The following is a 121896-nucleotide window of genomic DNA, read 5'->3' on the forward strand; positions in this document are numbered from 1 at the left end:
GATAGTGATGAAATGGTTGCAAAGCTTTGCATTACAGAGTGGGTCGGTCATCAATTTTTCACTATTCCATGGCTGATTTTCTGTGTGGAACTGCCTGGTTGTGAGTGGCTATGAAACATGAGAGTGACCGTAAATTATAAATGAGGAGGTGGTGAGATCTGAAGACACAGACAGACAAGAGTTCACAGTTTTTCACAGCGACTGCTCACACTGACAGAAGCACAGACAGCTTAAGCAAATATGTTTAAGAAAGATGTGGCTCGTAAATGTCATGCCTAATACACTTTATTCTCCTTTCGTGGACCATGGCGTCTCCTTGCATTTGATTCGCTGGGTCCAATGCCGAAAACTGACTCTAATGAACTGACATTGCTTCATCTGGCCTGTGTTTTCGCACAATGCAGGAATGCCTCAGCCAATTCTATTTCATTACGGTCAGTATTGTAGAAAAATAAGCAAGAAACTGGAGTATTTTGCATGAAGGCAGTGGGTCTGACACATAGACATAGAGTGCAGGGGGCTTTAGTTACTATTGCTCATGTCTATTGCATACTAATTAAACTGCTATTGGGAGGCAAAGAAGCATAGCTATTTAACATTTCTAAAATGTGTGAAAGGCTGTGCTTTGACTAAAGGCAGAAGACCAATTAACATGGAAAGGGGTTATGTAGATTAATGTTTAAAAGTTTATAAAACTAACTAATAAAATGAACTATTATAACGTCCATCCTGGCCTAATCTGACTTTCTTAGCACCTACAAGCGAAAGGAGATTTTTAAAAGTAGTGTGTCACAGACCCCACAAAGACCAGTCACTGTAATAATGACAGAGTTCCTCATGAATGACAGAAGCTGGATACTCACTGCTCATTTCAAGTTTACTGTTCAGCTGTCTTTGGGCAACATCATCCAGCCTCCTGCAGCAAAGCCAATAAGACAGCAGCAACACTATGAACACCCCGCCATCTGGTGGGCTGGGGCTGACAATACAATCAACCACACATTACAGTAGGTTGTGCCACAGCTATCTTTGCCTGCTGTTAGGCCAGAGAATCTAATAGTGTAGTGAGTCTCCGAGCAATTTTCCGAAGGGCTTAGAGAGCTCCTGAGGTGAAAATGAAGTGCAAATTAATCCCATCATTGTCTTTTTTTCTCCCCTCTCTCACAAGAGAACGACATTTCTGGTGTTACACTCTTGCAGCTCATTATCTTGCTGGGTTAGCTACATCTTCCTGTGCTCAATTACTGCAGTATTATATCAACGCTCACTTTTCAATTAATTACAGAATAAAATTGAAAAATAATCATATATTGAAAATATGGTAATGAAATCCCAGTAGATAATCTCTTGCACTGACAGATTTCCCTTTAGGGCAAAGCTAAAGTGTTGCTGGGTACTGAAATTAAATTTAAAAATCTCTTTGATTCGTGACAATATCGGATATTTTGCAATATATAGCAACTACACAAGATGTAAAATAAATAAAATGCATATCTGCATATGCATAATACAAAACAAAAAAGGTTACCAAAAGTGGAAAGGAAACATTGGTGTCCTGATTCTAGGATACAGGCTGAATGAAGGCAAAATCGTCTTACTTACCGGAGTAAGAATCCGGAGATACTGAAGACATAATTTACAAAACAAGTCTAAAGAATCAACGTCATATATTTTATAGTTTAAAAAAAATTAAACTATTGTTTTTGTATAATTTACCTGTTTATAATACAATTAATTGTGCAACACGCAAACCAAAAAATAAACCCACACATATAAATAACAATGGTGGCTTTAAGAAACACAGAGCATTAAGGGCAACTAGGAGACTTAGCTCACAGAACTATAAATAAATACAAAAGAAAAAATGTTGTAGACACTTTTGAGAGCATTTGGGATCAAACCTGCATTTCCTTGAGTGACTCCACAGCCACGGAAGGCTGGGTGGGTCTGTTCCTGTAGCTCACTTTAGCGATCCTGGCGCTGAAGGACATGGCTCCAGCATTCCTTCACGGACAGTCCTCCTCAGTAACTCAGTTTTATATCAAAAGCTTCATTTGGACCAAAGCAAAGGCGTTTTACTCCATTATGTTTTGGTGTACAATTTCTAGTGATTTAGTTGACGCTCTCACTTTCCTGGAAGGCCCCTCGTGTTGTTACTGGTTTCCAAGGTAACGAGGTATTTGTAAAAGGGGGCAAAGAGAGAGAGGGCTGGTCTTTAAAAAAATGTGGGCCACCTATTGGCTATTTTGTTGCAGGTGTTTCACATTACAGCCAGCAGTGGATCAAAGGGGCCATGGAATTATCTAGTGGACTTCCTGTCACGGGGTAACCACGCAGATATAAACATGCACTACATGAGCCAAAGTAGAGGGCCACCTTCAAACTGATAGGAACTGCTCATCCACGGAAACCCATGACCATGCCTCCTCTGGTATTAACATAAAACTGTTTGGAAATCTGCAGTTACTGAGTCAGCAGTGTGGGAGACTTTTATGCACAAAACATTGAAGATTTAATAGCAGATTTTAAAATGAAAGAGAAAATCTTCTCATGTATAATGCTGTGTTATTGCTGATAAGCAGGTTGAGCTGAAGTGCCCCTCTTATAAATTCAGCAGGCTGATTCATGCATTCCAGTGATTGAGAAGCAGTTGTCCAATGCATGGGCTGCTGTGCGTTTGGATCTCAGGTCATTTTTTTTTTAATGTAGCATTACCACCTGCTGTTCAATCCAGTGAACTGCAACGTGAGGTTGAAAACTCTACCTCTTTCACTAATAAGCATATGCGTTCACTGGCCTATGTGCTTTTAATTTTTTTAATGACATGATCGAAAATCATTCAGTCTGACCATGTAGTCTTCAGACTATGGCAAACCAACACAACAATACAGAAATACTGAAAAATGAAAGTACTGAGCCATAGCACAATCCACTGCTGTGCAATGATATGCTTTAACTTTGCGATGCTGAAAGCCTTTAAAATCAAGTTAAAACTGAAAGTTATCTTCCAATTTCCTCACAGCATAAATACTTCAGCGTGGGTTTGAGCTGTCTTTCGAGGAAGCATCATGCCAAAAACAAAAGAAATCAGTTCAGACTTGAGAAAAAGAATTGCTTATGTTCACAAAGCAGGAGTTGGATGTACAAAGTTATCACAGGATTTCCAAATGTCAAGAACTGGAGTGGGAAGTATCATCAAGTAATTTAAAGAGCGCCCCACAGTACAGAACAAGCCTGGCAGAGGCAAGAAGCAAAAGATTTCCAAGACTCTGTGAAGAAAACTAATGAGAAATATGTCTAAGGCGTCTAAATGTGTCTAATGAGAATAACTGCAAAGACACCAGTCAATGACTTAGTCACATCAGGAATTGTAGTCTCAGAGAAGAAAACCACTGCACAGGAATTGACTGTGAGACTGCAGACCAAGAAAATCTCCACTTCTGCAGACATCTTTAAGCCAGACTGATGTGTGCTAAGGACAAACTGGAGAAAGAGTATGCATACTGGAATTCTGTCCTTTGGTCAGATGAGACCAAACTAGAGGTCTTTGGCTTATGATGCTGCATATGTTGGGGTGGCTGTAGCTCAGGTGGTAGAGCAGGTCATCTACTGATCGAAGGTTAGTGGTTCGATTCCTGGCTTCCCCTAGTCTGCATGCCAAATATCCTTGGGCACTAACCCCAATTTGCTCTCCGATGCATCCATCGGAGTATGAATGTATGTGAATGTTAGCTATAAAGCACTTAGAAAGATGTGCTGGTGTGAATGGGTGAATGCACAAGTTGTGTAAAGCGCTTTGAGTGCTCAGATGAGTAGAAATGCGCTATATAAGAACCTACACTATATAAGAAATTTACCATTTACCATGTTTGGTGAAAGAAGGGAGAGAACACCACCCCCACTGTAAAACACAGTGGTGGGAGTATTTACCTTACATATTAAGTGTCCTGAGGTGACTCTTGTTGTGATGTGCTCCAGTATAAATAAAACTGAATTGAATTGTGAGGATGCTTCAGTGCACCAGGAACTGGAAATCTTATCATATTATGAAGAAAGAAGGACAGCTGGAAAGAAAACTTCAAGCAGTCATCAGCAAAGCTCAGTCTGGGTCTTCCCTTTGTCTTCCAACATGAAAACGATTTAAAACATAATTCGATTCTGGTGAAGAACTTACCTCCAAAGCGAGCAAAGTGAACGTTACTGACTAGTCTACACCAAGCCCTGATTTTGATCCCATTAAAATGGGTGGGGTGAACTGAAAACCAAGGTCCATGTTAGAAGAACATCAGATCTGGAAAAGCTTTAGAGATTTGCCAAAGAAGAATGGGCCAGCATTGCTCGGGACACGTGTGTGAGATAGCGACACCAAAAAACTGCAGGCTTTTATCCAGAATACACAATTTTCTATTAGCATCAGGAGAATTAATAATTTTGACTGTGGTAGTTTTTGTTTTTTTGTGAAATAATTTAGTTTCTTTGTTTCTTTCTTTATTTTATCCTCATTTGTAGATGATCAGACATGTGTTTCACACTAAACAGGCTCCAGTAAAATCTGATGCTCTGAATCCTTTTCATTTCTCTTTTGTTTAGTGAGATGTACTTTTGAGGTTGAAATAGAAACACTTTAATATCATGCCCCCTTTGCAGTGTCATCTGTACTTTTTCAGGATTTACTGCTAAGAACCAGTGTGTGTGTGTGTGTGCGTGCGTGCGTGCGTGCGTGTATATTTGAGTGCCTGCCTCTTTTTACTGTCCCTCCAAACTGTTGATTTGTCAACTTTTCTCACTTTTGTAACTGATCTTATGGATTTCCCACCCATTAAATCAATGACTGCTCTCTCCATTACTTCAAGGGATGTTGAGCCCCAGGCTGTCTTCCTTTTGTAGTTTCTTGTCCTGATAGCTTTTCTGCAATGTCTAACATGTTAAACCATCAAACACTACAAGTAGAAATATATATATGATTATAATCTGCTGTAAAGCATCTTCTGGTTCCCATCGCAGAATGATTTGGTGTATTTGCTCAGTACCCTAGTCAGGTCTTCACTAGTATAAAATGTATACACGTCTGAATATTTAAATAATAAATGATGCACTGATTTAAGACCTATGTGTCAAAGTGCTGTGAAGTAATCATTCATAATAGAACCATTCTTAATCATTTTCAGCAGAGGTGTGATGATTCTAATCATACATCTTTTACTTCCAGATGAAAATGTCATGATCTCTAAAGCCATCTATGATGCAGCATGAAATTTCTGACAGCATGTTAACCTGCAAGGTAAATGCAGTGCAATCAAAGATAAGATAAGATAAGATAAGATAACCTTTATTAGTCCCACATGTGGGAAATTTGTGGGAAAAAAGGGAGGGATGAACAGCTGCAGAAAGACAAGGTTTTCTTTCCACTTGATCAAAAACAAAGCTCAGCAGTTTCTTTCCTGTACTGTGCTTACGACTCTTATTTTGTAGTATTTATTAACAAAACTGAAAGATACTGTAGCGGTGATGCATGGATGATCATAAAAATATACTTGGTCTTATACACTACAACTTTAATGTAACTGACACTGTTCACATCTCCAGTGTTTTAAGAACCTTAATCTCCCTATAATGCCAGACATGTTAAAACCAATCATCAATTGGGAGTGATCACTCCATGAAACAGGTTATTGTGTATCTTGTCATACCTGAGCCTTTTCTTTCCGCTTGCCTTCCTTAAGCATGGTTTCTTTGACAGCCATCCTTCCACTGAAAACATTTCTGATGAGGCTTCTGTGAACAGTAGATGGATCAACTTTGCTGGACACAAGATTGGATCATCCCTTGAGTTAGCTGCCTTGTTATGCTTGAGTAATTTATAGGTCAGTGTTAAGTAGTTCAACAAACAAACAAAACAATAAAGAAAAAACAACATCAAGCACAAAGAATGGATTTAAAAAGGAAGTCATTGTCCAAAGAAAACTTTGAAAACCATTCCTAATGCCCGGAAAACTATTTCTCAAAATCATTTTAAAGATTACATTAAATGACTGGCTTCTTGAAAGCAAAATATAACGAAAGACGAAGTGGGTGTTTCTCTTCAGTCCAGCTTTGTCCAGCTACCGGTAGGATTTCTAGATATCAGCCACTTCCTCTATCTGCCGGTGGTACATACCATGGAGGGGCCTGACCTTCCATGATGGCTCCTAATCTTGGTCTTCTTTCTTGAGTTTCTGCTGCCTGAGATATTCACTGAGCACGCAGCTGGTTGTGGCCATCTTCCTGACGTACTTGTGAATGTTCGTTGTCTCATCCAGGACTGTGGTACTGTGTGTTGTACTCCAACCTGTACCTGGGACGCTTGGGTTTCAGAACTGAAGAAGCCTCTTGGATGAGAGGTGCAATGTCTTCACGAAACTTAAAGAAGTCCAGTCACTTTCTTTCCAAGCTCTTTGACCTGGATGACTGAGGACCTTGACAGACAACATACAGGAACTTGCACCAAGATGTAAGTAATCTGGATGAGTACCAAGACCAGCAAGTCTAGCATAGAAATTAGTGTAATCTTTGCTCCATTTCTGGCCTCCAGAGTAGGACTTACACTTGTAGATCAACTGTTTTATTGTAATGTTTGATATTTTTAATGTCATTGTCTGTAGGCTCTCCAGTTGTGCACAAAAGGTGGAAGGATGTGCTTGTTGTTCTGCCTTTTTCGGTGTGTACGTGTGCGTGTGTGTGTGCCAAGTAACATACTCCAGGGATTCACTCTCCCACAGATTGACACTGGTCTGCAGTGTAAGCAGAGAGAAGAAATCAATAATATCAGTTATACTCTTGGTATAGGTCAATGTCCTAGACATGACCGCACAGTACACAGTTGTAAGCATCTAAATATTTGCATTCCTTGAGTTTTGATAGATAGAAAGACAGATAGACAGATAGATAGATAGATAGATAGATAGATAGATAGATAGATAGATAGATAGATAGATAGATAGATAGATAGATAGATAGATAGATAGATAGATAGGTAGATAGATAGCACCATCACCTCATCTGTTCTTTTAATTTATTCAGTGGAAGGATGGCGGCATTTATATTGATGTTGAAGGTCTTCCATCCAAATTAATAGAATTATAAATGCAGAAAGGTACCTTTCTTAAATTTTTGATCTACCATGGAATAGCATATGAAAAGTGTTTGGCTGGCGGCAGCTTCATAAAGGTGGTCACATCAAATATTGATTGACTTTCAAGCTCTTTAGAATTATACAAACTCTGTATCATTTAAAGTATTACCATGTATAGTTGCACATGACTCAATAAATTTCTGCACCTATTTTCTATCTTTCGAGGAAAATGTAAAGAAATGAGTGGTGGCTCAACACATTTGCACTGTACTGAATTTAACTATATAGCCTCTTAGCTTTCAGCTACTTGAACCATTTCTTAATTTGTTGACCTTATACTGTTTATTCTCAGCTGTTGTATTCAGTTAAACATTTATCAGTTATGGTTAATTTCACAACTTTCATCTCTCCCACCTTCTCCAACCTACTATCACAGATAACTTGCTAACATGGGTGGTTCTTCAGCTAATAGGCCACCTTGACCTTGCAGGCTATAAAAGTTACCCCAGATGACCTGCCTGATGTATAAGATTCTTGTTATCGACTTCAAGTCATTTGATGACAAACTTACTACTAGTTAATTCACTACTTTGAGATTCTATTCAATTTTAAATGTTTAGAAAGCCGTTTTTAATGCTATTACCTTCCATACTTTTTATTTCTACTTAACTAGATTTTCTTTCCTTCCTTTCTTTTTATTTATATGTCCAAGTAGGTGACCTAATTGTTCTACTGGAAGTGTAAAAGCACCCGGTTTAGTTCCTGGACTCCTGGGTGAGAGTCACTGGCTTAGTCAATATGCTTACTTTTACAAACAGCGCCAACTGCTGGAGGTAATGAAGTTGCGGAGTCAATTTCTATTCGCAAACATCTCCACCGTGGAGCGCTGCTGACCTCCCGAGGCAATATGTGACGACAACCCCTAGATGGCAGCAGCGTCCTGTTCCTCCAGGACTGAGCCGCAGCTGTCCTGTTGAACTGGGTTAGATTTGTGGGGCAAATGACCTCATGCCGTAGCATCCTCTTCATCACAGAGGAGATGAAGAGAGGATGATGATGTCATTCTCTGCCACGGTCGTTTTCACCCTGTTATAACTAAAAGCGTGGGTGGATTGGCATCACTGAGAGAAGGCACGCGACACCTTGCAGCAGCTAAAAGCAAACCGGGAACTAAATAATGCAACACCAGAACTCAGTGACCCTCGTGGACATGTGAAATCGTGTTTTCCTTCGTAAGAAGGCCTGGACTATATGAGAAAGTCAGATATGTTAATACAACTTCACTGTGCCGACATGGACATCTGTGCCTTTCCATATCACATCTGATGTAATATCTGAGCTTGAAGCAATTAAAGCATAAATTTCTATGGTATGACTCCCACGCAACCCGCATCAGCACCGCATTAAGTGACGCCTGGGACTGCTGATGTGCTGTGGCGCACACTAAATTTGGGTGGCGCACACTGCACCAAAACCCCCAGAAACGGAATCCCAGGATATCCCACCCCCACCCACCCCTCGAATCGGAATAGCCCTCGTTCCTCAGTCCTCCTATTCCCCTCCTCTTTTACCTCCGCCTTCTCTCATTATCACCCCCTTCCTCCTCCTCCTCCTCCCCGGCTGTCGGCCTCACGTCCCCAACTCGGGAGCGCCGCCGATCGGTCGCCAGGATTTTCCCTTCTCGGCCAAAATGGAGGAGAAGGTCTCTCGCTTAATGAAGAGAGCACCGACTATATGAGCGGATCTGCTTCAATGATCGGCATCAGGACCCGCTTTTGCTGATATAATAGTTCTTGCAGCAACCTAACACTTTGAGGATATCTATCGCTATTTCCGCACAAGCGAGCGCAGCCATGAGCGCAGGAGAGGGGCTAGATGAGGCTGGGAAGGACGCGGCAGACATAGCGGCGTTTTTCAAATCCGGTAAGTCAGAGAAGGGGCGAGTCTCCCTCTAGGAGACCCTGAGCTATCGGCGTGTTCACTGGTGGTCTGCCACATTGTTGCCAAATATGACAAAAAGCAGTGATGGGCGAGATGCAGGGTGCGCGTCGGACGTGCTGGAGAGATGCTCACAGTTTTGTAGTTATTTACCACATTGTAGTCAACCACTCAGTTGTCATGTCGCACCTTTTTTAATGACAACCACCAATCATACCTCCTGAAATATGGGATTTGATTATTATGCAGTGACCCCATTTTGGGTTGGACCAAGCAGCCTAGGCTACAACAAGGTGTGGATGTGATAGAGCTAGACCGTGGTCTCCTCGGGCTGAAGGAGTGTTTTGATGCTATACACACACTATTCATCACGAACCCCACCAGATGTGACTCGATCTTTTTGTAAAATTTATTTTTCATGTCTTCAAATAGAGAGAAACACGGGAAGCCAGTAGATGGGGATCTTAACGAACCTCTCTCATCATCTTATGCACTGATAGGCTAGGCCATGGATGCATGTATGGGCAATAGGTTGCACTCTACAGCGTAGAGCCTCCCTGATATGATGGCATCATCACAACAAACAAGGATTGGCCTGCCAGCCTTATCCCGCACCATGGAAATAATGTAAACACTATTTATAGGTCCTAGAGGGCTTTAAGCCTCCTTGATATCAGCCATGCATTAAGATTTAGGTGTCTGTGGCAAACATTTTTTAAATCCGTTTTTGATCTGTCATTTCAGATAACTGGAGTGTCCTTACTCCAGTGATAATAATTCCTTATGTGTTCCACTCTATAGGAAGATCTGTTTTAATCTGTATCTTAACCAGACTTAACACATTCATGATTAAATGTTTTCTTTTTATCCTATTCAGCCTTTATAGAATACCTCTTTAATCGAATCTGACAATCATTAGGCTGACAGTCCAGTATTGGGACCACCTCTGATACACAACAGCACAAGCAGCTGTCTCTCTCTCTCTCAGCTGTTTCTCTCTCTGACACCTGGTGCCTTGGGGTCTGCTGCCCACCACATCCACTTGTAGGAACACACACGCTCACACACACTTACACCACTTAAGTAAAAATTATTTGATAAATGCAGCAGCCATGCGCTTGCACGTGCACACTTTTTAAACAGCCGATATAAACCCCATACCTTCTCCTGGATATTGCCTTCCCTGCCAGTCAGACAGTAAGGAATGTTGTCAAAATGGATTGTATTCAAATCCGTTGTTACGGTTGGTTGGATGCCTGCCAATGTATTTTCCTATAGCTGTGTTGTATCAGGCTGGAAAGTTGGCTCAGAGTGAAGTTGGGCTTCTTGGTTGTTTATATAGCAGCAAATGCAGTTCATACAGTATTCATGATGGAGACAGAAATAGGTTATGCCCTCAAGAAACTTTTACGAGAGCCTATTATGAAGAGAAAGTATGGAAAAAGAAGGTTCTGGGAAAATAACAAAATGCATTGTGAATACTGTCGAACAGTTCAAAGGTAAAAGTTACGCTTTTCTTTGCTTTTTGAGACTTTGAAAAATATGCCCAAAAGCACAAACTCATGTGCACTCAAATACATTAATAACCTGAAATCAATCTGACATTGAAAGTGATATATTTTTACAATTTAGCAGTTTCCTCCTTTCAACACTCTTATTAATTTCTATGTACATCTCCTTAAAGCTGATTGATTCATTCATCAATTTCCCTGACCTTTCTTTTTATGTTCTATTTCTATACCTTTTTACTCTCAGCCCAATTCAAACATGTCAATTAATTAATTTGTTCCTGCATGCATAGCTTGAATCCTAAACCATGCCAGCCCGTTCCATGTTGAAATATTGCCAAACAGCTGCCCATCCTAGTTGATTCTGAATACCTATTTTGGGGGTTTGTGTGTGTGAGTATGTGTCAGTGGGTGCACTGTGGTGCCCTAGTTAGTCAGTGAAGGAAAACAAAAGGTAGCAGATTCTTTTACTGAACCAACACTAAAGTGATCGATGGGCTACCTGAACAGCTTGGTCACTGACTAAGAGTCTGACTTAGAGAAAGACTAGCGTCTTTACGATCTGGATAACTATTTAAGCTTGTACATTATGTATAAAGCTGGTGGACTATTTGGATTGAAAGTGATTTGAGTTTCATCAACACATTTACATCCACATCCAGCCCTGGTGTTTAATTCGCCTCACCTGAACGGATAATATTCTCACTGGTCCTCGAAAATACTCAGTGTTCATCTCCGCGTGATTATTTTCAGTGAGCAGATGGTGCTCCATCTCTGAGTCCCACACTGTTGCTGTGGATCACAGCTCAGCCGCTGAGTCACTCTCCGAGGTTTCTTGTGCCATGACTTGGACTCTAATCTCGAAAATGTTGCAACTGGTCAAAGATGAGACATATTCAGCTGCTCAGCTGTTCGAGCATCCGTCAAGATTTTCACCTAACTGCAGAGAAAACCTCATAAGGCATGGCAGTACAATAACACTCCTCATAGTTATATTTAGTTGTTCCCTATCCTTTATATAAATAGCACAATCAGTTGACTATCAGATCAAGAATATGTATTAATACTCCTTTGTTTCCAGTTTGAATTTTGGATTGGATCAAGTATTTGAAGTAAGGCATCATGGTGCAACAGCCTACTGCTGATTACTCGAAAACGTAACTGTGAAAATATTAGGTCATTTGTGATCAAGGCAAGTTGCTCATAACTAAAGATTTCCCTAGATATAGAATAGTAAGGAACTGTTCCATATCTTTATCTGTCTAAATGAGCATGAAAGTTGAATGGATGAGATCTTAGTTTTGAACATGTAAATAACTAATGTAAATAAAGATAAAAAAGCCCAAGAAACATTAAATAAAAGAAAGCCATCATATTAATGTGAAAAAACCATGTCAGTCAAACTCAATAGACTGAAATCCTATAAAATATCAACCATTTCCTGTTTGAAAATGAGTGGGTGGAAGCAAATGCTTATTCATTCCCTATTTAACTCATTATATGTCTGTTCTTGGTTATACAGTCTAATATATACATATACACTATCTGTAAATAAATAGAGCTATGTAATACAGAGTCCCTCATTGCAATAATATATGTGTAACTGTGCACTGATCTATAATAAGTTACCTACGCCTATCTAAATATATAATTTTTTGTAATATATCATTATTAGGGCTGGGCCATATCATACCGTTCACGGTAATACCGGTATAATGTTGGGCAACGATAAGAAAATGAAATATCGTGATAGAATATGGGTAAAATGCGCATGCGCAGTTCCTTTGTTTTCATATGCGCATGGTGGAAGAAGAATGGCGGCGATGGAGAATGAGAAGGGCGAAAGCGGATCGTTGAATGAAACAGATGAACCAGAATTGGTTTGTAAAAATGATGCAACTTCATTGGTGTGGAACTGGTTTAGCTTTCATCTGTCAGATACACAACAAAGCACTATTTTTGCTAGAGCATGCTAGCGGGCCGTCGTTATTACCGTGTTTTTTTTTTTTTTTTCAAAATACGGCACACTTAAAATCAATCCTTTGATTTTTCTGAAAATCGACAGTGCCCCTTATAATCCCGTGTGCCTTATGTAGGAATTCTGGTTGTGTTTACTGACCTGAAATACACAACAAAGCACTATTTTTGCTAGAGCATGCTAGCGGGCCGTTGTTATTACCGTGTTTTTTTTTTTCAAAATACGGCGCACATAAAATCAATCCTTTGATTTTTCTGAAAATCGACAGTGCCCCTTATAATCCCGTGTGCCTTATGTAGGAATTCTGGTTGTGTTTACTGACCTGAAATACACAACAAAGCACTATTTTTGCTAGAGCATGCTAGCGGGCCGTTGTTATTACCGTGTTTTTTTTTTTCAAAATACGGCGCACATAAAATCAATCCTTTGATTTTTCTGAAAATCGACAGTGCCCCTTAACGATTTTATGTGGTACACGGCGCTCGAAAATCTGTCAAATGTTTTAGTACGACTTTGCTAAGCTACGAAGCCGCACTGCTTGATGGATTGTCGGAGCATTACGGCTATCGTAGGCAGGAGCCTCGCGGAGTGATACGTACTGTGCTTCAACATAATATTACCGTATTGTGTGTGTATAACCTCTTTTTAAGTTTTGTGGATATTATACATGGTTATGCTGAGGATATGTCGGTCAATTTCCACTGGAAATGCCTTTTGGTTAAACTGTCAGCAAGGAATTTGCATTTGCACTGTTAAATTTTTATATAACTTTAATGCACATCAAAAACAGCTGCTTGTTTAAGTAAAAATACATTGATGGGGTCTTTTTTTGCACTAATAAAGTTGTCGAGTTGTAAAGTATTTTGTCTAGTGTCAATTATATCGTCAGTTATATCGGTATTGCAAATTTTCAAATGTATATTGTGATAAATATTTTTGGTCATATCGCCCTGCTCTAATCATTATATACAATTATCCTTATTTAATGTGCAATACAACCATTAGTTTGCAACCTAAAAATTCCTGGGTTTGCTGTTAATAATGTAAGAGTGCGTGAGTAAAGATGGGTTTTTAGACTTCTGTTCATTCATTCATTCATTCATTCATTCATTTAGACAATTATACAACTGGGGTTGCAGTGCTCTGAGTTTGCAGTTTGCAGTGAGTATTGCATGTTCTACATTAAGTTGTGCAAAATGCAAATCATTATCCAGTTTGACTTCTACAAATATTGACCAATAAGTGTTATTTCATGCTTAAATGACTCTATTCCATGTAATGTCATACATAGGGCATGTCTGTCATTGAGATGTGCTGCCAATTTCTAATTTGGCAAAATGCTGAATAGAGTCTTCTGTATTCCATATGGCCAGTGATGTGACACTTGCATCACTAGCAATATGAGCCAACAAATCAGATTATGTTGCAACCCATCATATCTTCTGATTAACCGCTTTCAAATACATTAAGGCGCTTTGGGGCGAGCCTTACTGGCAAGACAAAAAAATAAAACTGGGATGATGGTATATTATAAAAGGTATTAATTCATATAGTCTTTTGAGTGATGCTAAATGAAGTTACTGGCCCTGCGCAATACTATTATTGTACAGAGCTGCACTGTGAAACTCAATTGGCATAAAAGCAACCAGATGTATGTTGGAAGAAGATCCAATAACTGTCAAAATATCTTGCATTAGAGCCATATTCCCAGTCTACAGTCAACTACATTGGTCATAGGACTGGCATCTTTAGTCATAATATCAATAAACTATAGGGTTTAGTACGGTAGGGCAATATGGCCAAAAATATTTATCACAATATATATTTGAAAATTTGCGATAACGATATAACTGACGATATAATTGATGTGAAACAAAATACTTTACAACTCGACAACTTTATTAGCACAAAAACCCCCATCAATTTATTTTCACTTAAACAAGCAGCTGTTTTTTATGTGCATTAAAGCTATATAAAAATTTTACAGTGCAAATGCAAATTCCTTGCTGACATTTTAACCAAAAGGCATTTCCAGTGAAAATGGGCTGCAATATCCTCAGCATAACCATGTATAATATCCACAAAAGTTAAAAAGAGGTGCTTTGCAACATGAAACTGCAGTGTGCCAAATAAATAAGTCAAATACGTATTTTTCTGGCGCATTAAGTGAAACAAAACAGTCAGATTAGTCAAACTATACTCAACTCATTCTTCTTGCTTCCTCCACTTCCATACCATTGATTCATTAATTCTGAATTCTGTCACAGCTGCTCTATTCCCATGTTCTACTGCACTAGTCTTGAGTTTAAAATCCGCTTCATACGCATGTCTCTTAACAGGTGCCATTTTGGGATCCTTATACACACATAATACGATAATATTAGGTTGAAGCACAGTACGTATTACTCCAAGTGGCTCCTGACTATGGTAGACATAATGCAAAGTCGTACTAAAACATTTTTTGACAGATTTTTGAGCGCCGTGTACAAAAAAATGTGCTTTGGTGGCTATATGACGGACAAAAACCAAAGCAGTTCCACATCACTGAAGTTTCACCATTTTTACAAACCAATTCTGGTTCATCTGTTTCATTCAATGATCTGCTTGTGCCCTACTCATTCTCCATAGCCGCCATGCCTTTTCCGTCATGTGCATATGAAAACAAAGGCACTGCGCATGCGCGTTTTACTCATATTCTATCGCGATATTTCATTTTCTTATCATTGCCCAACATTATAACAGTATTACCATGATATGGCCCAGCCCTAGGGTTTAGGTTTTTTGCAAAGATCTACTTTTTATGGCATGAACAACTATTTGCAGTTGTTGTGCTTGTACTGTTATAAACATATAGTAAGCATAATAAATGTTGTCTTTGTTAATACTATATACAAGACATACATATATTATCAAGTTAGGTTTGCTGTCAGCCAAATTTAGGTAACTCATTTTGGTTTGCTAGCTAACCTTTTGGCTAATGCTAGCATAATGGTATGGCAACTTCACTGGCCAGTTGCAATGCTGATTCTAGACCACGATTATTATCATGATGTAGGAACAACACCAACATTGGGATATCAGATCTTGGACTATTAGGGACTATTATGACAACCTTGTACTGCACAGACAAGTTTACAGAATCGTACCAGCGACTGACTAAACAACAGTGATACTTACTGGGGCTCCGTCCATGTTGCTTTTAATGGCTTGTCCCTCAGTAATTCTTGCAGTAAGACTAGAATCAAAATGCTTCAATCATTATTACCAGAGTCAGTCTGACATTAAAGTGAGACATTTCTCTCTGTGCCCAAAGTGAACCCAGTGACCTCTGCCAGTGCAGGCTGCAATAGCAGCCAGATCACTGAGCAGTGATTCTTTATTTTCGTTGAGCACACTCGCAATCGATGGAAGCATAACGACCTAGCGTTGCCTTGCAGACTCAAGCGTAAATCTTATATAATCATGTAGATGAGGAAGAGAACTTCAACAGACAGTGCAGTATGCATCTTAAAACATGCAGTGTGTACTGAGAGAAACGGCAGAGTGAAGGCAAAGAGAAACAGATTGAAGAAAGTGAATGTAAATGTGGGATTGAGGGGAACTGGAGTGAGATCCAGAAAGAGAGGACATGACATACTTAGAGGGACAAAAAAACCCTTCAGTCATCAAATTATAGATCTGAGGCTTGGGTGGAGTACACCCTGCAAAATGTAGGCTACTCTGGTCTTGAGGCTGAGACCTTACGGTCGCTTCTCGGAGCAGCTTAATTGGCAGTTGGTCAGAGTTAAAGACTGTAAGCTTAGATTGGCAGTGCCTGTGCTGCTAAATCAGCCGGCACTGCTTAAAGAGTCTGCTAGGTAAACTTCCACAGAAAAACAGGACTAGTTTGAAAAACATAGATATCCCTATGCTTTTTGTAAAATGCTAGTTACACAAGGACAAAATAACAATCTCTTTCATGGCAGCATTTGTGTTTGCAATCACAAGAAACAGGCTGATAAGTAGCTTTGCCTTCCTTAACGCTGGGATATATGAGTGTATTTCAGTGTTGCACAGAGTAACAACATGAACCAACATTTTTATATGTGAAACGTTACTTTAAAACTAGGGGTTTAGGGTAATTGGCTAGTGGTAAACCTTGGTAACACTTTTGTCTGCCTTGCAAATGTGACAAAAATAAAGCATCCTCATTCTGTGTCACTGTATACAAATAAATAAAAAAAAAACCCTAAATTATAGTGCTGTCAGCGTTAATCTTGTTAAAATGACGTTAACGCCATAACTTGCATTAATGCCACAAATCGAGTTAGCGAGTTAACGCAGAGCTCCCCGTGCGTGGGGCTGCACAGCATCAACGCGTTAGCGCAGTTAGCTAGTTAATGCGTTAGCGTGTTTAGCTCGTTAATGCCTTAGCGCCGTGCAGCCCCACGTAAGGGGCGATCCACATTAACTCGCTAACGGAGATTTGTGGCGTTAATGCGGTTATGGAGTTTACGTCATTTTTACAAGATTAATGCTGACAGCACTACTAAATAATCATTTTTCTTTTATTTTAACTCTTCTTTATTAGCCATCATCAGCTGATTATACCGTCCAATGCCAAATAAGGCAGTGGTCAAGAATTAGTACCTTGGTAATAGTTAAAAATCAGTAAAAGAAGCCAAAATGACAACAACCAATAAACTATTTGTTAAATAAGTGTGACGCAGCAGAGAAAACCAGGGTAAAGTCCAAGATTGACTTGTAGCATGTTTGCAGATCAAAGTTTTAACTCCACTGCCTTTACAAGCAACTGTCGATCAATCATAATCCACATAGTGCCACAGGCTAAAGATGGAGAAGCTGTCAGCAAAAAGGGGGGAAATTTTGCTGGTTGAATGAGTGGCCGGGTCGCAGCCCAAGGTTTGTGTGGCTGCACTCATCAGGGTGTTTTCCTCCTAGCCGACCTCCTTGGGGGACGAAGATTTGGAGTAAAACTGTGTGTTATTTTGACTTCATGCATCAGAAAACTATTCAGTAAACTGCATTTTTTTGGCATAGTTTTAAGACATATTTTCAAACAGTCTTAAGATAGCAAACATTCGAAATATTGGAAAGTCCAGTTATTCTTCATTGCGTCATTGCTTGGCTGTTTTTATTCGCAGCAGAGATTCTCCGTATCTTTGGCCGACGTGTACATTTTTTCTTGTGTGCTCGTCAGAAATGTTAGAACCTTTGCTCTAAAGCCAACAGTTAAGACGCTGTCCACAAAACATGCAGATTATGTATAAATGGTAAATGGCCTGTATTTGTATAGCGCTTTTCTAGTCCCTAAGGACCCCAAAGCGCTTTACACAACCAGTCATCCACCCATTCACACACACATTCACACACTGGTGATGGCAAGCTACACTGTAGCCACAGCCACCCTGGGGCGCACTGACAGAGGCGAGGCTGCCGGACACTGGCGCCACCGGGCCCTCTGACCACCACCAGTAGGCAACGGGTGAAGTGTCTTGCCCAAGGACACAACGACCGAGACTGTCCAAGCCGGGGCTCGAACCGGCAACCTTCCGATTATACTGAATAGTATATTAATCTCGGAGCCAGGAAATGTTTTGCCTTGCTTGAAAACAAAGTGATACAAACTGGACCAAAACTGAACTTGAGTTCTCTCAAATTGGTCATTTAATACTGTATACCTTCGGTTTTTGTACCATAAGTAATAAATATTTGCACATTCATGCTGAGCCTTACAGTGTTTTTAGCCATTTATGCTTGTTTATCAACTACTGAAAGTCCAAATCTTCTGTCAAAATCCAATTATCTTTCACAGGTGTGCAAGCAACAGCGTATTCCAAAATGAATTCTCCATATAAGAGAGAGATAACAGACCCATAAATCAGTTGTGCACAGCCAGTAAGCAAAAGCTGGCCCACCATAGTGTCCGATATAACCCACTGAGTAGCTTTACAGTGTGTTTAAGGCATTAATAATTCCCAATTTGAATTTAAATCATTGGCAGTGTGGTGAGACTTATATAGGAGTCAAGCTGTATGGAAAGTATTTAATCCCTGATATTAGCAAATTGAATTTAAACAGATGTACTAATTTCCCCCCCTAAACATATATGTTGCAGTGGAGTGGCATTTATGTTCCATCCCACTTGTGATCAAATTGGGCAAGTATGCGCAATAAACAGACCAGATGCTGGTGCCTGAGTGCCTGAAATACCCTCACAAAGTTGCTGATATGGCTAATAAAGAGTTAATCCTCCACTTACTGTGAATTTATATAAAAAGCCTACTGTACACTGTATTATAAGGGCCAGATATCGGGATCCATTTCTAAGAGAGTTTTATGGCAAAGACAATCAAGAAGGGTGCACAGTGAGGCAATTACCTGTTTTATAGCCAGACCATGCTGATCGATCTCATCAAAGGCTCTCGACCTTTTTGAGAGTCGTAATACACTCCATCACACCAAGTTATTGATTGTTGTAAAATGTCACGTACATCTGTGGAGTCGCTTTGAAGACACACCGACATGGCCTGGGCCATTACGTTAACACAGGGAATGTGGAAGTACGTGCCGCGGTTGTTTCAGCTTTAATGAAGCCAATCAAACTTTTCAGTTTGCCATTTATTTTCTTGAGTTAATTTGAGTTAAAGTCTTGAGTGAAACTACGCTGCCTTATTTTGCACCGTGACAGAGATCACGTTCGTTCATTTAAAGTGGTTAACAGAAAAATTATCCAGAAAGATCAGCTGAGTATTTGTGCACATATGTGAATGGCATCGGTTACTAGTGTCAAGTCAATAACCAGGAATTCCAGTAGGTTCGTTTTGTGTTCTAACACACGCACATTCATATACATATGACACACACATGCACATAGGTATAAATCACTACATCCCACCCACGTCGCCCCCGGCTTATGAAGCACGGGGGGCGGGGTTGGGGGGATGAAGGAGGATTGCAGGTCATAAAAATAAGATGTGGGTTCGTCTCTGTGTCTTCTGCAAATCCCCCATCTGATAAGAGCGAAGCCTATCACTCAACTGCAGTCTCCCACTCGTTCTGTCCTTTTTCATTCCTTTCCTCGCCTCCTCCACTTCTCTCCCACACAGCCTTCCATCATTACTTCAGACCTCGCTTCTGCTCAGGGTTGTCATATATCCAAGTAATGATCTTTTATTGTAATATTCAGATCTTCTGTTTGCAAGTCCCACCACATCTAATTCCATTCTTTTCTTGTACCTTCAGTAACCGAGACACCAATGCAGAGATTATAAAATGCTTTACATCATCATATGAAGTTCCATATGTTCATAAACGAAAATATGATTCTTCCTTTCTCAAGCTTTCTGCTTGTACCCTCCCTTATCTCGTCTCTCTTTCAGGCAAAGGTAGTATCTGAATGTGGAGTCTTTTAAGTCAGGAGCATCATGCAATGCTTTGTGTCTCAGTTTTACTTTCACCAAAAGCACTTTGAAAAAAAAAAAAAACACGAGCAATGACTCATGAGGCCAGTGCTCTGCTTGAGTTCTGGGGCTATTTTTTTAAATACTTTTTGAGAGAAAGGTAGCATGTCAAGTGTCAGGCAGTGTGCTATTTTTTTCCATTCATAAAACCAGTTAGCGAGAGTACCAGTTGCTTTTCCTGCATAGAGTTCGAAAGAAAAGGAGGCCTCATTCTTACACTGTGCACTCTAGTTTCTTGCTTTAAAAAAAATTACAGCTCCTAATTTAAGTCTTTCTGTTGAATTTTATATGAGGCTGATGTCAGTAACTTTAAATAATTGATATTCTGTCACACGCACAGAAGCACACATGCAAAAGCTGCATTCATGAAACTTCATATACTGTTACCGCGGTGATCACATTGACCAAAAAAATCCTCGGACTTCATTAAAAACACAGAAACCCTCTAGAAGAAGGGCCAAAGCCATCTGTATTCTCAGAGACTACTGAGGTCCTTTGATATATGCCGGATGATGCTCAGGAAGTTTTATGAGTCTGTGGTGGCCAGTGCCATTGTCTGCGCTGTGGTGCAACGGATAGCAACAGACTCAATAAACTGACCTACAAGGTCAGTGATGCTGTGGGTGTGGAGCTCGACTCTCTGACAGCAGTTTCAGAAAGGAGGATGCTGTCCAAGTTACGGACAGTATTTGACGATCTATTACATCCTCTCTGTGAAGGTTCTCAGTCATCCAGGTCATCGTAGTCTAAGGAGCTTGGAAAGAAAAGCGTCTGGACGTCTTTAAGTTGCTTGAAGACGTTTCACCTCTCATCCGAGAAGCTTCTTCAGTTCTCTAGGGTCAAATGATGGAGAGTACCAGATTTAAGCCCTGTGGGAGTGTCCCCCCGACAGGGACAATGGACCCCCTAATGATCCTCTACCTAATCACATGAGCCAAGGTGTGAAAACGGGTGTAGGTCACAATCAGCCATGGTTTCGGGTGAGCTCATTGTGAAACCTTGCCCCCACCCTATCATGTGATTTCCTGTCGGATGGCCCAGGATGTGAGTGGGTGTTAAGGCGTCTGGGAAGGGATCTCAAAACTGGATTATAGATGGCAGACAGTTGGTGTCACCATTTGACCTTAGAACTGAAGAAGCTTCTCGGATGAGAGGTGAAACGTCTTCAAGCAACTTAAAGAAGTCCAGACGCTTTTCTTTCCAAGCTTCTTAGTTTACACCCTCTCCATCTTCTGCTGGAAAGCCACAGTAGCACGGTCAGCAAAAGACTCATTCTACCACGATGTACCACAGAACAGCACAGGAAATCATTCCTACCTACTGCAATTAAACTTTACATCTCCTCCATATGACATCTGGACTATTTTTCACGTGTAATATCTTGCTTATATTGTACATAGTGTTGTTAACTTTGGAATATTTAATTTAACACTATTCCTATTTATGTTTAAGATGATTCTGATAATATACCCGTACTCTTTACTGCTCTTCTCTGCAGTGATAGCATGTTTTACTTTCTTTAGCAGGCAAGTCAAGGACGCTCTTTAGTCAGCATGAAAACAACAAATCGGACTAAAGTGCATCATGGGCTCAGCTTTGGTAAAATCAAAGCACAGCTTGCAGAGTGTGTTTGCATACATGTGTGAGCTTGTGTTCTGCCCGTGACTGCTTGTCTTCTGCCAACAGCTGTACTTACTCTGTCCAGCAGGAACTGTGTAGTCTCTCTTCCCCTCACAAACAGACTGACTCTGCATCATTCACCCTTGCTTTGAAGGCAGCAGCAGGCTCTGATCTGTGTTGCGTGAACAGTGCCAGCCCAGTGCTCCTCGGACTTTGCCGACAAAGCCTCTCTGCCTTTATATAAAATGGGTTGAGGATCAAACTAACATACCATCCTAATGTATAGGCTTGCAGAAGTACTGGTTCTTGCTTCTGCTGTTGTCGAATTTACACATGCACTCAAATGAATTTGATTGGTCACACTTAGTGGTGCACGATTTCACTTTTTTTCCCTCTCTCTTTTCCTACACGATCACAAAAACAGGCACAGGATTTAGGTTAACATCTTTCTATATCATCGTTGCTCTAAAAGGGTTTTCCTCTGTTTTCCCTTTTATAAACATGACATTTCTCTTATATTAATTCTCTTACATTAAATAATCTGCATTATTTATTCTCTAGAAGTTCATTTGTGCAGATTTTGGAGAAATCTGGATAGTTCCTACTTACTTTAAAACTTCCTAACAGCTTGACCTTGTCCTCAGGTACAAGTAAAGATTCTTTCATTTATTTTTAACCTAGTGGTTTGTTTATTTCACAGTATTTGGTAGACGGTTACCTTCTGTTTTGTGTTCCCTTTGGCATCTCCGACTGCCTGTCTGTCTCTCGCAGGCTGCTGTACATGCATGTATAAATAAGCTCTTGAAAATTCTGTTAGTGCTTTTCACTGGACCAAAAACTTTATCTACACTGTACAAAATGAAGCGTACTGTGCGTGAACAGGTGCTTACTGTAATCCTGGCTAGGCGACAGCATATGCCAGGCTGTTCTTTTCATAAAGGAGTCCAGGAAAAGTTAGAGTGAAGGACTAAGCTGCCCCTCTCCTCTCCTCTCTGTTATCTTTTGCCACTATAGTGTACAACTAGTGAGTGACCCAGAAAGAGTTTCTCAGTCTTCTACAGGCTGCAAGATGATTTGGTCATTTGGTCCAGCTGTTACCTGCACTGACTTCTGGGAAACTTCTATTACAGTCTGGAGTCATTTCATTCATTTTTATTTATTTTCAAGGGTTTATGTCATCGGCATGGAATGTCTCTCACATCAGTGTTCCCTTTGAAGTAATGTTGCCTTATTTATTTATGTATGAATTTGGCAAAATTAGATTTGTGTGCTGGATGTGTGGACTAGGAGAGGATCCATTATGAATGAGTCATTATTGATTATTTTATCCTGAATTAATTGAGGTGCTCAAACTGACATTATTGATTCCAGCTTAGCAGTTTGGGCAGACCAAATTTGTCTCAACTGTAGTGTTACACGCTTAGCATAGAAATTGCCAAGCACGCAGCTTTGCTTTTTCACATATCTGGTTGAATAATTTTATCTCCTTAAAGATGGTTTCTCAGGCAGTAGATACTATGGTATCAGCTGTACTTGGTATCTTTTAAAAGTTAATTCACTTATCAGTGCTGGGTGTCCTATATGTGTGTGAGCGTATGTCTAAGCGTGTGTTTAAGAGCACAGAAAAACCTATATTCTTGATAAATACAGATAGCACATATAGTAGCACATTTATAAATCTATGTGAACGTGCACGCGCGTGTGTGTTTGTACCATGTTTACATATCTTTGTGGGGACCACAAACTGGGGAGTTACTATACTTGTGGGACCAACAGCCGTTATGGGGACAAAATACCTGCCCGCACGAGTTTGAAGGCATTTTTGAGACTCAAAATATTTTTTTAGTATCAGGGTTACAATTAGGTTATGGTTAGGGTTAGGGTATGTGGCTAGGGAAAGCATTATGTCAGGTAGATGTCCCCACTAAGATATGAAAACACAACTCTGTGTGTGTGTGTGTGTGTGTTTGTGTGTGTGTGTGTGTGTGTGTGTGTGTGTGTGTGTGTAGAACTGCGTACAAAATGTCTGATGGCGTTTAATCTCAGGGTGGGTCTGTCCAGATATGCAGATCAAAGGGCTCCTCTCAAATTGCTCACTCGCTCTCATTTGTAATCCCAAGGCTTTAATGTTTGGACACTAAAACATGATGAAGGTCATGCTGCTGCTTTAGTGGGTCACTGGGCAGTCCTTTAGCTCTATATTTCCTTTCTTAAAATTTCTCTCTCCCTCTCTCATTTTTATCTCTGTCTCTTTTTAGATTGCTCTCTTCCAAAATGTGAATCCAAACTGGATGGCCCCGGTCAAACTTCAGGTAGGTCACGAGGGACTAATCAGAAATCCCTTTACAGAGGGGAATAGATGCACATGATCTCTTAACGTCCCGTGAATCTCGCAGTTAGCAATCACAAAATAAGTTATACATAATCTCATTTGTCCCACATCAAACAGAATTCCACGAAAGCCTCAGAGGTCTGTAAAATGCACATTTGTGTTTGTTAAGACTTCTATAGCCAAAGAAGGAAGGCTCACACTTAAAATGCTCTCCAGTTTAGCGTGGCTGGGACAGCATAGTTTTATAGTATATGTATTTGTGTGGGTAGAAGAGAGGCAGTGTTGAAACCCCCAAAACATGGCTCACACCATATACTATGTCCACTTTAAATAAAATGTTGTCTTCCATCAAAGCTCTCTGTGTCCAATCCCATTACACTCATATTCCTCTGTGCATCAGATAGCAACCATGACCTTGTTGCTTCTCAGCCCTAATACCCCCAGGACACACATACTAAAAATATATCAAGTCACACTTGCCAGGGTGATTTGTTTTGCGGTATAAGCAGGTCAGTTAAATGGCCCATATTAGTGTATGCACTTAGATCATAGATTATACCATATAAATGTGGGCCTGACTCGCTGGCCCCGGTTCATTCCGTTTAATCGGTCTTGGACTAAAACACCAAAAGTGTTTGGACTGATTCCACAGAGAGTCTGATTTAAATTAAAGGGATTGGTGTAATCCGTGCCAGGAAAGCTGACACAGAGTGACAGAAAGTGCATTTGTGTTGTCATGCTAAGAGTGAATTAAAAAAAAGCATATCATGTGGGGTTTTAGAGAATTAGAGTGTCATTGTTAGTCGATTGTGAGACACAGTTTTGACCTGATGTTTTCCAACTGGGTCATCCAGGGATGAAAAGAAGACTGCTTTTCAATTGACCGTTTGGGCTATTATTCCCAGTTGCCAGAATCTGAATGGGTGTTAATGTGAAAATGATTGGAGCTAGCCAGCTAAATCCTGTGAACTTTGAACTTCATTCCTGAAGCTGACACGAAAAAAATTAGAGCTGCATTGGTGTCTTTGTGTTTCTGTGAAAATCGGGCAGAAATGAAGAAATTGAGCTGCTCACGGCGAATCAAAGGTAATCAGATTGTATTGGCCGCTTATGGCTGATTGTTCATTGTTCATTCTCAATTACTGTGAAGAAAATCATCTTGCTGTTGAATTAAGTGTCAGGTTAGCAAATTGCCTGTAGCAATCTATTACACTGTAACATGAAATTGCAGGTGTCCTTGTGGAAAAGCTTTTGTGCTGATGTGGTGCATTTTAAACATGTATTGTGAATGTTAATGAAGAATACAAGCTTTTACCTTTTACCTGAGTATGTCTGCAGCCCTGTTAGATAGAAAGTGCAAGAGGGTTAAGAATTGTTTAAGCCCGTGTGTGCGTGTGTGTGTATATCAGTGTTGGTCAAGTTACTTGAAAACAGTAATTAGTAATTAATTACTGATTACTTTGCCAAAAAAAGTAATCCCGTTACTTTACTGATTACTTATTTTCTAAAGTAATTAGTTACTTAGTTACTTTTTAAAAACATGATACACGACCTGAATACGTAATAACACAATAGGCCTTCCAGCCCAATTCTATTTTTTATGCATAATCCGTCCTATTAAATTGAATCAAATGGAAAGCCTCTTTTTAAAAATTGTATTATGAGATCTTTTAATTTTAAGCACATTGCATTAAGCAAAAAAATTAAATTACATGCAACAGTCTTTGACTTGAAGAAATTCTTTAACATTTAAACCTATTTTCTGCATATTGCAGCATATAAAATAAAATAATGTTTTGTGTTTACACTCACTCTTTCAAATAGATGCAAGTAAAACACAGCAAAAAATAAATAAAATCAAAGATTCAGCAGCACTAAGTCCTGTCGCTCTTAAATCTACAGTGGCTTGCAAAAGTATTCGGCCCCCTTGAACTTTTCCACATTTTGTCACATTACAGCCACAAACATGAATCAATTTTATTGGAATTCCACGTGAAAGACCAACACAAAGTGGTGTACACGTGAGAAGTGGAACGAAAATCATACATGATTCCGAACATTTTTTACAAATAAATAACTGAAAAGTGGGGTGTGCGTAATTATTCAGCCCCCTGAGTCAATACTTTGTAGAACCACCTTTTGCTGCAATTACAGCTGCCAGTCTTTTAGAGTATGTATCTACCAGCTTTGCACATCTAGAGACTGAAATCCTTGCCCATTCTTCTTTGCAAAACAGCTCCAGCTCAGTCAGATTAGATGGACAGCGTTTGTGAACAGCAGTTTTCAGATCTTGCCACAGATTCTCGGTTGGATTTAGACACCAGACAGGTCAGGGATAAAGTTATTGAGAAATTTAAAGCAGGCTTAGGCTACAAAAAGATTTCCCAAGCCTTGAACATCCCACGGAGCACTGTTCAAGCGATCATTCAGAAATGGAAGGAGTATGGCACAACTGTAAACCTGCCAAGACAAGGCCGTCCACCTAAACTCACAGGCCGAACAAGGAGAGCGCTGATCAGAAATGCAGCCAAGAGGCCCATGGTGACTCTGGACGAGCTGCAGAAATCTACAGCTCAGGTGGGGGAATCTGTCCATAGGACAATTATTAGTCTTTAGAACTTTTTGGACAAAATGCAAAACGCTATGTGTGGCGGAAAACTAACACCGCACATCACTCTGAACACACCATCCCCACTGTTAAATATGGTGGTGGCAGCATCATGCTCTGGGGGTGCTTCTCTTCAGCAGGGACAGGGAAGCTGGTCAGAGTTGATGGGAAGATGGATGGAGCCAAATACAGGGCAATCTTGGAAGAAAACCTTTTGGAGTCAGCAAAAGACTTGAGACTGGGGCGGAGGTTCACCTTCCAGCAGGACAACGACCCTAAACATAAAGCCAGGGTTTAAAACAAAACATATCCATGTGTTAGAATGGCCCAGTCAAAGTCCAGATCTAAATCCAATCGAGAATCTGTGGCAAGATCTGAAAACTGCTCTTCACAAACGCTGTCCACCTAATCTGACTGAGCTGGAGCTGTTTTGCAAAGAAGAATGGTCAAGAATTTCAGTCTCTAGATGTGCAAAGCTGGTAGAGACATACCCTAAAAGACTGGCAGCTGTAATCGCAGCAAAAGGTGGTTCTACAAAGTATTGACTCAGGGGACTGAGTCCCACTTTTCAGTTATTTATTTGTAAAAAAAATGTTTGGAATCATGTATGATTGTCGTTCCACTTCTCACGTGTACACCACTTTGTGTTGGTCTTTCACGTGGAATTCCACTAAAATTGATTCATATTTGTGGCTGTTATGTGACAAAATGTGGAAAAGTTCAAGGGGGCCGAATACTTTTGCAAGCCACTGTATTTTCACCTGTTTAGCAGGAGTGGGGATATCGGAGGTTTGCCCGGTGCCGCAGCGGTCATGTCAGTGGGAGGATCCTGAGGTTTCTCTGTAAATTTCACATTCCTGTGGCAGCTTCCTAGAAATAAGTTTTATTCCCACGCAGAGTGTACAGTGGATGCTAATGTTTTTGTCACTTTTTACAGAATAAAACTTAAAGTAATGTCAGCACATCCACGCTTTAAACGCTGCATGGTCGCACTCTCTCCCACACTCCATATTTTCCATTGTTGATCTGCGCACATCTGTTGCTGCCACGGGCGTCACATGCTTGTACGGCATCGTCATGAGACACTATCACAAACAAAATCACGATGGTTTAGTAAGGCAGTAACACATGGGAAAGTAACAGTAATCTAATTACTTTTTTGCAATAGTAATCCCTTACATTACTCGTTACTTGAAAAAAGTAGTCGCGTTACTGCCCATATATTGCAATATATTACATTTTCTCACCGGTTTTTGCAATTAAAATCCACAAAGGTAAACTGTGTGAATATCTGTTTTATCTATTAAGATAAAGTTCTCAGTCCATTCCTTTTACTTCACTCATTTTGTTTAAGATAAAGTTGGATTGTCAAGCAGGCAGACTGATCAACACTATCATTATGACCTATCATAAGTATTACAAGCACCTGATAAACTCTTTGTGTTACAGTCTAGTCCAACTTGGATGCAAAGAATGGAAGTGCATGTGGACTACCTTACTATTGGAGATATTTTTGAACATAAGACAGCAGTAGCCATTCCTTTGTGAGATAATGAGCTGATGGTCACATGAATTATTGGCCCGTGATGCTCACATGTTGTAAGTTACAGCAATGTAGCCCTTTCTGCTGCACTCAAGCTTTCCTCATTGTTACAATTTACTTCTCCGTAGAGCCTGGGTACAGCAGTTTTCATGAAAAAATTAAATGTTGTGAGGATATAACAAAAGCTGTGGTTTTCCCACATCTTTGTATGGATGCAGGTTCTTCCAAATAAAAATATATATAGAGAAAACCTAATGTTTTATGGTAGCATTGGCATATGAAATGGCATCCTAATGAAGAAAAATACTGGATGAAGTCGCTCAATGAAGATATTTGCAGCATCGTGTGGGCCAAGCAGTGGTTCAGAGAAGGGATTCCATTATTAGAATCACACTTATAGCCAAAAAACAGAGCCATGTTAGGTAATATTACATAATCTGCATACAGCTATTTTTGAACAACAATAACAGCCTGTTTCATTCATTGGGAGATATGCTGCACATTTCATAGAAAGAGAAGATCGATCAGTTATGTTATCATTTAGGTTAAAAAGTGTAAATAATGCTGGGAATTGGTAGATTTTTAGGTCTTGCTTTAGTGGTGAGTGATGTTTCTGCATCCCATAAACTCATGCTAACTTCAACCTTTCTTCAACATCAACCTGCCTCGTCTGTCTGATCTGCCAGCACTCATCTGTTCCACTGGTAGCATGCAGTGCCACACAGGGGCAGGGATCCATCCCGCATCCAAACATTGGTGCTTTTATTCTGCACATACTGTGGAGGTTTACTTCCTTGCTTATATTATCACTTTTCTGTTTTATTTAATTTTTATGCATTGATTTATGCATTAACAGGATTGAGCGTTACAAATTCATTTCAATTTGTCATAGAAGAGGAGATTAAAAAAATGCATTACTTACAGCCGAGTTTGTAGAAGACACTTAACCACAAAATCACAAGTGTCCCCAAAACACTGTTGCATGCATATGGATTTACAGACTAAGCATGCTTAGCGTAAAGTGTTGGACTATTCCCCAGATATGCTGAGGCTCATTCCAAAATAATCATCTGCAACAGTAGCCAACTGCCAGTTTAGTCAGGATGATTTTCATCTCTTTTTCTGGCCTAATAATTTCTAGCGCAGACAGTCAACAGTGAATTAGATGAGAGCGATTTTCAGTCTTATACTTGTTGACTGAAAAAAAAACAACAACCCTCCTCTCCTCCATTCCTCTCCTCTGATTTCCTCCATATGTTTCTGTTCAGTTTAATTCAGCTGTGAGCTCAGTCTCCCATTCTGCCCATACTGAGCTCACTGTGTGGTTCCTATTGAACTAGGCTTTGAATGCTAACCATGTGCACCACGGGTAAGACGGGCAGGCAGGCTCACTCAGACACACACACGCACACACACACACAAACTTCTAAGCAAAGAGGAAGTGGTTTTCTCTGGAGTTCATTGGATCTTTTTTTTTCTCCCCTGCAAAGGCCAGGATTGGAAACACGAAACTCTGGAGTGTAGAGTGTGTGTGTGTGTGTGTGTGTTTGACTGTTTGATTGTTTACTTGCTCTTTTTTCTATCTGGTATCTAAATGAAACTTTAGCTTCATTTGTAATTAACTTCAACTTAAATGCAGAGAACAGACCAAAAGGGTGAAACAAAAGGTCATGAAAGCTCTAATAAAACAGGCGGCATGAGGAGACAAATGGAAGGCAGCTATACTGTAACCTAAGTTAAGTCTGTAAGTTCACAGATCTACTTCCACAGCACACAACGCGTGTGTTTAATATTGTGGTTTAAAGAAGGGGCTCTCTGAACCTAATTTGAACTATCGTAAAAGCAGATGACTAATTAATCTCACACCTATTGTGTATTCAACAGTGTGCCATAACATTTTATATCTGTCAGTGTAGCTTGTGCTATAGCCTGTGCATAGTGTGGTTAACATCTATGTGTGTAACAGCTATGGCATACTTACTGTTTAGTATGGCAGGTAGACCTTATACATGCACTACTATGGAACAGGGACTTTGCAAAGTGTTCACTGGAATGTGTAATGAATCACAGCCTCTCAATAATATCGTGGTTTAGAGTTAACTGACTCCCGTGCCGCTACATAGTTATTAGAGTTAAAATGACCAAATTCTTCCTGACAGCTACACACACACACAAACTCGTGAGATATGATAAAAGAGAGGAAAGCCAGTTAGACTCCCTGTGGTGTCTTACACAGAGACAGCTGGACTCTGCACTCTGCAGTGTGTCTTTGTGAACCTTCTGTGGATTTCTGCATGTGGATGTGTGCATCCTGACCTCTTTTGTACGTGTGCGTATGTGTTTGCGCAGACGACCTTAATTGGATCATGCTGTAGAACACTGGCTGTCTTTCTTTTCTTTTTTTTAAGAGCACAGCTTGCATCCTTCTGTGACAGGATATCAACATAATGATATCTGTTTGGCTGTGCCGCATTTCCGATGGCTGCAAATAATAAGACAATCGAATCCAAAAAGTTTCTTTTTCCAAACCACACTCTGGCTTGTTTAAGCTGGAGCCTATTAGTGAAATGTAGTCTTGTTCTTATTTAATCCATGCACACTGTAGAGTAGATGTTTTTGTCAGTTGATAATGAATTTTGAGCATATCTTTAAATATCTGTATTACTACTCTTAAAAAGAGTTGGACAGGTTTACTGGAGTTATTAGTTGCTGTCAAAAAAGCTGTCATTATTTGAATAAAAGGATGATGATTAAACTGATTGAAAATGTGCATGTTTTAATGGGTCCAATAGTGTCTGAGATTTATTTTAAAACGTAATAACCACGTAAATTGTAGGAAGTAAATGTGATTGTTTTCTTTATAAAATCTTTCTTTATACAGTACTCATTGTTATCATAGAAAGGCAATGATGTAGGTAGGTACCATGTAAAAATAACCCACATTACATCTGGAAATTTACCACCTGACCATTTAGAGTTACCCTACATGTTTGAATGTGTTGCTCTAAGGCAGCTGTCCCCAACATTTTTTGTGCCACGGACCGGTTTATGTCCGACAATATTTTCACGGACCGGCCTTTAAGGTGTCGCGGATAAATACAACAAAATAAAACCAGTACCTGTACCAAAATAAAAGATTTATTCATAACACGTGGGAAAAGACCCAGGGAAACCAAGTTAACGATAAAAACGATAAAACAAAACAAAACAAAAAACGCTAAAATCACTGAAAACCATAAATTTCACACCCAAGCCTCAACTCTCGCGGTCCGGTACCAAACAACTCACGGACTGGTACAGGTCCGTGGTCCGGGGGATGGGGAACGCTGCTTTAAGGGATTTCAGAGCCATCGTGTGGGTGGTGCAGTGGTTATCACTGTCACCAGGAACTTTTCTGCTTGTACCTCTAGGTCAGCTTGAGCCTTTCTGTGCATATTCTCCCTCTCTTAAAGTCCAAAGTGAGGCACGTCAGGTTATTTGGTGGTTCTAAATTGGTTGTAGGATGTCAGAGTGTGCATGGTGCACCTTGCTTTTAACTCTGTCAGCTGGGATCAGCTACCACTCCCTCTCCACAACCTATGGACATTCAGACACCTCCAGCTACACCCCAACACTATGACCAATATTCCCTTGAGGATTAGGTCATTCATAGCTTTATTGATATTTGTTTTCCTTATTACCATGTGCTGCTGATCGGGTTTCCCTGACACATACAAACACGCATGTTAAATGCAGAAATTTACACCGCCGTGCTGTCTGCTAATTGGTTCCATCTGTTGTGAACTGTATCTGGCCTGACGTTCAGGCAGTGAGTTCCTCTGCACGTTTTTTCCCCCTGCACCGTTAACGTCAGGTCCACTCTTTTCATCAGAATCCTCTGTCTGCAAAACTTCATGTTAATAGTAATAAAATACAGATGTATTCCAGACAGCATTTCATTAGAATTTAGATGCTGCAGCTCATCTTCAGCAGCTTAGATCCCACCGCGCCTCCTCCCTATCCTCCACACCATCATATCATTCTTACTTCTCACATCATTATCATCTTGTCCTCTGTCACTTAGCCGGCCTTTTCCTGGAGAGCACTGAAGCATAGGAAGTCAGGGTTTCCATTCTTATCACCCATCCACTCGCCATCAACCTCTTCCCCCTGCGCATCAGCCAATTGCTTGCTGGAAATAGCCATCTCGGGGGAGGGGCTGAACAGGAAGGGGGTGGGGGGGTGTATACGTGTGCTTGCTGGTTGCTGCTTGATTCCAGGGATATAAAGGATGCTTGGCTGCTCCGAGGACAGAGGAATATCATTGCAACGCCTGCTCCATCCTTTTCAAAAGGACCATAATTTCACTTTTTGATGCTTGAGCTGCTGCAGGAGCAGTGCTGATTTATGATTTATGACAAAACATCTGATTTCCTGTTCTAAAATTTCTCTTCATTCATTCAAGTGAGCAGTGGGAGCATGATGTTGGATTTGTTGATAGTAGTTGCATCTGTGCAGTGAACTGGATCATTTTCATGCTGGAATACTGTAGTCAAAGGTTTGTTGCACTGCAGAAATGTGGCAGTTGGACTATTATAGTGATTCCACAGTTCAGTTCAGGCATTTAAGCACATGCAGCGGAACTAATAACGACAGTTTCTTATGAATTAGATTGGTTTATACCCTGCAGGTTTATACTAATATGGAATCAACACAAGATAAGAGTTGACACCCACTAGAGCAGTGTTTATAATGGAGAGAAACCCAGGTGGTAACGGCTTTAGTTGTTGAAACTTGAAACTTTTTTTTTTAAATGAGAGAGGCTATACAATCTACTATCCTCTGGCTGGAATCCCTCCTGTGCTGGCATGTTGCTTGCTTTGTTGGTCAGCTGACTGACCATCGGGATCATGTCTGTAAAAGCTTGTAAGTATGATATGATAAAACAAAGCTAGACTGACTTGTTTCAAACACAGCAAAGAAAAGTACAGGCTTTGAAATGTTCATCTATTGTTATGTTTGTTTGTTTTTGCCGATTAATCCAAAACATATGCCTAATGCCCATTAAAAAAATGCATTATTTCCATTGGCAGCGTTTGGATTCTATTAAACTCTGCTGAGCTATGCTTAGAGCTACTTCTCAGCAGTGTCACAACCACCTATTTTTGGTCTGCTGGGTAACTAATGAATGCATGTGAGTCACGAGGCCTTGCCTATCCTCTTGCAAAGGGTTATGTTTACATAGAAAGGGGTGTGACCACCAGCAAGACCATATATAAAATCTATAAAGGTGTAGCATATCACTTTGCCAGCAGTTCTCAACATAAAAGACAAGTAATAGAGCTGAACCGACTTCAAAGTGAAGATACGAACTTTGAGCGAGCAGCTGGAGTCCACGGTGGTGATTAAATTCATTTTTTTTTAGGTTTTTAGTTAAAGAGTGGCAACTTAGAGGATACCGGTGAATGTTCACCAGGGGTGGAAGTACAAAAGAGTACTCAAGGTGGTCAAGTTATCAGCCAATGATTTATGCTCAAAGTTTGCCAACAGTGGCTAATATTAGCCACCAAAAACTTCTGTTTGCACCTGAACAAGTAAGCCTGTAGCTGCTCGGCATATCAAATAACCTGTTCATATTACTCATTGATCAAAACATGAGCAGACAGTGAGCTGTGACCTTCTTGGCAATGGGGAAAGAAAAAGGGTTTAGTGACCTGTAAGCTTATAATATGTAAGCTGCTTGTCAATACGGTTTTATACGGCTGGATTATGGGAATATTAGGGCCATTAATGTTGGGAATGTCTGCTTTATTGGTTTCCTGTTACTCATTTAAATTTTGGGAGGAAGCGTTTTTAAGTCGCGCTGTGCTAACTGAAGACAGAAACGCCTGATTTTCAAAGCAGAAAGCCACATAATCAAATCATTTTTTCCATTTTCTCCCCCCTCTCGACATGGCTGCTGATGCACGTATTCTGTGACAGAGTAATAAGTTGTCAGCGCTGTCGACGTAATTTGCCGAACCCAAGACTGATGATATTCCTTTCTTCCAGCGTTAAATGAAAATGTGTTTTTTGAATGACGTCTAGAAATCAAACGCCGTAGCTGAATACTAAAGCTCAAGACGAAAGCGCTCAGCCACTCGCAGTTTTTCCCTGAGGATGCTGCGTTCCACGTTAAAATGTATACTTTAAAGGCGAATATTTTATTCATCATGGCATCTTGGTACAAAAGCCTTTCGGCTTAGAGAAGGAAAAAAGAGCAAGATGCCAGAGTGTAGGCCCAGGATGTTAAAGAAATCATGCAAATAAAATAATTAACTTGCCCACTGTAATTAGTGGCTTTAGGCGGATTAAGACTAATCAGTTAACAATTCCAATTCATGGCTTTCATGTTGAAAAGATGTTGGAGCTTAAAAAGTGATATATCTCTTTGTTTTTTGCTGGTAAGGAGTTTCCTCCCAGAAACTAATTGGATAAATGCTATCTTCTCAGTTTTAAAATATGTTTATTCCTGCCACTGAATAACTGATAAATGCATCTAGTGACCCCTACTGTGTGAGTGTAAAGAGTGCAGGGACTTGTGTTTGTCCCTCCCCATCTCGTTCTCTCTTTTTCTCTCGCAGTAATACTGTCATTTTATGTGTTATTTGCGTGTAATTTTGCGTATCTGCTCCGTGTTTAGTTCATAGGTGCGGTTTGTGTTTGTGTTTACTATGGAGAAGTCGCGCTGCTAAAAACAGAAAGCACGTATAACATGATTGTGTGTTGCATCCTATCTATATGTAGTCAGGGTGGAGTCTGGATGCAGATGTGGTTCTGAGTTGAGCATGAATTTGAGGCCCCCAAAGTCATAAAAGACCAAAAATGAAATGGCTAGAAGAGAGCAAATTATGAGGAGGCACAAACAAATCCTGAAGTCTTCTTCTGTCTTTTCTCTTATCGTCCCCTACTCCTCGCACCCTTACTTTCTCATCCCCCCTTTCCTCTCAGAGGATGGTTACAAACTGAGACAGTCAGGAGCCTGAACAAACCCTGGAAACATCTAGATGAGATTAGATTTGGGACTGCTCAACTGTCTGAATTGATGTGAAATTTTTCCCTCTGTAGAAACACTGTTGTAAATCAATTGGCAAGTTGCAAATATACTCCCACCAGTAAGTGCTGCTTATTCGCTGCATGCGGGTATTTTTTTCACTGCAAAATGTAGCTTTGTGCTCATGCAAAAGAGTGTTTTTTTGTTGCTTTTTTTTTTTACATCATTTATCTGAAGCAGAGAGCAAACATGTCACTTTTCTCCTCCTGGTGACTATTGACCACTCTGTTGTGGGGAATCTGTGCATCACTTGGGTATCCATGCGTGTACAATAAGTCAGATGTTCCATAAGATAGTGCGGTGGCGCCTGTTTTTCTAAGCCAGTTGTTTTTCAGGGCTGTGATAACACTGGATAACCATGGGACCCGGTCGGGGCCTCCTGCTGTAGCCCCGTAGTTCCGTGTTTGCTGTGTGTGTACTCAACAGGACACTGGTCTTTGTTGAGGACAAGTCTAGTGAAAATCTACTCACTGGGGGATAGGGTTAGAGGCGATGGGGAGAGGGAGGGTATGACTGGAAAGAGACTGTTTTGGATTGGGGAAAAAAAGGCAAGGAAGGGCGACGGTGCGATAGGAGAGGGGTAACAGAGAGGGGATGTGCTTAGGAAGTTGGCTGCAGAGGAGCGAAGGATGACAGGAGAAGAGAAAGTGATGCATCTGTGCAACAGGAGCTCATAAACAGTCCAAGCAAACTCCCCCTGGACTACATTGACACACGCACACAGATATACATTAGTAACAGTAATGTGCACACACGTGTCTTCCTCTGTCTTCCTCTGGGAGCAGACTCTGACTGCCGAGCTTGTAAACAGGAACTATCCTGCTTTTAGCAAACTGGAGCCCTGCAGGTGCTTACACACGTCATCAAAAAAAAAAAGCTGGATTCGCCTATGATAGTTTTTATCTGTTTTGCTGGATTTGTTGAGACACAAATTGCAGGACCGGATTCTCTGTTTATCATTCGGCGCTCTGTTAGAGGTTTTCTTTACAGATACTGTTTACAGAAAGAAATTACCAGTTGGCGAGCTCTCAGCAGCACTTCATTTCACATTTTGTCTGTTGTTTTTTTACTTTCCAAAAGCAGCTACCAAGGGAAAGACTGGACAGTAAGCCACTACTGGATTCTTTTAAGCATTCCTTTATTTTTTTTTTAAGCTTGTTTACTAAAGAATGTTTTGCAGAGAGTCACGTTCACAGCTTTATGTCAGCGAAGTGTGCCAGACGTCTCCGGTGCAGAGTCGAGCGTCATCACGGTGCTCGCGCTAATGACTAGCTTTTAAAGCTCATCACGTGTTAATTGTTAGTTTTGTCCCTGAGGTTTGTAGGAGTAATTAATCCTATTATCAGAGCTCAGCTGTCGCTCTGTTAGTGCTGCTGTCAGCCCAAGTCGTGAGTCGGCTGATCTGATAGTTCTTCTTTCTGTGCCGTTCCATACAAGAATGCACTTATTGCCTACTGTGTGTGTGCATTACGCATGTCCAGTATTTTGTATTGAGATAAATCATCATCAGTTTACAAATTCTGAGCACATTTTAATGAACACACTTTTACTTTCCACAAACCCCCCATTTTTCAGTGTGTTTTTGAAAACCTGGGATGTAAACACACCTGTCTCCAAAGCAAGGGTCAGTGTCTGTTGTTTAAATGTGATATTGGATGTAAATAAAATAGATGTGACAGTCAGCACAAAAAAGATTTTTCATAGTTCGTGTTTGAAATAGATTTTTTTTACATTTTCAAATGAAAATAATTGAATACAATTCAGTTGGCTACATACTGACATTAGAGGACAAAGTACTGATCCCATCATGCTAGTATCAATCAAATACCAACATGGATCTGCATGGATCACGTGGTTTTATCAGATATATATGTAGGTGGCGACCATGTGACGGCCCACTTTTGCTCTCCTACACTTTAGCAACCCACATTTGTACACTTGCACTATTAAAGTATTTTCAAGCATCAGATTTGGAAGAGCTTAGAAAAACAAGTGCCTTCCCCATCTCTCTCTTTCTCTCTCTCTCTCTCTCTTCCGCTCCTCACCTCTCTCTCCCACCGTCTGACATCATCGTTTCAAGTCCCATCTGCTTCAGGCCACAACTGTCTTGATGAATGAGGGACAGCTGACACGGTGTTGTCTCGAGCACTTTCTTTCTATCTTTCTCTTTCTCCTCCTCTTTCTCTTTTCTGCCCCCCTTTCTTCTGAGGCAGTTAGTGACACATCAGACCACAGCGGCGCTAGCTCTCTCCACTCATCCCTCTCGCTCTCTCCCTCCTGCGCCCTGCTTGTCGAGTGTTATTTGGTCTGCTGTGTTTTATTGGCCTGTTTTTTGTTGTGCAGCGGGACAATCGGGTGGTTTGGTTAGAGGAAACTGATGAATGGCGCATCCAGAGCTGTACAAAGCGTCCTCCTCCCCGCTTCATTGATGTGTTGATGCGGCTCAGCTGGCTGCCCAGTGAGTTCGTACTGTGTACTGTTGTGGGTTTGCAAGCAGACAGATGCACATGGGCGCTCAGCACTGAAAAGGACATTCAATCTTCTTTATAGTCCCTCTCCCAGTGACTGCTTCTCTTGTGGTCTTTCTCTTCTCCTTTGCCCTCCCTCTCCCTCTCTCTGCTACAGTAGCTGTGTAGCATGTAACATGGAGTCTGTTTGGAGGTCACAGAGACGCAGTTTAAAGGCTACAGGAAGCCACCGTGAATAGTTCTTTTGGTGAACACATTTCTATGAATGAAATTCTACTCTAAGTGACAACTTATTAACATAGATCACAATTAGCTTTGGATGGCCAGTCTTGGTATAGTATCCTGATATGGCAGATATGACTGATATATCAAGTATGCATCTTTTACAGCCCGACAGATAAACATCCGCTGATATTTTCTTGTCTTTCAAACACATGTATTTCCTAACGTTTGTAAAGTGTACGTATTTATGAGCCCTTTTTAAGATTAAGACAGTTTAAAAATATTCTTGTTTTAATATCACAACAATTCATGGATTTCTCATTTATCATCTGCTTGTGGTGTTCGTGGGCTCTTTTTGAGATGTGTTGCCAACAAAGACGTAGCAGAACGCCCTTGAAGGATGGTTGAAGGATGTTTCTCCCGTCTCTTCTTTACCTTTTACATTGTCATTTATCTGAGATTATAAATGTCAATACTGATAAATTGGGAAATAACTAATACTGGTTGATATATTGGTTGGGCTTGAGTCGCTTTTAATTATTATTTTTTAATTTTTTATTAACCAAAGTTGACCCAAAGTGCTTTCCCATTGTAGTGATCCACGTGGGTCAAGAATACACACAATATGTAATCCAAACACAGAATAGGGTGCACACAGGACTAGGAGTGAAATTTCAAATATGAAAGCTGCATTAAAGTTAATGCAACTATAGAATAAATAGATGAGATAAAAGATACAAATATATATCACTTCCTCTTAACAACCATTAATTATTCCAGTAGGACCAAATAAGGATAGTTTGATTAAAGCACAAAGCAGTTCTGGACAGATTTACCACACTGCTTGTCACAGTCGTTGCTTATCAAACGAGTGAGTGAACAAGAATGAACCAAGTTGTGAAGAAAAGGAAACTGACAGGATAAAAACAAAAGGGCAAAGAGAGCTAATTAACTAAAGTGATACAGTGTAAAAATTACATTCAAAATGTTAATACAGACACAAAATGCGTGTGCAGCAATTAAATTCATAACTGCTGCTTTTCTCTATTCCCTCTGCTTGAAACTCATGAAATGTGATCCGTAAGAAATACAAAAACTGCAGTTGGAAACAATCTGAATGAGAGACCTTATCTAATAACCGTCTTCAAATAATTTACTTTTTGTATTCAGTTATCTGTTAAAGTGTAACAACTAGGGCTGCCACAAACGATTATTTTGATAGTCGACTAGTCACCGATTATTTTTGCAATTAGTCGACTAATCAGATCATGCATCCATTGGACATAAAAGTACAGCTTATTGCAGCAGCAGCATCTGCTCTTATATAACTATCATTAGCTTACAGCTTTAAGTGTTTAAGGTCTGTGCTAACTAAAAATAAAGACAAGATGATAGTTTATTAAATTGTAATGAAATTTGCAGATTGTTTCGGTGAAGTTTAATAAACTCCTTGCTATCTAAAATATAACGGGACACCGGAGTATATTCTCGAGCATCTCACACTTCTGATAATCAGTTGTCTGCTTGACGTTTATTCAGCTGTGTAAAAACTATAACTTTAATCTCAGCCAAACCAATTTATTCAGGAATAAATAAAATACTAAAAAAAGCCAAACAATAACATTTTTAAGTTATCTAAGTGACTTATATATGTTTAACCTGAGTAGCGAAAGATGGCGGTGGGTTTGAAAACGATTTGCTGGGAGTCCGGGGTTCTCACGGCTCTAGTGAGCCTTGCCCCCGGCTAGCTATCAAGCTAGCGGGTAACAGATGTCAGAGCGCTTTTCAAAATATGTGGTGTCTTGATAAACTGAGCAGATATTTGAGGTTTACACAGCTACATTCTCGCCTGAAAATATGTTAAACGTTTATTTTGTGACCCAGAAAAAATAATAAGAGTAATATTAAAACTAACTAGCTGCCGCCATTGTTGGAAACTGAGCTATGAATTCTGGGACAGAGCTACTTCTTCTTCTTCGGGGTTTAACGGCAGCTGGCATCCTTGTACATGCAGTGCTGCCATCTTTTGTTTCAGTCCGTTATTACACTCTTAAATCCTACTACTTATTCCTGCGTCTTTTGTGATCTTACAAAGCTTCAAACGACGCGTCGACTATTAAATCAGTCGTATTTTGATAGTCGATGTAATCGTGACTAGTCGACTAATCGTGGCAGCCCTAGTAACAACACAATTAATATTGACCTAATATACTGACATATACACATTGTGGCAAATTTCAGTACCTCAAAAACCCGGGTTAATTGTAATTAGCATATTTATAGAAAGGCGACGCAGTCCATGCCTAGAAGGTAATGCTATTGGCTGTTAGGTTGTTGTATATCTACAGCTTGAAAGGCCTGACCTATTACACACACTCATCTGTCAGCATGTCACTGACTCCCTCACCGAGAGGTGACAATCCCTCTCAGTTATTTATTCCAACAGGATCAGTCACATATATGTGACCTGGCCTTCTTGCTTTCACATGCAGCAGGGACAGACCTCTCTTTCAGCTCATAGAGACAAGACGCTGTCAGCTTTCACGCTCTAAGATAATACTTGTAGATCTAAACCAAAACAAAGCACGGTTAACCCTCAGGTTCTGTGCGCTTAGATAACTATTTAATTCAAAACCCCAGAGAACACATTCAGCACCTCAGAGGGTATAAATTCCTCACAAGTTAGAGGAAACCGAAAGGATCGCTGCCTTTCGAAGCTCCTATGAGACCCCGGGTTGTTATCTGTGACTCTGGATATGGCTAGTCTGACCGTGTTATTCCGGTTGCACTACATGGGCTTTCTCAGGGACAGGAAAGGTCGGCTGACAGCGGAACCGCATCAGGCAGCTAACAGAGTCGGTAGGTGCACCCAGAAAGTGCTGCTGAAAGAATACTAAAGATGTGAATGTTAGTATTCACATTTCTTGTCTTTTTTATGGCTTTCGTGTCAAAAATGTCTGCACATGCTAAATTTCAATGTCATGCTTTATGTCTAGATAAAGTCTTTGCTGCGGCTTGAATGCTGATGCACGCTAAGCACACTTTTGGTTGCTGGATCATGTGTTTTTGAGCCTCTTATTTTTCAGTCTTATCTAAACTTTCTTTACAATTTGTAAAAAAATAGAAAATGCAACAGTTTGGATGGATATTAATACAATTTATCCCGATAGGATAGGAAAACAGCAAGCTAATTACTTTATGCATCAATGTTGCTTCAGTTATTTTGAGGTTTATTAACATGACGCAAGGGCTAAAATATAAAAGCTTTTCACACAAATGAACAAACTGATTATTAGTGTGCGTGCATGCTTCATCAATCAATTTTAAAGACTAACTGTATCAGGTGAAGAAGATCCAAGTCCCAGCAGACACACTGTACGTAAATACACTTGAAGAGATGACAAGAAGGACATTATTTACATTAAGGGCCCTGAGGTGGCCCACTGCTAACGCTCATAGCAATAGATTCTGAGTATTAGTCAGAGAGCAGATTACAACCAATCATTATTAAAGCCTATTTCACTCACAAATCCACCAGCTACAACTGTTTGGCTGGCTTAACCCTAGCCAGGCACACAGGGTGGGGAGAAACTATTAAATGCAAAGCAGCACTTGTTACTAAATCTTGTTTTGGGGAGGGGTTAGTGACATGTGGGGAGACATAGTGAAGAAAAGCCAGTTGGTGAAGGCAAAAAGAAGCTGGCAGTGTCTTTGGCTTTCTGCAGCTCAGTGGGTGGCGGGGCGTTGACCAATATATGGCACGGCTGTTGTTTAGTTGCCTCCTCACCATGCCACAGTGGTATAATCAGAAAGCTAGAATGGGTAGGGGCGATAGCCACTGTAAATTTTGATAGGATGTAGTGTAGGACTATATAGATTGGAATGGTTTGCTGCTGGATTTAGTTTACCCATGGCAGTGCTGGATAACCACAGCTGGCAGTACGCCCAGGCTGGAAAAACCCTGATCAGGCTATCAGGTAGAGTATTGTTTATTATAAATGTATTTTGTTATGCTTATCCAAAATCCTGTGATGAGACAGGATGTGTGGTTAAAAAATAATAATGTCCACGAAGAGATATTTACCAAAATTCATTCCGATCTCTAGAGATGTATTTATTTTCCCTCCTTATTTAATGTTCGTGATCAGGAGCCTCATTAGGCCTCACAATGCTTTGTCAGTTGTGATGTTTGTGTCCCATGATTAGTGCAGAATGGCTTTAATGCAATACAGCTGTATCAAAGCAGTTCCCAAGAGAAATAAATAATAGGAATGCATAGCAAACCAATTCAAAAAATGCACACTAAATGATACTATTGTGAAGATTATAATTTAGATTTTTTTTTTTTTACTTTTTTTTAACTGAGGTTATGTTTTTAAGCCTGTGGTTTTATTGAGCTGTGTTGCTCTTTAGGTCACAGGAGCCAAGATGTAGGGGTTTGTGTTTTGATGTTTATGGCAGTCGGAGGGACAAGAGAGTCTGTCTATGTGTACATTGTCGGATGCTTGAAAAGGTTATCATTTTCCTGTTAAGTAGGTAGCAAGAGTGATTGAGACTAAGAACTGTAAGCTATATTACCATATAAATAGGAAGAAAATGAAAATACTGTCTTATATTTGTTTATTGGGTGTTAAGGGTGCATTATGAAAATCAAGACCACACCTAAATAGTCAGTCTGCACATCCACAGTGGGTCAGAGCCATGTGTTGAAACAGATTGACCAGTACAGCTGGTCTTGATGGAAAGATTCACATATTGTGCATAGCATTGGGATGGTTTTAGTTCCTTAATATATTCCTCTAATGCCACTAGAAGAAATGACAGCTACCCATCTTTTTGTAGTAAAAACCATCTTTTTTTTCTTCCTCCACACTAGTTTAATCAGAAGATTGAGTACCTGTAGGGGTAATGAATGCAGGTGTCTGAGTAGATGACTTCTGAGGCGATTAGGAGAAGTGGTGCGATTTGTCACGATGGGTACACAGCAGAGTGAGATCCAAACAGAGCCAGCTGAGGGAGGATATATAAAGCCGCTGGCATAGTTTAATTTAAAATACATACACTAAGGCAACGCTCGGATCAATCTTTGCACCTGAGACTGAGTGAGCTTTTGTTTTGTATAGTAAAGCGCTCTGACCTAGTCTTTTGGCCCGATGATCAACAGTACTGTAAAAGCATGAGTATGTGTGCACTGTGATGTTCTGATGAATGTTATTGAGGGAAATTAAAGCAGTGACAGGCCCATCAAACTTGATGCAGATTTTCAAAACTTTAAAACCCCCTTCATGCTGCAGCACTTTAGATGTCTCATTTTTATATTCTGTTATGGCTCTCCTGCCCTATAAAAGCTGGATAGATGCAAAATGCTGAGCGCTTCCAATCGAAAGGCCGTCCTCTGTTGCTGACATCGCCTGGATCAAAAACCTGATGCTGTCGTCCTGCATCATTTATTTCAGCAGCAACTTTGCCCACACCCCAAGATTTAAGACTAAACTAAGTAATGCCAAACAGAAACAAACCGAAACAGTGGGTTACTAGTAGTGAGGCTGAGGGGAATGCCAAGTATGTCAGAAGCAAATACAGTCAAACTGCAGAGGGAGGTGAGAATGGAGACAGACAGAGTGAAAGGACGTCACACAAGAGATGAAAAGTGCAAAGAACAAAGCGAGGAGGAGACTTAAACACTGAGGTTGTTATTCAGACTCAGTGAGCTGTGAACAGAACAGAGAAACAGCTGTAGCATCTTAATAAGAACACATAAAGGACTTATAATCTCTCAAGGTGTATTCTAACCGGATCGCAAATGAAACAGCTGCACATACAAACAGACAGCCGCGCACGTTGTCTCATGACCGCAGGCTCACTCCCAAGTTCTGCAGACCTCGTATATATATCGCTGCAAAGTGCTACACTTGCAAGATAATTCCAGGAGTGTGTATGCAAGTGTTTTGCGTAGCGATGCACTATTATGAGGGCACAGATGTGAGCACAGTAGTTCATTATCCAGCATTGAAACTTTGATTGTACCCTTCGTCGGCCTCCCTCACAAACAGCTCAGTGAAACAGCCTTCACATGCACAATCACTGGCTTGCATAAGACTGCTGACCATTGTTTATCTTTGCACTGCCCCTCAACTGCTCACACACTCTGCTAAATAAGAGTTATAATTAGGGGTCGAGTTGTATTTGTTGTATTGTTTGACTTGGACATGATTTTACAGAGCTGTTAGTCCCGCGGTTTGTTCTGGACGATGACTCGTTCATTCAGCGGGACTTTTAATCTTTAACATATATTTAGTTTCAGTCTGTCATCTCTTAGGTTTTCCTGTGATAATCCCCATAATAACTTATTTACGCAAGTGACATTGTGTTGAAAGGTTGCATTTAAGTTTTCATTCAGCTTGTTTTAAACATTGTGCTGTTTGTAGTAATGTGCCGAGCAGCATTTAAAAAATTTATGAGGAAAAAAAATAAGAATCCATGATAGCAGTGTTTTATCTGAAGGAGCGACACTGCAGATTTGAGATTTAAGCACAGTGTGAGAGCCACAGCGTGGTATTCGTTTTTTGTATTCTACCTTTCCAGTTTGTTATGATTTATTCATGGCCTCTTTCTGTTGGGTTTAGGGGTTATATCCCGGTCGAGGGGTTGCGGTTGGAGCAAAGTGTTATTTTTGCTGTAAGCCACACTGTAACAACAATATGAGAAACCCGATGAAAGTTGAGCTCGCCACAGTCCCCAGGCCCCCTGCCAGCTCCCGATGAAGGTCGCAGAATTAGTGGAGTGGGGCAGGGGCTGCTAGAAGTGGCTTTGTATGTGAGGAAGACGTGTGAATGAAAGCGCCAAAAATAAATAAATGCAGGTGATTTACAGCTGAAGAGCCTAGAAAGAGAATCAGAGGGAGAGGAGCAGAACAAGAGAGAGCGCAATGAGAGAGTTTGCTGTTGTTTATCTTATCACCCTGTTGCACGGAGCAACACTCACTTCCTAGTCCTGGTTGTCACACCAGGGACATGATGACTGCCCTGCTTGTCATAGAGACCATTGCCAAACATTCTTACATGAAGGGAAAGGTAGCTTGATCTCCACTACACACTAGGGGGATGAGCAGAAATAGAGCGCAACACGACAACTTCATATGGCAGACACATGACAAATCTAGGTGATGTGTGAATGGATGTGCTAACTGAGCTTAAAGATGCTTTTCTAAGCCTCTTGTAAAAGATTGCAAAAATAGCTGCAATAGTTCAGTATTGAATTGTATAAGCTGCGTGTTGAAGTTATTGTGGAGTTATTGTGCTTTTTTAATTTTCTGCCTTACTTTTGCACTAGTGGTGCAATGGTGGATGCTCATGTTAAACACTATACATTATCTCTACTCTTAGATCTGTATGATGTCATAGATATATCTTTATTTCCGACTTACAGCTCTGTCTGTGAGCCCAGCAGAACCACCCACTGGCATTTCAGACTGAGAGGCAGCCAGTTAGAAGGAAGCTTGTTTAAAGTGACAGGACCTGGAGCAGCGTTTGTCAGACAGCGGATGAACTGATGGTTTGTGCTAGCGTCCAGTATAGGCTAAGCAAGAGCTATTTTGAACCGTGAATCATGCAAAGCAACTCTGATTCAAAAATAGAAATATGGAGCTTATTGAGCTTAAAACAAATGGCATACCTAGTGTCACAATTACACAATTAGCTCAAAGTAAGCCAGAATACTGGCTGGAACAGTTTTGGCTAAATACATCAAAAATACTGCAAAAAACCTCCAAAACATGATTGTATGCATTCAGAGAGAGAAGGTTCCAGAAGGATGCTGATGTATAGCTTGTCTGCCAGGTCTCACTTACACTGTTTCACTGTGCTGGACCTCTTGGACATGTTTATGCTGTCAGTGCATGTCACAACATTTTTAATGACATTATCTAACAAATACTATGGCTTGCTGTGTGGTACATCCCTTCCAAGATGAATGTATTTTGGTATTGGTGACCAATGATGTGTTGAAGTTTGCTAGTGTTTTATTGATATTAATCTCCACTGACTAGCAAATACGTGTTTGTGCAACATTTATGGATACAGCTTGGTAATCAGGGTTGCTAGTGTTAACTAATAGTGTAACAGCTCGCCCTCTCTCCCAAACTTTCTTAAAGAGCTAATATAATGGCATACAAAATCCTAAGGTTAAGGTTTCCAAGACTAGTGGGTGGCATCACAGTGACTATTTCCATCCTTTATGTACAGTTTATGGAGCGTCTGTGGCTTGTGCCCTGCTTTTTGCCAAAGTTCTCTTTACTTTTATCCAAAAAGCTTATAAATTGGCACATCCGTCCCTCTGAGGGAGCACTATTCTGAGAGGCTCACAAAGGATGTCAGTCACACTGCTGCACCGTGAAGCACCAGCCAGAACAGCACCAGCACACATCCGTACACATACAGAACCTTTAAAGCTACAAGTGTGCCTTTCTGTATATGTAACAATGACAGGGTTAGATATATGTCAGGCAGTTTCCAAAGCTTCTGGACTGTCCAACAAGCTGTTCTGACTGGGTATATTGGCCACATAAATGAATCCGCTCCCACACTTCCTCAGTGTCTGCGCTGTTCCCTAAAAGCTGCACATATACTGAGCCAAACCATGCTGAGCAGTGCAACAAATGACTCCCAGTTCTCTCTTTTAGCACTAACACATAGTGAGGGTCACATACTGGGCTCTGACCCAGAACTGAAGTATGGAAGAAGCATATGAACTGCACTGCAGTTCATGTTGCTCTTGCATTGTAAATCTTCATACGTGGTCACCACTTAATTTTAAAGGATCTTGCATTCTTACAGCTGTAATTTGTTAGATTTGTCCGGTAAAATATTGTTGTATGATAAAATGCTGGGTGCACATTTTTAGTATGAAATTCATTTCATAGCAAGTGCTGCTCTAAATCTCTGAATCTCACCACAGTTATCCTCGCTGGCAGCTGGAATGCACGTTATCAAATTTTTGCTGGGATGGTCACGATATCGGCCAGTGGAATTGTACTGTAGCATTTCTGCAGCATTATGCTGCATGCCTGATCTGTTCCACTGCACTACATTTAGCCTGGCTTGTAATTGGTCTGAGTTTGAGGTTACGAGGTTATGAGCCAGAGGATTGGCATCATGTGGCATGGCAGGCTGCACAGATGCACCGTGTTCAGTCTAGCCTGTGGTCTGACGGATTGGAATCAAAGGGATTGGCCCTGTGCATCGAGGCTGTGATTTCCAACTTTCTGTGGAAAGACGACGCACATATGCTCATTTTGGATTATGAGATGTTGTTACAGCGCTTGTAGGTGAAGCAATTGCTTGCAATTATCTCTGCATGTGTTGCAATTTTGGTTGGGGGTTCGTAGAATTTCTACATTACTGTCTAAACTTACTGCATTCATTCCCCCATTACATCTCAATAAAGCCTTCTAAAAACTAGCCTGTAACCCAGATTGGAAACGATGTAGGATGTTCTCAGTCTGTGCTGTGAAGAATTAGTACAACACTGAAGACAATCTGTTCTCCAGTAGTGTATTCAGATTAGTATGTGAGTCTTTCCAGCCCGGAGTTAGGAGGGCAAAGGGAAAAGGATTGGCATGCTTCTGCTACACGACTACGCGAATGATGGATTTAGGGCACAATCCTTTTGGAGTTAGAAAGACAAAAAAAAGGGCCGAACAGAGTGAATCTGTGTCATCACCTCTTGCTCCGACTCTGCTTTCTAAATTCATGCAGAGCAACAGGAGTGAAAACGCAATGTTCTTTGTGGAATTTTGGAATCACAGAAACATTACAGTTTCGAAACCACGCATGAAGCTCTTTACTCCCACGTACAGGCTCAGTTAAGATCTCACGTGAAGTTAAATGCAAGCTGCAATTTTCTGTCTTAAGCTCAACTAAACTGTAAGGGTTGACTGACCCTCGGGCAACATGAAAACACAAGTTTGCCAAGTTGCTGCCACTACTAAACATACAGCAGTTTGCATTATTATACAAATGAGCAAACTGTACTTTTTGCTTGTTATTGTTTGCAAGAAAGAGAGAAAAAAATCATTCACCTCTGACCTTTTCTTCTATTCAATTCAATTATTTTTTACTTTTATTTCACTAGCTGGGCCTACGTCCTCATTGTAGGTTTGACAGCGTTGTAGTAGGTAAAGGTGAATGCTTGGACATGAATTGAGCTGCGGTTTGGGGAAGGCCTCGAAGGGGACTGGCGACAGCTCCTGGGCCTGGCAGATTCCCACGTACTAAATAGGAGTGAAGAAGTTAAAGAATTGAGAACAAGGAGGGAGGGAGGGTGGGGCACATAAACAAGAATGAACAGTTTGCAGAACTGGGGGGAACCTATATAGATGACAACCGGAAGGAGGCGTGGTCCCGCTTCTGAAATTCCGATACATAATCTCCAATTATATAGCGCAAAAGCATTGTAAGGTAAAGACCTTCCAATATTACAGGGAAACCACAAAAATCAGAGAACAGCCAATCAGTAAGCACTTGGCAAAAGTGGAAAGGAAGAACTCCCTTTTAATGGAAAGAAACCTCCAGCAGAACCAGGCTCAGGGCAGGGTAGCCATTTGCGATGACTTGTTGGGATCGTGAATATTACATGGTTTTGAACCATACTGAATATCCATTAAATTAAAAAAATAAACTAAAGTAAAACAATATCAGAGTATAGTGCACGACCTAAATATGTAGTGGAAATGCAAATTGCTACAAAGCGCACGCCTCGCAACCCAGAGAATTGTCTTATTTCACGCATTATGTGTTATTTGCACCTTTGATGGATGTCTGCACAATGTCTCCATAAACAAATGTGCAAAGAGACAGAGAGTGTTTAAGTGCATATGTCGCTGCCCACATTTCTGTCTGTGATGAATGACAAACTGTTATGCATTGCATATGTCTAGATGATCTGTCATGTCTGTCATCCTCTGTTTCGCATTCATCACCTGGCATATCCTGATACTTTCTAGATTTGAGGAAAGATATGTTGCTAAGGCCCTTTGTCTTTATTTCCTGTTTAAATTGTTGTAATATGTTATAATAATAAAAAGCTTACTATAAAGGCCATATTTTGTGGACAAGCATTATTCATATTACAGGGTGCTGAATGCACGCCACCAGTAAAATGGATTGTACTCATTATGAGACCGCTATGAACAAAGAATCTGTGATTGAAAAGCTTTATTTCATGCTCAGTAGACTTGTAAATGAAGGGTCGCATGTAGTGAAAGGAGGAGATTCTTTTGTGTGCTTCTTTTGTTTTAATACAGCGCTATGCAAAAGCCTCGAGCCACCCCGCATTTCTTTATATTTCGCTAGGAAAATTGGAAATGTGTACAAATGGGTGCAGGGAGTTATTGAAAAATGTGTAAACATAAATTGAAATATAGTACTTAAGGGAAAAACAGCATTTGCACAATTGTAACAAGCTTGAAAGTCAATATTTGGTGTGACCACCTTTATTCTTCAACACAGCTTTAAGTAATTTCTTTCTTCATTAGTCTTCAGGAATAGTTCTCCAGGCTTCTTGGTTTCCATTCAAAGATGAGCCCACGTTGGGCTCTTGGGAGGCTATGTTGTGTTTTTGACCAACAAGGTATGCCTTTTAATATTTTAGCAATTGTTGTGTTACAAAATGAAGTCATTTCACCAATGAGATTTTTTCCTCATAGTATTGCATGGTGGATCGAAGTTTGATGGTCCTTTTCTGAGTTCATAATTCCATTCCATCAATTCCACCATGACATGATGATGTAGACATTCACTGTTGTACCTCACTGCTGATCTCCTGTGCACATACCAATGACCGTTTGAACCAAAAAATTCATCTTGGATTCATTACTGTCACTGATTTTCAGTCAAATGTAATTTGACAGCCTTCCACTGATGAACTTCGGTCAACAGTAGAAAGATCAACTGATGGGCCAGCTGCTTTTTTCAGTTCGTGTCAGGTCAAGGATTTATTCCTGTTTCTTAAGGACATGACTTGCAGATGCTGTTCATTTGCTGAAATGGTTTTTCTTAGACCTGGCACACCTTTTGTCCAACACTTGTCCAGTTTCCTCAGATTTTTTTAAAGCCATACTGCACACATGCTGAGATATAAGTTTTGGCTAACAGCGGTTTAAGACTCAACTTGTTGGTCGAAAAAATGCTTGGACTGTGTTGTCTTTGACATTTTTCATAGATTCTTTTGAAGAAATGGAAACAAATGATGTGTTTTTGCAATACAATTTAAAACTGTTTCTTTCCTAAGTTTTCTGTTATGTGTAGACACAACACTGGTTAATCCCTTGATTTAGTTACCTTTTTTGTGCTTGAATGATTCACAGTTCAGTGTTAAGTGGTTTGGTCAGGTATAAGGACTGGTATGAAAATGAGTGAAAATGTCCAAAGAAAAACTTGAAACTCCCCCAGAAAGCCTGAAGAACTACACAACAGTGTGTGTGTGGCAAGAGGCGGTGATGGGGTGTCATGAATCACAGTGTGTAGGGTAGTACTTACTGTTTACTAAAATTAGGAGAGGCTCTGATGTCATAAGTAATAGGCCATCATACTGTGAAACTTTCTCTTTACTGCCAGCTGCTCTCGATTTTTTTTAGCAATGCAGCATTTATGTTAAATTCACCACCGAATTTTGAAAAATCAGTATTTAGGCATTGAAATATACAACTGCAGATCTGTTTAACTTAGCACAGTCCTCAACATAAAGCTTAAGTGCATATATGCCCAGCTTTCTGCTGACCTGGTCTGATCTGTGGTGTTTGAGAAAGGTGCGTAGCTTGAGTTTTAGCGGGGAAAGCAGGAGTGTAACAGAGGTCAGTGCTGGCTGCGTGCCAGAGTCAGTATCTTACATAAACTACCACTGAGAGGAATGTGTCTGGGGCACACTTCACAGGAAAGGCACACATGTGCTAACACAAAAACGTGCTAGAGGTGTATTGTTTCTTTTTGCCTTTGCTCTGTATGGTGCTGATTTTCAGTGAACGCAGTCCCAGCAACAAAGCACTATTCTAAAGACACACAATGAAGTCTCTCTGTTAACTCTTTCCATGATTATTACTATGTTTTGTTTTTTTGTTTTGTTTTTTTTAATCTGCAAGTAAAGAGAAGACACACAGGTGTAGGAGGACATGAAGCATAGAGGCTTAAAATATGTGGGTTTCCCTATCCTCTTACCAATGGAAAGACAATAAAAAGCCATTGTTGCTACGTCAGTCCCATTTTCTGTCAGCTGGTTGTGACATTATCCTTGAATCAGTCCAGTCGCTTCCTACAGAGAGGTGACGTGATAACACTCAGGCCTGACTTCAAACCGTGGCTGAAATCAATATTACAGGAGCTGTTTAAACCTGCAGGAGCTATTTAGCTGTTTCTCTCTTTGCTTTTCTGCAGTCCTGTGTGTGTGCTGTCACAGCTGGTCGTTCTGTCCTCATATTCTTCTCTATGCTTTCACAAATCCGACTTGGCTTCTCTATTCCTGTGATGTCATACTGCACATTTAAAAGATAGCCTGTTTCTTGTTTCTTCATATCTTCAGCTTATAACTCACTAACAACCTAGGAGACGCAATCACAGGTTTAATGGCACTCGTGTTGAAATATATCTACATTACAGCATGTCACTCAGTGTCTGAATTGTGCCATCAAGCCATCACTTTTTTTAGAGTAATATTAAGTCACTACCTCCTGCTGGAGATATTGGCTTGTACTTGTCACGACTGACTTTTATTGAAGGGAATTTGGCATGATTCAGCACTCAGTAGCCTGGCCTCTCTGATTAGTTGGTTTCTGTTGGTAGTCAGTATGATAAAGTGCTTATATTAGAAATGCCAAAGCAGCACCGTGTTTGTGCAAAGTTGTTACTATATATTTCTTTTTTTGACCCCCTAGGCTCTGTTTATCAGAACTTAGCCCCCCAAACGGCGTCTTATTGAAGCGTTTTATGCAAAGCAGGACTGTTATTTTTCAGCGCCATCCTGGATGTGATAGTCTGTGCCCTCAGTTCTAATAGCATTATCACGCCTTGAGTCAGTTGTAGTTCAGGTGATAGCGGTGATTTATGTGGTGGCGGGACTTAAGATAATGAACCGCATCGGTTACATTTCTTATGTGTTTGTGTGAGAGAGATGACTAAGAGCTACGTGAGGAATATCTGATGACATCACTAGCAAACTGAAAGTGCAGGCAGAGCCCCCTCCCTACCCGCCAGCTCCTTACTCATATATTCACCAGCCTGAAATGTCAATATCATCATGGCTGATGTATATTTTCTTTTACTAACTATGGCATGATAGCGTTCAGCTATGCATTATTGCCCTTTTCAGTCCTCATAATGAAATTTCCTGAAAAATAAATATGCTTATCAGTTATCACCAAATACCAAAATACTGCCTTTAGTAAACGTGCTGTTTTCATGACGTCATGGCTTCAACATGATTTAATGTGAAGGAGAAAGAGAGACTGAGGGTGTGTGTGTGTGTGTGTGTGTGTGTACATAAATGCTCCATCTTCCTGGTATTAACCATGTGCCATCTGTTGAGGAGGCGAGGCAAAGGGGATGACATTTCAGCAACATAGTGTAACACACTGACTATTGTGGGAATTCCTGAGTAAACCTAAGTAGGCTGAACATTCAGTGCTAAAGCAATGGACTATTTCAAAAATAATGCAAATGTAATAGCTTGCAAGATACAAGAAGCAGATAGTTAAAACAGAGATTTTCTTGGCAACTAGTTAGATCTGCAGCCAGTCTTAACTTCCTCAGAATTACTACTAGTAACAACATCAACTTTAACTCTAACCAGTTCCATAGAGCCACTTCTGCTGTGTCTGTGGTCATTGATATGAACAAAGTTACAAACAGCATTATAATGTACATTTATGTTGTTTTTTTGCGCACCGTGCTATAAAGTGGGTTACCTTATTTAAGTGTTTTGCCTTTTTTCCCGGAGGCTTTTTCAGTGGCTCGGTTATCTTTAAACATGGTGTGTTGCAGGGTCATGTATCCTCTACATGGGTGTAAAGGTTGAATGAACTTGGTCTAATTGCTGTCTCTGCGTTAAAGATTTTGATTTTAAATATTCTATTCTGCTTACACCTTTATTTTTTCTGTGTTTCAGGGTTTCATCGTAATGAGGATATGAAGGCCATTGATGTGCTTCCAATTCTCAAGGAGAAGGTTGCCTTTCTCTCGGGTCAGTGTCATTTTTATGTGCTGTAATTGTAAATATCTGTTTCAACTTTAAGCTCACTGAAACTTCCATCCATCCTTTTTCAGTGAAGAAGTCAGTCTAGTTACTTCTGACCTTCAGCAAAATTGTGCTCTTATTTACCCGTTTGAAGGAGCCATTGTAGCACTATATTGCTGTAGAGCAGCGGTCTCCAACCTTCTTTTGCGCCACGGACCGGTTTATGCCCGACAATATTTTTCACGGACCGGCCTTTAATGTGTCGCGGATAAATACAACAAAATAAAACCAGTACCGGTACCGAAAAAAAGATTTATTCATAACACATGTGAAAAGACCCAGGAAAACCGAGTTAACGATCAAAACAATAACAAAATAACGCTGAAAACCGATAAAAACCCTGAAAACCATACATTTCACACCTGAGCCTCAACTCTCGCGGCCCGGTACCAAACGACTCACGGACCGGTACCGGTCCGAGGCCCGGGGGTTGGGGGTTGGGGACCGCTGCTGTAGAGTCCTTACAGTGCTCTATGTTTGGTGTCATTCCCTGTATTTTAGTGTTTGCAAGGCAGGCTGGAGTAAAGCCACTTTAGCATTTAGACAAACCTGAGAATATGCTTTGCTCTAATTCAACTTTCTTAGACTGTCAGCCATTTAGAAAATCCCTTTGTTTCTATCAAATAATGTATTCTGTGAAACCTGTCAAACATTTTTTGCTCATCCGGCCGAAAGACCAGTGAGCTTAGTCCATGGTGAGTTTTCTGCCCAACCGAGAACTGATACTTCCCCCTGAGTATTGGTCGTTGTTTAGTGAATCTTGCCAATTCTTGCAGCCAGATGACCTAAATTATCGCATTTATCGTCTAGTTTAATATCTTAATCTGTTTCCTCGGTATCTCTCATTTTCTTCCAAATCATGTTATTTTTCTGATTTATATTTCTGTGGTTGACCCTCCTCATTAATCTGTATTAATTAACATAAACCATTATCCACAATATTAAATATAATTTCCTCATCAGAGTTTTATAGGAGTACACTTTTCTAATCACATGGATACTTTTTGATGTCTCATTTTTTGTCACCTGCTTCTTCTCTCTCTCTTGTGTAGGCTAGGTCCCTTATCCAAATAGCTACTGTGATGACATCAAACTCATAGTTTATCTAGATTAACCAATCTTGAAAGCTTCAAAAAATGTTGCATATGATCACTGATCACATCATTTTCACTTGGCTATACAGATGCTGCCTATGTTGCTAGCCTACTAGCTAGTCATGAGTTCGGTTAGACACTTTCCCTATTCACATTTCTAATCTATTTATTTAGTGAAACATGTACAGCTGAAATTCTAGGAACCAAAACTTGAGCAGTATTTTCTGTAGTACTTTAAGCCAACTATGTAGTGTGCTTATCTGCAGCAGGAGTCTCTATCTTTTTGACTGTATTATAAACCATTAGGGGCTAATTGTCTAATTTTGTGGCAGGTGTTCAATTTGCTAGCTTAATAGGTTGGGAACATGGGCACATTTTTGGCTTTCCATGTGAAATTTTCACATGGAAATGGAGACTGATCTTGGGTATAGTTGTTGGCTCCCCTGTTGCATTTGGTATGTGTAGCTAATTTATTAGCATTCACTTATTTCTCTGAACTGTGAATTTGACACAGCATGGTTTTGATCTGACTTTTACCTCATTTGTGTTAACTGTATTGGCATAGTTGTGAGTAATTTAAGATGTTTTTTTTCTGTCAGATTAGTAGTTGGTGTGGTTTGTTATAGCTCTGTGACTGGAACTCTATTACCACTCTTGTAACTGTGAGACTAAATTCACTCCTGGCTCTCAGCAAAAGGAACTTGTTTTGAAGTTTCAGTTGACCTGTCTTTCTATCTGAACCAGCTATCTCTACTCACTAGTTATCTCTGACAATTGTAAAAAGAAAATATCTTCATCATTTAAATAGGTTTTCTTTGTGTCATTGTATTTCTATGCGAAGGTGGCAGAGACAGACGTGGAGGTCCGATTCTCACCTTTCCAGCGCGGAGCAACCATGACAGAATACGACCCGAAGACCTGCGCAGGCTCATAGCATACTTGGCCACAATCCCAAGGTAAGGATAGTGGAACACATACCCATCTATGGACGTGCGTAGACGCTCAAATCTAACCTCTGCTATAGCTTGCTATTGATGTTTCCCACGTGACATCGAGAGTTGTTTGCAATAACTGGACATGATACAACTGACAACTGCTAGATGAAAATGTGTGTTCCCCAACTGGTTTGCAGTGGTTTCTGGAGGCTGTTACTGGGTAAAATTAGTTTTAAAGAAGATGCTGCTCCAGAAACCTTTTGGTGATTGCTTTGGTTTTTAGCAGGTTGCCTGTAGTTGCCTGTAGGTGAGCAGTAGTACTTTCACAGTTTTGCTACAGCTTAGAGAGCAGCCAGCCAATCTTTGTAGACAAGTCCATCAGCTCCATTCAGTCTACCACCATGGCAATATGCTAACAACCATTGTAGTCACAAGGACATTTTGGGGGAATGCACTTTTCTCCCAGCCAAAAGGTAGCTGCCAGGGGGTCACTGACTGGCTTAAGTAAAGATTTTCTTATTGACTTCCATCAACCTGCACTCACAACTCGCTCAGGAAATACTCATCTTTCCTTCATGACCATTGATTGCCAGATGGTTGTGCGCTCTAGGCCTGTATGACTGGGACCTTATTCACTTGATCCTACATTGTCACCATGATTGTCCCACATCCAAAATGTCAAACAAGTTAACATCAGATGGTTAGCGGTCATGTATCCACAAAGCCTGAAGACAGACAAAGTATACTTGTTGCTTGGTTTGTGTTCCACTTTCCCACCTTTCTTAATTTAAAGAAAAAAAAAAACTGGGCTGTTTTTATTTTGGATTCTCTGTGGAGAATTAGCCCCTGCCCCCTCTTCCTCTTTTTACCTTCTCATTTCCTCTTTGCTCTCTAGAAAAAGCTGCTACTTTGCTTAGCTTACCTCTCACCCTGTTCTGTCTCTGTCACTTTGTTACTGATAAAGTGTCTAAGGGTGTATTGCCAATTGTTGACCCCCCACCTCACCTCCCATTCCTGCATTTGATGTGTTGTTATGCTAGACTAGAGTCTTCTGCACACTCAAAACGTGTTGCCACAGGAAGCATTTCCAAAGTTGCTCCCTGTAGTTGTGTGCAGGCTGATCTTCAAATCTAGAAGCACCTTCAATATGTAGCTCCGGGCGTTTACCTGTTTGGAGTCAGTTGTCATTAGCTTAGAGGGAAGCTTGCACTTTTCTTCTCTGCTGCGTCTGATCTCCCCTGTGCTATGCTTACTAGTGCTTTGCAGGTTGACTGCTTTAAAGTTTTTTTCACGGTGGAGTTTGGAGATTTGTCTTGAGGCAAGAAGTGGTCCAGATCAGTTACTGAAAAAAAAGTTGGAGTGCAGATTCACTGATCTTTTAGGATGGGATGTCAGAGGCTGAATGAGGCATTTTCAGTCCCTGCATAAATTTCAGTAGCAGCAGCAGAATCAAGTTTAACTGTTGGGTTCACAGCTTTACTTTGTTTACTCTCTATAGATTGTGTGCGTAGTTATCATCCCACAGAGTATATTCTCAGATCAAATGCCTAAAAACTCAAAAAGAGGGTGAATGAAGTCTAAATTATGCAGGCAAGGAGTTTATGTTTTATGTCAAAGTGCCTGTTATTTTAAGTTTGGAGAGCAGTCTGTGTTGGATAAAAAGTTTATGTTAAAATCATTATCTGAAGGCAGATCATTTTGCCAATCTGATCTCTTTATTAAAATTGTTGCAATAATTTTCTCTAAAGTATTTTTTAGGGCTGAGAGGTAAAAAACAAGTATCTACCTCTAACTAAAGCCGGAGAAGCCGATACAGCTGGTGTGCAAAGACTTACAGGCTTCCAAACGGCTCAGCTCTTTAGAAAGAGGTAAGACTGGAGAGGATAAAAGATTAGTCAGAGGTGGCCAGTCATCCAGTTGGAAGGCCGAGGAGTGTCATAAGTCAGGAGGAGGCCAGCTTCTTTTCCTCAGCTTAATTTCTCTTCCTCCTGTCTAAATATTTCTGCTGCCTTACCCCCTTTTTTTTCTTTACCCTCCTTCCAGTCTCAGTATCTCTCTTTCTCACTCGCTCTCCTCTCTACCGGCTCTGCTCTGTTTTTTTTTTTTCTCTATCCATTTGGCTGCCGATCTGTTTTCATAGAGTGTGGTCAGAGTGAGATAGAGCAGGAGGCCCTGCGTCTATTTCTGTGTCCTAGCTACACATTCAGATTAAAGCCTTTAATACTGAGAAACAACCTTTTATGGAAGTGTACGGCAGCAGGACTCCTGGTAAGCGGCGGTGGAAACTTCAACGCTTGAATGTTTTAACTGTTTTCTTTCCTCTCCAGATGCTGTGGAGATTGGATACTTCAGTTATAGCAGTTCCTTTAGAAAAGGGCTGTGTAATGTTATGTTACGAGGCAGTGACGTCAAATTTTGTCCTTTCGTTGCCAGCAAGTTTTTTTTTCTCTAACCTGGCTTTAATGTTATGTTAGCATTATAAATGTTGAATGTACTGCATCTTTTTCTTTGTGAATTAGCCCTTTATCCTGGGATATGACCTCTTTTATTTATTTCCTTTTTTTCTGCAGTGAGGAGGTGGCCAGACATGGCTTCACAGTCATTGTGGACATGCGTGGTTCTAAGTGGGACAGCATCAAACCTCTGCTAAAGATCCTTCAGGAATCGTTCCCTTCTTGTATTCACGTTGCTCTTATCATCAAGCCAGACAACTTCTGGCAGAAGCAGAGGACCAACTTTGGCAGCTCCAAGTTTGAATTTGAGGTAGGTGATGCTCGACGCGCTTTAAATAGTACAACATAAAAAGGTAATAATTTTAACCCCTCCACCTTGTTTTTTTTTTGTAATTTTTGGTTTTTGCCTTGATTTTCTTCTCTTTTAAATAATGATTAATGCATTTTGTTTTGTTGTCTCGTCATGTCAGTGTACCGTATGCTCAGATGAGCAAATTGTTGTAAACTGTTAGTTAGTTTTGCATACCCGCTGGCCTTTTTTTACCAGCTCTAATTGGACTGTGCTTTGTGTCAGTGGCACGATTCTGTCCCGTGTGGGCATGTTGAGGTGGTATATTTAGTTCTGACCCAGTTACTATGGAAACAGGATATATAGGACATGGCAAAGAGTTTATTCCTAACTTTAGTGCATTTGGCTTTGGACAAGCAACTTGTTGTATTTTTGTTTTTTGTTTTTTTTCTTCCTTTTTGTGTATGACGTCAAACGTACTATTTTTGGGTGCACATCAAGTACCGTAGAGTTTTACTTATCATGCAGATCACAGTGATAGATGCATTCGTATGAGAGATAACTCAGTCTTTCTTGTCACCTCACCACACCCATTCAAACAGTGGGTGTACAGTGCTTACTGATTGCATATTATCTTTAGAGTCAAGTTTTTACAGTAGGAAATATTTTAGAAACTTAACAGTTGACTAGTCTGGAATATGGTGGTGATTATATTAGTGTAAACTGTGCTTATTTTTCCTCTTTTGCCCTTTCGTCTATTTGTAATTCTTTTTTATTTTCTTGTGTGTCCCAAATCTGCCTGCCCGCACCAGACGGTGATGGTCTCCTTAGAGGGTTTAACCAAGATTGTGGACCCTTCCCAGCTGACAGCCGACTTCGAGGGCAGCCTAGAATACAACCATGATGAATGGATTGAGGTTTTGATTCTTTTCTTTTGTTTACATCTGTTCCTTCATAAGATGGTTTTTAATTTAAATCTTTTGTGCGCTTACTTAAGAAAACATCAGTCAAAGACCAGTCTTATTGCAGATCTTTTTAAAAATTCAATTCCGTATCCTCATTGGGGGGAAAAAGTTGACTTTTAACTTTCCTTTCAGGTGCGGCTCTCTTATGAGACGTTTGCCAGTGATGCAGCGCGGGCTTTATCACGCCTTGAAGAACTCCAGGAAACCTTGTCCCAGCGTGATCTCCCACGGGATCTGGAAGGGGCTCGGCGGTTAATGGAAGAACATGCTGCACTGAAGAAAAGGGCCACCAAAGCATCGGTAGAGGAGCTCGACGCACAGGGACGGAGGCTGCTCCAAAGGCTACAGTCACAGACTGCAGGGGTTGGGAGTGTTGGAGCTAGCGGAGATTCTAACGACCACCATCACGGGTTTCACGTGCATGCGGACGCGCACAATCTGGTGGCTAAAGTGACGGGTGTTTTGGATAAGCTGCACGGGATGCGGCAGAATCTGCAGCAGTTGTGGCACATGAGGAAACTGAAGCTGGACCAGTGTTTCCAACTGCGGCTGTTTGAGCAAGATGCTGAGAAGGTCAGAGAACTAATCATTCTAATCACAAATGAACTAATCACAAAGTTAATTGTGTTGTCAGTTTTGCAGTATGCCTGATGTTAAATATGCCACTACAGCGGTTTAACTTTTTGGACATGCAGTCATTCCTGACTAATCTTTTGCATGAGCATACTTACCAATTCTATTCAGGCATAAAAAAATATAACATGATCATCGTCATTACCATGTAAGCCAGATAATTGAGGCTCAATATGGTTGTAAAGGTTTAATAAAGCTGACTGATGGCAGGTGTTGAATATTAATTTTCTTTTCCTTCTAAATGAATGGAGGACATAATACATGTCATCTTTACACTTACACTGGAAATTGCTTATATTCTTTAAATATATATTTAGCTTTCTGGTTCCCCATTGAGTTTACAAGCTTTTAAATGCCCTTTGGAAATATATAATGGAGTTTTTCATATTCTAAGTAATGTGTGAGTGTGTGCTAATGGAAACTGTAGCCCTATACACTTTTCAGGGTTTTTGGCAAGTACCTGTATTTAACACACATTTGTCATATTCTTACCTCAATAGAGGGTGAACAACAGCGGTCGCATCCCACACATAGTTTTTTAGTTTTCCTATCAGAGGAGCTTGGAGATGACCTTTGCCTTCTTCAGCAGTTGTGGTTAATTAGCAATCAACAAGGCCTCTCACTCCTGCTGCTATGAGTTACCACAAGATGGGCAGCTTTTCATTTGATGTGCTTTTTGTAAAGCTAACTGTGTTTTCTCCACCTACTCTCTGTGTAGATGTTTGATTGGATAATGCACAACAAGGGGCTTTTCCTGACCAGTTACACAGAGATCGGAGGGAACCACCAGCATGCTGTGGAGTTGCAGACGCAGCACAACCACTTCGCTATGAACTGCATGGTAAGACCCTATCGTTAGCTGTCACGCACATACAAATGCACAGAAACAGGTAATGCAATCGTAAATTGCCATCATTCCTCTCATCCACACTAAATGCTTTTTCCCCCACCCTTTATCCCAAACCACCCTCTCCCTATATGGGGAAACTGATGTCTTCCGTCTTGCCATGCCCTTTTTCTCATATTCATCTTTTTTTGTACTCTGCTTCAACTCTGCCCCAGTTTGTCATGTCTTGTCATGGTGCTGTTCCCATAATTGACCCGCATTGCCTTTGTGCCCCTCCCACCGCTGTGTGCTGCCCTTTGCTGCTCTGCTCCACCCTCCTCCCTGCGACATCATAGCTCACTCTAGTCCTTAGAGCTCTGCTGTTGGTTAATAAATTTAGCTGAGGATATTGTATTGTGTCACTGCACCCACCACACTATGCACTCTGCCCTAACTTTGTTTTCCTTTGTCACAGTTTGACTGGTAAGCTTTGCAAGGTTTCTGTTTCATCCTTTTTGTCAATCCTTTGCAGTGCACTTTCTTTTTACACCCTCATAACTTATAATGGTGTGTTATTCCTGCTTGTCATATATCATCAAGCAAGTAAACCCAGCTTGTTCCAGGCTTCGTGGGATGCATTTAAATTAGTAGATTTGTTTTAGACTAAAAACAGCTTCAAAACAATCTGAGAAACAATAAGGATGTAGCCCACTACCTCTGATTTGAACAGCAAAGTAGCCTGCCATTTTTCCGTGCCACTTTCTAAAAGTAATTATTTTTAGTGCAAAAGTGTAACCAATGGAGAGCAGGGCAACTGGCCTAAATCTTCTTATAGAGTCACTGGTGTTACAGATCATTTGCAACATTCAGCCCAGAGAGGGCGGTTTCAGTGACCTCCCACAGCCGGATGTTTCAACTGTACTGGCTGAGGTGAGCCAAAAAGCAACTGAGACAGCTGAGAAGACAGACCTACACTGTATACTCAGGCCCATATTGACAGGGTAGACCAGGGGTAGGCAACGCCAGGCCTCGAGTGCCAGTGTCCTGCAGGTTTTAGATCTCACCCTGGGTCAACACACCTGAATCAAATGATTAGTTCATTACCAGCCCCCTGGAGAACTTCAAGACATGTTGAGGAGGTAATTTAGCCATTTGAATCAGCTGTGTTGGATCAAGGACACATCTAAAACCTGCAGGACACCGGCACTCGAGGCCTGGAGTTGCCTACCCCTGGGGTAGACAAACATATACAAACATGCATACAGATGGTTTAACAGTGAAAGACCACCGCCCCCTCCACCTATTCTTCCACAGGAAGCGGTGTTTCCCCTTCCTGTTGCCTGCACAGCACAATGGAAATACACAGTGTCAGTAGGTGTGTTTATACTGCCTGTTCTCCTGTTTGTGTGTCCGTGTTCTCCGACTGTGTCAACATTGTAGCAAGAGTAAAACCAAGGTGAAACAACACAATTACTCGTTTGCCAGTTTCCAGTGACTAAACAAAAAAAAAAAACACCAGCATGTGTTTACTGTATTGTGTCAGGCAGTCATCAGTGATGGGAGTGTCATGTGTAAGTGAAGGTTTGGACCAAATGCTGATGGTGACTCTTTGTTGTTATGTGAGAGATAATGTGTCATGTTGCAAAATACAACCCCTAGGGTTATGATACTGTTACTCCCCCTATGGGAGGTACTTAAAAATTCACTTTAGGAGTCAAGGAGCTTTTTTTTAAACACTTTTAATAGAGCCGTCATTTTACACATGTGGCATATGATGCCTTTTTTCCCAACTACTACAGGTTTTAAAACTCTAATATCACAAAATGCATTCAGATAGTTCAGATTGTTTGGCTTGTTTTGATAACTAACACAGTTTTGCTGAAGATTTTAACAGTTTGATGATGCGACACATTCAGATGTTTGATGTAGATGCCAAAGAAGCAAGTCAACAGTAATGATCTCAAAGAAGCAATTGTTGCTACCCATCAATTGTTTGGACATTTCCAAACTTATTCTGTAATTCTACAATTTTCACAATTGGAAAAAAATCAAGACAGTTGAAAGTTTTGCAAGGAGTGGACATCCCAACAAATTAAGCTAAAGGTCATAGAAATGCTAAGAGAAACTAAAAATCCAACTACAAGAATCCACGGGCCTCAGGTGATGGAGGGGATGGTGGGATTGTGTTGAAGCCACAGGACTTGGGTATCTTGTAATGATTAAATTTAATAAGCATTGCTAGTAGATTTGTTCGAACTGTCATGTGTGGAGTCGAAATGTTTCTAGTCATATTTGTTGAGAAGGAAACACATGATGTATGTTATGCAGCAAATATAACAACTGTCCAAAAAATATTGCAATATAAGCCCGAAATCAGACTCTAGAAATGCCATGATCTGTACAAGCAGTCGTTTTGTATATTTGCTGCGGTCTCAGAGAAAGGTACGTGCACACCTCCAAGAAAATGTGCTATTGCAGCCTTTACCATCCATGCTGACTTTGCGCAGATAGAAGTAGCACTCTGTCATGATATCCTGCATTAAAGATAAATAAAGCTGTTAAGTTTGAGCATAATGTTTTATACCCATAACATTCATATACACACGCACACATAGAGATACAGGAAAAGAGCTTTCTTACATCAAGTACTTCATAATTAAGTACAAAGAATGTTCTTCCAGAGAGGCAGGCAGGGAAGGCATCACTGGAAACATCATATGCTGCTGTGGAAACGTTTCTTAAATTATCTGTAAATACAGAAGCAGGTTTTTTCAAAAAAGTACACTTTAAAATAAATATATATTTATATATCTAAGAAGCTGTTTGCTCAAGGATTTAGACTGGACTTTGTCTTCATATTATGTCATAATTTTGTGTTTTTTGCACTCTGTTGTCATGGAGTTGTGCTGAATTTTGAAGATGTTAATGCTGATTTTGTGTTTATTGACTACGTGCCTAGTTGATTCGTCAACTTATTGTTTTCTCCGCGTAGCTTGTTGCTTTCTTCAGTCAACTTCATCTGATGCCCAGCTAAAGTGGCACCTATTATGAAAGGATTGATATGTTTATGAGTTCATGTACAACTGAAGCTCACATACAGACGTAATTCTTTACAAAGGACAGCAGTGCAAAGAAGATTTATTCCAGGTTCATGGTCCTATGGACAGTTAAAGTAACATGTCATAACATTATGATTTTAACGAAAGTGAAGTTCAGACTCACAAGCAATGCTCACACAGATGAGTACGCTGATTAACAGAATACACAGAACCGCCAGACACACTGTAGCATGCCTGAAAAAAACTAATGAGAAAATAATGTTAATAGTTTTGTGTGTTTGTATTTAATGTGTTCGTATCGTCTGAATTTGAATATTTGTCTTACCTAACTCAGGAGGTTGCTTTTTTCCTTTGTTGGAATTGAACGCCGGCCATCTGATAGTCTTGTACCTAAGAGAGGGGGGGCAGTTGGTGGCTTCGCTTTGGTTTCCGATGTTTGGCAGTGTTGCGTTTGTCGCAGCTCTCTGATTTTTCAGCTCCTCTCTGTTCTTACCATTGAACACAGGGCTTGGTTGCTGTTCTCTTGAGTCCCTCGTTGCGTTGTAATCTATACCGAGTGTGTCTGCAACTTCATAAGTATTGTCGTCTTCTGACCACTGGTCAGCATCCATTGTCATGTAATCTTCGTTTTCTGCTGCCGGCTCCGCCATTGCTGAGTGGTGTCTTTGGTTGTTAGTGACTGTGTGATGTGTTTTTCTAAAATACCTTACAGATTTTTATCGATGCAAATGACTTGGTAGGAGGGGCCAATGTAAAAAGGTTTCACTGGAAGCATCGGGCAGCTACTTTTTACATCTGGAATATAACAGCATATATTATATAAAAATGTAAAAAAAGAAAAGAAGAATGAATGTTTACAAAAAAAGACTGAATTCCAAAGGATTCGGGAGGGATTTTGATACTGTATCTTGTTCAGTGGACTAAAAAATGGAAAACCCAGAAAAATTCCTAAAGGCAAATAGATGATTTGCCTTTAGTTTGTATACAAAGAGATGGTTCACAGAGATTAGGAGTAGTTCCTGTGAAAACTGGAAAGCTGGAGCACAGGGTGTTGGGAAAGTGAACTGTGAGATAACCCAGTTATTCAAAACTGGGTTTACATTGTTTGAGTAAAGGAATCTTACAAATGACGCTTTGGGTTTACTAGTGTTTCATGTTACAAAGCCAGTCATCTCCATACAGCTAACTTGCTGACTGAATTAGGATCCTGTCCAATATGACTGGTTTGTTCATTCATACTGTTCATGGTTAGCATAAATTCACACGTCCTGCAAAGTTACATTTATATTAACCTATAGCTAGCTGAAGAATTGCACATTGCAGAGATATTTTTATATTGCTTGACATCCCTATATTACCCATGAATTTTTCACTTCAGTAAATATTGTAACAAAAGCAGCAAGTCTGGTTACTGGTCATTTTAGAAACAGGAAGTATTTAAAGCTTTAAGGTTTTGGAATTTTTTACTGTTTCTTGTGCTTCATTTACAGGATAGACACTGTCTATTTCTACAGATCGATTCATTTCTGGGACCTGTCCTCTTTTCCATTTTCTGTATTTATGTCTGTTTTCTCTCCCACAGCCACTCTCATTCCCTATGGCACCATCAGTTTTAAATTAAAAACACTTTTTAAATTTATATTCTCCCAACTGCTCCTCCCTTCTCTCCTTCAGCCATCAGTTTTAGATTACCACCCGAAGTAGTCCAACATGTCTGCATTTCCTCTCTTCCCCTGAATGATTGTGTGATTTGGAGGTCCCCCCAAAATCCCAATAGTCCCTAATACCACATAAAACCTCAGAGACAGTTCTTCCTGTGGCATTTGATGTGTAAGATTTATTATGGGATTATAATAGTTCTAGTCCTAACCGCCATGCTTTTATTTATGACAACTTAACTTCTGCTGTGTATTCAAAAGCTGAACTCGTGTTAGCCGTGCTGTTTAGCTCACCACTGTCGCTCTTATCCTTGAACCAACATCAGATTGTATCGAGCACGTTTCAGTGTTGATTCTGCACAGTATGGATTGTTCTTCTACAGTACACGCAAATGCAGAGCTGTTTAAAATCTCTCTAAACCCTAATATAAAAACAGACAAACTCAAAGCTTCCTGAGTTGAACAAAGTAAATCCAGTGTCCACAGCTTTGATGAAAACTGCTTTAAGGGTTGTAGCTGGTGTTTGGTTCATCTTTCCTTCCCATTGTGATTGAAACAAGCTAGCTAAGAGCCATAATAGGCTCCAGGAGCAGTAATTGAATAGAATAATAACACACTGTTAACACAGTTGTTAATTAGCGTTTGCTGATCCATGCCTATCCACACAAAACAGCTTGGGGCCCATATATTAAAAAAGACTGAAAGATTAAGAGGCAAATGGGCTTTTTTATTATTCACATGGAGTATGTCTCCCAAGTGTGTGTGTGTGTGTGTGTGTGTGTGAGGACAGAGGTGAAATATGTAATAAATAATTTTAGCCACTATTTTTTCCACATATAACTTTAATTGCTTTGAATGAACAGTGACAGTCTGGGCCATTTGAAGACTGGATATACTTTGAATGACAGACTACACTGAAGATGTCCAAATATTAACGACAAGAGCACTCTTTATATAAATGTAGCTTTTCTTTTGCATAGAACTGAAATTAATTATTTTTAATATGTCTTTTTTCCCCTGTATCTGTTTCTCTCTGAAAAACAGAATGTGTATGTGAACATCAATCGAATCATGTCTGTTGGAAATCGGCTCCTGGAGTCCAGCCACTATGCCTCTCAGCAGATCCAGCAGATCTCAAGCCAGCTGGAGCAAGAGTGGAAGGCCTTTGCTGCAGCACTGGACGAACGCAGCACCTTGCTGGAGATGTCTGCCAGCTTCCACCAGAAAGCAGATCAGGTACTGGGATGCAAAAAATTAATTACACTTCTGATATTATAGTAATACATGTGTACGTAATAGATGCACATTTCTTCTTTTCTATACAGGGAGTGCAGAATTATTAGGCAAATGAGTATTTTGTCCACATCATCCTCTTCATGCATGTTGTCTTACTCCAAGCTGTATAGGCTCGAAAGCCTACTACCAATTAAGCATATTAGGTGATGTGCATCTCTGTAATGAGAAGGGGTGTGGTCTAATGACATCAACACCCTATATCAGGTGTGCATTATTATTAGGCAACTTCCTTTCCTTTGGCAAAATGGGTCAAAAGAAGGACTTCACAGGCTCAGAAAAGTCAAAAATAGTGAGATATCTTGCAGAGGGATGCAGCAGTCTCAAAATTGCAAAGCTTCTGAAGCGTGATCATCGAACAATCAAGCGTTTCATTCAAAATAATCAACAGGGTCGCAAGAAGAGTGTGGAAAAACCAAGGCGCAAAATAACTGCCCATGAACTGAGAAAAGTCAAGCGTGCAGCTGCCAAGATGCCACTTGCCACCAGTTTGGCCATATTTCAGAGCTGCAACATCACTGGAGTGCCCAAAAGCACAAGGTGTGCAATACTCAGAGACATGGCCAAGGTAAGAAAGGCTGAAAGACGACCACCACTGAACAAGACACACAAGCTGAAACGTCAAGACTGGGCCAAGAAATATCTCAAGACTGATTTTTCTAAGGTTTTATGGACTGATGAAATGAGAGTGAGTCTTGATGGGCCAGATGGATGGGCCCGTGGCTGGATTGGTAAAGGGCAGAGAGCTCCAGTCCGACTCAGACGCCAGCAAGGTGGAGGTGGAGTACTGGTTTGGGCTGGTATCATCAAAGATGAGCTTGTGGGGCCTTTTCGGGTTGAGGATGGAGTCAAGCTCAACTCCCAGTCCTACTGCCAGTTTCTGGAAGACACCTTCTTCAAGCAGTGGTACAGGAAGAAGTCTGCATCCTTCAAGAAAAACATGATTTTCATGCAGGACAATGCTCCATCACACGCGTCCAAGTACTCCACAGCGTGGCTGGCAAGAAAGGGTATAAAAGAAGAAAAACTAATGACATGGCCTCCTTGTTCACCTGATCTGAACCCCATTGAGAACCTGTGGTCCATCATCAAATGTGAGATTTACAAGGAGGGAAAACAGTACACCTCTCTGAACAGTGTCTGGAAGGCTGTGGTTGCTGCTGCACGCAATGTTGATGGTGAACAGATCAAAACACTGACAGAATCCATGGATGGCAGGCTTTTGAGTGTCCTTGCAAAGAAAGGTGGCTATATTGGTCGCTGATTTGTTTTTGTTTTGTTTTTGAATGTCAGAAATGTATATTTGTGAATGTGGAGATGTTATATTGGTTTCACTGGTAAAAATAAATAATTGAAATGGGTATATATTTGTTTTTTGTTAAGTTGCCTAATAATTATGCACAGTAATAGTCACCTGCACACACAGATATCCCCCTAAAATTGCTAAAACTTAAAACAAACTAAAAACTACTTCCAAAAACATTCAGCTTTGATATTAATGAGTTTTTTGGGTTCATTGAGAACATGGTTGTTGTTCAATAATAAAATTATTCCTCAAAAATACAACTTGCCTAATAATTCTGCACTCCCTGTATGTGCAAAAAGACTTTTTTTGGCAGACATAAATGTGCTGTTGGCAGCTCTGCTTGAAAGCATCAGAATATCTGCATATATTTATAAAGTTGTGAGTTCTTACATTCATTTAGTACATGCTGTGCAAACAATAATTGGAGCATGCAGTATATGATCTGTTATGTAATGATGTGTTTTTGTCATCTAAACCGTATTACAGCTTTGTGTAATTTTCTACTCTTACTTGTACTCTTACTTATACATTTAGATTAAAAAAAAAAAAAAACTTTCCAATTTAAAGCCCCTGAGGTTACTGTGGAACCTTGCCAATGAGACACCATTTAAATGATCAATACTACTTTAAACTGTTTTGCTTACGGATGCAGTAGCAGAACATTAGTTGTTGACAACTGTTGTTTGCTGAATGGCTCTTTTTCTGTGCGGTCTTTCATGTCCAAGTCTTCCTTGTAAATGACATGTGTGTGTATGTATATATGTGTGTGTGTATATATATATATATATATATATATATATATATATATATATATATATATATATATATATATATATATATATATATATATATATATATATATATATAAATAAATAAAATCAAAATCCATCAGTTGTTCACAGTTTTGTGAATAAATACCATCACTCTGTCTTTCTTTTTCCAAGTGATGTCTTACTTTTCTCTTTTTGACTGTGTTGGTCCTCCCATAGAAATTCTCATATGCACCACCATCTGGATAGAAAAGTTCAGGGTTATTATTTGTGTGCAAAAATGACTTTCGAAGACATATTAAAGCTATTGTAATCTTTAACTGACCTGCTCGTTCGGTCTTAATAGCATTTGTATGATGCTGTACTTGTGTTTCTATACAAATACTGTATATCTGTCTTTTTTCGCAGTACATGAGTAAAGTGGAGCCGTGGTGTAAGGCATGTGGTGAGGGAGAGCTGCCCTCTGAACTCCAGGATCTGGAAGACACAATCCATCATCACCAGGGGCTGTATGAGCACATCACCACAGCATACTCTGAGGTCAGTAGGAACAGGCACATTTGCAGAGACAGTGCGTCCGAACCATAAGTGCGTGACACAAATAAGCATGCAAACACACAGAGTATACAAATATATATACAAATATCATTGTGACTCTATGGAATACAAACAATAGATGTGATGATTATGCAAATCGTGCATTCAAAATATTCACACATGCCTTCAGCAACAATGGAAACTTTCTCCATCGATACATCTCTTTGGGTTTTAGTTAGTTTCACAACTTAAAATAAAGCAAATAACACAAATTAAACAATGTTTGAAATTTAGTTTGAAATTGGTAGATTCACTGCCTCCAGCTAAGAAATCTAAAACAATATTCTGTTAAAAACATACATGACATGATGAGATAAAAAAACATTATTAGGGGTGTTATGTTATCTACTGGTATTTAGTAGTGGTTGGTCCACTGTGTGCTATAGTAGTCGCCTCCCATGAGATTTTAGAGCACTTCCTGCTTCAGTCTGTTGACAAGCCTTATGGAGATGCTTAGCATCTTCCCAGAGTGGTAAAACTACTTCTAAATGGTTTGCTGACCATGTTACTGGTACGCTTGACTAGCCAGCCAACTCCACAGATAATCTATGCGATATTGTCAAGAGGAAGCCCAAACATTTCAGAAATTCCACATTTCTGCATTAGATATCCTGTTTTTATTCATCTTAGGAAATATTCTAATAATATGAGATCTTAGACTCTGATTTTCATGAGCCATAGCCCATCATTTTCAAAATTACATAAAATGCCTTGAAATGTTTCTATACAGCATGTAAATGAATATAGATTACGTAATAGTTTTAACTTTTTGAATTAAATGATAAAGAACATATATTATACGTATACAATATTCAAATTATTTTAGTTTTGTATTTATATTAATATTATAAGTCTACTTACAGCATCAAACGCATCAGATCCACCCAGTACTAAATGTCTCACTGCCCATCAACTTTCAAAGGTAAGCCAGGATGGCAAGTCTCTGTTGGACAAACTGCAGCGACCCTTGACCCCAGGAAGTGCAGATTCGTTGATGGCATCAGCTAACTACTCCAAGGCTGTGCATCATGTTTTGGATATCATCCATGAGGTGTTGCATCATCAAAGGCAACTGGAAAACATCTGGCAGCATCGCAAAGTCCGTCTGCATCAGCGCCTGCAGCTGTGTGTCTTTCAGCAGGATGTACAGCAAGTAAGAAATGTGTGCAAACATTCACAGCAAAACCTGGCTTTGCTGAGACTCTCAACGCCCACACAACGACAGTACAGTAGGAATTGCATAAAGTGCTGTCCCATCTTGCCCTTATGTCTGAATTAGTTTCCCTGTAGACTTAAATTGTCTGTACTCTGGCTACTTAACTATCCAATCCAGGAATCCGTTCACTTAAGCATTTTTTACTCTGAGAGCTTGAGAGGATGTCTATGAAGAGCGATTTCCTAGGCTTGTCATTATATGTCAATTTTAGGGTTATTGAATCTTATAAATATTTGTATTTTCCAGTTCATACTGGAAATTGAATTAAAAAAATGAGGGGGTGATATTAAGAATATGATATAATAATCTCCAGTTATTTCAGTAGCTTTTTTTAACTTCATCTGGGCTTTTTTTAATTTGTTTTGAGTGAGTGTCTCTATGTGTGGCTGTGGTGGGATCAAGTTCTTAGATCAAAGTTCTGAGTTGGTGTATTTCTGTCCTCTGGGCATGAACCCCTCTCTCCCCTCTTCCACCTCTCCTTCTCTCTCACTCATTCTTGCTGCACATCTATGCTTCTGTCTTCCCCATCTCTTCTTTATCACCTTTTTCTCTTGGTAGTGGTTTCCATGGTGATGCAATTTACTGTCACATAATGTGTCGAGGGCATTGTGTGCATGTTCATATGTGTTTGCCTCATCAAAATATTCTCTCAGAGATGTTGAAAATCCCTTTCACAACCCCACATAGAAACAGATGGAGTTAGGCCATCTGTTTAATAAATAATAAGGTTATTAATAAGTACAAAGACTTATATCTGTTCACAGCCACAGTGGGAATGTTGACTCTTTACACTGCTTTGGATTTACACTGAAGCAAAACCCAGTCACCCAGGCTGTAATTTAAACATGACAGACTGCATATGGAGGAAAGGAGTAAAGAAAAGGGGGTGGGGAGAAGCAGAGAGATGACATCTATAGACTGCTGTAATTAATGTGGTCTAAATGCAGGCGATTGTACCCCCTACTGCTGGAAAATATGTACTGCATCCTCAAATGCACTACTTATTTTTACCTGTTTACATGTGTTTGTGTGTGTGTTTAAAGGTGCTGGACTGGATAGAAAATCACGGTGAGGCCTTCCTTAGCAAACATACAGGTGTTGGAAAGTCTTTGCACAGAGCCAGGGCTTTACAGAAAAGGCATGAAGACTTTGAAGAGGTTGCACAGGTGAGCAAAGCAAACACGTTTTGTTCTGTGACATACTTTTTCCCATCAATTTCTTATTTTTGCAACAACCTGAAAACAGTATTCCACTGTGTAGACTTGACAAAAAAAACCCCAAAACAAAACAAAGCAAAATGTTGAGTTGGTAAGTTCAGTTTAATAAGTTGTGACAAAAATGACAAGAGAAAGTAAGTAAAGTTCTTCTTGTAAAGGCCACTTGGAAGAGATAGAATATTCTCATTTTAAATGTATTTAATCTTTCAGAACACCTACACCAATGCTGACAAGTTACTAGAGGCTGCAGAGCAGCTGGCCCAGACCGGAGAGTGCGACCCAGAGGAAATTTACCAGGCCGCCCACCAGCTTGAAGACCGCATCCAGGATTTTGTGCGACGTGTCGAGCAACGTAAAGTGCTGCTGGACATGTCTGTTGCCTTCCACACACATGTCAAAGAGGTGTGTGTCCCTCTCCCTGCTTCAACTTGTCCTGTTTGCAGCATTGATTTCACTCCTCTGTTTTGCTTATTGCTAGAATTTAATGCGACTAATACAGTAAGAGGACAGTGTGTATAAAAATGATGCAATGATGTTTATTCTGTATTAAGAAACATATTTTAAACTGAGTTACCTGTCTTCATATTTTTGTTGCAGCAGAGATGCTCCAGCTGAAATGCAATAAACTCCGCAGGCTAACTTTGCTCTGGCGGTTTTCACATGCAGGCTATGTTGAATAGCCGTAGCAATTTATGTAAAGTGTGTTTGTATAAATGCATCAGATTGGTTCCAGATGTGTTCCTGCAACAATCATTATGCTGTTTGTAAAAAAACAAAGAGTATAATTTTCTTTTTGCCTCTGTTGTAACCATTCACATGCCATACAAGGGCAATCTGACCTCATCTGCCTTTTCCTTGACTTTGATTAAGGCAGGCGGGTCTTTAGGTTGTCTTCTTAAGCCTTTAGGGAGCTGCAAAAATGCATTTGTGCTAAGCACTCCTTGAAATAACTCTTTTGTGCATCTTTGACTGTCAAAATTAACCTTCCCAGACGGAAAGGCAGTGCTCTCTGCATGTGTTAACACTACATCCTGTTTACATAGACTCATAGACAGTCAGAGCCTAGGTATTATTAATGAAGTTAGTCTTTAATGCCCATATGGACTAATCTCCTTCATCCCATCTGTCAGCTCACAATGATAGCAGTACGCTATCTGTGTGAGCGCACGTGCATTTCTGAGCATGTGTGTGTGTGTTTGTGCCACTATGATTCTTTTCTCTGCATGCATATGTTTGTACAAGTGAATGTTTCCAACTCTGCTGCCCATCACTTCTTCAAGTGCTGCAGAATCCTTTGGATGCAGTCCAGTGTGATAGAGGGCAAATTTACTGTGATGACAAGGCATGAACTACATTGTATAAGAAGCAGTTTACCTGCACCAGTTTTCCATGAAGCTAACTGATCAGAAGGCTCGGACTAATAAAAGTAGCCATCTTTATTTAATCAGAAATTCTCAGACAAGGGCTTTGACAAAGAGAGAAGCATTTGTTTTGAAAAATTAGTCGCTCACTTGATTTCACTTTTCACACATTTTTAATGGTCTGTGTCAGTATGGAAACCATGTAATATGTAACATAGTTAACGCAGTGAACAATATCAAAAGTAGGCATGTTTTTGTGTTGGCAGCGTGGGTGTTAGACAAGCAATGGGTGCCAGGGTCTCTCCCCTGCAGCCTGGACCGTATGCCAGGGCTTCAGTACCCTGAGCCAATTCACCCAGATGGCTAATCTGTTACAAAGATGACCATTCACAAAACACCAGCTTTGAAAAGAACTGGTTGGATTTGATTTGTTGTTGATTTCTGTCTCATATCTCGTGTCTATCCATTTGGCAGCTTGTCTGTTTATTCTTAGATCTCTGTTTAGCTCACACCACTATATGCACCACCCTCAAACATGTGTCTGCAGATTATTGTGCTTTTTTTCTCTACATTTGAACTGGCTTTTTTTTCTTTGTCGATCACACTTAGCTGTGGACATGGCTGGAGGAGCTTCAGAAAGAACTGCTGGATGATGTTTACGCAGAGTCAGTCGAGGCAGTCCAGGATCTGATCAAGCGATTCGGCCAGCAGCAGCAGACCACCCTGCAGGCAACAGTCAATGTTATAAAGGAAGGAGAGGACCTCATACAACAGCTCAGGTGATCATTTATTGGTATTATTGCATTTTTAAATGCCTCACTAAAGTCTGAATATTGTAATATTCAATGTTCATCTGATCATCTGTCACATTTGCTATCTGGAGATGGCCTTGGGTTACACATATTTTCCAATTATTCAACAATCATGTGTTCATGAGATAAAAGGAAAACAAGAAGCGCTGATAGAAGTATACACTGGATAAAATGGGTGAGGGTGATTTCTAAAAGAATGACTTGACAAAAATTGGGAACAAAGTCCTCTCCATTTAACCCCTGCTTACAGAGACTCTGCCATCTCAAGCAACAAGACTCCGCACAACAGCTCCATGGCCCACATTGAGAGCGTGCTGCAGCAGCTGGACGAGGCCCAGGGCCAGATGGAGGAGTTGTTCCAGGAAAGGAAGATCAAACTTGAGCTCTTCCTCCAGCTCCGCATCTTTGAAAGGGACGCAATTGACGTAAGTAGGCGGAAAATAGAGGGTTGGTGTATGATGCATATTTATTTTTAAAGTGAGAGTGAGGAAGACAGAACAGGAAACACCAGAATAGTAGAACTCGTGATCTTTAGATGTAAAAGCGAAGACAGAATGTTTCAAACATCCACACTGCAGGAAGGTGTTTGCAATGAAAAGGGAGAAATTAAGGTGTACAGCAGGGACCAAAAAGACTAAAAGTTTGGACATGAAAAACAAAGTGCTACACATGTGATATCCTAAGAAAGAAATAACAGAATGTATCGTATCAGCCAATTTGTTTTTTCTTATTGGCTGTTGAAAAGATCAATTACATGTGACAGCGGGCTTACTGGCAAACCAAAATGACTGTGACTGTGAGCTGATGGACCATTACAGTGTGAAAGGAAGATTCAGTCCTGGAGTGAGGATTCCAGCTGGTTTAAATCTCGGCTAAATTCACAGTCATACTCACACGTGCACTACATTAAAAAAGTGTTTAGTTCCACTCGATGAATCTCATCCACTGACTCGCTCCAGTTATGTCTCCCCCTCCCCAGTCTGCAGTTTGCTAATTCCTTAGCATCTTGCTGTGAGAGTGAACGCTGTACTCAGCTGGTGCTCAGAAATAAGGGCTGCTCTTAAAAAAACAGAAAGAAAGAAAGAAAGAAAGAAAGAAAGAAAGAGAGAAAGCATTGCTTTTATTTTTATCATGGCTATCAAATTAGATTTGTTGAGCCATACTGTGCTGACAGAAGAATTACACTCAGGCACTTTAGAAGCAAACGCACTGAAAAGAGATGCAGGCTTGTATTAATAAGAATCACGTAAGTAAGAAGAAGAGATGTGGAAAGTCATTATTGAGGACATAATGAATATATTAATCTTGGAAAATGGTTTTCAATTATAAACTCATCACTTGTGGTTTCTGTGGGTGGTAAGTTTAGTGTTTTTGGTCCAGAATAAAAATAGCTTAAACAGCTACTCGATAGAGCACCAGCACTCATGGTAAGTGGATGACTTTAACAACTTAGTTTGGTGATCCTGCGATAATGATGATGATGATGATGGTAAGTGGAAAGCCCACAGAATGAGTCTCCTGATTATCTCTTGGCTTTACTTTACACTCATCAGCCACTTTGTTAGGTACAACCTACTAGTGCTGGATTAGACTTACTTTTGCCTTCAGAGCTTCATTAATTCTTTGTGGCATTGATTCAACAAAGGTATTAGAGACATTCATCAGAGATTTTGCTGCACATTGACATGATAGCATCACACAGTTGCTGCAGATTTGTTGGCTGTGCATCCATGATGTGAATCTCTCTTTTCACCACATGCCAAAGTTGCTCTGGGATCTATGGCTGTCTATGCCATTTGAATATAGTCAGCTCATTGTCTTGTTCAAGAAACCAGTTTGAGATAATTTCAGCTTTGTGAAGGGATGAAAATGGTCAGCAACAAAACTCAGGCAGACTGCAGTGTTTAAATGCTCAGTTGATACTAAGAGCCCCAAAGTGTGGCATGAAAATATCGGTCACGCATATTTTCCCACCATTGGCCCTAACGGTTAATACAATACAAGATAGGACTGTGTTTTTATGCTATTTACAGAAAACTGTGGCCCTACCATGTGAATGTCACAGCAGAAATCGAGACTCATGAAACCAGAAAACGTTTATCAAATCTTCTATTCTCTAAATTTAGTGAGCTCGTGTGAAGTGCAGGCACAGTTTCCCGTTCTTAGCTGGCATGAGCAGAATCTGTGGTGGTCGTCTGCTGCTGTAGCTCATCTGCTTCGGGGTTTGCCACACTGCATGTCCAGAAATGCTGATCTACACAGCTTGGTTGTAACAAGTGGTTATTTGAGTTACTGTTGTCTTCCTATCAGCTTGAAACTATCTGGTCATTCGCTCTAATCAATAACGCACCCAGAGAACTCACACTCACTGATTTTCCCTTATTCAGACCATTCTCTTTAAACTCTAGAGACGTCAGTGTGGGAAAATTTTCCCCCACTCTGACGTTTAGCTTGAGTTTGAACAGGATGTCTCAAGACCATGTTGACATGCGTAAATGTCGCTGCCTGTGTTTGGCTAATTGGATATTTTCATTCACGAGCAGTCAAACAGGTGAACCCCACAAAGTGTCTGGTGAGCGCGTTAATGACGATATGATTATGTAATTATCTAATAATAAGCATCTTTTGTCATCTTTTAGCATAATAAAGCATAGTATAGCATAACATAGTAAATGTTGATAAATGTAATAGCTGCAAAAATGTATACTTTACTGCAAATAAATGTATAACAAAAATGTATCTTATAAAACTAAAAAAGGTAATTTGTTAACAGTTACCCAACTGATAAATGACTTAGACTCACATATGTTTGTGAATATTATGAAGAACTGTAAGAATCGCAAGACTTTTATTAGCGTCTCTAACAGTCTATAAACAGTCAGTGGTTACATATAAGTTTCTATTAATATCCTATGACCTTAAAATAAACCTGGTTGTAATGTTTTTAGTAGCATATGATAAATATGTTAAAAATGCTCGTCACATATCAGCTAGCATGTTAAGTGTTGAGTTGTCTGCTCTCTTCATCTGAACAAAAATATCGTTAACTTAAGAAGAATCTACTAACCATAAGTATATAAATATAATGTAGAGTCAAAACATTACAATATGTAAAGCTTTTAAAATTTAGTATTAAATGAAGGGGTGTATATTACATGTGTGTGTCAGGTCAGGTACACCCACTCTTGCACACAGGATTAACAGAGGGACTTTGAGGAATATGATGAGTGGAAAAGGCATTCCTGCCACTCCACACACGCGCAGTTGCAGAACGACACTCCCTCCTGGCTTAACTTGGGGGGGGGGGTGTGTATGTTAGATGAGGGCACTGGTTGAGGTGAGACGCACACTCCTCCCTCAGTGCTTTATTGCCTGACAAAAGCTGTGTATGAGTGCATAGCACCAAGACCAAATCAGTCAGAGGGGAGACTTCTCCTCCATTAGTTAGTCATTTCAGACTTTGTAGATTAAGGAAATGGTCTATTTGTACTCAGAGGGCATTTTACTCAACTGTAAGAGGAGAGGAGAGCAGAGTCTAAATGAGCGCTTGGTAAGTTTGTTAAAAGTTTGTTGCCAGATTTGTAAAAATCATTATATTGGTTTAAGAAGGTATTATCTGTTATTGTCTTATGGAAGCTTGATAAGATTATCCTGTGTGTTAACTGAAAGAAAAATTGTGTCTCTGTACAGAGCAGATTTTATGGCAGGGGAATTTCTATTAATCCAAACTCCTACAGCACAGTGCACAAAGCAGAGGCACTTTTTCATTTGGAGACAGGGTAATGTTCTCTGTTGTAGAAGTGGTCTATCTCGCCTTTTGTATACTTATTCGATAGTTACAATTAGGACCTTTCTGTGAAGTAGACTTTCATGCATGCATTGCTTTGAATAATTACAATATATCAGTTTTAAACTTTGTGAATCTTTTTTTTCCCCTTGGTTCAATTCTCATCTGAGTCTGCTTTTGTCATGAGGTGAAAAAGGAGAAGGAAATCAGGAAGCTGAAGACTGATACCTGCTAAAATATGAATATACCTCCACAGAATATGTATTTATTCATAGAAACACTTGAAACACAATGTTTTTCTTGTTGCTGGAATTTGGCATTTGTGGCTTGTTTTCTGTATCTCGGGGGAATATTTAAAGCTCTCAGCTGTCTCACACTTACTAGGCGAACCTCTCTGAGAACACCAGTAACAATCTTAAGCACTGCAAAATGTATAATTGCACATTATGTAGAGGCTGTAGTAAATTACATTTTTAGCAGTGTACAGTATAACTGCATTATGAATAAAATAACTGTCTCTGGCAATCTGGATCAGGGGATGTACCTGAGGGACAGATTAAATTAAGCACAGTACTGGCTGAGGAGGTTTAACTTATTCACATATGATTAGGAATGTGATGCCATCAATGCTGTTCTCCTTTTTTCAACATCTATTTTCTGTATAACTGTCTCCCGATTTTTATTTTTCTGCCTTATATTGAAACTCACTGGCCTGGCTGTTAGCAGTTGGCTTATTTTTCCTCGCTGTGTTGGAGGTTTTCTGTGTAACTGTCATGTGTGAGACTCGGAGACAGATTCAGAACTCGCACAGCTTTTTTGCTGGAGTTTGGGAAACTGAACACAAGTGAGAACGAGGGACAGGGAGAGCAAGGAAGAGAGACAGGGAGAGCGAGGGACAGAGACAGAGAGAGCGAGAGTGAGGGACACAGAGGGAACAGAGGGACCAGATAGGGACTGAGGAAAGATAGAAGATAGACGACTCAGGAAAAAATCCAATAAAGATGGAGACAAGACAGATTTCACAGGGAGACACAAATAACTAACACAGGTACACAGAGGGAAGACTGGACATGAAAAGGGAACTAAATAAAAATAAACAGGGAACAGAGAATTAACCAAACTAAGAAACAGAAGGAAATTATACTCAGGAAATAACACATTATCTTAAACCTCATTCCAGAAATACCTAACAATTCAAGACAAGCACAAACTACTTGGTCACAAACCCAGGACCATGACAGTAACAGGATAACTGTTTATAATTTGAAGAGGACAGCTTTGATTTTCAAGGAAAATGTTTAATTCTTATCTGGACTTTTGATTTTTAGGGCACGGTGACTCAAGTTACCCAAAGGTAACTTTAAATTCTTTACATGCATTTGTTGGGTTACACTAGGACAGAGACTAGGGTCAGACCTCGAAAGAAACTTCAGGATTTTGCTCATATTACTAAAACAGCACAAAGCATGGATATTGAAATCTGATAAGTTGATTTAGTGCCGATGCAGCACTGTAAATATCACCCTCTAAAGCTCAGATCTGACATTAAGATGCGATTCCCCACCATACCTGTGTGCTTAAAGTGCTTTTGGAATGTGTAAAGTCAAGTTTAGTTAAAAAAAAGTTTGCTTGTAATAACAGTATTCATAAAACGTGATTCTCTCTCTCTCTTGATACAATAAATAAAGACTGCAGAGCAAGAGGTGAATACCTTCTAGAAAACAACAAAACTATAAGTCATGGTTTGAAAACAAGAAAGACAAAAAAGCTCGAGACAGCATGGAGACAGAGCTGAATGGTGCCAGGATCAAGGTGCTCCTGGTATCATGATTCAGTCTGTGTGGGCAGTCAGAGACAAGCGCTGACATCTCGGTACATCTGCTCCACCAGCCGTTTATTACCATTTGTAATATATTATCCATTATTGTGGAAGCCAGCGCGCTGCTGGCTTACAGCTCTTAAAGTGCTTGAGTTGCTAATTGAAGATGAAACAGCTGTCATATTTTTAAATGCAATTCTTTCCCTCTTTCTTCTTCTTTTGTTTTTTTGTCAGGCATCTGGCTTTGAATTAGCAGGATAATATCTAAACATAGAAACACTGATTTTTTTTTTTTTTGAATTCATAGTCATTTGGTATCTATTTTCCCCCTTTTTCAACACCAAATGAACATACATTCAAAATGATTTTAACTAACCAAAAATACACACATATATATATAGATCGAGGGGTAACTGTGGTGTAGAAGACAAATTGCTGGGATCAAGTAGCTCACAGCTGTTGGTGCAAATGTTTCTTCATTGTCACTGTCCTTTTTGGAAATAATAATACAAAAAGGAAACGTTCTCCCATTTTATGTGCATGTTAGCCCTTCTTCCTGCCTTAACCCTCTCTGCCCCTCTCAGATCATCTCAGACCTGGAGTCATGGAATGAGGAACTGTCACAGCAGATGAGCGACTTTGACACGGAGGATCTCACACTGGCTGAGCAGAGGCTGCAGCATCATGCAGACAAAGCTCTTACCATGAACAACCTCACCTTTGATGTCATCCACCAGGGACAAGAGCTGCTGCAGTATGTCACGGAGGTCCAGGCGTCTGGTGAGTTAGGGAATATAAATACATTTAAACCTTGAGTATTTATTCAAGGGGGCGACCCAGTGCCAGTCGTTAGGGGAAATTCTGCATGGGCTAAAATACCCTCGGGAGCTCAGTCCCTTATTTGACTTCTGGTAGGCCAAACCTTTGCTACATTGTCATTTCCCAGCTCATTCCTCTGCTCATGCCTTCCATGAATAATTTGTAGAGTGTAAAAATAGGAAGCCATCCAGCTGTGGCTGCTGCTGTTGTATGGATGCTGGGAAATATAGTGATGTATAGTATAACCATCCTGATTATGTTAGAAAACCTTTTTCAGTGTTGGTAACACAACAGAATGTCCACTTTCTGCAGGTGTGGAGCTGTTATGCGACCGAGACGTGGACATGGCCACACGGGTTCAGGACCTGCTGGAGTTTCTCCACGAGAAGCAGCAGGAGTTGGATCTCGCCGCAGAACAGCACAGGAGACACTTGGAGCAGTGTGTCCAGTTAAGGCATCTGCAGGCTGAAGTCAAACAGGTATGTATGTGACTCAGGGGAGACAAAGATGCAACACTAAAGCAGCGATTAAGATTTAACTTGGGTTTCAAAAGCTCTCTAAAAGCAACGCAGAAAAAAGCTAGAAAAAGAACAATGACTGCATACAAAGCCTGAAACTGTTTTCTGACATCTGGTAACTCATAATATATTTATTTATTATGAACTGCATATATGTGTCCCATACATATAGTCACACATGAATATTCACATGAGTCTTCTTTTTTCCTGTAGTCACGCTGCTGAATGGAAATCTGTTCTGGCAGTTCAGCGCTAACATACTGAGAATCTGCAGCAGAGAGTGATAGTGCGGCCTTTTAGCACATACTATGTTGTGTCTGTACATGACCATGGGTAGATGACTCATCCTGTGTCAACAATTTCTCTCTGTCTCTCTCACTCGTTCTTAACTGTATTCATTCTGCTTCTCCCAAAAATATTCAGTAATGAGCAAATTTAGTTTGCAGTGCAATAATTGATCCATCATTAAATTTTCATCAGAATACTAAATATGAATTTCTTTGACTCCACTTTGATCTGTCCAGGTGCATGGCATCATGCATTATGACGGATAGAGATAAGAGTGCTGTGAAAAATGAAGTACACTTTTACTGCTTCCAAGTGTGAGCACCTCTATAAAAGCAGACCTTTTGGCAGTTTGCTGGTTTTCAGCGTTCAGGTCTTATCTTAGACTATAAAAGGCTCAGTGAGCATGTTAAAGTTCATAACAGTACAATTAGAAAAAGACTCAAGTATGGCTTGTTTGGAAGAGTTGCGAGGAGAAAGCCTCCTCTCTTTGAAAACAAAATAGCAGCGCAGCTTTAAGTTATATCTGAACAAACCACAAACTTCTGAAATAATGTCCTTTTGACAGACAAGACCAAAGTGGAGTTGTTTGCCACATTTGGTGAAAACCACCGAGTACAAACACCTCATACCTACTATCATGCGCGGTGGTAGAGGGGTAATAATTTGGGCTTGTTATGAATCTGAATGCTTTTGTCAGCAATGAACTCCTCTGTACACCAAAGGATTCAAATGTGACGTCATGTCTCAGCTACATCTCAAGATGCAACAATAATCCCGAGCACACCAGCAAATCTGCAACAGAATGGCTGAAAAAGAGCTGAATCCTGTGCTGTAACGACACAGTCAGAGGCCAGACCTCAGCGCTGTAATGACTGTAGGACTTTAAGAGACCTGTGCTAAAATGAATGCCAACAAACCTCAATGAACTTAAACAAGATTGTAAAGAAGATTGAACCAAAATCCCTCCATAATGATCTGTTTTAATGACGTTTTTCTCATCACTGTATATTACCCACAAGCGTCTTTCAATATAGCTAGAAAAGTAGCAACTTTGAAATTTGGTGTAGTGTCCACTAATTTATTGTACATTTAATGCACAGAGCATTAAGAAAAATCTATTCCTATTTGTTCAAATACTTGAATAAACAGCAATGTTACAATGAAACACAAGAAAAACCAATAATCCAGACAAAAACAGATGTGGTTTCTTTCCTATTGTTTTGCATGTCATCTAGTCATTCCCTAACAGTATCTATTCAGTAGTGGAACACAATTACAGCAAGACAATCATGTGGAGCAATCTTTCCTGCTGCTATCTGAAGCCAAAACATCAACAAACACGGAGGCAATTTTCACAACAAGGACTCTTATTGTGGTGATGCAGCCAAATAACAACAGTCTTAGGCTTGAACTTGAACTAAAACTAATGAAAAAAAATTTGGTTGCTGGAAAAGAAAATGATATTGATACTCGAAGAGGGCCGCGTCAAAACATTTCAAAAGCACTGCCGTCACAATGATACGACAGCTGACAGAATGATGATAGCGTGTTAGCATGGAGTTAGTTTTCATTCAGTTACTGAATGCAGTTGCTCATCATTCATAGAGAAAGGTTGCTGCAGGTGCGGCTCTTTTACAGTGCGTGATGATTGTTTATTCAGCTCATGTTCAGCTAGAAAATCTGAATTGGGATGGAGATCGTCAGTGTGGTTAGTGCGTATTGTTTCAGGAATTCGGTGTAAAATACACTTCAACAGCTTTTGCCATCCACTCTCTTACATGGAGGAGCTTAGCTATTACACACCCTGCTCTGAATCCTCTAACTGCACCCTTTTACAGTAAAGCCGGGAACAACAGTAATCTTGTAATTGTAGCTTGTGTGTTTATGCTGCTGAACTATCTCTAAATATTGCTGTGCTAAATTTACCAGTGTAAGTTTGTGTGTTTGTTTTTTTTAACCCAAACCCAGAAGTAGTTTCTTATTAGGTCTGCTGGAGGCCTTATAATAGAAAAGCGGGAGCTCAAACGAAATAAAAGGATTGTAAATAGATAAAGCTGTGTTTTTATGCCATGGTTTGATAAAATATTGAGCTATATTATAAAAGGGTTTAGTGTTCATTCACACATCTGTGTTAAGCCACATGTCCCCACAGCTCCTCTGAGATTAAAAAGCTAACCTCATACCTGCCCCTCCCCAGGTCGTTGCAAGTGCAATGGAAACACTGACCCTGTTAAAACTTCTCAAAAACAGGTGTCAGTGTTGTGTAGCGTCATTAATTTTCTGGCCACGCTTCATATGCAGTTCTGCTACCACCCACTCAGCAGGCGTGCATGCTGAGTCAGAGAGAGTGAGCGAGGTGTCTTCGAGAGACTAACCTTTGGCTAGAATTAGGCCAGCGAAAAACAAAAGCAAATGTGATTTTTTTTGGGTGCTGCAGGCAGCGTGTATGCAAGGCGGGGTAGAGAAGGTGGTTTGGGAAATGTGCGCAGGGTATAATTTCAAGATCCAAAAGTTGGAAATGAGCTTTTCTGTCACAGAGTACTGACAGTAAAATATAGCAGAATAGAGAAGTAGCTGAAAAAATAAACGACCAGTCCACTTTTTTTGTTTTTCAGTTATTTTTAAAATGTCATAATAAATTTAATCCCACTCTTTTCGAAGATAAATTTCGAAGCTTTCTGTTGTGCTGTAGGTGCTGGGTTGGATCCGTAATGGTGAGTCGATGCTGAACGCAGGTCTGATCACAGCCAGTTCCTTACAAGAGGCCGAACAGCTGCAAAAGGAGCATGAACAATTTCAACATGCAATAGAGGTACAAGAAACTCAGCTGTCTCATTTTTTTGCTTCTGTGTTTTTTGTAAAAACTTAATTCCCCACCCTTCCCCCTTTCACCAGGTTTACCTTGATTCATTTTTAAAGATCTAGTTGCCTTTTCCACCCTCGCTTCTGCTCCCGTGTCGCTTTCTTGCCCTTCATCTTCCAACCTTTTGCTTTTCTAAAACTCTTTTTTAGGCTGATATCGCTGCACACGGCCTCTCCGTCTGATCACAAGTCAGCCATGAAATGGAATTATGAATAACCAGCATCTATACCCCTCTCTTTCTTCTCTCGCTGCTTTTACCTTTCCCCCTTATTTTCCTTCTCCTCTTTACCCCTGATTATTCGGGGTGCATTTCTTTGAACTCTATTGAGACTGGTTCATTTTAATGCAGGCCTGTGCCTGACCTACTTCTACGACGCTGACATACATGCGACAATTCACACATAGAAGAACATTGTTTTTTATTGTTGTGTAAGTCAGAGTGGAATTTTAACACATGCTGCACATCCCTGATTCCCACCCCAGCACTAGTGAAGGGTAAAAAAAGCAATATCTTTCTTAATTGTACACAGCAGATGCTTCGGACTTAAGACTTATCCCACAAAAATATTATCAAAGGTAGCAAGATATCCTTAATTTTTTTCTTTTGTTTATCCTCGACTGCCCCGAGTCCAGCAGGAAGCAAAAGCCTTACTCTCGGGCTATGCACTTTAACTCAAACATCACCAGATACTGTTTTTTTTGTTACCCTCTATCTCATTTCCTCTCCGAAATGCTCACTCTAGGACAGCCTTTATGGCACAGCTATAATCAGACACAGCTTTTGTTTATATTGCCTTTACTTTGTTGCTTCCCAGTTCACAGATCTCTACCAAAGTGCCCCGTGGGGCCAAGAGGAAGCTGAGGTCGAATTTTCAAAGCAATCGTTGTGATATACAGATTCATGTACCGCCTGAAATTCATTGTTTTTCATATCACCCTTCCCCTGCTTGCAGAAAACCCATCAGAGCGCGCTGCAGGTACAGCAGAAAGCTGAGGCTCTACTCCAGGCAAACCACTATGACATGGATATGATCAGAGACTGTGCAGAAAAGGTATTGTTGCTTTGTGTTGTCTCTGAGGGAAAATAGTGCGGGCAGTGCAGTGGCTGGTAATGGTAAACTGATTTATTTTGTTTGACTTGAAGGTGGCAGACCACTGGCAGCAGCTGATGCTAAAGATGGAGGACAGACTTAAGCTGGTTAATGCTTCTGTGGCTTTCTACAAGACCTCTGAACAGGTATTATTGTTTGTGCACGTGAATGTATATGAGTGTGGGAGTGGGTGCCGCCAAAGTATTATCTGATCTTAATGTATGAGTAAGTTTAGTATAAATTTAAGTTTAAAAACATTCTCTTTCCCTGGTAAGCATCAGTCCCCAGAGTTAGTGCCTGCAGATTTACATTCGGATAAGAAAATTGCTTCCAGCAGCCCGAATTTGCACAGGTTGCATGAAAGTGTAGACCAGGAGTGGATTACTGAAGAGCAGTGTTTTTTACAAACTGCACTGTGTCATCTGTGTCGTAGGTGTGCAGTGTGCTAGAAAGCCTCGAGCAGGAGTATAAGAGAGAAGAAGACTGGTGCGGTGGTGCTGATAAACTGGGCCCTAACAGTGAATCGGACCATGTCACTCCCATGATCAGCAAACATCTGGAGCAGAAAGAGGCCTTCCTCAAGGTGAGAACGATGATTTTATTGCAAATACGAAAATAAACGTCAGCATTTTAGGGGGGTTAATGTGGCCTGGACTGATCCAGAATGGCATTCCTACACACTCACTTAAAGAGTAATTAAATCTGACAGGCAGTTTAATGCAAAATAAGATCAAGTGAGTTCATTATTAATGTGCTGCCGCTTGTTGTTGCTAATAGCTGCTACTGCTGAGAAAGTAATGTTAGCCTTGATCCCATCTGCACAGTCTACACACATTTTATTTACTTTTTGTCCTCGTCAAGCGTACGCAAGCGTCAGTAAATGTTGGGGTCTTGGTATTTCAGCATCTAGCTATCAAGCCATCCATTTTTTTGCCACTTATGTGGGGCAGGGTTACAGAGGCAGCACCGCAAGCAGAGAAGCACAGACTTCCCTCTTCCCAGCCAACTCCTCCAGCTCATCTGGTGGAACGAAGCATTCAAAAGGCAGACAAAAGACGTAACCCGGGACACCCACTCTAGCTACCGTGACAAAAAAGGAGCGAGAGTATTAGGAGTTACATTTTGAAGTAGCACATGTTAGTTAAAGGTAGAGTTTCCATGCTTACAGGGAGAAAAAAAGAGCTAATGTGTGAGAAGTTCACTCAGAGATAGAGAAAGATGTACAAAAGAAAGATGAGAGACTGTTTTCAAAGGTAAAGACTGCTCAACAAGTGATGTTTGATAAATATAAATACATTTGGTAGCAAAAGGAAAAGTCCAACGTTGTAGTGTCTAGGGCTTGTGAAACAGGCATGCTCGCTGATGTGCTCCTACCCTGGATCTTAGGGTTCCAATTCCCATTGCAACCTCTGATTATAAGGATATGAATGTGTTGACCCGCTGAGTAACATTCGGGTTCTTTCTGCACAATTACAGGCTTGTACGCTAGCCAGACGCAACGCTGATGTTTTCTTGAAGTACCTGCACAGAAACAGCGTCAACATGCCTGGCATGCTGTCCCACGTCAAAGCTCCAGAGACTCAGGTTAAGAGTAAGTAAACACCTCAGAGATAACTGTCATCTTTTCTGGATCTCATTATTACAGTTTACAGGAATCATTACAAATGTTTTTTACACAGTTGGTATAAACCTAAGCCCCTTTCAGACATGCACTCATTGCCATTAACTCGATGGCATCTTAACATCTCTTCATGTCTGATTGGGAAGTTCCCCAGAGCTTTTAAATAAAAGTCAGGGCAGTGGTCCTTCATATGTCACTTTCAAAAGAAAACAAGTCTGAATGCATGCAGTCACAGTGATAGATGTGTTCACTGAAAATTACAGCTGCACAATTCTCTCATCTAGGTTTATTGAAGCAGTAAACACATTTACATAATAGCATTTTGTCTCAACAACACTGCTGCTAATTTGCAATAAGATAAAAGACTGTGATGGACTTTTGCTATTCCCAGTCTGGGGGAGATCGCCCTCTTCCTGAGTATTTGTGGGAGGGTTATAGCAATTTCTCACCTCTCTTTGATTACTGCACGTATACAGTGTTACACTAAACTAGAGTTTATGCTGATAGTGGCATAAATCCATCAGTGCTTTTGCATGTAAGGCAAATAACAAATGCACGAACATAAACATTAATATTAACAGATGTGTGAACTATTCCATGGTTAAAAAGGGCTTTTTTAAAACTTTCCTTGCACCATTTTAATTATTCTGAGAAGTTTTGATTTCATGCGTTCAATTTTTTTTCCCGCGTTTGTTTGCGTGTTAAGCAGAAATTCGTAACCGACTCGAATAAACAAAGTGCTTGTGTCGATTCATCAGATATCTTGAATGAGCTGCTGCAGAGAGAAAACAGAGTGCTTCACTTCTGGACCATGAGGAAGCGGAGACTGGACCAGTGCCAGCAATATGTAGTGTTTGAACGCAGCGCCAAACAGGTGTGTGCTTGTTTATATGTGCAGTGGGAATAAGCACAATCTGATCATGAGGCTCAGCAGATAACTGCATTGTGGTGTTTGATTTACTGCAGACTGAGAAGTAGAAATAAGCCTCGTGTTTGGAGTGGGAGTATATCAGCATATTCGTTTTGTTGGCGAGCAGCTGCAACTTCCATCTTGTTTTGTCTCTCTTTTTGAATTAAACAATGAGTTAGTGTTTCTTTATAATGGCACATTCAACTGGAAGTGCTGCAAACAGGCAGTGATATGTATAAATGTCTTAAGGATGGCTACCATTATGTGGCACAGGACATATAAAGGTTAGAGTTACTGGAAAGCATTTCCAAAGCATCTCTTCAACTCTTTTTTTCCCCCTACATGTCAACCCAACCATGGGAAGCTTTTCTGTGTAGAATAAGAGAACTGAGCTAGACCAAAGTTCCAAAGAACACTCAATATTTCCCATTCAAACAAGTCTCACTTTGAGAAAAGTTTGGTTAATATTGTTTGCAGTAGCAGGCGGGATGCCCTTACACTCTACAAACTGAGCTCATAACTGGAATGCTTTATTTAAACATGGCATGAGAGAGCCAAAGCAAGTTTGAATCTGCACTCTATTTTCCTGTACTAGGGTGCCTTAGGTTGTTTAATATAAGCCACTTGGCTCCCTCTTGTGGTGTTCGGGTGTATGCACGGACCAATTCTCTTAGCCAATAAAGCCAGATGACATCGAGCGTGTTTCTAGGACATGGCTATTCTAGGCTGGTCCAGGTTTTATCCCCAGGGCCCAGGGCTTGTTTCTGGTCTCACAGTTTGACTGGACCAGTTCTGCCATCACTGGTTGGGAGGTGTCACCGGCAGACCCAGTTTTAAAGTATGCAGACACTAATAAGGATAGAAATTAAATAGGACATATTTAAAGTGAATGCTAGAAATTTAGGAACTAACTAATTATTTTAATAAGTGTTAAATGATTGGATCTGGAGGGAAACCAAAAAACATAAAAATATGCATAATATTTCTATGTCTTGTTATTTTCACAAGGTCGTACTGATGTCAACTTTCCTCATCCAGAAGTCCCATGAATGTGATCGTAGGGAATTATAAAGGGAGTCTTAGAGGCAATCTGTATGGCAGAAAATACTACTGAGAGACCACAATCAGTTTAAACACAAGAATTATTGGTAGTTTAAATATACATATACATAATACATAATACACTAAGGGTTTATTTTTACATTTTTTTGTAGTTTTAAGTGCATTACGTCCTCAGATTTGGGTAGTCTGTGTTAAACTAAAATCCCTTCACTGTATACATACTCATTTGTGATTGGCTGTTTCCTCAGGCCCTGGAGTGGATCCATGACACTGGGGAGTTTTACCTGTCCACTCACACATCCACCGGGTCGAGCATTCACCACACACAGGAGCTACTGAAGGAACATGAAGATTTCCAGATCACAGCAAAGGTATGTGTGTGTACATTTATGTCTGTTTATTTATCCATAAAAGAAGGAGGACGAGCCTGTTTGCAGTTTTTTTCCTACCTGCTACTTACTGGTTGCGTTGCGTGTATATTTGCACAGTCTCACCCTCTGCTGTGAGGCCCTTTCCCAGGGCGGCATATTGTCCTGTTTCCTCTTTACTGTGTCGCTGTTATTATGTTAGGGAGCAGTCTATTGTGTCCATCAGGCAACACACTGTTTCCTAACACTCTCTCTCTTTTTCTCTGCCATCTACCTTTCCTCTGTATGGCCATCTCTCTCCACTCTGTGCCCCCTCCCTCTCTATTGACAGCAAACCAAAGAGCGGGTAAAGCTGTTGATCCAGCTGGCGGATGGGTTTTGTGACAAGGGCCACGCCCATGCCTCGGAAATAAAGAAATGGGTGTCCTCGGTGGACAAGCGCTACAGGGACTTCTCTCTCCGCATGGACAAATACCGAACCTGCCTGGAATCAGCGCTTGGCATTTCTTCCGACTCAAACAAGGCCGTGAGTGCCCATCGCTGATAACACCATATCTGATCTTTCACGCAGCTTTAAAAATGAAATTGCACACATATATGTGTATTTGCGAGATATAACTATGCATTATGACTGTTTGCTTCGACTTTCAGCTTTTCAAAAATCATTTCGTGCTTGATGGGATTAACATTGATATAGCCCAAATAAACTACACCTGGGCTGAATCCTGTTTGTTTCACTGCTGATAAATCACCCACTGGTGTGTGGAACTGCTGAGTGACTGATGTGGCCTGTTGTGCACCACATAATAGCCCTTGGCTCCTGTGTTTTCAGAGTAAAGAGTTGCAACTGGACATCATTCCAGCCAGTGCTCCAGGGTCAGAGGTCAAGTTGCGGGACGCTGCCCATGAACTCAATGAGGAGAAGAGGAAATCAGCACGAAGGAAAGAGTAAGGGCAGCAGACGTGTTGATTTTCCGCTTATTTCCCGGGCCATAGGTTTCAGGCACATCGTTTCCAGCTAACATATAAAAACATTTTCAGCATTTTCAGTGCTGTTGACAATATCTAGCTTGAGGTTAGCTTTCATTTTATATTTACTGTTAAGTAATGTGTAAATTCATGTTAAATAACCCAAACTTCATGTAAATATCATCCTGATTACCTCAGATTCATTCAAGTGTGTACAAAAACAGTTTATAGTGCACAACGACAGAGTTATGAGCTTTAATGGCACAACTTTGTGTTGCTGATGCTGTAAAAAATATCTGTGGTAACTACTCATAAGCAGCTATAAGCAAGGGGAATTATAATGCTTCCACATAGAGCTGTTCTATGTGTCTTTCCTTGTTAACGAATTTTTTTATAATATTTACACACACACGGATTACTTCTATCATACCCATTGGTTTGTTTAACTCATTGACGTCATGAAGTCATCTTTAAGAAACAAAAAGGAACAGGTTTTACAAGCACATCTGTGGATCAATTGTTCATAAAATCCTTTAATTTGTTCTACTTCGTTTCTTCTAAAGTGTTGATCTAAATTGCAGTCTTCAATCTCTTCAGAAATCCTTTTGTTTTTGAGTTATATTTACTTGCATTTTGTCAGTCACAGCAGTGTGCCGTGTGCATCACTTTCTGTATTTCCCAATATTTATATCGTTTCAGATTTATAATGGCAGAGCTGATTCAAACAGAGAAAGCCTATGTACGAGACCTACGGGAGTGTATGGATGTAAGTATTGTAACAGACATGAGTCTTCACTAAACAGCTGAAAACGCATCTTTTTAAACTTTCTCATAGGTAGCTTTTTGTTCATATTTTTTACTCTTTTTGTTGTGACGCACTTTGATGTTTATCTTGAAAGGTGCAATATAAATAAAACTTTAAGCATTTCATTCTTTGTTCTTGAATTATGACGACATTTTTCTTTAAAATTATTTCCATTTGGTTACACTGCCAGTTTACTTTTTCTTTAAGCTAGACACAAGTCTAGGTGATGAATTAATTATTCTGTGGCGTGCGCGTCTGTGCAGACCTACCTGTGGGAAATGACCAGCGGCGTGGAGGAAATTCCTCCTGGTATTGTCAACAAGGAACACATCATTTTTGGGAACATGCAGGACCTCTATGAGTTTCATCACAAGTCAGTAGTGCATTATTTTGTGACACTTTGTTGTCCTTACCATCAATATCGGTTGATTAAAAAAAAAAAAAACTATTGTTAGGTGCAGTGAATCCACAGTTTGACCCTGAAATTTGACCGTCTACCTTTTCCTCTTTCTGTACAGTATTTTCCTGAAGGAGTTAGAAAAGTACGAGCAGCTTCCAGAAGATGTCGGCCATTGTTTTGTAACCTGGGTAAGAGATAAACTTGCACCTTAGTAATTTGTTTCTTTCTACACTATGTTAAATGCTAAAACATGACATAGTACAATAGTCCATTTCTTCTAAAAAGGTTTATGTTTTATCCATATCTCTGGATTTCTTGTGAATAAATACTGCTGTTATTTTTCCTGCTAAGGCTGATAAGTTTCAGATGTATGTGAACTACTGTAAGAACAAGCCAGATTCAACTCAGCTCATCGTGGAACATGCTGGACCCTACTTTGATGTAAGATATTACCAACAGCATTAATCTTTTCTGTTCATCCTCAGGGAGTAGAAATATTAATTTTGCATTTTATATCTGAAATTGACTCACTTTGAATCATAATTAATTTAACTCTCATGGTTTCTCTGTGTGCCGCATGATTTAGAATGAATGAAGCACTTTCCTGTAAAAGTGTCTCTTTCCTTTTTCAATTTACAGGAAATTCAGCAAAGACATCGTCTCGCAAACTCTATCTCCTCTTACCTGATCAAGCCAGTCCAAAGAATCACAAAATACCAGTTGCTTCTAAAGGTAGAGCATACATTTAAATGAATCTTAAGAAAGTTTTGTATTTAAATGCCACTGGATTGACACTTTTGTGTGCACCACTGTAGGAACTGTTAACATGCTGTGAGGAAGGAAAAGGGGAGATCAAGGATGGCCTGGAAGTGATGCTCAGTGTCCCCAAGAGAGCCAACGATGCCATGCACCTCTCTATGCTGGAGGGTGGGTATACATATGTGTACATCTGCTAGTATGTTTTTCTTTGCTTGTCTGTAGCCAGTGACTGAACTGTCACTTTGCTTTTTTGAGAGAAAACGAAATATGTTGCTCACTTTTATAGTCAGTTGTATTTCTGACTCAGCTGTGAGTCAGAAGTAAATTATTTCAACTTGCCTCCTACAAACATATTTGCATTTACTGCAGAAACAAGAAAGCACCCTTAGGTGAGTCTTCCCTGCTTTTCCCTTCACTACCTCAGGATTTGATGGAAACATCGACTCCCAGGGAGAGCTGATACTCCAGGAGTCCTTCCAGGTCTGGGATCCTAAGACTCTGATCCGGAAGGGTCGGGATCGACACCTCTTCCTCTTTGAGATGTCTCTGGTCTTCAGCAAAGAAGTGAAAGACTCCAATGGGCACAGCAAATACCTCTACAAGAGCAAGCTCTTTGTAAGAATTGTTTTATCCGGCTGTACTGAGCGGATCCACGCCAGGTCCTTTGAGACACCTGTTGTTTTTATCTGGGTTACAAGGCTGTTATCACATATTTTTATGCCTCTGTGATGGCAACGGTTGTGGCTGGAGACAGAATGCTTCTCAGTTGCCCCTACTTCTATGAGTCAGCCTGTTTGTCAGCCGCTCCCATTTTGAACTTGATATCTCTTGAACACCTCGAGGGAATTCTTTCAAATCGTACCATTCACTGTGACCTTGGCCATGACGCTGAATATGTCTAAATTAGACACAACTGCATATAAAAATGATATGAAGTAATGATAAAGATGTTAAGTCTTAAAAAACTTAGCAGAAGAATGCAACTGTAGGATGGTAGATCTGAGATATTTTTATATTTCGTCTAATTTATTTGCACATTTTTCATCTCATCAGACGTCAGAGCTTGGAGTGACAGAACATGTGGAGGGAGATCCTTGCAAGTTTGCCCTCTGGTTGGGGAGGACCCCAACCTCAGACAACAAGATTGTTCTGAAGGTATGAAGATGTTGACTTCAATGGGTTATGGAAAGAGTCATTGCATTCATATTTATTTTAACAGTATTTTAAGATTAACCAACAGATTTACTGAAAGCCTTGAATATTATAACAGATCTGATGTAATCATTTTAGAAGTAATCCTCTTGCAAAAAAGCTTTTCTAGCATTGTTACTATAAAGTTGTGTGAAGAAAGTTTTCATAGGGCTCTATACAGTACAGTGAAAAACTAAGTACACCCTTACTGCTTCCATGGGAAATAAGAGAGTAAAAAGCAGCCAAGTGCTGCTAATCACAAGTACTTGATTAAATGACCAGTGAATGTGAGCACTTCCATGAAACCAGCTGTTTGACTGTTGAAGTGTGTGTTAACGCAATCTTCCCAAGAGTGGCTATCCCAGCAAATTCAAACTAAGGTCAGATTATGCTCAAACTTAAAGTTCAACTGGAAAATAGCTGAACAAGTGTGGCTTGTGCTGAAGCATTGCCAGGAGAAAACCTCTTCTCTCTAAAAAGAGCATGGCTGCAGAGCTTAGGTTTGCAAAAGTTGCATCTGAACAAACTACAAGACGTCTGGAACAACATCCTTTGGCGAAATGAGAGTGGAGATGTAACATAACACAACAATAATCTTTAACATAATGGCTGAAAATGGAATGAATCAAGGTGTTTCAGTGGCTCAGTCAAAGTCCAGATGCCAAACTAACTGAAATTCCGTAGCAAGACCTTAGGAGAGCTATACATAAACACATAAACCTCAATGAAGTGAAGCTACATTGTAAAAAAGACTGGGGCAGATTTCCTCCGCAATTATGTGTGAGACTGAAGAAGTCAAACAGTTCAAGTTATTGGTGTTAAAAGTGGTTCTACAAGCCGCTGAATCTTGGGTGTGCTGTGTTTCTCAGAGGAATGCATAAAGTCCTGTGAAAACTCTCTTTTTCATATGGATGTACTTCTCATATGATCACAGGAAGTGGTAAGGTTTTTGATGCATGAAGAAGTGTTACTTCATGTCTATAGTTCATCCTCACTAAATCCTCCCTGGCTCCTTTTGTTCAGCCAACAAAGTTCAGTCCCTGTAAGGGGGTGGAGTGTTACTTTCTGCTACTTCTTCACTCATCACATTAGCATAGCAGTTGATGGGTCATAATCCAAACCTCACAAGCAACTTGGTAATTCTCACGCAGTGAGTCAGAAGCAATGTTTTATGCATGCTGTGTGTGTGTAGATATGCGTTTGCTTTTTGAGACTGACACAGAGAAAGGCTCCCAGGGTGTGTTACGATTTGGCAATGTGTGCTGTACAGCTATCTGTCTTATTACATAACTTCTGATGATCATCTTAAACTGTATCTTATATAACTCGGCTCCATGGCAGTCATGGTCCTGGTTGCTAAGTGAAAAAGGAAGCTGCATCTACACATTGAATTTGTGACGTAAATAAACACAGTAATAGACCGTGGTTGCTTTTTGGGGCTCTGAGTGAATATGTGCTCATCATATAGACATGTGAGTCAAGTTAAAGACTGCAGGGCTTAAGCATATTGTGGGAAGAGAGAGAATTAAAATAACTAAATTAGGCCTTATTTGTAGACCTGTGTTTTTCTTGCTATTAATGCTGTCATTGTATTTAAAAAAAGAGAAAACAGTACTGTGCACTTAAGAAACTTTGAAATCTAACATATATCTAACCCAGTTATCTGTTATGCACCAGGCTTCAAGTATTGAGAATAAGCAGGACTGGATCAAACACATTCGGGAAGTTATACAGGAGCGAACAATCCATCTGCGTGGAGCTCTGAAGGAACCCATCCACATCCCTAAAGCCACCACAACTAAACACAAAGGCAGAAGGTGAGCTAAAAGTAGATTACTGTCAGGCAAAAAAAAGAAAAAAAGAAATCAGTTTTATGATAATGCCTAGAAGCATTTCAGCCGAACAAAACTATATGCCGTGAAGATAGCCCTATAGGGTAAATGTCATGTTTATTGGTCATAGTAATTATGGGTCTGCTGTAATGATGCCTGCCTGCAGGGATGGAGAGGAACTGGACAGCCAGGGAGACGCCAGCAGCCAACCTGATACCATCTCTATTGCCTCACGTACGTCCCAGAACACACTGGACAGCGATAAGGTAAAAACACAACTCACGCGGACGTTCGTCATAACCAGTATGTAAGGGAAGCACTTTAGCCACATTAAAAAATAGTCAAGTTTTCAGTGCTATTTATTTCTTTTCTTTTTTTTGTTTTTATTTTATGTCCTGTCTTACTGTGCAGCTCATGCAGTCACATTGCAGCTCTGCTGTCGATTAATGCTGTCACTCAGTAATACGATTGTAAAAAAAACAAAACAAAAAACAAATGTGCAAAATGCTTAGATGCAGTCGACTGTCCTCAAGTCGTTTCCTGTGAAATTGTTTGATTGTGTTAGGAGGAAGAAACAGCCCGACTCTCAGAGCTTTAAAGCGGCATGTGTGTGTTTGTTTTTTCGTGTGTATTTGCGCTTGTGGCTGTGGTTATATCTGGTAATAGCACCACAGAAGGCTTGTCCTCCTACGCTCAGTATGATCAACTGTAAAGCTAAAAAACATGCAGCACACACACACACAGATAAAATAGCCTCCCCGTACGTTTATCTCATACTAATTATAAACTGATCACTGGACTCCTGCATCGGTTCCTTATTTTCACGCTTGAGTTGCAGTCGTTTCACATGACCCAAATGTGAAATTTTAATGGTCGAGGGGGTGAGGAGCATCCGCTGAAGTCTAAACTATCACAGACACTGATTAATTAGTCACAGCGCCTCAGTTTAGGCAGCAGTCACATGCATACACATTCGAAACACAGTAACACCTGCAAATTCAAATTAGCATCTCATTCTCACTTTTTGAATGCATCTCTTTATCTCTCGCTTTGTGCGGACTCCATGAGACGTTTCATTCAAGGGGAAGTGACAGTGGCGTGTTTGTGTTGCCGTGTGTGTGCGTGCTCGTGTTCCTGTGTGCGTTTCAGCTTTAGTGACTGACTTGTTGTGTGTCAGCAGCTTCAGCCTCCCACGCTCACTTCACAGAGGATGCTCGTCTGTATGCCAGACAGGAGAGCACAGTTTTAAGTCCTCACAGCTATCGATCTTACTCTTTGCTTCAAAATACAGGCTACCATAATGTTTTTACCGCTAATTTTCCCGGTGTGTGTTTTGTTTTTGTTTTTCTTGATGAAAGGTTCAGTGTGAAAGTAATTGTTAAAAGACACGGGTGGATTAATTGCGCCGCTTCTGGAAAGTGACACAAGAGAAGGAATCATTTAAATCTTCAATAGTCTGATTGTAAGGACCCACAGAGGAGTGCAATTACAGTGGACAGCAGGAAGTTTTCTACTGGCTTTGGAATGTTGGGATCAGGAATTTTAATACTAATTGAAAATGAATGATTATTCCTCTTTTTTAACTTCTACTTACCTGCTTCCCTGCATCCCCTTAGTGTGATTCGAACTTTAGTGGACTGAGACACAGATAACTCTGCTCTGTAGAGTTTTTCTATCTTTTTTTGGAACTTTTCTTGCAATGAGGGAGTGGAAAACAATGGACAGGTTTGGAGAAAGGAGCTCACATCCCATTTCTCAGCTCCTAAGCTCTCTGGCTTTGCCCCACTACCAAAGGGTATGTTTCAGATAATCTGCTTTGCTTTGCCGTGACAATTAATGCAGTGTAGTGTGCTGTGAATAAAATATTGAGCAATAATATATGCTTTGAAAGACTCAAATGGAAGCGCACACAAGCAGTTAGAGCAGTTGTTAGTATTGGAAAACATGGGACATTTTTACAGGATTTACAGAGTTTTACAGAGTATTTACACTGCAGAGTGTGTAGCTAATGACTGCTGCATGGCATCACTCCATTTCCAAGACTTTTCATCTGTTGCTAATAATTTTTATGTTTAACATAAATAAACACAAGTTTTCCTTCTTGAAAATGTGTCATTCAAAGATTACAATTATACTCCCAGTGATTACTGAACTACAGCATTAAAAACAGAGAATGTCCAATGCAACAATTATAGTATTAATATATTAATTGTTTTCAGGTCTGTATTTCCCACAATTGTAATTGCATAAAACATTTTAAGTGTTCTATCTTATCTGCTCTTGTGTTTGCAGAATAGCTACATTTGCTCACCCTCTGTGCCTCCACAACAGATCAAAGCATCATTAGCGACTAGCAGCTGCTTTTTCACTCACACGTTAAAAGGACAAACCTTTTAAAATAACCAGTGAGAAAAATGACTAATCCCGACTCGCTCCACCTCTACCTAAAATTGCCTTTCCTTTCATAGACGATCACGTCGTCAGAATGACGTTTTATTCGGTTGAGCTTGGATGAGTCACCGGTTCATTCTTACACTGTACAGAGCTTCTTGAGTCCCTGTGCTGTTAGCACATGATATTGTGTGGGCACATCTGCTTTACAGTTATTAATTAATTGCCAGGGAAAGTTTTATTGCAGGGTTATTATTTAACATCGAGCAAGTGTTGGTGATAAGATTAATAAAATGCAGAAAACTACTCAGAAATGTTTATGTATATTCTAAGGGAACACAATGAGACAATAATGGATTGTTTGAAATTTTTGCTACACACTAGCCTAACACCTATTAATATGGAGGTTATCCTCTTGAAAAAACATTTAGAGTACTGTTGTTTCCCTTCCAGCTCTCTGGTGGCTGTGAACTCACAGTGGTCATACACGACTTTGTGGCCAGTAATGGCGGCAGCAACGGGGAGCTGACAGTCCGCCGCGGCCAGACTGTTGAGGTTTTGGAGCGACTGCACGACAAGCCGGACTGGTGCTTGGTCCGGACCACGGATCGCTCGCCAGCCCAGGAGGGCATTGTGCCCTGCTCCATGCTCTGCATCGCTCACTCCAGGTCCTCCATGGAGATGGAGGGCCTCTTCAACCACAAAGGTAGGAGGAGAATAATTTCTTGGCTTATTACAGGTGCACTGAATGATGTTTTTTGATGTTTGTTTTGTCGCGAAGCACATCTGAACACTTAAAAACAGCTGCTCGTCGCATACATGCACGAGCATGGACATATCGGATTCGGTTCCTGTTTGCAAATACAACATCGATGACCCGTAGAGCCTTCACTTTCCATTAAACAGCTGCTTCGGGGAACACAGACATGTATTTCTAGGTGTTGCTATGCAACTGTGGAAGGCCCACTTGAAGCACAGCAGTTTTTTTTTTTCATTAGACTCTTTTTTTTTTTTAACTTTTTTCATTAACAATTTTACCATTGACAGATGTTATTACTGTCAGAAAACCTCATTTTGTCCTTGTGTTGGTGCCTTTGTTCTTGTACCTGACATATTTTGGCAGAAAAAACACATTTCAAATGGATTTTCTCAATCTGTATGTATTAACACCAAAGCCCTTCTCAAACTAAGTCTAGTCATCCAGCATTCGCCATGTAAGACTTCCCGGAACTTATTTGGGTTGTTATTTGAAGCATTATCTAACACGTGAAGTTGGGCAAAGGACATAAAAACTCGAAGTCTCAACACTGATGAGGGATTGTGGCTCTAAAAATGAGCTTCTAAGAACTCCAGTAGTCCCAGGTTCCTGCAGTGCAGACACAGAGAAGGAGGTACTTCCTCTGAAGGTATTAGATCCAAAAATACACCTATAGCCTGATCGTTCTAAAATAAAATATTCTTTTCTTGAAGTAGGGGCTTGTAGGTCTGCAGCAAAAAATGACACGCACAATGAATCCCACTATGCTTACAAGTTATTAGTATTTAATTATACTTGTAGCACCAAAAAAAGAAGTGCTCATCAGTTGGAGTGGCCCTACTCTTACCTTAGCATAAATTACATTTTGCTGTTGGCAAAAGTGGCACTAATTCAGAGTTTTCGATACTACCATATAGCCTAAAGGAAAGCAGAACATATTCCTCAGAACTGTACTGTAGCACATAATTTTGCTTAAGGACTTTCCACCAATGCTAATGCTGCATTGCTGTAAAACATGCATGCTTTTAGTTTAATTAGTCACACAGTGACTTGTGGCTGGCTTAGCTAGATGCTTTATATTCATTTTTTTTCTTATGTGAATATATCATAGGGTTGTCTAGTTATTGCTGTGAACTGTTGTTCTTTTGACCAAAACACTCATAATCCAAGCTGTGATCAAATTTCGTGTAGCCAGTTGGAGTTATGAGCTGCTGTCATCATGTCTTGAGAGAAGTTTCTGCTTGTGCCTTTCTCTTTTTAATCTGGAAGAGTGGGTGAGAGGTGGACTGCTTGTTTCTATGGTGATATAGCATACAAATATTTTGCTGGCAGCGTCTTTGTAGTCAGTACGAGGAAGGTCTGCATTTAAAATTAAAGGATGCTTGGATGGTGAATACAGGAACTAACAATTTTGGCATTAGCTGAATGATTTACTAGACCGCCACGAGAAGAAAGCTACAATTTTCCAACCAATTATTTTACGCTTTCAACTCCAGCTCTTTGTTTGTCATCCTTACTTTGTTTACTGGGACTCGTGTTTCTTGTCCGTTTGTCGCTGTGTGTTTGTGCGGTCAGAGGGGGTGATGAAAAGGAGCCTTTCTCTGCAGGGGTTACTCTCGTCAGAAAGGCTGCTGCTCAAGAGGAGGGAGACAAGGATGACAAAAAAGGGGAAAAAAAGCTTTTTGTGCAGTTTTTGTGAGCCTTTTTTTATTTACAGACCAACCGTGGATGCCGCTTTGTCCAAAGTGGTGGAAGGGTGAAAGTTTAGGCGATTAGGGTGGTCGTCCAGGAAATCTCCCATTTTTCTTGTCATGTCTCACAATCATAGACTGTACGTTAAAGGTAAAAATGTGTATAGATATTCACCCTGACATTTCATCCAGTGTTCTTTGGAGGCATTTTTTTTAATCATCAGCTTATGCTCGTCGAAACCTTGAGTTTTCAAGACTATTTTGAGCAGGAATGTCAAACACATTTTACATCGTGGGCCTCCTACACTCCACTTTGAGCTTAAGTAAAAAGTTAAAGAAGCTTAACTCTCTGTTAAAACTTTAATTTATAAATTTAAAAAAAAATCTGTCAACATGACTCTTTGGGTCTTAAGTGTGTAAAATTTCTGGTAGCACATTGAAATCACTGTAAAAAAAAATCCTAAAATTTCTATAGTATATAGTGAAAAAATGGAACATTTTCAGTCATTTAATTGCTTTTCTATTATGTAATGACTTCGGTGTACTATGAATGATGGTGGGGGAGGTGTTTGTTTGTAGTAAAAGTCCAAAATCTGTGTCCTCCTTCACACTTTCCAAAGCTGGTTAGGGGGCCGGAATAGAGTCTTTGCAAGGCCGATTTTGGCCCCCAGGCTTTGGGGTTATGTTTGACACCCCTGATTAACTAAGGTTTCAGTTAATTCTAGCAAGGTAGTAAGCCATATCATTTTTCAGGAAAAATGCCATTATAAATCCTCCAAAAGAAACAAACAGTTCAGTGACATAAATAAACTGAGGTGAAGCCTCGCAGACAACCAGTGACTACAGCTGCAATTTCTCACCACTAAGAATTCCTGGCAGTTTGAGGCATCTGAGGGGACAGAGTACCATAGAAGGCTTCACATGCAGATGAATTAAGCCACAAAATGTACACTTGGCAGTTTCAGTTATTCAGATTTATGATATGTTTCTTTTGTTTTTCTGGCTCTGATCCAATTGCTGACAGTTGCACAAGCCCTGCTATGTAATATCACAGATTTGTCAGACATGCAGGTGGACTGCACTGCCCCTCGTGATGGAATAAATACAAAAGTACCCACTTAATGAAACTTAATGTGATTGATATAAGCACTCGGAGTGCCTGTGTATGCCTGTGTCTGCCCTAACAGTAGAGAGTGTGTTTAAAACCCAGAGAGATACACATAAACACACACTCATAGTTAAACAGGCAGGTCTTTGTGTGTCTAGCTTGCATAACTGCTCAAGGCTGCACAGAGCACAGTTTCAGATGAAGACGCTCCAAAAACAGAGTTATGTGTTGGATAAATAGTCAGTAGTACCATTCAGAAACTAAATAAACGTAAAAAGAAAATCTGAAATGTACGCGCAACACTTTTGATGAACAACTGAATAGAAAACATATTCCTTTTTTAAACCAAGCTTTATGCTGTTCATTTGTGTTCGATTTCATAACCAAATCTATATTTATTCCAAGCATACTGCACAAGTTGTATGCGACCTAATGCCTGTAAAATATGCACCCGCCCACACAAACTGAGTGGGTGCTTCTACAAAGGGTAATACGGTAGAAATGCTGCCTGTTTCCAGACGTCCCCTTGGAACGGGAGAGGCACAGTGGAGGTTTGCCCAATATCCTCACAGCAGCCCACTCGTGAGGGAGGGAGAGAGGGAGGGATGGAGATACAAAGAAAGAGAGAGAAAACATCCTACTCTCTAATGCTGCATTTGACTTTTGCTTTTCTCTCACACTGGACTTCACACTTTCCCTGGAATTTCAGCGACGTAGTTACTGCAGGTTTATTGTTATTTATAAAGATTCTGGGATTTTTTCAAAGGATCTTAAAGCCATTTGGCATACCTTTGGAGATGCTCTAAGGAAATATTTCAAGTCAGAGTTTTATATTCCACTAGCATGGCCCGTGGAATTGAATCTTTAGTGTCTTTGAACCCTTTTTACTCTGTGGATTCGGCGCAGGGAGAACACTCTGACAACTGCAAGTTCTGGCTGTTGGATCTGGGTAGGTGCCATGTGTAGGACAAAAGTAAATTGCTTCCTCTTATCCTGTTAATGCTAGATTTGCTTCTTATGCAGTGTGCTTGGGAAAACAAAAATGATAAGTTGCGCTAAGTTGTTCTGGTTTAGCGGCTTGCTGCTATTGTTTGTTCCTCTGGTGAAAATGTAACGAAAGCATAACATTAGAATCTCAATTAGACTATGCCTCTGGTCTTATGACATTAAAACGGGTCTTTTTTTGCTCTAAAGTGCGACATTGAAGCTCCAGCTGTGCAAGAAACAACTGCAACTCTACATTTGTCGTTTTGACAGCTTGTCCTTATTTGCTGGGTTTACATCAGCTATTTTTGTACGGGCTTTGTGCTGCAATTTCACAGTCTGTCGATCATGTGCTGGCATTATAGCTGCAAAAGTAATTTGGTGAATGCATCATTACATAATGAAATATTAAAATCCACTAAAATCACCAGGATAAGATTATGTCTTCATTCCTGTTTAAATCCAGGTTAGGCTCACAGATGGACAGAGGGTGTTGTTGAGAAAAGAGAGAATGATGAGGTCAAACTGACGAGAAGGGGAGAATGAGGACTCTTAAACAATGGAATCCCTTTCCTTTTTAATGTTTTCACAGGTGTCTGCTAGATACAGTGTGATAAAGCATTACAAATCACCCAAATATGCACTAGTTCTGCCAGAATGTGCACTGGGTGGTCTCTCATCCCATTACCACTCCCTTCCCTAAATGTGGCTGTTGGTGGCAAGCCCTCTCTAGCGTTGTACACATTTTTTCAGATCATCTACCAAAATCCCCTGGAGCTCTCCCCACACGCTGCACCTCCGCCCCTAAAAGCACGTTCCCAGCCACACCAACTGATGTTTATGGCTTTGTGTGTTTGTTTTGCTTCTTCTTGGCAAGATTAGGGCACATGAAAGATGCTCCCCTGGTGACACCTCTGGAATCCTAGGCATGCTTCTGTTGAGCAGCGCTTTTTTGGATCACTGCAGTTGTACAAGAGCCCCTCCACCTACCCCACTCCTATTATTAGAGACACAAGAACACACATAAAGTTGTAAATCTAGCATGTTCTTTGCAGCAGCGTAAAGGAGCATCGACTGAGTTGTCACATTGTGTCGGAAGCTTGCTGATAAATCAAATAATGCTTAAGTAGTATTAGAACATCTGGTGGGTTCTTCTGAAGGACATTAGCCCACAAAGTTAAAGTGAATAGGAGTATTGAGAAGTCTATCACAAGTACTGTTGTTTTGTATGTTTAGCCAGAATTATGAAGAAAGTAGAATACTTACAAGTTTTCCTCATCTATGTATGTATACTTCCTAACCAATTTATTAGACCACCTGCAAAAAAATATTATTATTTATTATTATGTTATTTATTAGGCAAATAAGAAACTGAATTCCTGTTTCTGTATCTAAGGATGAGCCTGCATGCTGGACTGTTCTCAGTGCGCCCCAGGGTGGCTGTGGCTACAATGTAGCTTGCCATCACCAGTGTGTGAATGGGTGTGTGAATGGGTGGATGACTGGTTGTGTAAAGCGCTTTGGGGTCTTTAGGGACTAGTAAAGCGCTATACAAATACAGGCCATTTACAGGCCATTTACTGTTCTAAGAAGTCAGCAATTAATCAAACATGTGACTTGTAACTGCTAAACCAGATTTTTTTTCAGCTTTTTTTGTAAAAGAGTACGTTTTAAAATCCAAAAATAAAATCAATGATAATACAATAAAGAAAAAATATCTAAATGTAAGTTATGGAACAACTCAAACTTCTTTAAAGCGGACACTGTTGCTCCCGCTGCCAGTAGAACATTCTGTGTTATTTTAGCAGCAAAATTGAAAGGTCTTCAAGGATGATGCCTATAATACAGTTAATGCAGTTATAGCTCATTTGAACAAAAATATGATTTATTTCTGTGATTTAAATATATATATAGGCACGGTGGTTCGCACTGTTGCCGCACAGCAAGAAGGTCCTGAGTTCAATTCCACCATCAGGCCGGGGTCTTTCTGTGTGAAGTTTGCATGTTCTCCCCGTGTTTGTGTGGGTTCCCTCCGGGTACTCCGGCTTCCTCCCACCGTCCAAAGACATGCAGCTTGTGGGGATAGGTTAATTGGATAATCCAAATTGCCACTAGGTGTGAATGTGAGTGCGAATGGTTGTCTGTCCCTGTGTGTTGGCCCTGTGACAGACTGGCGACCTGTCCAGAGTGTACCCCGCCTCTCGCCCTATGACAGCTGGGATAGGCTCCAGTGCCCCCCGCGACCCTGAAAAAGGAGAAGCGGAAGTGAATGGATGGATGGATGGATTTAAATATAATTGCCAGTAAAAGAATAAAATTAAAAAGAAGGCTTCAAACAAATAGCCACTTCCCTCTGTTTGTTTCCCCACGAGCGAGAGGCTGACCAGCTGTTCGAGAGGTGTCTCACACTTTCATTTACACTCCTGTTAGATCAACATCTTCAGTTTGCCACTTAACACTTATCAAGCCAAAGCTTGAAGATTTTTAAGCATGAAACAGGTGGGACTAGTGAAAAATCAACAGCGTCACACTTACTACTTATGTAAGCAATATCTTGCACACTGTATATCTGCATATTGATCACAATAAATAACCAGCAGATTCCATTCTCTGCTTATTGCTAATATGCAAACCTATAAAGTTCCAGTGCAGTTATGAAGACAGTTTTACCTCACTGCTACTGTTTTATAAAGTAGTATTTTTTGCTATTATTTGAATTACATCAAGGTGAGGCTATGAAACAAGTAGCTGTACCTCATGCTTGTTAACCACAGCATGTCTGCAGGAACCACAGTCCATTTGCTCTTCATGAGAAGTCCTCACTTCGCTATGCTTTCCTGGTGAAAGCAGCAGTTTTCACCTAAGTGCTGGAGCTCATCAGTGTGGTCTCTCAGTTCAGTGATCATTTTAGCGGTTATCTTAATCACTTTAGCTTGGGTTAAATTTGATTTAACTGCTACAGTTTATCAGTCTGGGTGAACATGTATCAGAGACTCATCTGGTTCCCATTAGTGAACAACAGTTGTCTAATGCAGGTATTTACCTACACTCTTCTGGATATTAAACACTAATAAATCAAAGGTCTAGTCAGCACCTGTAGTTTTAACTTTTAGCATGAATAGTGAATCGAATGTAAACATGATTTGGGGAAGGATTCAGAACTCATAAGTGAGGGATTTGGAATCCTCGGAGACCAACAAAGGTATTCTGAGTCATCAGAATTACAGCCTTAAACAGGATCCGTGAATGCACCCGTGACTAAAAAATTCCAGGGTAGTACTGTAACCAGCAATTGTGACTGGTTTTCATTTAGTACTGCAGGGGATCTGTTGGAGGAGAGCATTTTACAAAGCTCCCCCACAAATCTGCTCTAACCAGCGAGGTTGCACGTAAAACTTTTGAGCCAACAAAAGCGATGAAGTTGCCCTCAAGCAAAACACACAAATCTTCGACACCCCCTGTTGTCTTTAAATAGAGTGTTTGGGTGGAAAATATTGATTTGCAAAGCGTCCCAAGTTTCCCCTTCCCATCCCTTCAAGATGTTTGAACAGAATGAAAGCAACCTGTAAAAAACATGTGTTCTCATTTTCTGTGCACCATATTGAAAGATTTTTACCGTGAGAAGAAGATGGTGCGAGGAATCTTAGTAAAGATGGATTTAAAGCCTTTACAGTGCCTGATGTGGGAGATTCTTGTTGTTGAGGAACCGAGCTGTCTTCATTCCTTTGCATGTGATGTAAGAACACATTCTATAAGTAAGGAGAGCACAGTAAGAAGAAAAGTCTTCCAGAGGCTTAATGACGGCCACACGTTCACATGTTGATGCATTAAGTCAGGCTGGGTGAAATCGTCCAATGAAGAACGGCAGAAATTCCACACCTGCTATTCATAAAAGCCGTTCGGCTCAGGCGTGTGCCTTAATCTTTTGCAGCTGCACCTTTTTAAATGCTCTAATAACTGAATTCGAGTATTTTAAACCTTGCCTTTAGTCTAGCTGTAAAACCTAGATAACTTCTACTCGTACACACACTAAAATTAACCTTCCTCTAAAAGATTTAAAACATCTCTCTGTTCTCCTTTCTGGATGTTTGTTTTCAAGCTCATCATGTTTTCATGCAAACAATTTAAAGCAGAGTGATGTAGGAGGAGAGTGTGTTGTCCTGACTCATCGCCCCTGTATGAATAAACATATTTTTGCAGTCACTTCCTCACTGGAAGTCGTGTCCACAATGAAAAGGTCATCACCGCCTGTATCAAGAAACAGCCTTTAATTTAACTCGCTGTATTAACAGCAAGGATCTTTAAAGAAATCAGTGTAATAAAAACAGAGGACAAAATAGGATTTAAAACAAAGACTTTAACATGAATAAAACTATGGGTATAATATAACAAGTGCTTCATTTAACAGACAGGTGTTAAACTGTTTTTTGAAATATACTGAAAGCCTGTATGAGGGGTTAAATCAGTAGGTGGTTTCACTGCTGAAAAGCAGTGATGGACCAGCAGTGATCTGGCTGAAACATAAAAGGAAATGAAGTCTCTCATGTAGAGGGGAACGAAACAAACAGGTTCTATAAGGTACAGAGAGCCAGTGCAGTGTCACTGTAGTTCATTTTGTTTGTTCGTTTGTTTGCTTGTTTTCTAAATTCAACGAAAAAAAAGAATAAGTGCTGTTTATTAGTCTAAATTGGCAGTGATAAAAGCATGAAGAAATGAGGCATTGTTCTGAAAGGTCAGACTTTGAAAATGGAAACAAGTTTTGGGTCCCACACTCTCGTAATCTTTGAATTCACGTCTTTTCTCTCCCTTTACCGCACATTTGTGGAAAAAATGGGTTATTCTAAAGAGCTCAGTGAATTGTGGTACTGAAAGAGGATGCGACTGTTCCAAGAAGTCACTCTTTTGTCCTAGATCAGCTTGTAAAGCGGAAACATTTAGAAGCCACAGCAGCTCAACCACAAAGTGTCAGGCCACCTATAGTTGCAGATCGCGGTCATTAAGTGCTGAGACGCATAGTGTGTAAAAGCCTCTATCAGTCACTTATTGCTGACTCAATAACTAAGTTTGAAACCTCCTCTGGCATTAACATCAGCAGAGAAATTGCACCGGGAGCTTCTTGGCATGGCTGAACAGCTCCTGTAGGTGTGATGTGTTGTTGCCCCAGTACTTTTGTCCATTTAGATTATTTCTAAGATTAAAAAAACAGTATCCTGATGACAGAATTTAAAATCCCTAATTTTTATGTTATTGTTACACGATTTTTGCATGCACTGGGGATGCTTTCATAATTTTTCTGTAACTACAGCTCTCTGTCATGCATAAAAATTGTAGCTGACATGGTGATTGATAATAATTTGGCCAAATAGAGAAAAAAACATAGTATAAAACAATCTTGGGATGCAAGTGTGTCCAACAGTACATGTCCACCCAGGCTGACAAACTGTGCAGCAGTGTAATTAATTTCAATTAATTAACATAATGTATTCTGTGGTATCCACAGTCAGAGTTACTGCTTGTGGTTTTTGTTTTTCTTTCTCTCATGAAATGAGCAGATTGAGAAAAACTTTTAAATCAGGTTGTTACCCTCGGTTGAACTGCTTGAGGATATCCACCCTCATCCTGAGATTGCTCAGAGATTGTCAGAAGCTTGTTTAGTTGTCAGACTTGTGAGTCTCCCCTCAGCATTTTCAGCGAGAGCAAAGGAAGCTAAAGAGGAGGATGGTAGTGCAGTGAATGATAAAGGGTGATACAAGGGCAAACAAATTAAGGTTAGAGGGAGATAAGTAAGAGTAAATGAGCAGAGACAGGTGAGACAGACAGATGGCTGTATGTTTGAAGTACTCAGACAAAGCCTCAAGCATCCCTTTATACTGCGTTATTTTCTCACCGCTCCATTTCTAGTCGAAGAAAAAGAGCTTTCCTCCTACAGATTCCCCGAGGAGCCGTCATCACTGCGAGAGGGGGAGGAGGCCATCCTGCCTCCTGCACAGAGCACAAACAAACACATCCACACTTATCTTTAACATATATTGACTTTATTTTTTTCTTCTCTCTGCCTCTAGGCTATGTTACATATGCATAGAGTTTTGTTTAATGCAGAAATAAATGAGTTGGTGACACTTAACATCTTACCATGAATATGTATGATTTTTGCAATGAGCAATAAATTCGACAGATTTGATTTGGGTCATACTTTCATATTCCAGGAAGAGTTTGTGCCAGTGTAAAAGCATGTGTGATGTAAACAAACCTTCACAACAGCGCAATCAGATAGCATTAATCACATGGATTAGCTGTCTATTGTTAGTCCCTGATTTGAAAGATCTGCCAGTCAGTGTAAAACTGAAAAAAGTTTGTTTTTTTTCTTTAATGGTTGCATGTTCTTTGAGTTTCGTTTGGTTAACACTGGATGCGCTTCCTTCTCTTTCCTCTGTCCATTCAGACACCTTGTCCGTATCCAGCAATGACGCCCTGCAGCCCGGCTCCAGCCAAACCCTGGGTCCTCACAGCTCCCCAGGTCCCAAACGTCCTGGAAACACGCTAAGGAAGTGGCTGACGAGTCCGGTTCGGCGACTCAGCTCCGGTAAAGCCGACGGCCACGTCAAAAAGCTCGCCCACAAGCATAAGAAGAACCGCGATGGCACGAGGAAGAACATGGACGCGATGCCCGGCTCGCAGAAGGACTCTGACGACAGCGCCGCCACTCCACAAGATGAGACCCTGGAAGAAGTAAGACGACGCACCGTAATGCTGAATAACTGTGACCATGTCTGACTCTGAACTACCACTTGTTCTTTATTTCTCTCCAGCGTATGCGCAATGAGGGGCTGAGCAGCGGCACCCTGTCCAAGTCTTCCTCATCGGGCATGCAGAGCTGCGGTGAGGAGGAAGGAGAAGAGGGGGCGGACGCTGTCCCGCTGCCTCCCCCAATGGCCATCCAGCAACACAGCCTGCTTCAGCCCGACTCTCAGGATGACAAGGTGGGGACATGCAGAGCAATCGAGACGCAGTCATAAATATATGATGTACACACAACAGCTCATCATGTGCATCAAAAAGAGGGAAAGTAAGATAGATTGAACAGCATAAAGTGGACATATATTTGAGCTTTTTCTTTGTTTATTTCTGTTTGTATTTGTTCTGTTATTATTTAATCCACATGACTCATAGGCAGCAAGATTTTTAACTTGCTCCTCCACTCACAGCTTAAAATAACAGCTTAACTTTATTTTGGCACTAATAACTCTGCCTGTTTTCTCCTATTTTCTTAATGGTTGCATGTTCCCTCCTTCAGCATTATGTTGATTTCTGTTCTGCTTCTCTTCTGTCCCAGTTTCCCTATCTGTCCATGTGAAACCCTCTAAAAGATCCTATTTAGATTTTTCCTTTCTTGTTTAGTTAAATTCCCTCTGCATGTTTTTTTCTTCTTTTTTGTTCTTTTTTTTGCTGAAGTGAATCCATTTACATGTCTTTGCAGTAGCAAAATGTCTGTGACATTAAATGGTTGGGTATTGTGAATCGTTTAAATCTCGCCCTGCCCTTTGTGCCTCCGACTAAGCTCTGTAGCAGAGGCAAACTTTCCGTCCAATGGAGTATTTTTTCGACCAATTATGGCGCGTGTGCTTCAAGAGCACTCCAATCACAGTTTCCCCCTGACCTAAACCCACCTCGTAACCCCTGTTTTCCCAAGAATATAGTCTGTGATTGGCTCCAAGTTGGCTCCCAATTAACCCTTTTATTAGGGAGATCACACAAACCAAGTCTTTATTTGGACATGTGGAATATCGAGGTCCAAATCACGACAACGGTGAGCTCAAGTCTCTAAGAATGTATGACTCCTGTATGCATGCAACACCTAAAAGTTCTCCATTCACAGTGTCTTGAAGATTAACCGTTAGTTTTCTTTATTCCTTCCATTTCTTCTCTCTCTTTCAGTCTGCATCTCGGCTGTCTGGCCGTCCCAGTAGCTCAGAGACACCCAGTGCGGCTGAACTGGTCAGTGCCATCGAAGAACTGGTGAAGAGCAAGATGGTGAGATGGATTTCATAAACACTCACAAATACTTGCAAATGAAGCCCACTTGCACAACAATTTTAATAGATGTAGATACAAGCGCGCGCTTTCTTTCTGGTGTTAGTGACAGAGAATGGCATCATTGCCAGCAAGTCATCTGTCAAAACTGTGACTAACTATCCCAGCTGTCCTCTGTTCCAACAAATGGGCACTGCACTCTGGCGAATATCCCCAGTATACTCATGCAGACTGGCCTCCACGTATATTATGCTTCATTTCGATAAAGATAAGTAAGTGGAACATATTTTTCTGCCTCTTAATTTCTTAATTCTTTAATTCAGTCACTGGAAGACCGTCCCAGTTCTCTGTTGGTGGAGCAAGGTGACAGCAGCTCTCCCTCTCTCAATCCCTCCGACAACTCCCTCCTCTCCTCCTCCTCACCCATCGACGAGGTGGACGAGCGCAAATCTGGCTTCCTCAAGAGAAGACAGTGAGTTATAAGTCCTGTTGGTGTTTTTATAAACAAAAGCTGCTTGAACCCAGACACTAAATGATGTTTGTCCTCATTCGTGTGCTTATATGGAGCATTTCTGATATTCATCCACAGCTGAGCGTTGCATTCGTCTTACTCGTGACAATTTCTGTGTTTTCTTTCTCTCAGTTATGTACTTCTGGAGCTGGTGGAGACTGAGAGAGACTATGTCAGAGACCTGGGATCAGTGGTGGAGGTAAGAAAAGAAGACAATCTGGATAAATAAATTTTTGGACATAGTTGTTGGTCAGCGTTAGCTTGTGCTTCTTACACTTTGGGTGGCTCTTTCTTTCAGGGCTACATGAGCAGAATGAAAGAGGAAGGAGTTCCAGATGACATGAAAGGAAAAGACAAGATTGTCTTTGGAAACATCCATCAGATCTATGACTGGCACAAAGAGTACGCTGGCAGAATCCTTCAGCTGTAGTACCTGCCCCTGCTTCAGGGCATATGCAGCATTATACAAAGAAAATGTCAACATGCTGTTTCTTGGCAGGTTAAATCACATGTCTGTATCCATTCACAGTTTTTTCCTGGGAGAACTTGAAAAGTGTTTGGAGGATCCTGACCGGCTGGCACCTTTATTTGTCAAACAAGTAAGAAATGCACTAGTTTTGCAGCATGATTTTGTTAAAGAGGGTATTACATGTTCTTATCTGTAATATTCTTTTCTGTTTTTGTTCCAAATACAGGAACGGAGACTGCACATGTATATTGTGTACTGCCAAAACAAGCCTAAGTCTGAGCACATCGTGTCAGAGTATATTGATACGTACTTTGAGGTAAGATTGTTTAATCATTTTGCACCTCATAGCCACAGCATGCTATCTGTATTGTATTGTCCGTGTCATGAGTCAGGTCCCGGACATGATAGATTTTTATTTTTCTTCAGGACCTGAAGCAGCGACTGGGACACAGACTGCAGCTCACTGACTTACTCATCAAACCCGTCCAGCGCATAATGAAGTACCAACTATTACTGAAGGTAAATCATTTTTCTGTACAACATAAATTATGATCAACACAGTCTGAATTTCTCTCCTTACCTCTGTTAACTTCTTCACAGGATCTTCTTAAAATTTCTAAGAAGGCTGGAGTGGATGCCACAGAGCTGGAGGTACAATCGAAAGTGAAAGTATCATAACTAGATTTATATTCTTAGTCACTTTGTCTAATATGCAAGTAGTTTTTAACTATTTTTCTCTCGTGTTCTTCCACAGAAAGCTGTAGAAGTGATGTGCGTGGTCCCCAAACGCTGCAATGACATGATGAATGTTGGGCGCCTTCAAGGCTTTGATGTAAGTCTCCCTTTGGTACCTCTGATAGTGTGTGAATGTTTCCAAAATAAATAATACAATAGAGTAAATGCTTCACATTTTTTGTCTTGTTTCAGGCAACTGCCACTAGGTGTCAGTGTGCACTTGTTTTTGCAGCTCTAGTTTGTTGTCGGATTTTGTGTGTTTTCATATTTTTTCTAATAACTTATCCAAAATAAAACTATTTAAGAAAACTCCTTCACCATCTTGGATTGCCTGTTTGTTTCTCAGGGTAAAATTGTGGCTCAGGGCAGATTGCTTCTCCAAGACACTTTCATGGTTTCAGACCAGGACGGAGGGCTCCTATCCAGGATGAAAGAGAGGAGAGTGTTTCTGTTTGAGCAGATAGTTATCTTCAGTGAACCCCTGGACAAAAAGAAGGGCTTCTCTACTCCTGGCTACCTCTTCAAGAACAGCATTAAGGTGAATACAGCTCACTTAAATAGCTTTGAGACCAACTGTGGACTTACTTTGGATTGTACCTCTTGAACATGAAGCTAAACCTGCTCTATTTTATTTCATATCTATATATTTTTTCTTATCTTTGTCTCTTTACCCTTGCCTGCCACGTAACTTCAGGTGAGCTGGTTGGGTCTAGAAGAAAATGCTGATGACCCCTGCAAGTTCACACTGACCTCCAGGTCATCTAGTGGCAACCTGGAGAGGTACACTTTCCATTCACCAAGTCCTGGGGTCAGTCAAGTCTGGATCCATCAGGTCAGCCAGATCCTGGAGAATCAGAGAAATTTCCTCAATGGTAAGAAATTGTTGTGAATACTGTAACACACAAAATTACATTTTTACATAAAACATTTTGACACTCTTGGTCCTTTTCGTTTAAGAGGGCTATTAAGTTGTTTAAAAAAAAACAAAAAACACTTGTCTGCTCCCACAGCTTTGACGTCACCTATAGAGTATCAGAGGAACCATGTGGGAGGTGGCGGGCCAAGCGGTCCACCTAGCAGCAGCAGTACTGCAGGTCTACCAGGAGGCAGCAGCTCCAACAGTACCTGCAATATGGGGGGAGGAGGTGGCGGCGAAGGCAGCTCTGGAGGATCAGGGGGTAGCGCCTCCTCCCTGTGCGGCCCGCGCTCCCGACCATCTCGCATCCCCCAGCCGTCCTCACGCCTCCCCCAGCCTGTTCACCACCATCACCCCCCGGGCCCTGAGGGTCCCGACAGATCAGCAGGTATGTGGTCACTCTGCCACCCACAACCGCTTCAGTCCCTCTCCTCTAACCCCCGTTCAGGCAACACAGCTAATGGAGAGCTGTTAGCCTCAGAGGTCCCTAAGATGAGGATGCTGGATAGTCCTCATGGAAGTAACAGTAATAACAGTAACAGGCCATCAGGTAGTATGGACAGCAGTGTCAGACAGGTTCTCGGTGGCTCAGAGGAAATGCCGAAGCATCAAATGGCCGGCAGACCACAGATGCCAGTAGCTCCTCTGAATTTTCATCTCAAAAGCCCTCGAGTTGGGACAGTTTCACCTCTGATATTACCTCAAACTCCCGGAGGAGGAGGAGGAAAGGAAGCGTTTGTCCCCACCAGCCCAGCTCATAAAGGCAACGCTTTCTGGGCCATAGTCCCCGCTCTGCCTCCCTCTCCTACCAGCAGGCCAGGTTCCTTCTCCTACCCCAGTGACAATGGTAGCAGTGGAGGCGACACTCTGGGCAGAGGAAGTCACGGGACTCCCTCTCATCACCGCCACTCCAGCCACAGTAAGGACATAGATCGCATGAGCACCTGCTCCTCCACCAGCGAGCAGTCCATACACTCCACCCAGAGCAACGGGGTAAGATGCCAAGTCGAGGCCCAGGCTTCAGCGAGGCCTAGAGTACTTACTAGTCACTAACCTCACCCTTAGTGGCTGCCTGTCTGCCAGTCAGTCAACCTGCCGCTGGCTCTGAGAATGGCTTTTAAATTCAACAACTACTACTGCTGCTGAAACACTTGAATGACTGAAGAATAACACCTATCTGAGTGCACTAACTTCACCGACAGTGTGTGTGAGGGAGAATTTTTGCCTTTCCGGAAACTACTAACAGTGTGGATCTGAGTCACAGAGAAACTTGTATCTGCTTTTCAAGACTCTCTCTGAGCTTCAGTACGCATTTGCTTTCCAACTGTAGCTACTAAACATTAACAAGTGCCATTTCAAAAACACGTTATCTCTTTTTTCCGTTAGGTGATAACTTCCAATCTCCTTTCAAAAGCTATGGGATGTTTTTTTTTCTTTGTTTTTTGAAAACATTAGCACATTTCAAAAAAGCCGTTTCTTTTCTGGTAAGATGGTTTCTCACTTCACAGAGATTAACCTTACGATTGCACAAACAGCGTTTTGTTTTCCGCAACCTGCCTTGTTTGTTTGACAGTACCAACAGAATTTCTTTTTGAAATGGCTTTTTATCTGGTGAGATGGTTTCTCACCTCACAAAGGCTAAAAGCTTGTTTGCACAAACTGCTTTTTTTAATTTCGACAACCTGCCCTGTTTGTTTCAAAGTGTCTTCAGCACCTCTTCTTGAAAACTTGTCTTTGTCTTTGAAAACATAAAGTTCCTCATTTCATCATCCCTGCCCGGGGGGATCATAAGCTCTGTGCTTTTGTAACTTCTCAGTCTAACTTGTCAGCCCGTTGCTCTAAATACAAACAAGTGCTTTTTCAAAAAAAAGAAGAAAAAAAAAGCATTTTGCACTGCATGCGTTCAACATATTCTCAATTTCATTTTTATATATGTTCCCTGCAATCAAACTATCCATTTGATTGGTGTGAAGTAACATTTCCCTTTTAGACATATGTGCATTTATGTATTTATGTATTTTCATGTGTGTTAATTAAATCATGAGTGTGCAGTAACTCATGATTTAATGTGTTCTCCTCCTGACAGAGTGAAAGCAGTAGTAGCAGCAGCAGCGTGTCCACCATGCTGGTGACTCAGGATTATGTGGCAGTGAAGGAGGATGAGATCAGTGTGGTGCAGGGTGAGGTGGTCCAAATGCTAGCAAGCAACCAGCAGAACATGTTCCTGGTGTACCGGGCAGCCAATGAGCACTGCCCTGCGGCTGAGGGCTGGATCCCTGGCTACGTGTTAGGACACACTTCATCCTCAGTCACACCCGAGCTCTCCGAAGGCACCATAAAGTAAGCATAAGCAGCCTTCCTTCCTTTTTAGGTTGCCACCGAAAACACGACAGTCATAGTGATTACGATTATGCAAACGTGAAACCTGAAACTTCTCCATTTTTGTTCTTGTGTTTGTTTAGAAAGTCATTATCGTGGCACACAGCACTGCGCATTCGCCGGAAGTCTGAGAAAAGAGACAAGGAGGGCAGGAAAATTGAGAACGGCTACCGAAAGTCTCAGGACAGCCTGGCCAACAAAGTCTCTGTCAAGGTAGAAAAGTGTTACGTTAAACGCCACCCCACCGACTCCCCTCCCCCCCCATCCACTGTAATTTGTGCAAGAAATCTAATTATGTCTTCAAATTGTCATTTCAGCTTCTGAATCCCAACTTTATCTATGAAGGTACGTGCACGTTGTTGCTTCAGCCAAGGAGCAAATCTTTCCTTGCATTTGGAATAAAAATTCAAAAAGATAAACAATAAGCTTTGCTGGGTTTTTGTTGTTGTTGTTTTTAGGTCCCCCAGAGTTCCTCATTCCAGTTAGTGATGCAACATGTGAGAGTGGCAATGCAGTTACTCTGAGGTGTAAAGTTTGCGGTCGCCCCCGACCAACCATCACTTGGCGTGGCCCTGACAACAACTCTCTGAGCAACAACGGACATTACAGCATGACCTACAGGTGGGGGCTCACGTGAATTTCTTTTATTGATTTTTAGCTAGAAAAATCCAAATCTTACATTAGCCTGTGACGTAAAGGTGCAGATGTGCTGCTAACAAACACAGTTAACACATTCATGTTGTTAAAAAAGAATATGAAGTCATAATAACTGTGTGCAAATTACAGTATCAGTTTGTGAATTTCACTTAATGCTTTGTTTCCTTTCATTCTCCATTTCTGCAGTGAGACCGGAGAGGCGTCCCTGTGCATCACGGACGCGTCTGTAGAGGACAGCGGCATGTATACCTGTGTTGCTACAAACATAGCAGGCGCTGTCACCTCCTCTGCCAGTCTTAGGGTGTCAGGTCAGAGTCCTGTCATTGTGTATGTCTCTTGATATTATGCCACGCAGGTGTTTGAAACATTTAAAACATTGATTTTATAATTTTTACATTTGATTAGTATACTTGAATCATTGTGAATTCCCTGTGTTGTCTCAGGAACCCCTGACGATGGCAGCGAACTCCTCTGGAAAAACGGCTTTGAGTCCCAGTACACAGAGATTACTGAACTAGGAAGGTGTGTTTTCCTGTCACGCAGTGCTTCTCGACCACATCAAAGCTAATAAATTAGGAGCAGCACTCATATATATAGTAGTAGTAGTAGTAATAGCAGTAGCGACAGATGATACAAGTGAAGGTATTTAAATGAAGAATGAGTTGCTTATTCCTCAGTAGCTGGTTGGAGAATGCAGCAATATTCAAATCATTTAACACAATTTGTGACTGCATTCACAAATACAAGTTCAAACTTTACTAAGCAATGAGAAACTACATTTTCACAAAGTGTCACAAGCTTTTTTGGAAATGAGGTTGTACATTGGACAAGCTGATATAGATAATCAACAAAGAAGTAGATTGACATTATACATCCGAGTCTACCAGTCACGATTGGGCGTTATAGTTTATAAATTTGATGTAGGATATTTTTAAAAAGTGAGTCCAGGGTCTGTTCCTGGGATCTTTAAAATCAGTTAAAGTAAAACACAAATGAAATGTCTTATTCCTCAAGTTTCAGTTTACTAACTACTAATTTTTGCCTTGCAGGGGTCGGTTCTCGGTGACTAAGCGATGCGACCAGAGAGGGAGTAAACGCACAGTTGCAGCAAAGCATGTTAACAAGAAGCTGTTGCGTCGAGAACAGGTCCTGCAGGAGATCAGACTCCTCCAGAATCTAGACCATCCCAATCTGGTCAAGCTGCTAGACACGTATGAGACAGCCAGCAGCTACGTACTGGTACTAGAGATGTAAGTAAAACGACTGTGACATCTCATCTGTTTGAAAAACATACTTAGATTTGTCTCTAAAAAAAAAATAAATAAATAAAATGCATGTTGTGTTTGTGTTATCAGGGCAGACCAGGGGCGATTCCTGGACTACATCGTGAGCTGGGGCAACCTGACGGAGGAGAAAGTTGCTTTATACCTCAGAGATATTCTTGAAGCTCTCCATTACCTGCACAGCTGGAGGATAGCACATCTTGACCTCAAAGTAAACAGTTCAACAAACAAAGCATTACAATCTAAATCTTATTTTGGGGAAGCTGTTGCACTGCTGTTGTGCTTCTCTAGGTCTGATGATTGTGTCCTATATCCTCCTATCTCGCTCCCACAGCCTGAAAACATTGTGGTGGAACATGCGTCTTCCCAGCCAGTGATCAAGCTGACAGACTTTGGTGATGCTGTTCAACTGAACCCCCCCTCCTCTTACATCCATCCTCTTCTGGGAAGCCCAGAGTTCTCTGCTCCTGAACTGATCCTGGGTCAGCCCGTCTCACTGACGTCTGACCTCTGGAGCTTAGGTCTGTAGAGAAATTGTATCTTGCTGATTTTTGCATTAGAGAACCCTTTATGTACTTGAATACACAATCACAGCTGCAGAAACCCACTGTAATAGTATTAAATACACATTCCTTTGTTCTTATTTATCAGTATGTGCAAAAGGCTGCTTACTGATATTTGACTAAGACACAAAAATAGACAAAAATACTCCCATGCGATACTATCATCTCAATCTCTAAGCCAGGTGTGTTAACACAAGTGTTTCCTCTGCAGTGCAGTCAGTCAGCCTCTCTGGGGATGCAAAGATCAGTGATTTAAATCCCCAGTCGCAATTTCTACTTTCCAACCGTGCAGCAATCTATTAACTGACTTCAATATTTTGAAGCTTCAAGTGATATTTTACTGCTATGTATGTAGATGATGAGTTTCATCAGAAAAATTTATATATTAGTACAGCGTAAGGGAGTGCAGTGTAAAATTAATGATTCAGTTCAGTTTTATTTATATGGCATTTATAGGCTTTTTTGTGTTGTAAGGTAAAGACCCTACAATAATGCAGTGAAAGCCTCAACAATCAGGCAAATTATCTATCAGAGGATTGTTATTGTTGTAGTCTTGGTGCTATAATATTTTAGCAGCTGCAGAAGCTGCTTTTGTGCATGATTGTTTAATATAAAGCTATATTGATTATTATAGCCAAATTAAAAGTGAGCTGAATGAATTAATTTAATTTGGCTAAATAACCTGTTGATTGACCAACTGGTTGATTTACAGGGGTGGTGACCTATGTGGTTCTGAGCGGCGCCTCTCCATTCCTGGACGAGAGCCTTGAGGAGACGTGTCTGAACATCTGTCGCCTGGACTTTAGCTTCCCTGAGGATTACTTCCATGGTGTGAGCCCAGCTGCCAGAGACTTCATCTGCCTGCTGCTCCGGGGCGAGCCAGAGCGACGGCCGCCTGCTGCGTCCTGCCTGGAGGAGCCCTGGCTCCAGCCTCGAGGTTTATCAAGCAGTGACTCAACCTTAAATCCCACACAGCCACCAGCACTGTCACCATCTCGGAATCATTGCGGCGCACATCTGGACACATCCAGGCTCATTTCTTTCATCGAGAGACGGAAACACCAGAATGATGTCCGGCCCATAGGCACCATTAAGGCCTTCCTTCACAGCCGCCTGCTCAGCCAGACCTGACAGTAGGTCACCAGGTAAACACGACCAGAAGGAATTTCTTCCACTACTGCTCTTCATTCACTTGATCCTTGTTAGAAGCCTACTGAGAGCACCACCAGCGACACGCCTGCTACAATCCCCTTTTCCCTCACAAAGCCACAAAAGTCCTGCTGCTGCTGCTGCTGCTGCTGCTGCCGACTGACTAACCTCTGCCGATTAAACCCTTCGAACCCCCAAGCCCTTCCCCTCCTTAAACCTGGCATACCGTCACTATGCCTGCACAACAAGCAAACTCTTGGAATCCATTTGAGATTTCAAAACCTTGACTCAGCAGGGAGAAAACCAAGCTTTCTCAACAAGCCAGCGTGAGCGAGTCTTGCGTTTCGGACAGTGTTAAACAAAGAAAAAAAAAAGAAGAATACTGTACAATAGGAATATTTCAGGCTGCTTTCGGTTGAACACAAGAAAATGTTTTTTTGTAACGAGAGATTACTTTTTGTAAATGAAACAAAATGTACAGCGAGGAAACAGAGAACTGTCTTTATTCATAACCTTTTGGAAAACAAAGGGTAGTTGGTGAGTAGAAAAAGAAAAAAACAAAAAGAAAAAAAAAAAGGGAAGTGAGATTTGCGTGGTGAAGTGGCACCCATCAGCAGGGTCCTCTTATTCTGGAACAAGATGTAACTACCAAAACCACGTTTTGCAGAAACTTACATTCAGTGCAATAGTTTGCTTTTCTTTACTCTCCCGCTTCAGTTTCAAAGGTTAAATCACTTCTGTTTGTGACACTAAGAGAAACTAACTTGAACAAAGCATTAAAACAACTCAGCAAAAAAGAATATCCCGATAGAGCTTCTCAGATTTTTACCTGCATCCGCCTTATATGTAAATAACGTTTTTCCCGCTTTTCGTTCTCATTTTGACGGATTTATCTCTCGACGAACAAAAACGATTCCATCTGCTGAGTTTTAGTGAGTCCCTGCGGACGGACGGATCAAACCGCTACTAGGTTCCCACGTGCAATGTCGCAGCTTTAACATTTATGCAACTATTTATGAAAACTTGTGTTGTAGCCGTATTCTTAAAAAGGCATGTACGTACCTGGTACTGCAATAGATGTATGTATTGTGTTAACTCTTATGTATTAAGTTGAGTATTAATATCCTGCAAAAAAAAACAAAAAAAAAACAACAACAACAAATACAACCCTGCAACAAAAGGAGAGTTTTTCCAAAATAATGTATAAAAATGTGTATCTATGAAATATAGGCACTTATGCTTTTATGTCGTCCTTGTTTCGCTTTTGTTTTTTTGTAACAATACCAAAGTTGGCTCTGCTTTGTTTTCCTGCTAATATGTTTGTTTGCTTTTTTTAATGACTTGTCATGTTGAGTTATAACAGACCACACTGAGCAGAGGCATATGAGCGTTTACAAAGGTTCCTTGTGGTTTTATTTATTATTATTGTAATAAGAAGATTGTTTGGTGGTTTATTGCTGAAAAAAATTATATTGACTTGTCTTTTTTTATTATTATTTCTTTTTCTTTTTTCTTTTTTTCAAGCCGTGCACAAAGTTATTTGCCGTGTGAGTTTGTTTGGCTCTTGTAGGTAGATACTAGTGTATGTTGCTAGACCGTATCTTCACCAAGCAATAGGTCTGGGGTGAAAAAAGTCACCATGGACTGCACTGATGAAAGAATTATACCTTCTGGCAGATAATAACAACCCCTGAACCACAGTTTTTCTGATTAGCATTAACAGGTATCTCCCGTGAAAAAGGTCTGCCAGTTGTTTTCATTTAAATACGATGACGTCTTTAGGTTAAAAAGTTGCTTAAAAACTTCTTTAAAGTGCCAGTCCAGTGAATTAAGTTCGAGAGGTCGGTAAAAATGAAAAACTCGCGTCGCTTCTCGTTTTATTTGAAGGTTGTCAGTTGCTGTCGATAACATGTTGAGTTTAATGACTTGTCTCTCTGGTCTGTAAAGTCTCCGTCTTTCATTCTGTGTCATTTTTATTTATTAATGTGGATAACGGTTTCCCTGAAACTATCCTGATCATCGCTTTGTCAGAGCGCGCTCGGGTTACGATCGAAGCGATGAAACGGTTTCTTGGGAAACCCGCCTGCTCACGATGTAAAGATGTACAGAGAAGGGTCGGGCAGTTCGCCCACACCCGGGATGTAAACCTCACAACTGTCATATTTTAAATACACCTAAAACAAGACTGCAGAAATGTCATCTTGAATGTCTTAGTATGACTTATTTTTACTTTTGCATGTATATTTCTTTGTACAGAAGATTGTGTTTACATGTTACTACGTGTTGTAAATAACTTATTTTGTCCTCTGTTATTTTGCCATTAAACGTACAAGGCACAGTCAGCGTTACTGAAACTTTTGTGCTCATATATTCATTCATCTCCACCCCCGTGAGAATGTCTGTTATTATTATTCAGTCATGATTTCCCATAAGCTTTTGAGGGCTGGAAGGTGAGATAAATCTATATTCCCGGCATGATTAGAAAGCAGGGGAAAACCCTTAATTCACATGGCTGCAATCAGTCATTCATTAAAATTATTAAACACAAGAAACCCAACTAACACAGCAGCCATGTTAAGCCTTGCATTAGAGGGGATTATTGTTTGCGATAGCGTAACACCTCTGACACGTTTTTTCTTTACTTTTTTAGTTTTTATTTTCATATGAAGTGTGACATCTAGAAGCACTGCGGGGAAACCATGAAAAGCAAAGTGAGAATATTAAAATCAGGAGGAAGATAAGTGTACAGTAATAGTGAACGAATGTCATTACTGTGATGAAGATCAGTTCGAGAGATAAACTATGAGAAGGTATCAGGAAGGGGACTGTTGCTGATCTTATCAGTCCGGAGCAGATGCCGCTGCTGTTTTTGAATCAGTGCAAGCAGTGTGTGTTGCATCACTGCACAAAGAACGCACGATTTTACCTCCCACTCAACCCACGTCCGCTACAATAGTTACTCACTGAGGTCTGCTAGAGAACATTTTTTGCAGCATTTTAAACCCTGGTATCTACGCATGAGCGTTATCAGCCTGGAGTGTTTGTCATCTAAGCCCCATTCGAGGTTATTTACTTCACCTGACGCATCTGTGTCTCTGTTCTGAAAGCGGCGCTTTCACCCAGTGCCTGAAAGGTGCCTGTGCACTTATCGGGTGTGAAATCTATTTCGTCTTTCTTAGCAACAGTTTTTGTTTTGTTTTTATTTTTTGCATGAAACCACAGAAGGGGTATCTTTACAATCTTTACACAAAATCTTGTGATCAAAATCTCACGCAAGAGCTGTGAAGTGTGAAGGTGATGCACGCCAGTGCAGAGTTGTTGTTTTTTTCTGTTCTACAAACTTGATTTGACCTGTGACCAAATACTGTGTTGTTTATTCATTTTAATTATTCGGGTACTGCTTTACTTTAAGCCCACACGTTTAACTCGACACAAATACCTAATATACGATTATGCGCATTTCTTTCCCAGTTTTGCGCCTTCTCACCCACTGTTGCTTCTGGGCATTTTCCACCCACTGAATTCAATGCTGAATTCACTC

At 40.5% G+C, this 121896-nt stretch overlaps 2 protein-coding genes across 3 annotated transcripts in view; one reads left to right on the forward strand and one right to left on the reverse strand.

Annotated features, from left to right (window-relative positions):
- dnah5 (dynein, axonemal, heavy chain 5) overlaps nt 1-2116 on the reverse strand; it is a 99187-nt gene extending 97071 nt beyond the window's left edge. Inside the window, exon 1 of the mRNA XM_084942585.1 lies at nt 1902-2116. Within this exon, the coding sequence (XP_084798711.1) occupies nt 1902-1991 (90 nt within the window). The 5' untranslated portion in view covers nt 1992-2116. The remainder of the gene's footprint in view (nt 1-1901) is intronic.
- A 6569-nt stretch (nt 2117-8685) lies between these two features.
- On the forward strand, nt 8686-120709 carry triob (trio Rho guanine nucleotide exchange factor b). Of its 2 annotated transcripts, XM_084943774.1 has the most exons (61): nt 8686-9034; nt 23877-23930; nt 53017-53091; nt 55081-55195; nt 57745-57937; nt 58729-58833; nt 59014-59454; nt 60233-60355; nt 66102-66293; nt 68835-68966; nt 69946-70176; nt 71283-71405; nt 71667-71858; nt 73427-73596; nt 73880-74054; nt 79820-80015; nt 80367-80533; nt 83553-83672; nt 84677-84775; nt 84868-84960; nt 85248-85397; nt 86291-86405; nt 87194-87309; nt 88656-88778; nt 89107-89301; nt 89608-89723; nt 90444-90510; nt 90813-90922; nt 91068-91137; nt 91301-91390; nt 91589-91681; nt 91765-91876; nt 92133-92323; nt 92762-92863; nt 94577-94716; nt 94898-94997; nt 97576-97828; nt 108105-108391; nt 108472-108642; nt 109598-109693; nt 110017-110165; nt 110337-110403; nt 110503-110606; nt 110734-110803; nt 110900-110989; nt 111100-111192; nt 111274-111324; nt 111428-111505; nt 111755-111946; nt 112103-112280; nt 112419-113329; nt 114411-114664; nt 114787-114916; nt 115021-115048; nt 115162-115324; nt 115547-115668; nt 115804-115882; nt 116410-116610; nt 116716-116854; nt 116978-117164; nt 117919-120709. In XM_084943774.1, exons 1-61 carry the CDS (start codon nt 8965-8967, stop codon nt 118335-118337), a joined length of 9468 nt encoding a protein of 3155 aa, XP_084799900.1. In that variant the 5' UTR covers nt 8686-8964; the 3' UTR covers nt 118338-120709. The 2 variants fall into 2 exon arrangements, with proteins under 2 accessions (XP_084799900.1, XP_084799899.1); XM_084943773.1 differs by lacking the exons at nt 8686-9034; nt 23877-23930 and adding an exon at nt 41818-41840.
- The last annotated feature ends 1187 nt before the right edge of the window (nt 120710-121896 follow it).

The sequence above is a fragment of the Perissodus microlepis genome, chromosome 11 (assembly GCF_051167445.1).
Source record: "Perissodus microlepis isolate ML-2025 ecotype Zambia chromosome 11, ASM5116744v1, whole genome shotgun sequence".
In the NCBI taxonomy this organism is placed as follows: domain Eukaryota; kingdom Metazoa; phylum Chordata; class Actinopteri; order Cichliformes; family Cichlidae; genus Perissodus; species Perissodus microlepis.

Coding starts and splice junctions, on each gene's coding strand:
- triob (XM_084943774.1), top strand. CDS start 8,965: ATGAGCGCAGGAGAGGGGCTAGATGAGGCTGGGAAGGACGCGGCAGAC. Junction 84,776..84,867: donor TCAGAGACTGTGCAGAAAAG/GTATTGTTGCTT, acceptor TTTGACTTGAAG/GTGGCAGACCACTGGCAGCA. Junction 109,694..110,016: donor AACTGGTGAAGAGCAAGATG/GTGAGATGGATT, acceptor TCTTTAATTCAG/TCACTGGAAGACCGTCCCAG.